Genomic DNA, 136994 nt, shown 5'->3' with positions numbered 1-136994 from the left:
GGGAGCATGCCCGGGGGGGGGGGGGGGGGGGGGCGAGGTGGCAGCCACCAGGCAGGGGTGGCCAGAGAGAAGCACTGCAAGGTGGGCAGAGTGACTGCCGGTGCGAGAGGAGAGGAAGCTGGTTAGGTTGGGAGTGCTGGTTGTGGAGCCCTGGGCAATACCTTTGGCTGCTCCCCTTGCACCTGGGGGAAGGTGGGTGCTAGAGAAGGATGCTGGGGAGCATTGCCCCTATATGGGCAAGAGGGGGCTGCCCAGGCCTCCCCATGGCTGGTCTCACATCCTTGTCACCCTGTCTCAACCTCTGCTCACAGGTGGGAGCTGAACCCCAACTACTGTGCTCAGGTGAAAGAGACACCGCCATACAACAGAGGCCATCGCCTCCTTGACCTTATTGACATGACCGTGCTTGACTTCCTTATGGGTGAGTCCTGGTGCCCCTCTTCTCCCAGCTTGGCCCTCAGTCCTGTCTTTGCCATGCCAGTGCTTGGGGGTTTACTCAGGACCCCTTGGACCAAAAGGCTCATATCATCTAGTCTAGAGATCATCTAGTCCAATCCACCTGCTCATGCAGGGTCACCTACAGCATGTTGCCCAGGACCCTGTCCAGATGGCTTCTGAATATCTCCAAGGATGGAGACTCCACATCCACAAACTCTCTGGGCAACCTGTTCCAGTGCTCAGTCACTCTTGCAGTAAAAAGGTTTTTCTTATGTTCAGGTGGAATTTCCTGCATTTCAGTTTGTGCCCATTGCCTCTCATCCTATCACTGGGTGCCACTGAGAAGAGTCTGGCCGCATCCTCTTTACACCCTCCCTCCAGATACTTGTACACGTTGATAAGATCCCCCCTCAGCCTTCTCTTCTCCAGGCTAAACAGGCCCAGCTCTCTCAGCCTTTCCTCATAAGAGAGATGCTCCAGTCCCCTAATCATCTTCATAGCCCTTCAGTGGACTTGCTCCAGTAGCTCCATATCTCTCTTAGGTTCACTGCTGTTGACCAAACCATTGCTCATCTGTATGTTGCACAGAGCTATGCTCTTAGCAAAACAAGAGCAAAGGCCTGCCCCGCTCAGGCCTCCAGGGCAGAAACTGATGGACAAACCCCATGTTGTGCTGTGCCTGATAATCTGCGCTGGAGAGATCGCTATTAAACTTTGCAGACATGGGAAGTGCCTCAAGCCGTGCTCCCAGACACAGACCCTTGGGAGACCAGGCTTTGCTAGTCCTGATGCTCCCTGAGCATCTTGTGAAGCTCTCTGCCATCCCCAGAGCTCAAGGCTGGGGCTGATCCTTCCTGCAGGAGCTGTGCAGCTTCACAGTGTCGGGCCCAAGGAAGAGTCACATGACAGATATTTTTTGGGCCCAGTGAATGCTGTTTTCTCCCTCCTGCTCTCATCCCTCACCTCTTCTGTTTCATAACCCACTAGCTGGCTGTGGAGCTGCTCTAGCACGCTGCCTCCGTGCCATTCACGGTGCCCTGTGCCCACAGGAATCTGTGCGGCCTGGCACCATCACTGCTCATTCGCTCTCTGCTGACTCTGAGTTTTTCCACCCAGTTATGTAACTCGGAGAGTTTCCCTTCTTATCTTTCGTCACTGATGCAAGCAATGTGGCCGATTTGCTGCTGGTGCCTTTGGCATTACTTCTGCTCCATTTATGGCTATTGTCCTTTAACAGCTTTCAGGTTGCCATGGTTGTTGCAGTGAGAATGGCTGGAGGCCTTCAAGTGTCTGCTCCAAGTCCCCCATGCAGCCTAGACCAACAAATGAGCACCTTAGACGTGTCCTCCGTGCTCTTTCCCAGCCTTTGGTTTTCATTCTGTCACCCATTGGCCTCTATTTTTGCCCAGATTGCTGTCTGGGCAATTGCAGATTGCAGATTGCAATCTGGGTGACTTACAGCCCATCTAAGGCTAACGCCCGGGTACGCTTTGGGGAGACAGCACCATGTAAATGTGTTTTTCTGGGCACCGCACTATCTCACTCTCCCTGGGAGCCCCCAGCACATGTTTTTCTCCCTTTACTGCCCTGCTACAAGCTACCCCTGCTTGCCCATGCAGCTCTTTGGTCCTGGAGCTGAGGTTTGCTCCCTGAAGCAGATGGCTGAGTGTTGATTCTCCAGCTCATGAGGGCTTTGCAGCAGACGATGGATGTCTCTCTAACATGCTTTCCCTGGGAGAACGCAAAAACCAGGGGCAAGGTTTCTGAAAGAGATCAGTGTTTGGCATGCCCCTTTGGAGACACCCTAAAGGGACCCAGCACTTGTCCCCTGAAGAGCCAGAGCACAATCTTTTGTCACCACCATGGCACTCACAACTCTCAGCCTGTGTCTTGCACCAGCAACTGCTTTTCTTTCGCGTCTACCCTTTTCCCCATCCTTGTCTGGGGCAGCAGAAGGAGGGAGATGGCACCCTCGTTCTCATCCCCGTTCATGGCTTGGTGTGGCCCATGCACCAGCCCCTGCAGCGGGGACAGCCATGCTGCTGCCAGTCCCAACACCCAGATCTGTGGCTAAGAGCATGGAGAGCTGGGCAAGATAAGATGTGTAGGGTTTTTTTAGGTCTTCACTCTGCAGCCCAGGAAGGCCATGCCCTGTCTGGCCTTTGACCAATTAAAGATCTCTAAGGATTTTGGAGATCCTTTGGTGTGTCCAGTAAGCCAATGATCCTCGCTTAACCACACTGTGGCCAGTAATGCACTGGCCACTGGATCCTCGACAAGGCTGGTCACTGCTTTGGTACCTGCAACCAGGTTTCTTGTGTCTGTCCCCTTGGTGGCAGTTCCTCCCCATGCAGAACTGTTTTTCTTAACTGCTGACAGTATCTGGCAGTTTTCAGACCTACTTTGCAAAAGGTCCCGACAGGTAGTTTTAGTGTCCTAGAGATGAGCAGAGTAGGTTTCTGCTGCCTCTAGTCCATGCCTCAGACCAGAATTCATCAGATGTTGCTTCTCTTGATGTCACTCAGGTAAGGGTTCAGTCTTGAAGCTGCCACCCTGTAAATCTGTCAGCCGGGTGCGAGAAAACAGATACAACTCTCTTCGTATTTTCTCCCTACACTGGGTTCTCCAGGGGCCAGCAGAATTGGAGGCAAACTCCTAGCAGGTATACAAATCCTCTCTCACAGAGCCCTTAGGAGCTGCAGCCATCCTGTCAAATATCCTTTCTCCAGAAAAACATTTTTAAATGCCATCGTTTGCTTTAATTAGACTGTCATTTGAAAACGTCTTGAGGCCTCTTCTTATGAGTGCCTCAGGATCAAAGGCTCTTACCAAGTCCTCATTACATCCTTACTCTAGCCTTCACCGTGACCCTTGAGACAATTAAGCAAATGGCAAAGCATTCAGCCGTCTCTAGATCTGAGTTACGTTTCTGTGCGTGGACAGGCACTGGGGCTTGCCCCTGTCTGATTGCTGGATTTGTTTCGGCCTCATTCACTGGGTAGTTCCAGGCCCTTCATCTCATTTACTGGTAAATCGCAGCTTTTCCAGATTTAAACAAAAAGCAATTTCCTACTCAGAACTGTTGAGCAGGTGCAAGCTCTAGGGTGGTCATTGTTATATCAGGAAAAATGGACCTTAATGATAGCTTAATTGTCTTCTCTTTGGGCAGGTTTATACAGCAGATGTTTGCTGGAGTAGATCATGTCCATCAGGCATGTAAAGAGGTGCAGTCACTGACTGTCATGGCTCAGTTACAGAGCCTCCTCACATAGACATTTTTCTCTCATAGAGAAAAAACTGCTCTAAAAGTCCCACTTTGGTGCCGCTGAGGAGCAGCGGGGGCACGGAGCTGGCACCCGCTGTCATGGCACAAGCGTTGTATGCATCCAGAGGCTAAAACACATCACTTGGTCCTTACTCCTGATGCTGGTCCCACTGGTTTTCTCACCAGAGGTGTATTTGGGCTCCCTCTTTCCACGTCCCGGTTGGCCATCTGATGATGAATTTGGGGCTAGAGTAGGAGGAGGAGAGCTGAAGACATTTTTAGAGGCTCTTGTGTTTGTGGGTGAAGTTGTTCTGCTCTAACAGATATGCCAGTGACCCACAGATGATGCTGAAAAGAGCTGTGTAGCATGTGCAGGGGATCAGAGTGATCAAACTAACATTTTTTCCACCTCCTACAAAAATAGATGACCTGCTGATGCTGAACAGGTTAACGGTTTTGTCGCTCTGGGTAGCTGGTTGTTGGCAGATGGTTTTAGAGCTGAGGATGTTCCCAGCCAGATCGGTCTTGCTTCAACAGCATTTTAGTGTTTCAAAGGCCTCTGGCTGAGCAGCGGGATGTCAATGTGATAAACCGAGCTGCGGGTGTTTGATGCAGCAGAGATGACAACTCCATTAGATGGCACAAAACTGTGGCTGCTAAGAGCGTCTGAGGAGGAAGGGGCCATCTGTCTGCATCCCAAGAAATGGTGCTGTTGGCGTCCATCGGAACGAACGATTCGCCCACAAGGAAGGAGGTGGATGATCCCGCAGCAGGACGAGGACTTGCAGGATTGGAGACGGACAGGAGGCCATGCTCAGCATATGGGAGGAGACACACATCTAAAAAAGGGCTGCAGAGCTGAGCCCGGAGGGAGGGAGCATGAGGTCAGCTGTGAACAAGGAGCAATCCTGAGAGATGTGAGAAACTATATCTTTCTGTGCTGAGCTTTGGCAAAGGAAGGAGACCTGCAAGGGTCAGGCTGAGACGGCAGGCTGCTCTCTGCATCGGTGTGCCTGTACCAGAGTTTAGGTATTGCACAGGGACACGTCTGCACTCCTGCCAGTGTAGCTGGGTCAATCAGGAGAAAAAAAAGACGCAGCTGTTCTGTCTTTTGCTCTTTGATCCCGGAGAGTAGCTGTTTTGAAAAACACGCCTGGCCTGGTCTGTAGCATTCCTCGCTGCTGCCTTGGACAGGCACAGCCAGAGCAGCCACTCTGAGACCCCCAGCCCACTGCATGTGGGAGCTCAGAGAGATTCAGCAGAGCTCTGCAGAGGAGGGGGAGCGTGCGGCACTGAGCGGGCCGTTCCCAGCAGGGAGTCCCCAGGGTGCCCTCAGTGCCTGCCCCCTTCCTGGAGCTCAGGGTGGTGGTCCCGTGTGCCTTCCCCGGTGCATCCGCCCCTCTGCCTTTGCCCTCTCCTTATCCCCACCTCCTCTCCCCGCTGCAGGCAACATGGACCGGCACCACTATGAGACCTTTGAGAAATTTGGGAACGACACTTTCCTGCTTCACCTGGACAACGGCCGAGGGTAAAGCAGGAGGGCCCCGTGCAATCCCGACAGGGGGAGAAAGCTGGGGCAGGGGGGCTGCTGTGGGTCTCGCCTTGAAATGAGAGCCCCCTGCATATGTTGGGGCACGTCGCTGCGGGGCCACACAGGGCTGTGCTGCCTGGCCCATGCAGGACCCTGATGCCTGCCGGTGGGTTTCTCTCCCCCAGCTTTGGCACCCATTCGCACGACGAAATGTCCATCCTGGCCCCGCTCCAGCAGTGCTGCAGGTAAGAGGCTCCCACGCTGCGCCCTTCACCTGGGCCAGATTTCCAGCGGGAGAGGCTGCTCACAGCGCCGCTCATGGGGTGCTGTGGTCATCGCCCCTCTGTCCAGCTGAGGCGCCTTTTCTCGCCTTTGCCAGGATAAAGAAGTCGACCTACCTGCGCCTGCAGCTGCTGGCCACGGAGCCGTACCGGCTCAGCGACGTGCTGCGGGAGGCACTGGCCTCCGACCGCCTGGCGCCCATCCTCGCCGAGCCTCACCTGTGGGCGCTGGACCGGCGCCTGGCAAAGGTGCTGGCGGCGGTGGGCAAGTGCCTGGCCAAGGCCGGCCAGGAGCAGGACGTGGTGGTGGACGATGCGGCCCGGCCACGGGAGCGGGAGAAGAGGACGCCTGCGTGATGGGGGCAGCCGGCCACCCTGAGCCTCCTCGGCCACTGGAGCCAGTGCCATGGGGGAACTGGTGCCGGCGCCTCGTCCCACGGGCCAGGTCTGAGGGCTGCAGTGTGGGGCCTCCGCATTTATTGTCCCAGGAAGGGGCAGGCGATTTTGGGGAAGGAAAGAGGAGAGCGGGTGGGCCCAGGCTGGGGGCAGGGCGCCGGGACACTGGGACTGAAGCACATCTCCAGCCCCACATACCGTTGGCTTTCTGCAGTCCTGGTGCCAGCAGTGCAGCTCGGTGATGCACAGAGGGCTTGGGGGAAGTGTGGTAGCAAAGCAGGTAGCTGAGAGGGGTAGATTATTTAAATAAAAAGGCTGGCCTAATGGATAAAACGTCAGTTGGGGACCTGCCCGCTGGGGCTGTTTTCCCAGTCGCAGACTATCTTTGTGTGCTTGGACCTGTCGTTTCATCTCTCCAAACCCCTTTAGGAAAGGGTAAAAATTTTTCCTGCCTTTCTCCAGTGTCTGTCCACAGCACAAACCACCTCCATTTGACATTTAATGCAGGCAGTTTGTAAGCTCTTTTGGGGCAGGGACTGCCTTTTATAACCTCTTTGCACAGCACCCAGCAGAGACCTGCCCCATCCCAGCTGGGGTCCCCTGGGTGCTCCTTTATACAAATAAAGCAGATGTGACTATTCGGCAGGTGGAAGGTCCCAAATCAGGTCTGTCCTGAGAACAGGCAGACACCGAAGGAAAGCGGGGGCTGCCTCTTTGAATCAGAGCTGCTTCTCTCTTTTTGATGGCTTTTCTGCATTTTCTTCCCTGCTAGAAACACAAGGGCTGCCAGACTGCCTTGCCCAAGGGAGGGTGCGTGAGGGGAGGGAGGGGTTGGCAGCAGGGTGATGGGTACAACCACCCCGGCCTGGCTGGGCTCACCTCTCTGCTGCAGCCCCTCTGCCTGACCTTGGCCATGTCACTTTACCCGACCTGGGAAATGCAGGGCATGGCGAGATTTGCAGGCTGTTGTGAAGTGCCTGGGGAATTTGCTAGCAGCGAGGCTGAGCAGCCAAAACGCCACCCTGACACAGGAGGAGGAGGAGGACTTATTTCCCCCATGCCTCCCTTGAGATCAGCCTCCCTCACCTCATCACCGCTGGGTTCCCATTGCTCCACATGGTTCAGCTGAGCTTAACGGTGACAGCGGCCCCCAGTCGGTCCCCTGTGCCCCATGTCACCGGGACAGTTTGGGCAGGGCAGGCAGTCCGGCTTCGACACGCTGCGAAACACCAGGAGCGGGCACTTGCTAGGAGGGCTGGCCCAGAAGGAGGTGAGGGACCGGCTACGCTGACTTGGCACCCAGTGCTCCCAACCACACAGCAAAGAGAAACCAGCCCTGCTCCCCTCTGGCACCCGCCTTCCCCCTCCACTCCTGGAAATGTCACCCTCTCCCTCCCCACCTGCAGAAGTGGCGCCTGCAGGGGGGCAGATTTACTCAGGGCCTTGCACCATATTTAGTGCCCAGTGGCTCAGCACCTAGGTTATCCTGTAATCCTTCCAGGGGCAGTTAATCTGCAGCAGGTTTATGTCAGCAGGGCCAGGTGCCCTCAGCCTGGCCATTGCTATGATTAGACGGCAGTAGCACACAGGAAGAGCTGGAGACTGTTACCCCATGAGATTATGGGAATTCAAATCCTTCCGGTTTGGTCAACCTGTACGGGGAAAGGGTCACTCGGTTGGTGACTCTGGGGGATGCGAGAACCTTCATGGCCTTTGCCATTGCAGATGCCACCAGCTCTGTATGCACACCAGCTGGCCAGAGGAGGAGGAGGAAATGTTGGCTGGAGCTACTATAGCATCTCCTTCATGTGCAGCAGCTTCCGAGCAGGAGCTGCAGCTCCAGGCTGGAAAGCCGGGCTGCAAGCAAGCAGCTTGTTTGCCCAGCTCTTTACAGCAGAGACAACCCCCAGGAGATGGGCAGTTTGCATTTCCCGCCTATGCTAATCTTAACAGCTGCTGAGGGCTCAGTTTTGGTTCATCGCGATGGGGTTTTGGTTGGGTGTACTGGCCATGCAGAGGTGCTGGCATGGTGTCTGCTCTCCATAATAAACCCAAGGAACCAATCTCCTGGCACTGGCAGGCTTCACCAAGGGAGGAAGCACAGGAGGGAAAAGCTGCCGGCGCAGCCAGGCTGCACGTAGTGTTTCATAAGGCTTGAACACTTTATTTTGTAAGGTTTCCCATTGTCGTTGTCAAGCCATTGGTACCTTGAGGACACGTTTGGACAGAGGAAGGAGACGGGTCAGAGATCAGCTAGGGCTTCCTCACCCATTGCCCCAGGAAGCAGCACCGTAAGCAGATAGCACTAAGTCTCTGTGTCATCCAACAGGGGCTTAATGTGAACGTCCTGGAGAGCCAGGAACCCTCCCCAGCGGCACTGAGTTTCGGCAGGACCCTGAGTGGCAGCATGGTGGATCACCGCCAGCCCCCGTGACTCAGCCGTGTGATCGAGGGAGCCTGCCCTGATCCAGCAAAACGCTTTGCACAAAAATACAAAAAATCACGCTCAAACCCAGGGAATTAAATGCTTGGCAGGATCAGTGTCAGCATTGCGAGAGAAAAGAGCGAATGAGGAAACAAAAAGCACCATCGAGAAAGGGAGAGGATTTCTAACCAAATTAGTCAGTAAACAAATCAAGGGAAGCTTTAGAAAAGGGTGGAAAAACTACAGATAAAACACTGGCAGCCGAATCCGCAGAGCGGTAGAAGAAGCACACTGAGATTTAGACCGAAGCAGAAACGAGGCTAGAATTGAAAAAAGAGACAAAGGGGATCTGTGCTCATTATACAACAGGCCTGTGGGACATTTTGCATCTGAGGTTTCATGGTGAATTGGCTCTTTGCAGCAACAGTGGCGGAGGGGAAAGGACGGCGGTTGCTCGCTGGGCCCTCCTGAATGCTAACGGGCCACTTTCATTTTTGTGCTGGAAAGTCGGCCGCCGTGCCCGAGAGGCTTCTTTTATGGCACAAACCATCTTACTTGAGCCAATGGCAACAAACAGGAAAAGGTTTAGGCTCTGTTTTGCAACGGGTTACTCCCCTTTGGCCCGCTTGTTTTTTTAACCCTTTTTTTAAACGCCTTTTTTTCGCCCGACTACCTAAGAAAAAGGGGCTGCCGCTGTCCTGGGGGAGGTTCAGACACGCACTGCTGGTTTCTGCTGCCCTTTCAAAGCCGAGCGGTTCTAGTCAAAACTTTGCGAAGGCGCTGTCATATTTAGCAACCCTCGAGTGGGAGGGACGCTGCTTGCTTAAGGTCGAGAGCCGCGGCTTGGAGGTTTGCACAAGCTCCCGCCTGCTCCGCCGCAGCGGCGACGCTCCAGGCCCCGCGGCGGGTGTCTTTCGTGCGCGGCGCCGCCGCGGGCGGCCCCCGGCCCCCGGCCCCCGCCCCGTGCAGCCGGCCATGCCGGGGCAGCCGAGCAGCTCCCTGCCCAGACAGGTGATGAAAAAGGGCGGCTGAAGCGGCGGGCCGCGGTGGTGCTCATCCTCCGTCCCGCCTCCCCGGGCCCCGGTGCCGGCGAAACGGGACCGCCGCCGAGCCGCGGCATTTTGCAATACCGAGAGCAATCCCGGCGCGCCCGGGCGGGGCCGTGGCAGCCCCCCGCCCCCCCGCGGGGCCCGGTTGGCGCGCGCGGCCCCGCCCCGGCGGCGGCGGCGGCCCCGGTAGGCGCGCGCGCGCGGTGCACCGGGGCGGGGCGGGCGGGGGAAGGGGGGGGTGCAGCTCTCCCTTGCAAAACAAAAGGGAACCGGAGCGGCGCTCGCAGCCGTGGGGGGGAAGGCGGGGACCCCCCTGCTCTGCCCTCCCCGCCCCGCCGGTGGGTTTGCACGGGACGGGGGGGGGGCGGTGCGAAACAGCCCCCGGTGTCAGCCGGGGCCGCCTGCTTGCGCGCAAACAGGGAAAGTGGCGGTGGGGGGGGACCCGCTGGGACTGGGCCCCGGGGTCCCCGTGCGGGTAGGCATGGAGGGTGCATGGGGCAGGCCGGGGTGGGCATGGGGGGCAGGCCAGGGTGGGCGTGGGGGGGAGGGCTGCTGGCCATGGGGTAGGTCAGGGCGTGCATGGGGGGCATGGGGGTGTGCCTGGGGCAGGCATGGGGTGCTGCCCAGGCTGGGGTTGGAGTAGGTGTGAGGGACAGGCCAGGGTGGGTGTGGGGGGGTTGCTGGGCTTGGGGGCGGGCTGGAGGCCATGGAGTTGTGTGTGGTGGGACAGGTCAGGGTGGGTATGGGGGTGGTATTGGGGGCAGGCTGGGGGCCAGGCTGGGCTGGACTGGGCGTGAAGGGTGCATGGGGGGACAGGCCAGTGGGGGCGTGCCTGGGGGGCAGGCTGGGCTGGGCATGAAGTGTGTGTGGGGGTGGATGTGTGGGGCAGGCATGGGGGGCTGGGTAGGCTGCGGTTGGGGGGGGCAGGCTGTGCATGGGGGTCTGGCCAGGTCATGCCATGCCAGGAGGCGCCCGGGGGCAGCCCCCCCCCCCAGCCGAGTGTCCACGGGAGGCGTGGGGTGCCCCATGCAAAGGGTCGCGGGGGCATTTCTCCCTTGCTGGGTGCCCACCCGGCACAGCAGCGGTTTAGGCGCGTGCTGGGGCAGCATGGGTGGGCTGCGGGGGAGAAGGGGGGTGTATAACCCTATAAGGGCCTCCCCGCCACCGCCGCTGACGCTCTTTGCTCTTTCTCCGTCCCTCCCAGGCGCGGTGGTGAGACGGTGACACCCCGCCGCCCCCTCGGCCGCCATGTCGCGCCGCAGCCAGCGCCTGGTCACCGCGCGCTATTACCAGGGTGATGACGACGCTGCAGCCAGCAGCAGCAGCAGCTCCCTGCTGGGGGGCCAGCAGGCCCCCTTCAAGGAGAGTGCCAGCAGGTCAGTGGGGGCGGGGAGGGGGTTGGTGGGCGGTGTGTGGGGGGGGGGGGGGACATTTGCCATTGGGGAATGCCCCTTCCCTGGGTACAGAGGGTCTTGATCCGGCGCCGCCGGAGAGGACGGGCTGCCTGCACTTCTCCCCATCGGGTGGGAGCTGGGTCTGCTGCTTGCATAAAGGAGAGCTCGCCGCGGGTGCTGCAGGCAGCTTCTCCCTCGCCTGGCCATCTGGTGGCCGGCACTCAGTAATCCGGGGCCGTTTGTGCGCCGGCTTCCACCCCGGCGAAAGCCCGGCTCTTTCTGCCCCTTGCACGTCCTCCTGCATTTCCTTCCTGCACCGCTGCAGGAAGCCGCTGTGGGCTCAGCGGGGAGGGGAAACCGCGGTGCACCTTGCTTGCATCGCTGCTGCAAAAGCAGCCGGGCCTCTGCGTTTTGCTGCGGGAGGTAGGTGTGCTGCAAGCGCTTGGCGCAGGCACCTCTCCGGAAAACCGCAGCGGCGACAGAGGAAGCGGAGACGAGCAGAGCAGGCCACCGGGTGCTCTCCGCACCAAGGCAGGCCAGCGCCGGGGATTGGCTGCGGGGCTGCAGGGCGCGTGGGAGGAGTGTGTCTTGCAAAGACGGGTAGCAGAGATTGCCCACTGCCATCCTGTGTGGCAGGAGAGGGTGGCAGGCCCTGTACGGGGCGGCAGGGCAGGGCCCGGGCCAAAATGGCACCTGCCAAGAAATCATGGCAAATCCTCCGTTCCTCCCCCGCTGGTGCCACATGCCCCATAAACACGCACGCGCGTTCCCGGCTGCGTTGCACAAGGCCCACAAGTCTTTTCTTGCCTCCTTGCCCCTGGCAGGACGGTCAGGAGGAAATCGAGCAGCATGAAGCGCCTCTCTCCTGGCCCCAGCACCCAGACCACCTATTACAGCGAGTCAATGATGAGCGAGTCCTACCTGGGGGGCAACAGAGGACTCTCTGCCCTGGGCAGCTCAGGGTTTGACGACGGCCTGGACAGCAGCAGTTACTGGGGTGAGCGGCTCCTCCCGCAGCGGCCAGCCTGGGCAGCCCCTCAGCCGGCGGGCGCAGTGCCAGCCAGGCCGTCACCTTTTGGGGAGCTCAGCAGTGCTGGTTTCTCAGAGCGGCTCCCTGTTTTTGGGGCAGGTGGGGAGCTCTCAATGAGGAGAAGAAGAGGCACAGGGGATACAGAGTCCAGTAAAATCAACGGGCTGGTGGAAAGCAAGACGTACGACACCTATGCCTCTTCGTCCGGCTACTCCTCAGAAGATGACTATGCCGGTAGGGTTGCGCCAGCCCCTCTGCAGTGACAGGGAGAAAGCTGGCAGGAGCCATCTTCCAGCTGAGACCAGCTTTCACCAGAATCCCTTGGTGAAACCCAAGGCTGTGAACCCCGCTTGGTGACTTACTCCCTCTCGTCCTCCTCTCCCTGCAGGTCACTTTTGTTCAGGCCAGAGCAGCTCTGGGTCAGGGCTCAGGAGTGCAGCCTCCAGGGTCGGCTCCTTCCTCTGGCACGTGGTCACCTCTCCGGGTGAGTGTGGGGCCCGGGGGTGGTTTCTCACGGCAGCTTGCTTCCTTGTGGGCATCTGCCCTCCCCACATGACCACGTGCAGTCTTCCCTGCTCAGGTGGAGGGTTTTTTTCCCCCCCTTAAATGTCACTAACAAAAGAAACAGAAGTTTAGAGAAAGGTACGTGCATCAGTGGAAGGGTTTTGAATGCTGTTGGAGGGATCTGTGCCTGTGTGAGGGAGGTGATGGTAAAAGTGCAAGTGCAGCCGCTGGGCGAGCGTAAGGGTTGTTAGCAGAGCCGAATGACGGGGTGTGGATGGGGGAACTGAACTATGTCGTCCCCTCCACGTGAGTTACTGGAGGGAGAGGGCAGAGCGCTGTATGGTCATTGCGCGTGCTTGTATCTAAGCTGACCGGACATACTTAAAGCATTTGGTGTCTTCTGCTCTTTGCAAGACCGAGATGGAGTGCAAGAGGGGTCGCCCTGCTGCCAGAGCAGCAATGAGGCTGTAGTCGGCACCGCCAAAGCGGGTTGTCCTCCTGCCCTCTCCTCCACTCGGGAGCGCTGCTGGGGAGAGCAGGAGCAGCCTGGAGGTCAAAGGGGATGTCCCTGCTGGGATCCCATCTGAGGGCTGATCTCTCTCTCTCTCTCTTTGCAGTCCGGTTCCTGGGGTGGTTGCTCTCGTGGGTCAGAGCCGCGTGGCACCGCTTCACTGGCATGGTTCCCTTGCTGGATGGCGTCACCTCGAGGAGGTGAGTGTGGCGGTGATGCCAGCCTGGGGGGAGCAGGTTAGCGGGTGATGGGACCCCAGGGAGGCAGGGGGGGACCCACAGACCCCTGGCACGCTCTGAGGGCTGGGATTGGCGTTTGCCACCGAAGCCAGGCTGGGGTTTTTTTTGTGGAGCTCCCCCTACCGATCCCCCATTTCTGGCTCCAGTCCAAAGGAAGGCCACAGATGGGAGAAGGCAGCTGCAGTAATACAGGCTCCTCTTTCTTCTCGGATCTCCAGACGCTATTCGGGTCTGAAGAAGTTCCTGCTGCTGCTGCTGCTCCTCTTGCTCCTTGCTGCAGTCGCTTACGGTAAGTCAGCCGGGGTTTGAGGCTGTCTGTTTTCTCTGCCCTGCAAAAGCCCTTCTGTCCCGCCCCAAGTGGCAGGACAGCGCAGTCGTGCTGGGGGGCTCAGGAGAGCTGTCATCCTGCTGCCATGTGAATGGCAGAGCCCAAACCCCGGCACATGGGGAGGGAGGGTGCACGGGAACAGAGGGCCACCAGCTCAGTGCTCCTGGTACCTTGCTCCTGGCGCCTTGTCACCCCTGCCCCAGAGGCCACCTGATGAACCTTGGTGGTGGTGGACTGCTAGTCTGAACCCTGCTATCGCCTGTTCTGGACCCACCACTTTAACCAGCTCATCTCTCTGCATTGCCAGGGGCTTGGTATTTCTACCCATATGGACTGTCAACACTCAGCTTCCCTGCGTTTTTGTGGGGATCTGCAGAAGTTTCATCCTCTGCCTCTGGGGGAGCTGATGTGCCCGCGGCTCGGGATCTGACCGCCTTTGATCAGGTAAGGGCTGGGGAGCAGCTGCGCAGCTGCTGGGGCGGCCCTGGCGCAGGGCTCCCCCAGTGCCTGCGAGCCCTGGCGGGGTGGGTGCTGCGTGGGAACACCTGGGACTGCACGGTCCGGCCTCCGCTATGGCCGTGTCAGCCCCCTCGGCTCTCTGGGCATCCCTGGCCAGGATGAGGGAGAGCATCTGCCCTCTCCTGGGAAGCAGCAGATGAATGAAAACCATCCTTTGGGACTGGCAGGTCTCATGCTCCTTTGCCAGGGGATGTGCTGGTCCCTCTGGAGCAGGCAGGACCCCAGGGGTTGGTGCTGTGTGGGGGAGACTTTTGTCGGACCATGCTTCCCTTTGCCGTTGCAGGGGCAGAGCAGGGAGCACCAGCTCCTGGCGCGGTTTCAAGCCCTGGAGAAACGCTTCAAGGTGCTGGAGGCTGAGGCATCACGGTGGGAGCTGCAGAGGGGGGCCGTGGCGGCGGGGGGTGAGCTGAAGCAGGGGGACGTCCTCACGCTGCTGGAGGGGCTGGTGAGCCACCGGGAAGAGGAGCTGAAGGAGCACGTCCGCAATGACATGGCCGCGCATGTCCAGGTGAGGGGCACGGGGACCGTCCCGGCCGGCTGCACTCGCCACCCGCCCCGTGCTGGCGGGCGGCTGCGGGGCCCAGGCGAGGGGATTGCGCGTGGCCGGGCTCTCACGTCTCCTCTGCACCCTGCAGGACGAGCTGGGCGCCCTCCGAGCCCAGCTGCAAATGGATTTAAACGGGCGCCTGGGGAAGATCACTCAAGCCTCTCAGGTAAACAGCTGAAACCTTGCTCCTCCCAAAAACTTGGGGAGGGACGGAGGGGACCAACCATATCTTGGAAGCAGGATGCACCCACTCCGGGTGCCGGCAGCCAGACTCGCAGTGTCGGTGGGAATCTGCTGCCGGGGTTGTCTCCGCCCAGGAGCGGGGTGGCGGGGATGGGAAACACCATGAGGAGCTGCATTCGCGCCCCAGCTGAGGAAGGTCTGAACCAGGCTTTTAATGTCAAGTGTCCATGGGAGCCGAGCGGCATTCCCTGCAGCACAGCTGCTGGGAAGCAGGGCAGCGCACGCCGCATCTGTGCCTGGGAAGGGAAGAGGGGTGCCAAGACACCAGAAGGAGCAAGGTCATTGGGGGATCCCAGCAGCCTTGGGGCCGTTTCGGTTCCCTCGTCCTGCTGGGTCTCCTAGCAGAGCAGCTCTGTGTACCTGCAGGAAGCAGCCCTGGCTGCCGTGAAGGACAGGGAATGGGCTGGTTTTGGTGCAGCTCTGTAATTCCTGTGTCCTGACGTGATTTTGCTTAACTTCACGTGCTCATTGCAGATCTCACCCTTGTGGTTTTGTTTCCCTTGTGACTGTTTTGGCAGGAGATGGAGGCCCGCTTGTTCGAGCTGAATTCAGAGTGGCAGAGGTACTGTTGGCCATCTGGGCAGAGCTGCTTCTCACCACAACTTGTCCTCCCCTACAGAGATTTGCATCTTGTATTAGGGGCAAACAGATAGTAGGGCGAAATTGCCATTGCAGAGCTTAGGGAGGGTTTCCAGCTCTGGCTTGAGGGAGGTAAGAGAGGTTGAAAGGCGCAATGTTAAGGGAAAAGGAGGAAGGAACATGTGGTGAGGTCAGCAAGAGAGAAAGTGCCCTGGCTAGCAGCGCTGCCGCAAGGGAGATCGCAGTGAGTGATGGTGGCAAAGACTTCACCTGGAGTCACGGCGCAGAGGCCGGGGTGCAGGGGAGCGCAGGTAGGAGCAGTCCCGAGGCTGGGAGCTGTAGCTGGTGGGGGAAAAGGCCCCTCCTGGTGTGCGGAGGGGAGCTGGGATCGTCCATTGCTGGCAGCCAGGCTGCAAATCCCCATCAGTGCCGGTGGCTCTCTGAAGGGACTGTGCCAGGATCTCGCCTGCCGCGCTGCCCAGCTGGCCCTAATGCTTTTGTTGTGTTTTCTCTCTTTTTGGCGGTGGTGCAGCTCCACGCAGGAGGGCCTGAGGGGGAGCTTCCAACAGGAGATGGACAAACTGGAGCGGGAGCTGGCGGGCCTGAAGAGGGAGCTGGCACTCCTGAAATCGGACCAGGAGGTGATGGGGAAGCACATGGAAGTGATGCTGGAGCAGATCAAGGGAGTGCGGACTGACGTGAGTCCCTGATCCTTTGCAGCGGGTCTGGTCTGTCCCATCTCGGGGCTGCCTGGGTTTTTAGAACCAGTGTTCCCAGGGGAACCAGCCCCCTTGCAGATAGGTACCAGGGCCCCTGCAAAGCCCGTGCTGCGAGATGAGGCATCTCTGCCTGGGGGCTGAGCTCTCACCTTGCTGCTTTCAGGTGGAAGCGCAGTTCCCAGCCTGGGTCAGCCAATTCTTGTCGCAGCCCCGGTGGGATGGGGCAGCCAGCCTCTTCCTCCAGCGGGAAGATTTGCAAGCTGAGCTCCAGGCACTGGAGCGCAAGATCCTTGCCAAAGTCTTGGAGGACCGGAGGCTATCAACACGGGATGCCCAGGCTGGCATTGGAGTGGCCCTGCAGCAAGGGGGAATGGTGGGAGTGACGGAGGACGTGAGTATTTGCCTGGGCCTCAGGGACATGGCAGCACCTGTGGGCACTGAAGGGGCCGTGCCCCATTTCATGTGTGTGAGGGGGGCTGGCACACATGCCTGGGCAGATAGTGGAGCCGTGGGCACAGCCCTTATGACCGGGACACCACTCCTGGGTGTACAGATGGGTGTTGGAGTAAGCTGGGATGTGCTATGTGAAGATGGGATTAGGGCTGGCAAATTAAATGTGTCTTCCTCTTGCCCTTTGCTGTCTTCCTTGCTGTCAAAACCTTGGCTAGAGGTTGGTGTCCAGTTGCCAAAGATGTGTGCTTGCTTTTGTGTCTTAGTGTGAGCAAGTTCTCCAGTATCAAAAGCTTCCAGTGGGGGTGGCTGGGGTTAAGATGTTGCTGGGACTGGGGCAGACTCCCAGCTCTGTAAAACCATGGCCTTGCAGGAAGAGTTTGTGCCCCTGCTGTGTCCCTCCACTGCTCATTGGACATGATTCCCTCCCCTGACCCCCATGAACATCTCTTTTTCTTGCCTCTTTAGACTGATTTCTTGTGGCAGGGAGCTTGTCTCAGCATGTATCTGACAGAGCCTGGCAGGACATGCTCTAGGTTTTAGTAAAAGTGCTTTCTTAATAATGCCCAAACACCCTCCTCCCTAAAGACACAACTTTTTAATGGAGAAGGCTGGTCTGGGAAGCCCTCTAGACAAGATTGTGCATCTGCCCCTAAAGAGAAGGCAGCTCTGAAGTGGTGGCTGCTGGGTTGTTCTGTGAGTTTGAGCCTGTGCCTTGAAGGTAGTGAGGGTGAGGAGGGGAGAGGAAGAAGAGGCAGCCAGGGTCTGCCTCTGCTTGTGCTGGCAGATCCCATGAGGAAAGAGCACTCCCATGGGATGTGACATTTCTCCCTTCTCTGCTCTGCTGCCAGCTTGCTCTTGGCTGTGTCTGTGCAGCTGCCCAGCCTGCTCTCCTACCCTGAGAAGGGGTGGAGGTGGCAGTATCAGCACACATGCAAGCCTCTAGCTGTCTGAAAACCTGAGTCTGGTGCTCAGGTCATTAGTGCTTGCACCAGGGAGATGTGGGGAAAGAAAGAGGAGTGAGGACGCTAGGCCTGGCGTGTTCCTGCTCGTGTGTCATTCACCCAAAAGCCAGGCAGGTGCCCAGCAAGGTTTCCATGGCCGGGATGAGATGCTTGCAAACAGCCCTGTGGCGCCTCACTTACCGCCATTCTTTGCAGTGATGCAGAGTGATTTTTGGGGGGCAAAGCATTTTAATTGAATGATACCACAGGAAAAAAATGAGTCTGTTCTGAAAAGATTTGTTGGCAATTCTCTGCGGAGGACAATGGAGAGAGGCATAAAGGGGGATTAACAGCAGATACTCTCCCACAGTCCACGCAGGCCTCACGCATGCTATAAAGTTTAGACCCCAAACTGTGATGCTGGATCCCATCTCTTGGATTCAGTTCCTGAAGGATATATCTATTTCTTGTTTGTGTATCTGGGGAAAGCAGAAGCTCTTTCCTGGGATACAGTGACCTTTTTGACCTCGTGCGGTCCTGGTTGTTTTGTGAAAAGGTCTTTGCCCCGGGGGAAAACAAATGCCCGTGGTGTGTGTGCCCGGGTGCGCATCTGGCCCTGGATGCATCAGGTTGGGGGCACAGGGAGGACAGGGTGCCCTTGCCAGCCCTTCAGCCCTCTTGTGTCCTCTGCTCCTCTTGCAGCAAGTGCATCTCATTGTGAACCAGGCCCTGAAGCGCTACAGCGAGGATCGCGTGGGGATGGTGGATTACGCGTTGGAGTCGGCAGGTAGGCAGGGGGGCTCTCGCCTTCTCAAGAGGGCCGTGGCAGTGTTTCTGCGGGTGTCTCTCGGTGACCCACAGCATGGCCAAGCACTGAGACTCGCGGGGAGGAGAGTGCTGGTCTGAAACACATCAGGGAGCTGGTGTATTTAGTGCAGTGTGATGGGGATGAGCTTGGCCAGGCTGTAGGAAGCTTTTTGGCTCTTGTATTATGAGCTATACCTGGGAAACGCTGTCCCAGCTTCCCTCCTGCAGTGCCGGCACACACAACATGCCCAGTGTCGCGTGGCTGGCGGCTGCAGCCTCACCTCCTGCCTTTCCCTTTCCGTGCCAGGGGCCAGCGTCATTAACACCCGCTGCTCGGAAACCTATGAGACCAAGACAGCGCTGCTGAGCTTGTTCGGGATCCCCCTGTGGTACCACTCGCAGTCCCCGCGGGTCATCCTGCAGGTGAGCACCTTAGGGAGCAGGGCAAGGGCCTCCACCGCCCCTGTGGGATTTGGGCTGTTCCGTCACTTGAGTGAGCTCATAAGGCCCTCTCCTCCTTTCCTTCCCGAGTCACCTGCTCTCTCTGTCCCCCTCCCCAGGGCCACTCGTACCCCTCTTCCTCACCTTTCACTGCGCTGGCATCTTGGGAGGTGCCTGTTTTCCACACATCATGTGGAGGAGAATAACTCCTGCTGTCCCCAGGAAAGCAGAGGGAGGACTGGAAAGAGAGAACTGGGTGCACAGGTTCCTGTGCAGTTTTTACAGTGTTTTATTGCAGTGGTTATATGTGCTGATCTCACACACGGGGCAGTTTGCAATCAGGCTGCCCGTGTCATGGTGTTTGCTCAAGCTCGCCTGGGGCGGCAGCGTGCAATGCTGCAGCCTTCCAAAAGTGATGATTGCTGTGTAAGGCTGGAGCACTACTTAAGCTGGCAGGTAGGGCTGTTTCCCCCGTGGCAGGTACTGAGCATGCAGGTGTAAAAAGCAAGCGGCAGGCCTTGAATCGCCCTTCTCTGCGGCTACCGGGTTCCCGCCTGGGACTGTCTCACCTTGAGGTGGGCGCAGAGGGCATTCGCTAGCCGAGGGCCGGCCTGGCCCTCGTCCTTCCCTGCATGCTGTGAATAAAGGGGACTTCCTTTACAGCAGCTTAGAAAGTTGCTTTGGAGCAGCATAACCCCTCACATTCTATCGTGCAGTTAATAGCTGCTGTGCCTCTTTCTAGAGGTGTCTGCATCTTGTAGGCTATAAATATGTCCATACAGAGCCTGTAAAATGCTCCAGGGTGAGGCAGCCTAGATAACAGTGGGGGAAAAAAAGTGTTAATGGTAGTAACCTTCCTGCTGATGCCTAAGAGCTGGTGTCTTATTCCCATGTGCGTAGCCAGACGTCAACCCTGGGAACTGCTGGGCGTTTCGTGGATCCCAGGGGTTTGCTGTCATCCGCCTCTCCAGCCCCATCCGTCCCACAGCCGTGACGTTGGAGCACATCCCGAAAGCCCTCTCGCCCCAGGGGACCATCCCCAGTGCTCCCAAGGACTTCACTGTCTACGTGAGTATCCCTGTCTGGACCCAAGGGAAAAGGTGGAAACTTGGGGACTCTGCAGGGGATTGCAAGAAGTTGATGTGTTTGAGGATGGGAGACAAGGAGAGGGGATGATGCTGCAGAAATTGGGTGAGAAGTGAGCTCCGTACCTGGCTGTGGAGTGCTCTAGGAGGGGGTGGATTTTATCCTGGCAAGGATAAGTAAGCAACACTTGGGGAGGGAGAGAGAGGGGGAAGCGCAAGGCTCAGGGAAAGATTTTGGGGTGCAAGGGGTTCTGGGGAGTACTTGCAGGGAGAGGGAAGTGAGTAGATATAACTCTTGGTCTTTCCCCCACCCCTCCCCACTGGTCCCTGTTCCTGTTTGTGTGTTTTGGCTTGGAAAAGCAGGTGTGGTATCTAAGCGCACTTGTGTCTCCATCTCCCACTTCTGCCCCGGACTCTCTGATCACCTCACGTTCTCCCTTCCTGCCTCCCTTCCCCTTTTTGCTTGCTCCCCTTAGGGTTTGAAAGAGGAAGGAGAAGAGGAGGGCGCTCTCCTCGGGCAGTTCACGTACAACCATGATGGCGATCCCATCCAAACGTTTTACTTCAAGGTAAGGTGTGGGAGTGGTGCAGGAGCTCTCCAGCCAGGCTGAGCCCCCAGAGGAGAAAACTGGGCAATGGTGTTGGTGGATGCCAGGTTGGAGCATTTGAGGGGCATGAAGCCATCCGAAACATGGCTGATTGGTCCTTGGAAGATTCGCCCGTGGAGAATCGCTGTTCAGGCTCCTGTCATTCTGGGAGGGGATGTTGCAAGCTTTGCTCCTGTACATGGGTTCCTGGCCAGCTCGCATTCCTGGCAGTGACTGTTGCACCCCAAGTTTGAGAGACGTTCGCCCCTATCTCAAGGGCTCAGATGCATGTTTCCCTTCCTGCCATGAGATATCTCCGCTCTCCCCTCTTGCTAAGGGTGAAGACACGTTCCAGCTGGTGGAGCTCCGGATATTGAGCAATTGGGGTCACCCCGAGTATACCTGCATCTACCGCTTCCGTGTGCACGGGGAGCCAGCGCACTGATCCCCCCGACCAGCCGCCCTGGGTTCTGCACAGGCAGCGTGGGACGATGGCGCAGGGAGGATGCTGCCTGGGAGGAGAACGAGAGAGAATTTGTCTATTTTTGCCACTTCTCACATAAAAATCCTGGGAGGCGCAAGCAGCCACCCTGGAGAACTTGTTCCCCTTCAGCTTTTCTGTGCTGCCGCTTGCAGAGGGGAAGAATTTGTATTTAGGGGAGAGGACTGTAGTCTTCAGCGGATGGGGTGGTAAGACAAGAGCATCCTATGTGGGTCCTAGCATGGCCCGGGTTATTTTCAGCACGTATCGGACACTTCAACTTTTTAAGCTAATTTTTTACTGAGTCTGTGCAGTCCACATGTCCCCTTTTTCCCCACCTCCTTTCTGATGGTGCGTGTAACCTTCCCATGGCTTTTGGAAGGTGTATGTAATTTTGTATTCCGCTTCATGCGGGCTTGGGCACATTACCGTGTACGGGGCCTCGGTGACTGGCTTGGGGCCATCGGAAGAGGTGGGGAGCATGTCACAACCAACGAGTCTCGCGTTGCTGTCGCCTCCCTTCTGCTTGGGGTGTTTTTTCTGCCTCGGCGTTGGGTCACTGAAGAGCCCAAGGCCTTTAAAACCGGATCGGCAGAGGGGAAATAAGGCAGTATTAATGAAGTATTATTATAAAACTAAAGATTTGGGGGAGGGAAAAGTGAAGAACCTGTGGGTTGTGAAGCCAGCCCCAGCACTGCGATCCATCCATGCCAGACCCCCGGCTGTGTTTTCGGAGACGTGTTGTGCCTCCTGCTGCTGGCAGGTGTTGCTGGGCCTCCGCGATGCACGAGGCTGTCGGCCAAAAGCAACAGGAGTCCTGTATCGCTCGTGTGCTGGTGTGCGTGGGGGCACGTGTCCCACCGTTTGGCTCCCAGCTGTTAAGCGCGATGATGCTATTGAAAACTCCCGTCATTTGCTTCCCCTTTTGGGTTTGTTCTGTTTTTTCTAAGGGGGGAGGGCTGGTTTGAGGTTAGGGTGTCGGGGCTTTTTTTTTTTTTTTTTTTTTTTTGTAATAACAAAGGAAAAAAATCTTTTTTCCATGCAATTTCTACTTAACCGGAGAACGTTCTGTTATGTGGTACCGCTCAGGCGAGTGGCTTAGATTCAGAGAGGGCTAGAGCTTTACTTAGTGTGAGAATAGTGCACACAGTAAGATAAACTAGAATAGGATGAGCAGAGCTGTTTAAAACTTGGGCCTTGAGCCGAAGTGCTTGATAGCTGGGTTTGGGAAGACAATGTCCGTCGCGGACTGCTGCTGGGCAAGATGCCATCAGCTGCAGCGTCTGCCCCAGCGTGCTTGGAGAAGAGGTGCCCGGCAGAGCTCGCCGGCAGGGTGCTGGGGTCGCTCCTGCCTTCCTTACTTTGGAGGACGCCCTCCAAGGTTGTAACCCGCGAGGTGCACGGGCAGCTTGTGTCTGTGACCACTTGTCCATAGATGCATCTGTATATAGGCAACTGTACATAGGGAGCGGGACCTGCCGTCCCTGTGCTCTGTATGGCTTTCTCCAGACGTATCCAGGCTGATGACTGGGAGATGGGGCAGAGAGAGAAGACCGCCTGCCAGGGATTGCACCCCCCTGTAGAGTGCAATCACTGCACATGGCCTGAGGGGAATGGAACAGTAAACACCCGACTGGTAGTACGTAGCTTTTTGAAGTGTGGTGACACTGGCTCACGAGGAAGTAGTGCGGAGGAGACTGCGCAAGGCCTTGGGGCCAAGGAGGGCATGGAGAGGCAGCATGCCCTATGCCAGCCTGCTCACCTGTGGGGCAGCAGTTGGTGCTGAGCCGCTCGTGGTAGAGGTGCTTGGCTTGTTGAGGCCACAGCTCTGCAAAGGGCCTGTGTGTCTGGGGTAGAGGCAGGGGGAGCCTGGGGCATGTAATGCTTCTTCTTGCCCCTCTCAGGAGTATGCTTGCACCTGCAGGCTGTTAACTGTTGGAGGGCAGCGGGGTCCCCCCTCACTTGCATCGCTCAGAGCTGCCTCCCACCAGCTCCTGCTGGCAGAAGGCTGGTGTGGGCTGACCCCCTTCCTCCTGGGAGGACTTGCTCTCCCTCCTGCTTTCTCCTTGCCCAACCTGCTGCTGGGCATTGGCCCAGCTCCCCGAGCAGAGGTCAGGGCTGGCGCAGAATGGGGAGGCCTTGTCTGAAGCAGGCACCTAAATCCTGCCCCTGCCTGTGGTTCAATGTGGGGAGGTGCAGCAGACTAGAGAGGAAGGGGTCTCACTTTCAGCCACAGGGGCCTTCCCTGCATTAATGTGTGCCACAGCCATCTGGCCACTCCACCTCCTGGCCGCACGCAGCGTGTGTGGTCCTTAGTTCAGCTTACGTTCTTGGATAGTGTTTATAACACCCCTATTTGATTGTCTTTAGTTGAAAGAAAAGCTTAAGGACTTGTATTTATTATTTCAGCCCTGTTTGTTGCTGGCATCATCTTCCCCAGGCAATGCAAGCACTGGTGGGAAGCAGGAGGAATTGGTTCCTGCTCTGGTCTTTCTGCTTGAAACAGTGGGGCAAAGGGACATGGTGGAGGGGAAAGAGCTGAGGAGGTTTCTCCCATCAGCATGCCCTGATTTTTGTCAGCCAGGTGCATTGAGTCCTGCATGCTTTTACTGCTAGCCTGAGGGGCTGAGAGAGGTGGCAGCACTGCTTTTCTGAATGGGTCTTCTCGTTCCAAGAAAGCAAACCAATGTGCATGTCAGGTGGAAGGGCAGGGCATGGTCCCACTTCCAAAATTATCCCTTAGACTCTCTTAGAGCGTCACAGGCCTCTGCTGCCAGGAGAAGGCAGACCCACAGCCAGATCCAGAGGAGATAAATTCTATCCTATATTGAGCTTAGACAACTTTTGGCAGCTACAGCCAAAGTTATTTTAAACTTGCCTACAGCTGCCTGCTTTGCCTTGGAGTCATGTCTCCTGTTAGTGCCCTGTGTGCACAGAGTTAGACTGCTGTGAATGCCTAGACCTGTCCTAGGCTTGGCAGAGCTGTTTCTGTATTTTATCTAATGAGAAACAGTGCTGGTACACAGAGATGAAACGCTCCTTCTTTACCAGGGTTTCTGTATCTTTCTGAGCAAATACCATAACCACTAGGCTATAAAGCCATTTTTCTCATATCCCTTCTGGCTCCCTGGCCCATGGTCTCTTTCCTTGCACAGTTTGGACAGTCAGGGTGGAGAGCACATGCCTAAGAAAAATGACCTTTTTATAAATAAGGCACCCTGGTGAGAGGTAGGAAAATGGGGCCTCTTTCCCCTGAGGATGGAGTTGGAGCAGGGCCTCTACTCCTTCTGAGGCTGTGTTAACCACTAGCCAAGGGGCAGGGAGCCCCATGCTTTAACAGAAGGAGCTTGCTCATGTCCTGTGATGATGAAAGGAAAGGTGGGTCCCTGCAGGAGAAAGCTCAAAGTCTCTGCCAGTTGGCGGTAGAACACCCTGGAGACAGAACTGAGAGGAAATCCTGTCTTCTATGTGTCTCTCTCTAGCAGTTAGTGCTGATCTTAGGGCCCTCCCTGTGCTGACAGGGTTGGGGTACCTGGTTGGGCATGCTGAGCTTGGGCACTGAAAGGTTAAGTGCAGTTTTTCAGGCTCTAAGCTCTGTATTTGATCTGGACTGCAGCGCGAGCAACCACACAGAGTCCCCACCCAGCTGCCTTTCCAGCAGCAGCTTGCAATATTTCTGTAACCTTTTTCCTGCACCCTACAGCAGCAAGGGAGAAGAGGGCATGTAATACTGCTGTGTCAGCCTGGTGCATCTCCTAGCCCAGGGCTATTTAAGCCCAGTGCTGATGATACACAAGATGAACACAGCGAGACAAGAGAAATGAAACAGCTGTCAGAGCAGACTTCCCTTATTTACTCCCTTTGCCTCCTTTATTTTCCCTCATTCTTGGTTTGTCTTATACAAGTGTTTAAACTAGCCCCGCATAAATGGGCGGTTACAGGGTAGGAGATGAATTCGTATTGGATTTTGTAGCCTGTTGCAAATGCTGCATTGTTTTGTTGATTTTATTTTTTATCAACAGATTGTAATTTATGCCTATGCAAAAAAAAAAAAAAAGAAAAATAAATTATATCAAAACTGTTGATAGCCTTTTAAGTGTTTTGCAGGTGCATTTGCTGGTGAGAATGATACACATCCAGCAGATACAGCTATTCTTGTAGTTGTGCAAGATTCCAGCTGTTGCTTTTCTCAAGGTTTTAAATTTCTTTTCTGAAACTTATTGCAGAGCCTATAACCAACAAGTAGTTGCCTCCTGAACGGATAAACCTCCTGCCCTACTCCTACCAAATCCTTACTTTCCAGCATGACCTACTGCTTCTAAACCACCATAAGGAAACAGGCTTGCCTAATGCCAGTTTGACCAAGGAAGTTCAAGCTAACCCGTCAAAGAGGCATTACCTTATTCACACGTGAACACTGCTAAATATTCACACTGCCTCCAGATTCTAGGTCAGTAGTTTTCACCTTGTGATGTGGCAGTCTCTGGAATGCAAATAGTGCTTGGAAGCACTCTTCCAACCTTGAATTTCTTGGGACACCTAAATCAAACAGCAGCATCCTGGAGGACTCAAAATAGGCTTCTTCTAGCAGGGGTCTGGGTCTGTGACAGACCATAGCCATGCAGCAGCTATGACACTGACTCAGCTGCTGCCCCAGCCTTTGGTATCCAGGTTGCAATCCCCATTTACTTTGTGACCATGCTCTGTGTTTGGAGGGAAGGCACAGCTCTTGTGCTAGGGTGAAGTCTTCACTCAGCACTTTTCAGGCATTCCCTGTAGCACTCGCCTCTATCCACCTGGCACAGTGCTTACAACAGGAATTGCTAAGCTTAGAGTTTGTCATGCTGAACACAAAGGCCCAGCTATGGTGCACACTCAATCCATCCCACAGTGCCCAAGACAGTTCTGGATGCCACTCTGTCCTCCACCTTGTCACAGGCAGGAGCTGAACCCAGCTGGGCAGTGAAGAGGCATAAATGAGGCTTGGGTAACAGGCAGGTTGAGGACAAGGCTTGACACAAAGCACAATTAAGGTTAGCTATACATTACTCTTTTCCTTAACACAGAATATAAATTACTCAGCAGCAGGCTGAAAACAGGTGAGAAGGAAGTACTTTATACTCAGATTAAGGAAGTTAACCAGGAGTATAAAAAAATGGCTACAAAAAGGGAAACAGACTGACTCTGGGAGGCAAGGGAAGTCCCACCAGTGTCTACCTGAACAGGATGGGCCAGAGGCAGACTCCACATCAAGGGATTTCCAGCAATTCCTCAGAGGAAGGCCATGCTAGAGGAAGGCTTATTCTGTACTGGACACTGTCCTCACTGGTTCTCCCTGGGAGGAGGAGGGCCACAGAAAAACAGGGTGGGGAGCAGGGGAGGGGGGGCATCAGGTTATATGGACAGCCAATGAAAAGAGATGGGGCACTGGGTGGTGAGGAGCAAGGGCTCAAGTACAAGCACCCAGGGATAGCAGACACGTTGCTGGAGGTGTGCTCTCCTCCCCATAGGTGCCTGCAATGCCAGATATAGCAGAAGGACAGGGGCTGCATGGACCTTTGGTCTGGCTACCATCAGCTCCCAGGCCAACACTTACCAGTGTTAGGAAAGGCAGGAAAAGCCTTCGTGAACCACTTCTTTGAGATCAACCGAGGAAGCAGGAAAAGGCCAGTGCCAAGCTCTGGAGAGTCCCACTGTATTTACAGAAACAGGTGAGGTGCAGATCACTGTGAGGGCCCACTGAGCACAAGTTTATACAGGCAGTAAAAATGCTGTGCAAAACCTCCATCCTGTAGTAAGACAAAGTGTCTCAGCTGGAGCTGGCCCCAAATGATTTGCTATGGCAGTGCTTTATACACACCCAAAGCATGCAGGAGTTCTCATTTCACCACTTCACCACCAAGAAGCGCTAAACCTTAAGCAAAATAGAAGCTGTAGGGACTGTGCAGAGGATCAACTGCAGCACTCTTGTGGAAGTCACTCCCTTGCCTTCACTACAAATGCAGCCTCCTTTCGTATCCAGCAGAGGAGTGTGGTGCCAGACAAGCACTCTGGTTCTGGCTTTCAGTGTGAATGCTGCAAGCACTGGTTATCCAGTGGGACAAAAAGCAACAAGACATATTTTAACTTCAAACAAACTTTTTTAAAATTTATTTTATAGATCACATCAGCCTGAGTGATCTTTGAATGCTGGTCACAAAAGAGAGATCACACCACCTCCTTCACATGAACTGAAGTAAATCCTCTTCTAGTCTCGGCAGTCTCCTTCATTTGGAGCACAAGGAATGGAGAAAGAGAAAACTGCCTGGAGCTCTCTGCTCCCCGCAGAAGCAGAGGGCAGTGAAATCAGATGCAGTTTGATGCTGCTACAGAGCCAGAACATAAATGGACCAAGCCCTCATGCTCTGCTAGCCACACTTCACACCCCCTCACAATGTGGGTGCTATTAGTGTTGTAGCCGCCTATAGTTCCCCCCCAGGAGGGCACTGGTATTTAGGCACATAGCTTGGAAAGGACTGTCTAATCTCCCTACTTCCACCAATGCTCAGTCCACTACAGTCTCTAAGGCAAAGTACTCTCATCTCCAATCCATATTCCTCACCTCTCCCACATTGCTTAATGCTTTTGGAGTGATATACTGGCATCAAGACATGCTCTCTCTCCCCAGAGCCTTACAGCCTATTCTTGCTCAGCTGGTTTTAAAACCCATCCCAAATCACAAGACGAAAGGGAATGAACTCCCTACTTCTGGTAATTGCCACAGAGGGAAACAGGAACAACCCTCTAAAGAGGGGCAGAAACTTTAAAGTCTTCCCCTAATCAAAAGCATTTCATTGGAGGAGACCCTCAAACAAAGAAACTGAGGCTGACTGCACATGCAGTGGAGAGCAACAATTTGCTTATACTACCATCTCCTCCCTCAAGACATTAATACACTCCCATTGCTCACCACAAGCCTGCAGAGGATAAGCCTTGTCCTGCAGGGAGCAAAGTGAAGAGGCAGGGATAGAAGAAAAGAGGTAAGAACAAGCAGGGAATTGATCACTCACAGAGCCTGGGGTTAAAAGACATGATACTGATATCAAGTCAATTCATACAGTGTCCTTGCGGGGCCTTCCTGAAGAAGCCAGAACTTATTTAAAAAAAATAAAATGAAAGTAAGAAAAATTACCACACACTTCCAAAGCTGAAAGTACTTTTTTAAAGTTTGGTACCAATTCATCATTGCCCTCTTTGTCCAAGAGGAGAGATGACAAATCCAAGGTAGGAGTTGTCATGGCATGGTTTGGCCAGTGAGTTCCAGAAGAGAGGTGGGAAATCTTGGAGTAGGCAAAGCTACAGGAAGGTAACATTTGCCTGCTGCCTCTGTTCTGTATATTCCCACCTGTGATCACTGTCCGTCAAGGTGAGAAGGCTCTTCCTCTGACTCAAGGGACGGACTAAGTGTTCCTGCACCATATTCTTAATACTGTTAATTGTGCTGCCACAGCCTTGAGGGGCAGGTAGGATTTGCTCCAATACATACTGAACAGACAACAGGAAAAGCAGCAGGGTGGAAAGGGGAACAGGATGGGTAAATGACTTCCTATTTAATCCTGTCTCTAATTAAAATCTTAACTGCTCTTAATGTATTTGAAGATATTTGGTATAGGATACGTCAGCTTAAGATCAAGAACTGCTTTCCAGTTTCACTCTTAAACCTTCATCTGATGAATTTCCTTACCTTCAAACTTCAGTCACTACAACATTAAATTAACCCACTTAACAGTTTAAGATGGGGAGAGTCCAGAACATACTTGGCACAGGACCATACAGGTGAGGAATCAATGCCATATGAAGCCATCCTAGGCAACATGTTTTAACACTTGCAAGCCTGAAATTTCAGGTGTTTGACAGCCCCTGGATCTGAGACAGCATATAGGAAAGAGCAGCAAGTCCTCTAGACAGAGTGATATGAGGGAGGAGGGAGGCAGCTAACTGGCTCTTCTCAGTTCTATTCAGACTCTCCTTGCATCTTCATGCACACAAAATATAATAAAAACTAATAAGAATAAAAACTAAGCTCATGATGTAAAAAAAATGTGTTGACAGGGGGAGGAGGAAGGTGTCAGTTGCTCAGTTCTGTGTGTCTTATCACCTTCATTAGCTTATAAGTTATGTTCCTCTCTCATTTCCTTTGGGGAGGAGGGAGGAGATTCTTCTGCAGCAGATCAGCTGGGATGGGTTTTGGTTTAAGCTGCTCTGGATCTTTTGGATAAGAAATGAAGGGAAGGGGAGGAATTCCTCAGAGGGAGGAGGGGTAAGAAATTCAGCAGCCACTGGCAGGAGTCACACAGGCTCCCTGAGACTTCACTTTATGGCGCTGACCCCCACGTCGCCGGCCTCCTCCTCCAACTTTTGACTGAAAAACAAGAAGAGAAGTTTTAGTGTGCAGTGACTGCTGAATCAGAGTATCAACACAGCAGGAGTTCAAACAGACTATAATGCACATCCAGAAACTATGAGGACACTTCTGACTGATCAGCTTCCTGCCACTGCAGGAAGGAGAAAAGAGACAGACAGACACACCATGAAGTTTGGTCCTTTAAGCTGGACTTGATTTCCCAATGTTCTGAACGCTTAACTCCCACGAGAGCCAGTGGGAGCTGTGAGGCTCAGCATCTGGGAAACTGAGGCCTCGAATTCCCTCAGCTTTGTAGGGAATGGAAGGAGAACCCCCCTGCTCAGGACTCTCTTGCTAACATGACCCTGTTCCCAGACTCAGACCAGCAAGCCCACCATTCTCTTTTGAAGCAGCTGAACAGCTGGTTTGAAATACCTTATTGCCCTCACGGGTGTGGGGCTCTTCATCCAGTGCAGGCTGAGGGGAAGCAGCAAGGAGAGAGAGACAGAGATAAGCAAGAGCAAAAGCAACACAGACTCTGAGGAAGGTATAAAATGAAGCACTGAGAGCAAAATGGGAGCATTACTTACAACCAGGGCGATGATACAAAGACAAGGAGTTGGGGGATCAGAAAGAAACCACAGGCATACGCAAAGGGAGAGAGCCCCTGCCATAGGGCCCTCTTCCAGCAGCTAGCCTGGCTCAAGAAGGTGGTGAGATTTGACAGTGGGCAACAAAGACAGTTAACATTAAGGGGAGGAACACTGACTAAGAAATTAAGTCACTTGACAGAATCAGTTTCTGAACCTTTTGCTTACTAGATAAGTATTCTAAAAGGAGAAGACCATGCAATAAAGCTGATAAAGAGTTCCCAAAGCTTGCAGTTAGAGCCAAGTTCAGACCAGAAAGGCTGGGTATCCTTCTCACCCAAGCTGAGAAGTCCTAAGCAGCAAAGCAAATCAGACAAATTTCTAAATATTTAGAGCTAGAAAGGCCTTTCCTTCACCTTGGACATCTCCATCTTGCTTCCTTGAGAAGGCAGATGACCTGTGCCGGATATCACTATTTAGACTGTAGTTTCTCTAGGGTAGGAAGGTTCTATTACTCATGTGGACAGCAGAGTCCCATTCTGTAACTCTGGCTCTTAGATACTTTACTAGTACAGCTACTGGATAGAAAGAGATTGCTCTTTTACTGCAAGGACATTTAAGTAGTGGAACAGGTTGCCCAGAGAGGTTGTGCAGTCTCCATCCTTGGAGTTTTTCAAGATCCAACTGGTAAAACCCTGAGCAACCTGGTCTGACATCATCGCTAACTCTACTTTGAGCAGGAGGTTGGCTTGTCTTCCCACCTGAATTACCTATGATCCTAAGCTGCTAGCTGCTGAAAGGTTGGCTATGAACAGTCATCCAGTCATCAGAGAATCCTGACTCCTGCTGTGAGACTACTCATCTTTCTATTTGTTTCTGTCACACATTGAGTCCCAAGGTGAGGGCAAGGGTGTGAAGGGATAATGTTTATAATTTAGAGCGTCCTTCCCCCAACAGCTGGAAGACAGGATGCAAACAGCTAGGATAGACATGATACTTCCCTCACTTACCGGTGGTTGCAGGGCAGTAGGTGTCAATGGCGCTGCAGCTGTTGAGGGGGCCTCATCCCCAGCTGGTGGGCCCCCAGCTGCTGTCCCAACTGGGGGCACACTATCTTCTCGTTTCGTAAGGGCTCCCTTCTTTGTTGACTGCATCTTTATCTGCTGTGGCTTGGAGTTCATTGGTGAGTTATTGGTGGTCTGGAGTAACTGCATGTTACAAAGAGAGAAGACAAAAGCAGCATTAAAACAGCTGGGGCAGTTCAGCAAGGTTCAGTGTTGCTTTTTAATATAAAGCCTCAAAAGAATTGCTACCAAGAGCCATTAGGAGAACAACACAGGCAGCAGCTGTTCAAAGGAACCTAAGCTGACCCATCAATGAGCCCCTGAGCTGCCCTCAAGAACTCCTGTAGGGCTGCAAGCTCCATTCAGCTGAGGTGATGCTCAACTCTCCATGACATAACTCAAAGGGACTAGCTATGAGCTGTCAGAAAGAGCCCAAGCCCAAGAACTACAGGCATCTGACACAACCCCACCTTCTCATTCTCTCATTCACACCTTCCAAGAGTCATCACACAGCAAAGCACATTGGTCATCTGCAACCCGTGTCAGGGCTGACATTTGTCATCGAAGGACAGCCTCTTCCCTCGATTCTCCAGAGTTGTCCAGATTCTCCTCCTGGCTTCTCAGTGCCAAAAGTAGCTAATGGGCAAAAATTAAACTCTTCAGCCTTTACCTTAGTGATGGTACCCACAGCTTTGGTGCGGCCTTCACGGAAGACCAGCCGCTGGTCTATATGTAAATATTCTGGGGTTTTGATGAAGCGAAAGTGCACTGTGGCTTTGTCCCCTGTCCGCAGGCAGTCCTTGTCCATGCTGAGAATCGTGGCCGTCTGGCGGATGCTGCCACAATGCACTGCAAATGTAATGCACAAAGGCTTTCAACAGCCAGTGCCATTAGTGAAAAAAGCTTCAGACAGACATCTAAGGCAGCTCTTGCTACTTTATAGCTAACAGCATTGAGTATGAAATGAAAAAGTCTACTGTGTACCAAAGACCATATGCGTCACATGGCTGCCTTTTTTTGGTCCTCAACTCCCCCCCCCCCCCAAAAAAAAAACCAAAACCCAAACACACGTCTAAGCTAGAGCAGTTGCCTTAGAATGAAGACTTTCCTGAGGGACCCTCAACAGAACCCTACACACCTAGCAGCTGGGCTAAAGGAGAGGACCCCAAATGAGTCTCTTAGCACGTGAAGCTGAAGAAGTTCTGCACCACAGAGACCTGGCTCAAACAGGCTCCGGGTACACTTGGAGTCGCAGATCTCCTTTTTACCTACAGCCTACCCTGCTCTTCTCTATCAGCTCCCTGCCCTCTCTCTAACACATGGCTGGGGAAGTTAATACAAGGAACTGTGGCTTATACTCAGGTTGACACAGCCATCAGGAGCAAAATAACTTTAGACTAGAGCCGATGTAAACTGTTACTGCTGGGAAACAAAGAATATTAGACAACAGTGAGACACATACCCATGGCCTGATACCGTGGGCTGATGGTGGTGGGGTGATGGAGTACCAGAATCTCTGCTTCAAACTCCCATGATGCTTGTGGGTTCAGGCGGGGGGACACCATTACCATGCCTTTCCGGATGGAAGAACGCTTGATCTAAAAAGAAGAGACACAAAAGAGCTGAGCGTGTTTCTCCTGGGAAAAAAATTGCTTCTCTTGCTGAGTGCACCCAGAAGGATCCCAAGGGATTTCACAGATATTAACTCATGCCCACCAAAAGGCAAAGCAAGAACTGTTTAGTAGCATGTAACAATGTTATGCATAGGTTGCAAAAATAAAGTTCAGTGAAGTTTCTGAGGAAGTTTTAGTCAGAGTGCTGGGAATGCTGGACACAGAGAGAAGTGTTAACTCACTGCTTTTCTAAAAGCAAAATATGCATTCTGGTTGCACATTACCCAAATAGATGATCTCTCCAAAAGCGCAATGTCCACTAACACAAAGCGATAGGCTTGAACACATGGAGTTTGATATAGCTTAAGCTACATCATCTTAAAATCAGTGCAGCTCCTACTGACATAAGCCTTTCACAAGAGAAATTGCACTAACCTTTGCTAATTTTTAAAATTCAGATCTGGTCCTAACAGTTTAGAACACATGTATTGTAATTATCCTGCCCAGGACACTAATGCAGTTGCAAGCACAGAGGGAGACTTTTCTTACAACACCTCTGTTTTCTTATAGATCTCCAGTGCTATTCCTCATTACCTTGGGCCCCACTGCTATTACTTGTCACCTGTCAGGTGGAAGAATCAGGACATGGGACCTACAGAGGGTCTTCATGATTTTATTATGCTGCAAAATGAGACAGCTGAGGTTTGCAGAAGCAGTTTGATTGCAGCTGAACTCCAAGAGCACTCTGAAATTGGGAACATAGTTCCTGTTCTGGGGGACTAGAGCAGAACATCTCACCTTTTTCAAAGCAAATGAGGCAGTCTGGCCTCCGCGCACTTCTTTGACAGGCATCCTCTTGCGGTGGATGGACTTGACAGCAATAGGTAGGAAGTTGCCAAGAGGATCTGGCCCCAGCAGCAGGGTGTCATTTAGCTTGATTAGGCCTCTTAGTGTTGTCCCAGACACAACTGTTCCTACACCCTATGCCAAAAAAGAAACATCAGTAATTGAGGTTAATGAACCATACTAGCAGAAGAGCTCTAGAACTCCCTCTCTAGGCAAGACACACTTCAACTGAAAACACAGAACGGAAAATTCTTCTAACACCAGGCCCCTTACCGGGACAGAGTAAGTATCATCTATCTGGAATTCTGCTGGCTCTTCTTCTCTGTAACTGGTCCGTGGAGACAAGAGATTAAGAAACATCTTCAACAAATCCAGGTTCTCCCCAGTGACATTTGAAATCTGGAAAATGGGGCACATCCTGCAGAGGAAAATTGATGACAAAAGGAGTTAGTTGGCCTTCTTGCCTGGGATTAAAAGTGTAGCGAGACATCCAAAATCTTGGACTGAATTCAATACACAGTGCTAGGAAGGGAGAACCTGGCAAGCAAAGTCAGGTACGCAACATCGCATGTTTGAAACCCTGCAACATTGTCTCTATCTTCCTAATGACATCTAGAAAAAGGTATAAGGATCCAGGATTGAGGGAAGCCGAATACCCTGAAGCAGTTTCTCATTTATGTCTCAAACAGGGGAACACTAGCAGGTCAATCTCAGAATCAACACATTCTCATGCAATCAAAATGCCACAGGGCAAATACAACCTTAACACATCTAGATGATGGGACTCTCTTTCCATATCTTCTCACCCAGTCTCCAAGTAGGACCGAAAGACAAACAACTCTCCACTACTCCCATTACCTCTCTGAACTGAAGTTGGAGGCTGTTACAATGACATCATCCTTGCTCTGAACCAGGACGGGAATCTTCCTGCACCCTGGGGACTTCAGCAGTCGCTGTAACAGCTTCAGAGTTTCTTAAAGGGTGAAATGAACATCGTTAGGGCAGCATCTCCCCACATTACAAATAGCCTTTATTGGGTTTCCCCAAGGGAGACTGGTACTCTTGTCACAAACAGACTGGAGAAGGTGGCTAAATGCGTGTGAGTGAGGCTACGTGTTTGCTGCAGCCAACGTGGGACTTAGGAGACATTCTATCGCTTCATTTTCATTCCAGCTAGCCTGCTGCCAAGTGACACTGTACATGAACAGACATACATGTTTGCATCTACAAGTGCAATACAATAAAGCAGTTTTACAGTTGTCTATTAAGCAGCTTTAAGCAGTTGCAAGAGATTTCTTCTTCCTATAAAGGAGTTCTTATATTAAATTTAACGAAAACCAGCAGCACTCAGAATTGAAGTACTTGAGAACATGTGAACTAGAACTCAGTTTTGCCCGAACAAACCTCAACGCACTTTCCCTGGCAACCAACCTGCCTTAGAAGGTTAGAGAAGCATGGAAGTGGTAAAGATCATCACCACAGACTAGGACAATGCAGGGGGACCAGAACCAGAAATAACTGTTTTGGGACAAATCCCCTGGTTCCCAACTCCGGTTTCTTGCCTCTTTTAAATTTATTTTCTGTTTAAGCCTCATAGCTGACACCCAGCAGGGGCAATATCTGACGCACCAGCAGAAAATAAGTCTTCTGCAAAGAACCTTGCAATAGATGAGGGAAAAAAAGGCTAATAAGCACTTAAAACAGCAAATCATTTATATTCTGCAATTGTCATCCAATTAGATGATTTTTGTGAACTAATGAATGTCTATGGGAAAGTAATGTTTTGGGTACAGAAACACAAACATCTAATCATGCCATCTGGTCTTCACAGATACACTTGAGCCAAATCTTGTGTCTATTTAATTTAAACAGAACATGACACTGGAGTGGCTTCTCCCAAGAGCAACTCTTCTCTCCTCACCCTCAGCCAAACATTCTCCTTCCTTCCTAGTTATTGATCATATGGCCAGACCTTATATTTATTTGCCAAACATCTATTATAAATAGAGATATTTAGATTATCTTTTGATCACGTGCTTCTGTTTACTAAAACACATTTAGGATTTTTATAAAAATGAACAGAGTACAGACAGCACTGGGAGCATTCACTTTCCTGATTCTCAAGACTGCTACTCAAAATAAGCACTACTTCAAGTAATCACAATATGTTCCTGAAGGTGTAAGAAACAAATCAGTCAGGAGAATTCAAACGTGAGAGTTGATCACAGCCTGCGAAAATGTCAAGTATAAGCAAGGGGCCAATGCTGGGGTTAGAGGTACTGCTTTAACTGGTGCTGAACAAAGCTGTTGCTAGGCCCTGCTGCTCATTGCCATTCCCAGTCTGTGTCCACTTCAGTCCTACTGCCAAAACCCACATATGCAGCTGCTTTGAACCATTTAAGTGCTGGTTGGCTGTTTGGACAGATATGTACATATGCCAGCAAATCTGAGATGCGTCCAGGTGAGCAGGATGTGACCAGCAGCTGAGAGCAGCCACCTCTTCACCTAGCTGCTGCCAGAGAACAAGTCTGATCACAGCTTAAGATCACATTCAAACTGTGGGCAAAGAGAAAAGCAGGAGCTTTCAAATGAACATCCAGAGTATCCCCCCACATTTGGATACCCAGAGACAAAGCAGAACACCAACCCCAAACTTTTTCGTTGCCCAGCTGAGCTCCCCACACCTGGATAATTTGGAAATGATAACTGCAAGGGAACTGCCTTGCAAAATGAGCAGGGGAGAAGGACGGATTCCTAGAAGGTATTTAAGATACAGTCAAAACCAGGCAAAAAGCAATAATTCTCTAATATCTAATATCTAGCAATAATTTCTCAATCCAAGCAGGAGGCAACAGCAAACAGGAGGTAGGAAACACCCTTGAAAGAGCTACATTTACCTTGTAGGATGTTGGCAGGGCACATGTCAATCTTGGTCACCACAACAAAGACAGGAACGTTGAGTGCCAGCGCCAGGCCCAAGTGCTCCTTGGTCATCCCAACAATCCCAGCATTACTGCCAACCTACACCAGAAATACAGGATATGGTAAAGCAAATGTTCCTCCTGCAATGAGCTGGGTTACAGAGAAGGTCTTGTGTCATATATGCAGTAGGTTGTGCCTAGGCTGCCGAAGCATCACTGGGACTACACGTACAGACCCAGCTCTTTTCAGCTGCTTTTGGACATACTGGTAGGAGTAGACATGCAGCTAGTAAGGACTCATTTCTCCTCAATTTTAACAAGGTGTTCTGTTTTTTTCCAAGAATCATACATCTTGGATGTCAGTGTGACTGACAATCCTGGGGCACTTTCCTCAGAGTCCTGGCTACATCCCTACAGTGGCTGCTGCTCTCCACCTCTGGAAATTGCTGCCTCTTGCACAGCCCCACAGGGACCTTGCAATAGGAAAGAAGTTGAAGGGTTAGAGCTGTGAACATCATCCTGCTGGTACTAACCATCTTTCTTGCTACATACCATAAGCATGCAGAAGTCAGGCAAGTGGCCGGTCATGCCAAAGACGGTGGTTTTCAGGTACTTTTCATGACCAGCGAGGTCAATGAAAGTTATGACCTTGGTGGACTTCTCACAGATCTTGGTCCATTCCAAGCTGCCACCATGGCTGTCAGGCTTGTTCACCACATTGCCCTCGCTGTCGAAGCCCAGAATATCATTGCCCACACTACTGGTGCGGCCTGATTCAATCTCATGCTTATGCCGGAAGAGTTTTTGCCGAGCAAAGCCTCGGCCATTGTCTAGTTCGCCATGTGTCAGGACACCCAGCAGTGTGCTCTTTCCCGCATCCACATTTCCAACCACTGCTACCCTGGAAGGGAAAGGAAAAAGGAACCTGGTAAAATCTGACACCTGAAAGAAAACACACCACTGGTCCTGCAAATATTTAACTTTATTCTCACCAACATTCAAACAGAGGTTCAAAAACGTTAAATCTTCACAAGCACAGCAGAGATTCTTTAGAGGTTGTTAGTTAACAGGAGAGATCCCAGGCTCTGAATCAAGATTGCAGAAACACATCACTGGTGCCTGGGACACAGAGAGTAGAATTCGGGATTGCTTAATGCTATACACATTATAAATCTCTCCCAATTCCTCATCTCTGCAGTCAAACACATGTAGTCTGCTGATTCAAAAGAAAAGTCTAAATCCCAGCTTGGTCGTCTTAGAATACCTCTGCTTTTTTCATCTTCCTCATGTTGCAATAGCACAAGATACTACAGAAAGCACTGAAATTCAATTGCTCTGTTCCCAGAAAAGGCAAGGCTCATACAACAATGCACCCTTGACCAAGGGAACCACTTTTAGGGGGATAGCCTCTCCTATAGCAGCCTCCTTCCTGTCTCCGATAAAAGTGGCCATTACGACTGTTGGCAAATGTTGGAAAATCCATTCCATTCAGGTCTGGGCAGACTCTTAAACTGCATTATATAAGCTATAAGATGTCCATTAAAAGGTGACTTGGATCACTGCAACCTTGGAATAGAATTGAATCATTAGTCACAAGAATTTTATTCCAGCAGCATGCATACATGCACACACATATACACAGGAGTCCCTGCTGGGATTTAAGCACACAGAAGTTCCCAAAACCATGAAGCTGTCACCCAGACAACAACAGCCCTCAACTAAACACAGGCAAATCTCCACAAACAGTTTGTACACAAAAGAAACAGCAACAACAACAAAAAGATTTAATTAGCAAGGAGTGGTCAAGCTCAATTCCCTTTGTGGGGTGGCTACAACACCCAGACTCCAGTCAGCATTGCTGGCTCAGCATCACTGGCTGCTCACATGGTAAAAATGCAGCCAGGGTGCTGACTAACCCTGTCTCCACCCGGCTCCTCACCTGACCTCCAGGAAGTCGTTGTCACCCACATGTTTCCGAACAAGGTAGTCGCGCACCTTGCCCCCTGCTTCCTGGTGCTCCCGCAGAAGGATCACATCCGCCTCAATCTGCTCTGCCATGCTCTTCAACGTAGCATAGGATGCTTCCATGTCTGCCTCACTCAGACCATATTCAGTCCCATCTAGTAAGAGGTTGAGGAAGCAAAGGACAGACAGTGAGCACCACCTTGCAACAGCCAGCAGCAATTTCATTCTGTTGGGGACTTTCACACTGATCAGGATTTACACATGGACTGGAGGCATCAGCCATGTAAACAGATTAAGCACCCTTCACCCAAGAGAAAAAAGATGATCTTCACTTTAAGTCTTAAAATATATTAGAAAGGCACCATCTTTCATCTAAAAGAGTTTTCTTTACAATTACTACAAATAAAACTTAGGGTTTGGCAAGAAAGATTCATTTCTGTCTAACTTGCTTACTTCACATGTTGAAGGGTGATTTGTGTACAATTTCCTTCATACAGTCAGACAGAAAATCTTCTCTCCCATTGCAACAGAAGAAAAAGCGTTAACAAAAGGAGAGTTCTGACTAAAATATCACCATAGTTAACCAGTGGCAGTTGGACCAACTTAAACAGCTTATTTTATAAAACCACATCCCAAGCCCATTTTTCTGCAAGTTTGGCCTGCATAGCAATTTCTTTAGCCCCCACACACCTCAGTTAAAACAATGTTTCTGGCCTTTCTCACCGCTTTCACCCTGGCACCTGAAAGAAATGCTGCCAAGTACACAGGAGGCCAGGAAAAAACAAGGAGCCACTGCTGCCTCTCAACAGCCTTCCCAAGCAAAGAGCTGACAGGCAGGGCAAGCTGGTGGTGACTGCCTAGGCAGCTTAAAGGCTGCCACATCTCTCAGCTGCTCTCCTACCCCAGGTGCTAAGAAGCTGTACAGACTTCATACCAGGATCTCCTCTTTGGGTTTAAAAAAAAAAAAAAAAAAAAAAAAAAAAAAAAAAAGTGGAGAAAGACACAGCACCTGGATGACCAGAGCTATTGCTGTGTAGTCATTCGCATGCATGGCTGTGTCATCAGCTGGTAAGCAGTAACTGCAGTTTGCACAAGTAGAGTTGTTGGGCGAGACTGGGAAGTTGTTGAGATGGTGGAGAAAACAAAAGGCACCAGGGGTTGGGTCCTGGTTTAGAGAAGTGGAATGAAAAGTAGGGGAAAGAAGAGAGAAAAGAGCTGAAATGAAAGTGAAGGCTCAATGCTGGTGAAGCAGTGAGCCACCCAACAGTCTTCACTGACCCCACAGTCTTCTGAGTTGGGTATCAGTGATGATCAAAATCATAGACATTCATAGTGAGCGAGAAAGAGACTTTGGCTAGAACATCAAGACTTTTTCCTTTAGGCTATATGTCCCAATAGCCTTGCTCTACAGAAAAGACCCCTATCTTCCTCAAGTATTCAGTAGCCTGAAATGAAGTCAGATGTCTTAGCTCATATTTTAAGAAATAAATGCCTAATTCTAAGTACCTCATCACAACCACCCATCAACCTCCTCATGAGACATCCTAGAAGGGAAAGTACTTGCTAACCCAACTAGCTAGATCTCCCCTGCAGATGTGGTTATCCCAAATGCCAGGGAATCAGACCACACGTGGGAAGCTTGCTTGGATGCAAGAGCATTATACCTGTGATATTGGCTGGGTGACCACTGGGCATCTAATCCTGGCTTCTCTTCTGCATTGGCTGCTTTGCAAGACACCAAGAAAACCCAACAAACACAGTTCTGAGGTAATGTATCTCTCTCCCTCCATTACCTCAGCCAACTCTGGCACTGAAGCCCAGTATTTTGTATTCTTCCCCAAACTTAGTAAATAGTAGAACTCCCGGTCATAACAAATTGATATCCAACAGATATTTAATACATTCAAAACATGCATTTTGCCTTATGATAGCCTTAGACAACTTGTTTTGCATTCAGAAAAGAAACTTCTATTTCTAAGCAAGGCCACGTTCAATATTGTTCATCAGTATCAAATGCAAATATTTGAACTGTGAAAAAGAACAAAGAAAAGGCAACCTGCACTAAACTAGAAAATCTACAAAGGCAAATGACTGCAGTCACCCCCTAGTGAATGTGACATTAAAGGCATCATGCTTAGAAAAGGAAAACCTTCCCATACACAGTACAGAAAAACTAGGAAACACTACCAGAGAAAGTCAGTAGCAGATATTTTGGCCATCTGAAGTATTTCCAATTACCCTCCTGTGCAGTAAAAAAAGAGTATTGTTATTTTAATGGAGAAGCGAAAAAAAGCAGACATAACATGACCTCCATCATATCCAAACTGGTATTGTAATTTCAGATCCTTCACCTTCTCCTGGCATGCCCAGACAACTTATGCCTTATTACAAAAAAGAACTTCATGATTTTATATGAAAAGTATGTACAGCTCTTCCAGATAAGACAGTTGCTGGCAGGAATGGAAAAAGAATCTATCTTATATGTTCTCTTATATTTCATGGAGGTTTCCAAGTTCTTCTGGAACCTACCTTCATCAGCAGTCCAGCTAGATGAACTAGGCTTTTCTCATAACATTGATATTCCCTGTTGTTTTCCAGAGGAAGCTAAACTCACCTGATCCTTGTCCAATGACATAAATTGTCTCCCCACATCCCTCATCGATTCTCTCTGACATCTGCCGGAGCAAACTGTCATACTGCTCTGAAGTTGGACTCACCATCACCAGCTGAAAGATCAAATATTCAATTTGTAGATGTCAAGCAAAGAGTTTCAAAATCAGCTTCAGTCATAAGGACAATCAATCAATGCACTTTACTGAAAAAGGAGGGCTCTTTTTCAAAGATCACTTTCTGTCATTTTTTTTTTAAATAGCAACTTTGCTGACAGCTATTTTTCTGTGACACTGCAAGAGGTTATTTGTCAGAGCTCAGAGTTTGTTTACAATGGAAGATTTACTTCAAAGCAAATAAGAATACTAAGCATCTCATTTTGATGTAATCAATGTTTTAAAGCCACATTTAAGTGAACATCCCACTCTTACATTCGTGTAATACATGTTTCCATGCAAGGGAAACGGAAAGGGTTTTCTTCCAAAAAAAAAAAAAAAACCAAAAAAACCCCACAGCTTAGCTAGGTACTCAAACCAGCCTCCACTGCACACTGTGCTGCTGTTCCCCAAAGCATGATGGGACAGCCAGAGGAAGCTAGCCAGACCTCACCATGTAGCACATCTAGGCATCAAAACCTAGAGTGTCTTGCAAGTCTTTCACATACATGATTTCCCCTTTTGTTTTCCAAGTGGACAGAGGAGAAGGAGAGAACACAAATCAGGATTATTTTCAAATTCCTAACAGAACTTTAGGTACTTCACACCACAATGCTGACAGACAGACATATAAAGCAAATTGTACAAGCACAGTCAGACATTTCACCAGTGGAGAGCTGCAGTTTTGCAAGCCAGCAGCTGTGTCACCAACAAGCTTTGACTGCAGTTATTGCAGCAATGACAACTTCCTTGGCCCTTCCCTGCAGATGCATCAAGAGAAAGTGGACAGAAAGAAAGAGGAAAATGAGGACAACAGGACGGTGCTTCAGGAAGGACTTTTCTCCAAACAACCTCTTTCTGTGCAGCACCATTTGTGGCAGAGGGCTGTCAAACAGCTGAAGACACTCGCACAGGGACCTCCACCGAGTCACCACAATGGCAGTGTGGCAGCAGCAAACCAAGGAGACATTCATCACCCATTCAGGATCACATGGCTATTTGCTCTCTGGCTACCTCCATGACTACAAATCTGCTGGCAACCAAGCACCCTGGCACAGCAGTTCAATAGCTGTTGTGATTGAGATCTGTACTGTTGTTAAAAAGGCTCTTTCACTAGCAGTTGCAAAGGCTACCACCTACTGATAGCCCTACAGGCAGGTGTTCCTGTGTCACACTACAACACTCAATGAAATCCATACTTTCACTAGCTGTTCTAACACACACATTACCAAATCAAGACCATAAAGACATATTTCTCTCCATTATGCACCAAGGCCAGTCTGAAATCTGCATTAAATTTTCCTAAAACATATGGTTTACAGCAATTCACAATGTTTACATCTTCAAGCTTGCCCAATATTCTCTACCTAGAGAGCCTGACTTGCTAGCACAGCCACCACAGTGTGCATTCAAGAGGAATTACCTCTACTATCATAGGGGACGAAGTCCTTTATTAGAAGTTATGGGTGTAATAGGACCAAAAAGCCCATACCTACTGCTTAAGCAGCTTTCAAAATTATAGCGATGCATGCATCTGGACAACTGAAGCATAGATAGCAAGTGCTAATTAAAAGGCTCAAGGCAGCCAAAGCAATACTTTCCTCAACTGTTAACAGTCACACAGAACATGCGTGTATCTGCAAGTGCCAGACAGACAGCTACAAAAGAGACAATTGCCTTCACATACCTACTTTAGATGCATGCCCTATCTAAGGCTTTGAATTACTTGACATGGTCTGCAAAACACTAGGGGCAACAAGGCAGTCTGATCTGCAATGCTACATAGTCTCTCTCTTTGATGGTACAGAGGATTGGGTTTTGCCTTTATTAGTTGTTTGGTTTTTTTTTTTTTTTTTTTTTTTTTTTTTTTTTTTTTAAAAAAGACCACTGGATGTAAATTTACTGAGAGGAAAATCAGCAACGATTTACAGGCTTGATCAGGACAGGAATGGGAGCCTGTGTGTTGACATGCAGGGCTTGTTTTGCCTAGTGAGCACTTTCAAGAATTCCTAGAAGCACAGGAGACAGGCTCACTGCTTAGGCTCATGCACAAGCATTGTTCAGGGACACAGGAGGATCTACTGAATAGGTTCTTGTATTCATAAAGATCAATAAAATAACAGAGGGTTCATCACAGGCACACTTTAACTTCAGTTTCTTCAAGTCTGAGCACCAGCTTCATTCTTCTGAGTTCAAATGCTTCAGCAGTGAGAGTGGGCAGGGCGTTGACTAAAATACCAGGGGCATTTCAGCTGAGCAGCTCACTGCAGCCTTTCTTCATGATGCCAGGCAGGAGGGCTGGGGGCTGAAACAGCATGGCATCCGTGCATGTTCAGCTTGCACAGATCAGAATTCTGCTCCCCCACCCTGTTGCTTTCACTGCCATGCAGGAAGGTGCTGCACAGGTGTTCCTGTGGCAAACTGTTGTCCCTAACAGCAGAAGTCCTCCGAAGCCTACCCTGAGGCCGATGAAGCTTGCAGCTGATGTGATTTAGTGGGATGTCAAGAGAAGGATGTGCAGAACAAGTAGCAGCTTTCATGGATTGCACCTTCCAATGCTGTTCAGTATTCCTAAGAGCTGCCTCTGCATCTCCCCAGCCATTTCTACATTTTTCCTAGGTCACTACAAGACCTTATTTGCTGTTTTGAAGATCCCTTTCCTCCAGCTCCCTGGACAGTGGGAGCCTGTTCTTTGCCAACTCCTTGGTGAGAGAGAGGCCCTCCATCTTGACCTCTCTGTTTTTTTGCTTTTCACCTTTGAGAAATCCCCTCCATGCTTGCACTACGTATTCTTGTTTTTCAGAGGTTTTCAAAGTCAAAATTTTTCGCTTTTGTTCTTTCAACTTTGCCAGGCATTGAGCAGTTAACAGTAGGAGCCATGTGGGTCTAGCAACCTCAGATTTCCTATAGGGTAAAAAAGTAACAACAAGTTATTGTTTTATTCTCATAATAGCAGCAGGAAAAAATGTCTTAAGTTTGATGCCATTTCTAAAGTCCCTTCCCAGTCTCTGGGGAGAGGAGACTTTTCCCACCTTTCCTCGGATTAGCTTTGGGACTGACACAGGGGAAACTCCATATATCAGAGACGGGTAGAAGCTACAGGCTGTCAGCTGTCTGAGCTTACTCCAGAAGGCAAGCTGGACTGTGCCATTCTGAACTGCTCATCAGCAAGGAAGTGGCCACAGTATTAATTAACAGCAATTTCAAGACACCAATGAGACCAAGCTAAGGTTATATCAGCACTTCTGCAGGCAGTCCTAGCAAAAGATGCATTCCCTCTCTGTGAGGGAGACAACAAACTATTTCTAAAGTCTAAGGGCAAACCAAACACTGTGTGCTCAGTAGTGCTGATGTTTGTTGGAATGATCCCTCCTGACATTTTGCATGGCTGGAAGGCCATCACCTTGGGAAGTTAGGGGAAAAGCAACCCTGTGTTTTGCAATATTTCAGTCTCCCATCCACACCTTCTGTAATGTAAGATTTTGCTTCCTATTTCCTGTGGACACACATATGTCAAGTGCTATTCATGTTTTGTAGTCAGTGTAGACCTAATATAAGTAAAAAACATTTGTGCCTCACTAATAGCTCTGCATGATATGTTTTTGATCTGAAGGTTGATTATTACTGCAGTGTATTTTTACTGAAGGGAAAACAAACACCCATTAAGATCAATGCGATAATGAATTTGTGCTGATGAATGGAATTGTTTGCTTGATCAACCGACATGGTGTAGTTGATAATAGAATCCAAAAGTGTTCTTCTCTAAAAAGAGCACACCTTACAATGAAAGCATTGGGAAGTTGGGGGCAGGGGGAGGAAACAGGAGGCAGGACTGGCAGAAAAGTATATAACAGAGTGGTGGTGGGTCACACCAGGGCAGAAGAAACAGCTAGCAAACAAACTGCGGTGGGAACCACTGTTTTAAGCAAAAAGCAGAGGGCAGCAATTCAGCTGGGAAGACAGAAAAGATAATGGGGAGAGGGGAGAAGAGGGAGGGGGAGGAGGAGGCCAGGCTAGCTATTGCATTCTCACCATATGGGATTGTTGTTTTGAGCACAGAGCAGGAGACTAACTTGGAGAGATGGGGCAGAGCTCATGGGGTCTTAGCTCTCATCCAAGATGGGGATGAATGAGAGCTCCAGGAAAAAGATTGCAGGTGTATACTGCCATAGGGAGCACAAATAACTTGCAATAAAGCAGAACTGCTTACCTGTCACCTCCACAGCACCTGCAGATTTCTAGGAATGGAAGACGGGCTGACAACGCAAGTGGTGTTTGTGGGAGAAAAGCATCCACCTCTCTTCTTCGCAGAGTTTTGGGCAGGTTCCTGGCTGTCAACAATCAGTGACACAGTCCTCAGAGTCCTCCTGTGCCCTCTTCCGCATCAGCCACATCCAAGATAAAGCACAGGTCGATATTGGCATCCTGTATCAAAATCTTGTCCAGCTCATTAAGACATGAACAGGTGGCTCAATAGATACTGCAGGTTTGATTTCTGTCCTTTACTGTCTTATAAGACATCTTCATAATGTTTGTTTTAACACAGCACCACATTGTAAAAATATTTCATTCATCCACACATTTCTACATCCACACACCAGACTTCCCCTCTCTTTGCTTCTCCGCAGAGGGAAAGAAAATCCAGGACTTTGAAACAACTCCAGCTAGAAGCATGAAGAGGAGGGATGGCAGAGAACTAGAAGGAAACACTAGCTATACTAACTTCTAAAGCACATAATTACAAGTGGACAAAATCAAGCTGTTGGGAAGCTTCAGAGCAGTACATGGCATCAGGATAATGCAAACCCTTGGCAGCAAAGGGCAAACTGTTAGAGAGACCAGCCAATTGGGACAAAATATAAGGCAGCTGGAAGACCATCAGTGTTGTTCGTGGCAGGCTTCGGCATGCACATATTACTACAATGCACCTTCCCACAAGATGGAAGTGAAAGCAATTCTGACAGAAACAAGACCATCACACAGTTTTGTCATTTGGATCCTAGCACAGAACTGTATAATGTGGACAAACCTTTTTGTGTCGCTGCAGCCTGGCTTGCAAGAGTAAGGCACCCTTGCCGCTGAGCCCTTGTGCTCAAAAGTTACAAGCTCTGACCTGCTTTTAAGATTGTGAAGAAAGCCCGGGGAACTAGCACAACTGGCACAAAAGATAACTACAGAGATTCAGCGTAAAGGAAAAATGTTAGTGAGATGTTAAAGCAGCTGTCAGCTCCAAACCCTGCACTTTTTAAGAGGATGCAACACCCACTGTAAGTGCTTCCCCAGGGGGCCGAGGAGGGGAAGGAGCAGGGAGAGGAGCCAGGCAGCACCCTGCCTTCCCGGCCAGGGAGCAGCTCGCTTCCAGCACTGTTCCCAGCTCAACTTTTTTTTGCTTTTCCCCCCTCCCCACGGCGCCAGGCTCCGCGGGCCGGCTCTGCCCTCCGCCCCAGCCCGGAGAGAGGGCTGCAGGCACCCCGCGGCGCCTGGCTTCACCCCCGGGCCCCCTCCGCGGGGGGCCCGGCGGGGGCGCGCAGGCAGGGGGATGCGCGGCCCCGCACCGCCCCCCGAGGCGGGGGGGGGCGCGGAGGGGAGGGACAGGCCGACAGGCCGCCCCGCTCCCTCCGCCGGGGGGGCAGCCCGGGGCGAGGCGGCGGGGCGGCCGCCGGCGAGAGCGAAGAGCGGGGCCCGGCGGGGCGGCCGCCGCCGCCCGTCCCGTCCCCCCGCCGGGCCTACCTTGCTGGTGAGGTCGATCTCGGGCTCGCCGTTGAGCGCCTCACCGTCCTCGGCGTCGAAGGCGGCGCGGAGCGGGCAGGCGGCCGCCGCGATGCGAGGCCCCCCGCCCGGCGAGCCGGGCTCCGGGGCGAACATGCAGGCCGGCACCGGGGAGCCCCCCATCGGGGATCGGCTCCGCTCCGCCGCCGCCATCTTCCCTGCCCTCCTCCTCCTCCTCCTCCTCCTCTCCCCCCCCGCCCCGGGAGGCGCGGCCGCCCCGCCCCCAGCCCGCCAAGGCGGCTCGCGGAGGATTCGGGCGCGCCCAGCCAATCACCGGCAGGAGAAGAAGGCAATTAGCCTGTAGCCATGACAACGGTGGGCGGGACCGCGGCTATTCATAAGGAGGGCCACGCCCCCGAGAAGCGCGCGAAGCCAATGGGAGGCCCGCTGCCAGCTCAACTTGTTTTACACACACACACACACACACACACACACACACACACACACACACACACACACACACACACACACACACACACACACACACACACACACACACACACACACACACACACACACACACACCCCACCCCAGAGTTCTCTCGACGTGGCCGGCGCTTCCTGCCCAATAGGAGAGCAGGCTCTCATGACAAGCAACCCCAACAGCCAATCAGACAAGAAAGATCAAGCGACGGGGTGGGACTAAGCATCTCTTTAAGGTGGGCTGGGCGTGCCCTTGTAGGCGGGTACTCTCCCGTGCTGGCCAATTTTTTTACGGACAACTGTGTGAGCCAATAGCATGAGAAGAAAGCGCGGCCGAGGTCTGCGGAGCCTTGCGAGCGTCCGGCCCGGCTGCCCGGCCCGGGTCTCCGCGGAGGCGGCGGGGCCCTGACCCAGCGGGAGCGATCGGTTCCCGGGTCTGTCGTTAAAGCCAGTGGTTCTCCACCCGTGCTGGGGGGAGGGCCATGAGAAGCTAAATACCAGATCCCTACACAAAGGACGTAAGAAAATCCAGGCTGTTGCCAGGAAGCTTCAATCCCTGCTGAGGGGTTTTGCGTTTCCAACTTGTCGGATGGCAGATGAACCTGTATGGGAAGAACCTGTGCTCTGTGCATGCGTACTAGGAAGCTGTCTGGCCTGTTCCCCTCCTGGAGGAGTGCAACCAGGTCACATATCCACCCCTGAACCACCACAGTTTCCAGTTTGGCATAAAATGAAATTAGAGAGGATTTATGTTTATTCATCAGGCGGTAAACCACTTCAATTGCCCTGGCTTATTTATCACAGCATGAGACTCAACACTCTTATTAATTAAACAGGCAAGAATAGAAGGGAAATTGAAGCTCAGGGAAATTAACTTGCCCGAGGTTATGCAGTAAATTAGTGGCAGAGCTGGGAATCAACTCTGCCTATAGCAAATTGCATGCCAGTATCATATCCAGCTAAACACAGCACATCTTGCCGATGGATTGGTGCCTCGTTAGCAAGCCCATCCTGCTGCTTTTTACTCTCTTTGCGGTTTCACGAGCGAAATTAAGCATGCAATCGATGAAATAGCCCGTGTTTTCACAATTCTTCCAGCTCCGAGGCCATTCGGGGGAACGCAAATCCTGGCTATGGTTTTTAGGCGTGAACTCGTCCCGTTGGCATCCCAGGGCCTTTCGGTAGGGGGAAAAAAAAAAAACAAAGAACAAAAAAGCCCCTCTTCCCCTTCCCCCCCCGCCCCAGCACGCCGCGCTGACAGCGCCGCCGGTGACGTCACGCGGCGGCGGGCGCGCGCGCGACGTCGGCGCGTGCGGGGCGGACCCGGGGGCACGCGCCCTGCGCGGGGAGGGGGGGGAAGGAGGAGGGTTACGGGGCGGGGAGGGGGGGATGTAAGAGCGGAGCGAGCGGGGCGCGGTTGCGCATGCGCGGGCGCCTGGGCGGCTGTTGGTGTGGGGAGGCCGGGGCTTAGGGTGAGTCGGTGGGGCGGGCCGGGCCGTTGGGGCCGTTGGGCCGCGCCGGGCTGCTCCGGGCTGCTCCGCTCCCTCCCTTCTGAGGGGGGAAGGGTGGGCTCCCCCTCCCTCTGCTGCCTGCCTCCGCCGGCCTCTCTTCGCCCTGGCAGCGCTCTGTGAGATCCTACGGGCCGGGCCTGGGGTGGGGGGTGTGCGTGGCGCTTGTGTGCGTATGTGGGGGGGAGGCGGAATCGGGGGCCGCTCCTGCGTGAGCCGCGGGGTAAGAAACGGGAAAGCGGGGGGCGAAGGAGACGGGACCGTGCGTCTTGGCAGGGAGGAAGGTTGCTGAGGAAGAGGCTGCCCGACGGGGAGTGCTGGGACTTTGCAGGAGCTTTGGCAAGCGGCTGTGTCTCGGGTTTGTTGTTGTTCTTGTGCAAGCGAGGGGTGGGGAGGACTGGGGTAGGAAGGTGTAAGGCGGGCCTTTGGGTTTATTTCATTGCTCTTTTGCCAGCCTCTTGCCCTCTCCTCACCCCGACGGGCTTTGTGCTGGTTCTTTTTATTGCTAATGGAGACTTCCCTTTGTCAGGAGTACAGGGTGACTTGCGAAGAATTGTCTTCCCTGGAGCCTGGACCTGTTTTTTTCTGTGGCCTAGCAAGAGGCAGTTTCCTTTCCCAAGCCGTTGGCATCTTGTCTGGATTCAATCACTCCCAAAGGAAGGGAGGAATGCAATTAATAAATCCTTAAGGTCCCTGTGCTCCTACAGGCAGCATCAGAAGCTGGCTTCACCTTCTCTGCTTTGGCACTGTGGGGGTGGGCCTCTTTTTGTTACCTGCTCTGGATACCCTTTCAGTGGCACTATAGACCAAAGGAGATGGAAGAAAAGGAACGATGTGACAAATTCCAGCTGGTACCTTGAGACTAAGGGGATTCATATCTTTTGATATATATATATTTTTTTTCATTGGGGGGTGGGGTGGGAGGGAAATATTACATTTTATGGGGTATGGGAGGAGGGAGGGAAAATATGTTGCAGATCTTTATGTGATTTTTAAAACCAGCCATCAGAGACAATTACTGAATAAACTGAAGCACAAGAGGAGGGTTTCTGAGCTGGAAGCAGCACTAGCCTACAAAAGAAAGGGGCAGTGGGCTGCTTTTGTGACTGTGGAGGAAGAAACTTCAGACTCCTTCATTTCTCACCACCTTCTCTCCATCCACCCTACGAGAAAATGAGTTGCGTGCCATGGAAAGGTGACAAGACTAAATCAGAATCACCAGAACCACCCCAGCTACCACCACTATGTATTTACCATGAGAAACAACGTAGGGAGCTGTGTGCCCTCCATGCCCTCAACAATGTCTTCCAGGACAGCAACGCCTTCACTAGGGAAACCCTGCAGGAGATTTTTCAGAGGTAGGATACTCTCTGCGCTGACGATGTTAGCTTCCCCTTGTGCTCTATTGCTTGGAGGAGTATTCAGATCTTATTTTGGCAGAGGAGTAGAGCAAAGGAGGTGTTCAGAGTGTGTCATGGCTTTGAACTGAATGTAGCTCTTTCTTGTTCTGTCTTTAAAAAGTGTTGTGTGGTGGTTTTATTGTTTTGTTTCATTTTCCATGCAGAGATCCTTGCCCTCTCCCTCTTTCTTTTCAGTTGTTTCTCAAATTATTCAGGCTACCAGTTTTGGATAACAGAGCTTTTTGCATACACTCTCATGTGATAGCACTGTTGCTTTCTTGCCCACCCCCCCCAATGTGTCTTGCACCTGACTTCCATGTTTTTGCCCCTGCCTGATGTAGGTATGTTATTTTGATATTAATAATGTGTCTTGGTATTGGCTTGAGAGAGTTAAGGTGGCAGGAATGACAAATAGGTCATCATAAAACTTCTTGAGGTAGTACCACAACACCCTAAGTTGCTGGAAATTAGGAGCTCTGCCAAGTGAGTGACTCCTTATTCAAGTAATTAAGTGAAGTTCTTCTAGTATTATGTTTTTCATGTACTGAGATCATGTGTACTCTGGCAAACTGGATTTAATTTCAGTAGCTAGATCCCTGTTTTCTGTGGCATTGTTAGAAATTTCAAAAAACATTTTTTAAGTTTTACTGAGTTAAATGTAAATGATCTAATGTAGTCAGTAGAATAGTTTGTTCTGCTAAGCTGTTTCTACACTTCTGTGGAAATTCTCCTGAACATGCCCTTGAAAATTCTCATGACCCTTCATTGGTGAAGCAAAGTAATCAAATAGGAAATGGAGTCTCCTCTGATCCTCAATGTGCAGATATTATAATTATCATCTAAGTTAGACTGAATACGCATTACTGGCATTACCAGCATTTGACAGCATATTGTGCTTGTGACGTAGGAAATTGTGCTTCATGACAGCAGTTATGCTACAAGGTCTTTCTGCCATTGATCAAAGTTTGCAGTATTCACAGATACTGTTGGACAATGCATTCACACTGTTCTATATTGATAAGTTGGAAGCTGTTTGCCTCTAGTTGCTGTCCTGAAAATCAGTGGATTTATGGAATTGGTACTTGACTCATCAAGTACATGCTTTCCTTTCTTTGGCAAAAGAAATGTAGTGATGGACAACTTCAAATAATAAATTGAAATGCTGTTTACAATAGCATTGTAAATTAAATGTCTGTTTATGCTTTGAGCTGTGGCTAGTGTAAAGACTTTATGGTTTTGTTCCAGAGTAGCAATTGTCAGAAACTTAATCACAGATAGATTTCTATTGGCCTCAAGCAAAGTCAGTTCATGTGGTAGAAATAGTGTGATGGTCTAATTAGGTGGTTTTCATTCAGTTTGGTGAGACAGAATTAGTTTGCAGCTTTGAAGTGAAACTTCTCAGAAAGAGTCGGATGTTAACCTTGTGAGACCTCTTGCCTTAGAAGGAAAAACTTGTCTTTCATTCCAGACTGGTATTGTTCCACCTTATTATTCAGATCAAGATATATGGATTTATTCAACCTGCAGGAGTTGAAAGCAATAGTTGAAGCAACTGAAAGCAATATAGCAATTTCTCTCAGAAAAGGATGAACTATAAACTATGGATAAAAACTTCCATTATCTTTGCATCTATTGCGTCTATCTTAGATTGTCTTGTATTTAGTTCTTTGACTTGCCTTTGATTAGGGTGGACTTAGCTACCCTTTATATGTCAATTTCCATATGTCTCTCCTGTCTTTTATCTTGTTCTCTGTGTTAATGAATTTGATAAAGGATTGATGAATACTTTTTTAGTAAGCTACAAAATTGTTGGGAAGTGGGATTGTAAACCTGGTGTTGAGAAGGTAATGGAATCACAAATAAGTTTAAGCTTTCTGTAACTTTGACCATGTCCCTTGAATAATTGAACTACATTGCTTAATCATTAATTTCCCCCTTCGCTGCATCCTGCTGCATAATGCCAGTGTAGTCTGATCATCATCATGATGTGCGCCAAAACTTTGTCCAAACTCTCCTCTGACTTTATAGCTCTCCCTTTCTTCTTTCCTCTGTCTAATACAAGAAATATCTTTTTGAAGTTCCTTTGGCTTTTTTTTCCAGGAAGCAAAATTGTTTGTTTGCAACTCTATGTAACGTTGGGAACATGCAAACAAAATCTCTTCACTTTATTTGAGTCTGTGTGTTGAGACCTGATTGGGCAAGACAACTGTATATTGGAATGTCAGAGCTCATTCCACTAAGGCAATATGCTGACAAAAGTTTCTGACTTAGCGCAGTAGGATTACTGCCTGGGATTTTATCTAACTTGTCAATCTTACTTTCTCAGTTTAGTCTCTAGATATGAAATTAATTTTGGGAAGGCAACTTAGTTCCTTGTGTGATCAGAATCCCTCCAATTGTTCTTGGTGATTGTGCATTTTATTTAGGTGTCTGCAAGTATAAATGTGCAGGCAATTCTTGATGAAAGTTTGCTCACAAGTAACAGCTCTTTGAGTTTATTGCCTCTGCTCACTTCTTTGCTGCATTTCTATGGCTCTGGAGCTCTAAAAGCTATGGGAAAGAACAAAGATAAATGCATTCTTTCAGCTCTCAGATAAGCTTTTCTCTGGAAAACTGTGCCACAAGAGGGTGCTTGTGCAACCCAAAGGGCTCTGTCAATTAGAAAACTTGTTGTAGCTCACTAGCACTCATGAGAGTTAATAGTTTGAGGCAGTGTTCTTGAGGAACTAGTTGGAGTTGAGTGATCTTGCTTTATGGAGATACTGGAAGCACTGTGACAAGGTACAGTAGCATCTCTGATTAGTAAAATAAAGCAGAGATTTGGAGATGGGAATCCCTGGTTCTCTGCCTCACTCAGAAGTGCGCAGTGGTGGATATTAATAGCCTTTTATGTTACCCCATTGTTTCAGACTCCTCTCCCTTCTGCAGTTAAGTCACCTCTCAAACTGGTTTGCTGCAGTCTACTCAACTGCCAGAAAACTCTTGGCTAATGCAACAAGTTACCGTTTTTTAGCCCTTGTTGATCTGAAACCCCCTACTCAAAAATTTGCTTCTTTCTTCTTTTTGTCAAATGCCTTATGCTATCAGGAGGGGAATGCAGAAGGGCTGAGGTATTTTCACTGAACAAAACTTGCCTGCAGAATGTGCAATTTGCTAAAGGCAGCTAAAGGCCGAGCAAATAGCATGCAGGAATATCAGGAGTTTTGAGGGACAGAGCTAATGTGAGGGAGAGGCAGATGAAACATGGATGTCTGAGTGACATGAAACATTTTAACTTTGTGTTAGCAGAGCTAATGGAACCCTTGCCAATCGAAAGAGCAGTGCATCTCAACAGAAGTGATCTTAGGATTGACTTTCTTCAGTTTGGCATTGTATGACATTGCTGTTTTGCCCTCCCAGTTTCCCTCTATGCTTGTTCTTCTAGCTGTTGAAGCCTGTTTGTCTTTTTTTTTTCTTTTTCTCCATAATAACTCACCCCTTCATTTCCTCCCCTTAAAAAATTTCTTGGGAAAAACATAAAACAATACAAATGACTAAGTTTTTGCTGTATGTCTGTATTATGTCTTGCATCCATTATCCACATTTATGCAACAACTGCATCCTATATTTTTGAATGTAACTGGATGGATTGTGATTCTGGATTTTTAGATGCTACAGTAATGCAAGTGATGTCTAGGCAAGCTTCTGAATAAAAACTTAGAAGATTTGTTTGCAATAAGGTTAGCTGTTAAGTTACCTATACCAATGGGTTTTATTATTTTATAGCAATGGCAATGCTTTACAAAGCTGTGTCTAATACTTGTACTTAATACTTTGGGTGGGGACACCCAATTTTTTCTGCAGCCAGGCTACACTGGCTTTTATGATCTCATCCAGTCTTAAAGACCGATACTGACTATTAAACTCTTCAAATTGTAATATCTGTTATTCTGAATGGCAAACTGGCATTTACTACAACCATGAATTGAGGAAAAAATAATTGAAGCATCAATTCAGAAGCACCAGTTCCAGAGGAAAAAAGCTTTCTGTTTTGCAGTCTCTTTCACATCAAAGCTAGGATCTTTAGAGGTTTCATACATCAAAGTTGTTCTTAATGCATTATTTAGCCCTTTCAGCCTCTTTGCCTTGGGGATAAGGGAGAAATGGAATAGTTCATGTTTTTTAAAACAAACAAACGAAAAACCTGAAAACAGGCTCTGAGTTATTGATACAGCAAATAGCCCCTTCTAACTTTGGAACTGACAGGGAGGTGAAATTGGAGTATAGGTTCCATAAGCACCTGCTGTAGCAGTCTCTCTTGTTCTGTTCGCAGGCTGTCTCCCAACACCATGGTGACACCACACAAGAAGAGCATGCTGGGAAATGGCAACTATGACGTGAACGTAATCATGGCAGCGCTTCAGACCAAAGGCTATGAAGCAGTTTGGTGGGACAAGCGCAGGTATTGAGAAATGGTGCATCTGGGTAGTTCCAGAGACGCTGTTCATAAAATGAGTAAGCGATGCTGTTAAAGTACCAAAATATAATCTTACCATTGTCTGTTTTCTCTGCTCTTTCAGAGATGTTAATGTCATTGCCCTGTCTAATGTGATGGGCTTCATCATGAATCTGCCCTCCAGCCTTTGCTGGGGTCCCTTGAAGCTCCCCCTCAAGCGACAGCACTGGATCTGTGTCCGGGAGGTGGGAGGCACCTACTACAACCTCGACTCCAAACTCAAGGTGCCCGAGTGGATTGGAGGCGAAAGTGAGCTCAGGTAGATTTTCTTTTTCTTTTCTTCTTTTTCTTTTCTTTTTATCCTAGCCTTCCTCAAATCCTTCTCTGTTAGAGGTGGAGAATCTGTCCTTAAACAGCTAGCGCTTGAAACTTCTATGGTTGAACTCTGATAGCAAAGGTTAATGAGAGTAGTAAGATTCCTGTGCCCCCACTTAGGCTTACACCCCTTTTGTGTGAAGGTAGAGAAATGCTTCAGCCAGTAGCACTCTGAGAGCTCAGCAGAGCCTGACTTCATCTTTACATGGCTGGCTCTGTCACTAGCAATGGATGTAGAGGCTGAGTCTGATATTAGTGAGTGACAGCTGCAACTAGATGAGCTGCCTCTCACTGTCAAATGTGATATTACCAGCAAGCCTTTGCCTCTTTGGTAGTGATGTGTGTGTGTTCCCAATAAAAATCCTTCCACATTAGAAGTGTAGCCTTATTCTTGACAGCAGTAAAAGCTGCTTGCTAGGAATTGTTTGCCTATATAAGTGTACGTTGCACTTCTTGCTTGACTCCACTTTCTCCTTCAATCTTAACACAGGATTGCTGATATAACTTGCTTTGATTGTAAAAGCTAACCTACTCCTAGTTGTTGTTTAACTTCATCCCATCTCCTTCTAAAGTACACTAGCAGCTTTGCTGTCTCGAACAGGCTTGTTCTAACATAGGGGTTGCACAAGAGCAATATTTGCAGAGCCTATTGTGCCATTAAAGTCATGGCAAAGTGAATGCAACCCTGTTGTGAACTTCTGGGATAAAGTAATATGATTCTTTAATCTGCATAGCTGTTGATGGATTTTTTCCTGGGTGCTCTGCTTTTCAGCAATAAATAAAGACTTTCTTTATAGAAAATTTTAGAAATCTGGGCTGAAAGATACTGGAAAAATTTTAGATTTGACTTTCATAATTATTGAAGATAATCCAAGTTTGCTATTGGAAAAGGCTTACAGGCAAAGAGGCACTGCAGAACCAATTCAAATCCCAGGTCATGTGCTGCTGCTGCTGCTATCTGTGATAAGAACATCTAAATGATGATGTTTTTCTCACAAGTGTTCCAGACTGGTTGGAATTATTTTGAAATGCAGTGGGGTTCTTTAACTTGGAGACCTGAAGAAATTGAGCTTCTAAATTCCGTTCTATTTTTGTCACCTCAAAGGAACAAAATGTCCTTGAAAAATTGGAAAGTGACAACTATATAATTTTCTCTCAGTTAAGGAGGTTAAGATCATGTCCATCTCATTCTGCAATAACTTGCTGAGTGGAAGTGTTTTGGATCCACCGGAGAGAGTTTAATGTGTTTGTTGTCCAAAAATAACTAAAAGACTGTGTGTGTGTGGGGGGGGGGTTCTCTCCCATTTCTTGTCATGTTTGCATAGTTAGCAAACATGAGCCTTGAAAAGTTGTTGTTGTTGTTGACGACAAAGCTCTACATTCAATAGTGCTTATTTCTGTTTCTCATTCCCATAGGAAATTTTTGAAACACCAGCTGAGAGGAAAGAACTGTGAACTTCTGCTGGTGGTGCCAGAGGAGGTGGAAGCACATCAGAGCTGGAGAGCTGACGTGTGACCTGGACCACCTCTGTCCTCTCACTACAGCTCTTCCCCCTTACCAAACTCCTGACATCCTGTAACCTGGATAATGGGTGCCCCCAGTCTTCTCTTCTGGAACTTGCTTTTGTTGGGCTCTCTTCTTTCTTCTTGGTGCAATAGGGCAGTGACATAGGATACTGGGGGAGGTGGGGGGGAAGGGAAGAATTAAAGGCAGAGTGGAGGAAACTGGAAGCCAATCACTTTAATTGCAAAGGCAAATGAGCTGCATGCTCTTAAGCTAACTAGAATGCGGTGTGCTCTTCCAAACTGGGCTTTGAGGCAAAGAAAGATGTCTGGAACTTGCTGGTTCCCCCCCCCCCCCCCAATGCCTTTCAAGGTTGTGTGTGGTCAGACACTGCTCCCTCCGGAGCTCTCACAAGCTGCTCTGGCTGGAATGTGTCTAGGGGAGAAGCAGGGCCAAGCACCCTATCTCGTCTTCACAAGTCTCTCCCTCCAAAACAGTAGTTGTGAAGACATTTGCAATTTGTAAGGGTCTCTCAGGACACTCTCAAACACTAGGAATAGTACGGTGCTCAGCACAACCCTCTGCTTCGTTGGGATGGTTTGTGCCAAGAATTAGAAGACAATAACAAAAACAGTGTCATCTTTCAAGAAATTCTTTGGGTAGCTGGAGGATTCTTCCACAGTGTCTCCAGGGATTTAGGTATGTAGCTGAGTGGTTGTTTGGCAATACGTGGCTGGCGAAAGCAATGTGGAAACAGTAAGCACAGGCTAATTGAGGAATATCAGGTTTCTAAACTGAGAGGCTGTAGCCTGCTTGGGTTTCTTTGTGCAGTGTTGGGAGTTTTCTTTCCTTTTAACATCTGATGCTATTTTGGTTTTCTGCATGGTCACCCAGTAGTTTAGGGGTTGCTTGGAGAGAGGAATAAAACTGAGGGGGATTTAAGAGGAAGTCATTCCCTTTTATTTCCCTCTTTCCAGAAGTCTAGCCCACAGTTGCTAATGTCACACAAAATGGCTCAAAAGGAGGCTCTTCTGCTAATGAGCTAAAGTTCTGAAGAAAAATTGGCTGAGGATGGAAGCCTTTATAATGGGCACTTTCTCCCTTTTTATAGTTACTAGCAGCTAATGTGGGAGATGCACAGGGTCCAACCTGAATCTTCAGGCATTAGAGACGCTCTGGCATGGTAGCTGAACCAAGTTCTTAATGTTGACTGACAAACATTCCATTAATGGCTGAATCACTTTTTCCTCCTCTCCTTCCTGCAGGGAAAAGTGACTAGACAGGGAGACTGTAACAGGAAACTCTATCAGGTGTTTCCCTGTAACCTGGGTGATCTCTAGTTCAGTTATTCCTTCCACAACAAAATGAGGAAATGCTGAAGTTAGAATGGAATTCACGTGTTTAGCACTTCCTGGCTGTTTGTTCCCTCCCTTAGACATCTGATGTCCTCTCTTTTAAATGGTAATATCTGAAAAGTGATGGAGCTGAGGGATCCTGCTCCACTGTGTGCGAAACTGCCCTTACTGATGTTTGAGCCTTTGAAAGGAGGGTGGTGGGCTTTAACTACTTTTTCTCAGTTATTTTGAAAGCTCAGCAAAGCGTGAACAGGTGTTTGAAGCTGAATGAGAGACCACCAAAATCGGACCTTAACAGAAAACAGGCCATATGACAACAGGACAATGATGGTGTATGCTGACTCCTGGACATCCTGCAAGCACCATTTTGCAGTCTTTTGAGCACAGCCTCCTGAAGACAAGGGCAAATGGCTCTTACATTTTAAAAACCTAACATTTCTATAAAAAGTCCTATTTCTTAACACATTCCAATGACCAATACCAGCTGGCAAAATTTTTAAACACTCTACAAGCAGAATGCAAAGTCTGTAGGCATTCTGCTCATGACTTGGAGCCATTTCTTCAAGAGGGGAAGGAGAAAAATGAATCTCAACAGCAACATTTTCTATGTTGATTAAAGCGCACTTTGGAGAAACCCTGTTTGCATGAAAACTGCAAGCCAATGGATCAGTGCACAATATGCAAATGTTTTAAAATATTCTGGGGCTACTTTCCTCTCCTTGTATGTCAGCACCTTTCCTGTGGGGGAAAATACTGTGATCCAGCTGCTCAGGTAAAGGGAAACTGTATGATCACATCCCACTGGGAAGCAAGGCTGCAGTGACAGAGAGGGTGGGCAAAACAGTCCAGTCCCACTGCTTGGGAGTGGGAAAGCCCATGTTTGTTTTCTTGCTTATTTGGTTTTGTTAGAGCCTTATCTGGGTTTGTTTACAGAGATGTATTTTGTTTAACCAAATATTAAAAATGGAAAAAAGTTTCCATATAAATGTCCTATCACTTCTGTATGTTCAACTGAATTGTTCTGTAACAAAGTATGTAAAGGAAAAATAAATTTTTTTTCTTTGGTTATAAAACTGAAACCTTTCTGAACCCTGAAACTTGGTCACTGCTACTGAGGCAGAATCATTAAAGAGGTGCCAGACCATATTCTCTGTCACTACCCTGAACTCCCTTAAGTCATCCTGTTTTTTTCAGCCATCTGTAAGTGATAAAGTAGTGTTAGGTCCTCCTTCTACACCTACCCCCCTAGCCAAGATACGTGCAAGACTGAAGGGCATCTACCAGCAAAGCTTTAGCAGCTCTTTCTCAGCCTCTCTAAGGGACATCTATTAAAACCACACACTCTTTGGGTTGAATTTATTTAATATTCAATACAAAAAAAACCAACGCATAGGATCAGCATAGATGTGATCTTCTTTAAGCCAGTGTGCTGCTCCTTTGGTACTCACACACACAACAAATTGCAGTGAAAGTATTTGCACACAAGTCTTCCCAGAGAATTTTCTCCACAGGCACAGATACCTGCAATCCCTCCTCCTTTGCTTCCTCTGTGGGGAAACTCACTCCTTGTTCGATCACTGATGTCCTTAGGCTTTGTGCTACCCAGAAAGGATTTTCTTTTGATTGATGACTTTTGAAGCCTGACTTGTGCCCCAGGATGGTTTTTTTGGGTGGACAGGAGTCCAGAAGAGGAACTCCCTGATTTCAAGTCTTTGTAACTGGTTATGGCATACTGATCAAATAAAAGAAAAGACTCATGACTTCTACAGGGGAAGAACGCAGATGGGAGCCATCAACAGGTCCAGAGAGGGGACTTCCCTCTACATTATGAATAGGTCAATGTCCCAAAGTACAGCCAAAAATAAAAACAAACAAAAATGCCCTGGCCCAACAAATCAACAGTTCAATATATCATAATCTCAAGGTCTTCCCACATGATACAAATCCAGTGCAGTTTCTGCAAATTAGATTTTTCCAGGAAATGGAGGCAAGGCCCCTGGCATTCCCCCAGACAGCCCTGTGTTGGGCCCTAATAGAATCTGTAAGAAAAATAGTCAAGTCAGTTAAGGAGCTACAAAGATAAACAATGACTGCACTTGCTGCCCTCCCACTCCCAAAGTTAGTCAGAGAGCTGCAAATATGAAGCACGCTGCTACAGGGATTAAATAAATGACAAATATAACAAAGTTACAAATAGTATTTAGCAATATCGCTTCTCTCTCTGCAATGACAACTAACAGCTTAAGGCTTAAACATACCAAATGCAAAACAGGTATATTTGGGCATTGCCTATAGGCTTTATCAGGCCAGTATGCAGTCTCTACCATCTACTTACACCAAGTAAAAGCAATTTGTGTTTGACGGAGCCTGCAGATAGTCTGTCACAGTGAATCAGCAAGATGGTCTCTCCCACTCCAGCCCCTTTTGCCTCTACCTCATTTTTTTTTTAATTTATTTTTCAGGTAAGTCCAGCACCAGTGTTAACTGATCAACTGATCAAAGAAAAAAAGGCATAGGCAGCACACTAGGGCTTTATTTCCATTTTTTCTGGATGAACCTCTTTCTGAGAACAGCAGGAACTTTCCTTCCTTTGACCATCTGAATGTATGCTTTCATTTGTGGACTATTATTAGCTGTAAAAACAGACTTTCATTTTCTCTAGTATAGTGAAGGATCCAATCAGAACATCTAATGGGATGAATGCAATTGCAACACATGACAAGTTACACTCTTTTTGGTTTTCTGTTTAGAAAGTTCCATGAACACTGGATAAGTACAAGGACATATAGATAACCAGAATATTAGCTTGAACTGCAATTAAAAAGGGCTCTGGTGTTTTAGCCTCACCTGTCGTTGCTGCAGCTGCTGCTGTTGCTCCATCTGCAGCTTTTCAGTTTCAAATACGACAGGAAGAACCAGAATCATGAAGGAGGTGGTCCCAATCCACAGAGCTGCCCTAGAGAATCTAGGGAGGAAAAACCACACTAGAAATAAGCTTCGGTTTCTCTGCTGCCCCTTTTGCGGGCTAGACTTCTTCCTTTTCTTCTTTCTGCACTTTAGACAGGAGCCTTCCCCTAAGTGCATTCCCAAATCCCGGTTTGGACCGCCCACGACAACTCCACCCTCGATGCCCCAACCAGTTTTGCCCGTGCTGCTACAGCACGAGCACCGCGGCCCCTGCCCTTCCTGCTCGCCCCGCACTGCGCTACCGAGGGGCAAAGCGGCAGGAGGCGGCGGTCAAGCCGCCCCGCTCCGCTCCCCCCGACCGCCTCCGGGACCCTCTGCCCGCGGAGTCCCGCCCGCAGCCGCCCCCCTCACCTGTACATCTTCTGCGCTACCGACACCGAGAGGTCGAAGGTGGCTCCGGCCGCCGAGCGGACGCTCTCCGGGAACATCTCCGTGAGCCCCCACAGCCGCTCCGCCAGCGTCTCGTCCAGCTGCGGGGCAACGCGGCACCGCGTCAGGCCCGGCCCGGCCCGCCGCGCCCGCCAGGGTCACCCCGCCCGCCCGCCCCGCTACCTCCTCGTCGTCATCCTCCTCCTCCAGCTCGTCCTCCAGCTCCTCGGCCTTGCCCGAGCCGCCCTTGGGCAGCAGCTCCTCGGGGGACAGGGAGGCAGCGGCAGCCATGACCACCAGCACGGGGGGGCGGGGGCGCGCAGGCGGCCACACCGGAAGTGCAGCCGCGCGGCACCGGAAGGGGGCGGTGCTCCCGCCCGGGGAGGGGAGAGGCAGCGCCCCCTGGCGGCCGGGAGGGCGCGGGGCGGCTCGGCCCCGGCAACCCGGCCGCCCGGTGCCCCGGCCCTCACCTCCACCGCTCCGCCGCGCCAGTGCCCACAGGAAACTCTTCGGGGCGGGCGGAGATGGTTCCCCTGTACAGGACGAGGCGGTGTCGAGCCCGGCGGCACCCTAAGCTCAGCCGGAGCCTCAGGGCGCCGCCCCGGCAGGGTAACCAGGCGCCCTGCATGGTCCTTCATAGAAAATATAATGAACACCCGTGGCAACGTAGCAAAACACCCGTATTTTTTAATGTAACTTTTTACATAAAGTATCAAATACCCTTGAGAACAAGCAATTTCAGAATCCTGCTTGCCAAAGGCAAGAAGCAAAACCAACAGTTTGTACAAAAACACACAAAAATATCAAGAGGGAAAGACTGTCCTTTGGGGTAGGGGGGAGAGTTTCCTGTATTTTTAAACACAGAAGCCAGGAAGCAATCAATCTAGACCTTTGGGGACTGACAGTAATAGCACGGGTCTTTTATGCAAGAGTTGCAACTCCAAGTCACTAACTGCACTCACTTAAGAGTGAATCTGCTCCATCATCTGTTCACGTATATCCCGCTGTTCACAGGGAAGGGAGCATTTTGTCAGGTTCTTCTTAGAAAATACAGTAACTACAGCTAGATTGCTGAAGAACAGTAGTAAGGTACACAGTAAACTGCTCTGAGAAAAAATATGAGTGTTCAGTAACAGTGTCGTGGCATAATTTGCTGTGGTGCTAAAACACCAGTCCTGCAGTAGGTGCAATACCAAGCAATACTGTAGGTATCTACTGTTATTCATTTTCCTGTGGAACAAAGTATTTATATATATAGTACCAACTATATATATATACACACATATATAGTACCAACGCAACTATATATAGTACAACTATATATATAGTACCAACACAACTAAGCTGTCCAAGCTAGCTCTAGGAATCCTGCATGCAGGGGCAATGAAGATTCAAAGTCAGCTTCCTTGTTCTCTCATCCTCTAGCCATCTGCTCTTCTTCCAGTAATTCACTTCCTCCTCCGGCTGTGATTCTTCAGTTCCTCCAGCTCTTTCTCCATCAGGTGGGACTCAGCTGTGGTCTCAGAGAGCTGCAATGTACAGGGAACAATGACAGGAACAAGCTACTCCCTCAATCTCAACCTAATATTATATTTGTGGGGTTAACATCAGATCAGCAAGGGTGTAATCTGTCCCATACCTCATTTATGTGCCTTTCCTGCGGTAGGATGTGAAAGCATGTTAGAGGTATCACAGAGATTGTTTCCCTCTGCAGAAGCACCTCATCTCATTGCAGTAGAACATAACAAGCAATCTGTGTCTCAGAAGCTTTTTCAATGACACTTTGGATATCATGGCACTATTTTCCCAGAGATGTCACTGAGGTTTACAGCCACAAACCAGCACCCTTGTGAGCATTTGCTCCCATTTTAGTGAGAGGGAAACTGGAATTTCACACTTAACTGAGATAGCCTAGAGAGCTAGATTTTCTGCTTAGTGCAGAAAAGCATAAAAAGCACAAAAGCATCTTTCCAGTTTTAAAACACAGAATAAAGGAAGGAAAATGGTGAAGGAATAAATAAGTATTTGTTCAGATTGACATAAAAGCTATCACACTTAATAACTGAGCAATGATTCTATTTCACTGAAGCAGTCTCCAGATTTTAAGTGTGAAAGCTGTGATCTCTGTGTAGGGTTGAATTTCAGTTTATATAGGGTTCAGGAATTCTTTCACCCAAAGCTTTACATACAGATGAAAGACCATTTGTCATGCCAAAAGGAGGGTCCTGGAGCCTTAAACTTTTATGACCAGAAAAGGGGACTGTTTCACAGGGCAGAAGCCATAGTGGCAGGAAGGCAGCTATACTCAGTGCAGGGAGGGAAAGAGGAAACATGCCACTTGTTGGGGCTCCCGTCTAATCCCACTCCAGTCTCCACTGAAGTCAAACTCTTCTGCTAGAGAAACGTTCCCCTCTTCTTCCAGAGGAAGCAGATGAGATCAGACTTCACTCTCACAGTTACTTTACCATTAAAGTTTTCTTGCATAGTAGGATAAAGCAGAAAGAGCAGAGTGCACACCCTGCAATGAGAACTGCTGCCTTTGGTGGTCCCAGAACTCTTTGCTCAGGCATTTCCATTGCCATGGGTAGGCAAAAGTTCAACAGAGACTCACCATGTCCAGCAGAATATCCACTTTCAGTCGAAGGAGGTTGTTTTCTTCTTCTAGCTGCTGGTTTCGTTTGCGCAAGCGCTGCATTTCCCTGCGATCCCCAGTGAAGCTTCCTGACTCTAAAGGAAAGAAAGAAATCAAAATTAGGATTATCAACCAACCGTAACTATTTCAGATCAAACCAAGCAGAGCTTCATTCTACCTGCTACCCACTGGCCATTTTCAAACTTCAGGCTCTGGCCAGCAAGGTTCATGGTGGGGATGCCATACTCCAGGCCCAGCTCAATCTCACGGGTTGATCTATCCAGCTGCAGGGAGAAGATCCATCTTAGATTTTTACAGGAATGCAAAAACACTTCCATACTCTCTTATAGTGACTGGCATTCCAAGGGAAGTTGCTAGTGTAACTGGCCCAGAGGTCTGAAATCCTACTTATAGTCATGTACTGCTGCAGTAGAGGAGCCTCTCCTCTCACTACTATGCCTGTATTTCCTCCCACCCAAACATACACTCCACACTCTGCAAACAAACTTCATCTCTAAACTGAAGATACCACCTAAGGCTTGAAAGCAGAATGTGTTCATTCTTTATGGTCCACTCTGTACTCCTATTAGTAGTGAAAGCTAGAAAAGACATCACAGAATATGTGAGGTTGGAAGGGACCTCTGGAGAACACATAGTCCAACCCTGCTGCTCAAGCAGGGTCAGGCTGCCCAAGACTGCATCCAGTTGGGTTTTGAATATCTCCAAGGTTGGAGACTCCAAAATCTCTCTGGGCAACTGGTTTCAGTGTTCAACCACCCTCACAGTTAAAGTGTCTTCTTATGTTCCAACAGAATTTCCTGTGCTTCAGTTTGTGCCCATTGCCTCTCATCCTGTCACTGAGCACCACTGAGAAGAGTCTGGCTCTGTCTTCCTTACATACTCTGATCAGATATTTATATACATTGATGACATCCCCAGAGCTTTCTCTTCTCCAGGCTGCACAGCTCCAGCTCTCTCAGCCTCTTCTTGTATGACAGACGCTCCAGTCCCTTAATCATCTTTGTGGCCCTTTGCCGCACTTGATCTTGCTAAGTACATGTCTCTCTTGTGCCGGGGAGCCCAGAACTGGACACAGCACTCCAGATGCAGCCTCACCAATGCTGAGCAGAGAGGACCATCTCCCTCGACCTGCTGGAAACACCCTCCCTGGATTTAGATTAGAACCATTAGCTACAAGCTTCAGGGGGAAACTGTTCTGGATTGTGGTGGGGGTGATGCAAACTACCCTGACACATTCCATTTTTATCTTGGTATCTGGTCACCAGTGATCAGAAATGGATCCTGTACCACAGGAAGAAAGAGCTAGAGGTGGGAGCATCCAAGAGGAGGGTGTCTTCGGGGATTATAATGCAACATTCTTAGCACAAACCACCCATTCCTGGTTACGGAATACTTAATAACCAAGCCATGGGCCCCAGAACTTACCAAGTGCAAATTGGAGAGAGAAGCTGATTTTCTGGGTGGTGTTTTCTTTGGACTAAAAGTGTTACCAAAGAGAGGCATTGTGGTCCACTTTCTGAGTGTAAGTGGCACTTCTGACTGCTTTATTCTGTTTTCCAAACACAAAGAAAATGCAAGGATTAGAAGTGTTAGGTCCTAAACAGAAATATAACCCAGTAACTGCCTTTAGAATTGTCGACATTTTAAGATTATGATATTTATAGTTTTTAATCACTGCTTCTTCTTAAAAACATCATACCTTTGAAAATAATTAGGTGACACCAATTTTTTAAGTCACTACTTTAAAAGAAATTAATGGACTCTTTCAACAGACAAGATGTACACCTTTAATATCTCAGCCATCTTCATAGTAAGACAGTATCGCTTCATCCTCTGGTCCTCTCTGGAAAAGTTTCCTCTACCAAAAAAATGGCTGTGAATTTTCAGTGAGCACTTTATAAAAAGCCGCATATTTCCATGAGCGTTCAATTTGCTGACACTTCTATCGTTTTACCCACTTTACATCTAAAAGCAGGAACCAGGCAGAAACACCGCAGCCGAGGCTGAGTCTACCCTGGAGGAAAACCCTGCGTGGTCCCTCCAGAGCAGCCGGGTGGCCTGGAGGGGCATCGCTCCGCGACCGCTGCCGCCACCCGCTCAGGGCCCCGCCCGGCCGGGCCGTGACAGGACCGCGCCCCTCCCGCCGCCGGCACGCGGCGGCCCTCGCACCTGCCGCGCCACGTGACCGCGCCAACGGTTCGGGGAGGGGGGGGAACGACGCGAGGCCCTGACGTCAACACCCAACCCCCGGTTTAAATCTGAAGCGAGGCCGACACACCCCGCACCCCCCCCTTCCCCCTCCACCCCCCACCCTCCGCGGGCGCGCGCCTCTCACCTGCACCCAACGTCGCGGCGCCCCCTTCTCTCTCGCCCCCCCCCTCCGCCTCGCCTCTGCGCAGGCGTATTCCTCCCCTATCCCCCCGCCCGCCGAACGGCCCGCCACGGTCCGCCGGCGGGGGGGGGGCAGAGGGGGGGCACGGGCCATACCACCTGGGGGGGGGAGCGCGCTGGCGGTCTCGCATTGGGAAAAGGGGATGGGGACGACGAGTAGGGTCAGAGTTACTCTACCTAGCGGCAGCCATAGGAATAGTCTCTCAAACTCTTTTCCCTCTTGGCATCTTACTCGTGAAACAAACGGGATCAGCGAGAGAATAGCAGATGAGGACATCCCTCCCTTCCTAGCGTGGTAGCGTCAGCCCCTGGTGCGGGGGCGGATAAACTAGACTGTTCCACTGAAATTCGCCTTAACTAAAGAGGGGGGGAGGGAACGGCCTGCTCCCTGGTGAGCCCGAACCCAGCTCTCAGACAGCCCCCGCCCTTACCGCCCGCGTGGGCTCGGCCGCTGCGTGTCCCGGGAGCCGTTTGCGGCCGTTGCGTTGCTATGGCGACGGCGGGGCCCGCTCCTCCCTGCCGCCGCGGCGTGTGGCGGCGGCGGCGGCGGCCGGGCGGGCGGGTCTGGTGCGGGGCTCGCCCTAGTGCCGCAGCTGACGGCTCCCGTCGGGAGGATGGCCGCGGCGGGCGGCGGCGTCTCCCCGGCGGCCTCGCGGGGCGACCTCCTGGGGCTGCCGCCGTGGGATCTTGTGGGGGCATTGCGGGAGGGCCCGGAGAACAGACCGTCGGGTATCCTCTGGGGCGCGGGGAGATGCGGCTCCGCGTCGTCCCAGCTCGTCACCCCGCCGGGCCCCGGCCCCACAGCCTCAGCTCTGGCACACGCTGGCTTTGGCGGAGATCGGAGGACAAGGAGTAGCTGGGTATAGTGGGAACGGGGCTTTTATTTTCAGACTACATCAAAGCTGTTCTCTTCTGCCCACTAGTACCTCACGTGTCCCCTAAAACACTGGAACTCGTTGGAAGCTTCTCCCCCCCCCCCCCGGTCTTTTTACAGATAAAGAAGGAAATGCCCCTCGGAAGAGAATCTCTCCTTATTTGGGAGCATGGGAGAGGAGGTGGAGAAGTTCAAAGTGTCTGGGGTACTGGACCCCACAAGTTTAGTGAATGATAAGTTAAAAGTTGGAGATAGAAGAGCAGGCACTTGTTTCATAAGCTCTCCTCTGAAACAGTCCCAATGTCCTGACTTTCCAAGCATGCTACAAAGTCTTCCCTTCTCAGCTGATGATGGGGCAAATTTTGTTTTATTGTTTTACTCTCTTTTGTTCCATGGGAGGTGGCTGTAGTAATTGGTTTGGATAGTACTTCAAACAGATGGCAGGGTTATGTCATGTGTATCACCAACATTTTTTTTTTTCATACTGCAAAAGCAAAATATTTCCTTTCTGAAGTTTTAAAAAATTTCCCCAATTTCGAAGGAATTTGGTGATTTGAAATTACTTGCTTCAAAAAGTTTCTGTTGAGGACATTGTGAGGCTTTCCTGAAAAAAGTTAGATTAATGAGATATCATGGTAATGACCTGTGTGAAAGGGGAACAATAAGGAAAGCAAAAAGAGGGAGAGGGAATAAATAGAAGTGCTAGGAAAGAGGAGAAAATATGAGAGGAGGGTCACCAACCTTTTCATTTGGTTTGTACATTTATTAATATTCCACAACAATGTTCCTTAATAATCTTGCATTCTCAGAGCGCTTGATGAACACTCTGACCGAAGTGAACCAGAAAATTGCTTACTTGGAACAAGAATTTGGAAGATACCACAATGCCAATATGGTGACTATAGATAAGGAAAATCTCCAGTGCTGGAGTGTCTTCTAGTAGTCTAATTAAACAATATGAATCTTTCCGGACAAGTGCTGTAAAAATAGTGGCCCCATGTACTAGAATATATGTGTTTCTGATTCCATGTATTAAAATCTGTGCACTGGAAATACATCATTTTTATAATAGAGGGGGTTATAGTAAAAACCTTAAAATTAGAGCAAAAACTTGCAGTTCTAAATAGAGGCTTTGTGTGGTAGTTGTGGCTCTATCAGCATTTATATGCATGTGTGTGTGTGCATCTATTGGTTAGGAAGATAAAAAGATCAATGGCCAGAAATAAAATGAGGGCATTTGGAAGGGAGTCTGGAAGAAAGATTGGGAGACTGCGGACTTATGGTTTTGAACTGAAAAAACTGTAGCTAATGTAAGTGCTTTTGAGAGTCAAAGACCAATACATGACTGAGGAACTGAGCTCTTAATGCTCATTTTCATGTTTCTTTCTTATTGTTGTTAAAGGCATTGAAACATCTTGAGTTTTCAAAGAGATATTCAGAGCAGAAGAGCTCCAGACAAGAAATTCCCTGAGACATCCAAAGACAAAGGCACATATATTTCCTCTATAAATACTTCAGGGGGTTGTTACTGAGAAAAAGAACAGGCATTAAGGAGCTCTGGTCAGGACATACCCTGCCAGTTATACAGGGGTATTAATGTTCACCTTCCTAGAGGAATCCTGTATTATGTTTTCTGCTGCCTAGTTCCAAATTGGAATAAGCCAACAGCATCTCTGTGTTCAGCATAGTTGTGCGCTTGAGTTCTCCTTGCAGTAAGCAGGATAAGTACTGTAGTAATGCATTACAAACTATCTCATTTATTCAGGGTCTCACAGTGAATCTGTGACAAAGCCAGAGGCACAGCTTGGTCACTTTGCATGTTAACCATGAGATCATCTTTGTTCTGTATGTTGCTGGAAACATACTGAATAGTATAAGGATAGTTATTATTTATCATATAGTCTTGATGTATTAATTTTGCTATTTAATTCTGCCTGGAGAAGCTTTGAGGAAAAAAAATGTTTACTATACTGTGAGATATCAAAATCTGGTGGCTTATACAACATAAGTTGACACCTGTCATAAATAATCAAATACTGTGTACAAGTTGTGTGTTGAAGTACCAGGTTAGGTCACCTTGGCAAAGATCTTTCCTATTTGCTTGTTTGTTTTTTAAATAGTAAGAAACTGGGGAGCTCAGTGTTCTGCCCACTTTTCCTTAAATACTCCCTGCTATATTTCAAAATAGGCACATGGCATAGCAGAATGGAGACTATGCCTTATTTGTGATTGATCTGAATTTGCTCTCTAATGTCTTCTGCTGTGTCTTCAGTATCCTCAGTCTTTTCTTTCTCTCTGCAGCTAAAGGCAGAAGGGAGACATGTGGCTTCATGCAAAAGTATGGCCACCCTCTGCACGAGTCAGGTGTTGACGTGCTACCTCAGGTCAGGTTCACTTCACAAGTGGTAAACCTGTCTTTAAGAGGAGACAGAATCCTTCCCCCTCCTTATGTATTATGCATCTCTTGGAAAAAAATTGAGTCCAGTTTTCTGGGAGATGTTTTGGAGACAACTGAGGCCTAACCTTTGTTTTTGGAGATGGGTTTATAAGGTACAAGAACTGATAACTTGTATCAGCTCATTGACTGCCTTGACTGCCATCATCTGCTTGTTAGCAATCTGATAAGGTGCGATAGATGACTAATGCATCTATTTCCTTCCATATGCATTCCAGAGATTAATAGTATTTTATGCTCTTAAAAAGGGCATTTTATGTTAATTTTACTGTCACTTATTTCACAAGTCTCATCAGAGTCTTGTTGCAGGACACAGAAGAAAGAAAGATTATGTATTATTGGGACTTGTTAGAAATTTTCATATTTTCCTTTTTGTGTCATTTCTTTCTTTCCCTTACCATCCCACCCCCAAAAATGCCAGAGTACTTCAGAACAGGGCGCAGTGGAAATGTACCAATATCCAGGATACAGTAAGCATAAACTGACACCACTGCCAAATGGGATAGAGCTTACAGATGTTGTGGAGAAAATACTGCGTGCCCAGAGAAAGTCATCAAGTGGAAAGGTATATTTACGACTTGGAAAAAGCCAGGCAGCCTGTCCCCACTGCCTTGGCATGTGACATAAATGCATACTTGTATATGCCTGATTGCTATGCACACAAATGCTAATATGTATGTGAATGCTTTTACAGTTGGTAGGGGTTGTGAATGAGAGTTTAGAAAGCTTCTCCAGAAGTTTGAGAGCAAGAGAAAGAGGCTCAGTGTCTGCTTTTCAGAGTGATTTGCTTCAGGAATTTTCCCTCCTTTGCATGGTGTTACTAAATTTCATTTCTTGCCAGACTCTATTTCCTAGAAAAATGCTGCAGAATTTCCTCATTGCGCCAGTCTCCCAGGCTATTCTGGTGGATAGCTTTTGGTGGCTCTTTCTCCGCTTATATCAGGTAGATATCAAGACAAGCTGATCATTGCCATTTCTAGCATTGCTTCTCAGTATATTGCATTGTTTTCCTGCCAGGGGAAAATTTGACTTGTGATGTGAAGTGATGTTGAAAGCATTATGGTATAACATTGTGCAACCTTCTGTGCCCATTACTTTGTGGGGAAGCGAATACCCAGTGCGGTCTCCCCCAGTACAATAACTAGTGATATCACTTAGGATCTGCAAAAGGTCCTTAAGCAGACAACAAGGAACCAGTGTGTTGCAGTAACCATGCAAGGAAGCTGCATGTCTTTTTATGGAGACACCTTTGCAAATTCTGATGGAAGGGTGAGAGTATGGCAGGACCAAAGATAGGGCTGTAGCACATGGTATTGTGGAAATTTTGGAACAGACTGAAGCTGCTCTTGGTGGCTTGCAGCTCCGGCTTTTTCAGTCCAAAAGCAATCCAGAATCTGTAGCTTAGATGGTCTCAGAGATGCTTTTAAGTCTACAGTGTGTTTCAGTTGGCTTTTTTTCATATACATTGCAAGATTATTTTGTTCTCAGTCATAATAATAACAGAGAAATCCCAGTGACTAGCAAATTAAGTAGACCCACTCTAGGCTTACTCTGATGTCAAAGAGAATGTTTATTTTAATTACAGCTGCTTAAAATTTGCTACATTCACTGACGGGCTAAATTAAACCAAGTTTAAAAACTAAAAAATGATTTATTTATTTATTTATTTATTTTTGCAGAGTGAAATTACTTCCACGCCCAATTAATTTCTTAAACTTGAGATACTTTATGTCTCCTTAGTGCTATGGAGTCAGTTAAGCCCCTTCTGATAGTATCCTAGATACTTTCTCACCTATATTTTACTGAGAAAAGAAACACCTTTTTTTTTTTCCCTCCATTTGTTTCTCCTTTTCATGGCAGCCAAATCAAGAGATAGAAGAACAGCTGTTTGATCATATTGCAAAGAATTATGCTTTCCTCCTGCTTGACTATCACAGATTCCACCACCAGGAGGCCTTCATTAAAGTGCATATAGATAGCCAGAGAAAACAAAAAGACTCGCATTTCAAACAGTGAAATGAGATGGAGAAATCCATCACCACAGGAGTAATCTGAAACTAATACTTATCCTATAAGTTGAGGTGCTGTGCAGGCATCTATTAATTGATTTTTGCAGGAATCCTAGTATCCAACTCTCAGTTGGACTGTAACTTTTGTGCATATTGGAGCATTGTGGGTGGTACCTGTGCAGTTTGAATAACCCAGTGATAGCCAGGAAAGTTCATGCCTTTGTCTTTCGAATAATAAAGCTTTTAATAAAATAATATGGTGGAAAAACACTGTTTTCATTTCTAGTTACTGGCTTCTGCTCTCTCTTTCATCCAAGGACTATGCCTTCACTTAATTCACCTCTGCCTTCACTCTTTTAGTTAGTTATTTATGTATTCCCTGGTTCTTCTTTTTTTTTTTCTTCAACTTCTTTGCCTCATAGCAGGCAGTTACTGTCTCCTAAAAGTTCCAGATATCTACACTAACAGTCTGATTCTTCTTTTTCTTTCTGCTAATGTGACCTTCTGTAAAGAAAGAGGGAAGGGGAAATGATTTTTTTTTTCAAAATATTGCACCTTTTTTTAATTACAGGACCTGCCTCAATTGAAACTTTGGGTATTCCTTAATCCAAAATAAAGAATATGTAAACTTTCAGATTACATAGGTAGTAAGATAAAAGTTTTCTCTGAATAAGGGAACTGGGGTATTGATAACAATGTATTGATACTTGAGCTAACTATTCAAAGCAGAAGTCATTCCTTTGGCTGAAATGTAGACTTTGTCATTCAAAAGAACAGTGTGTCTGTTCTAAGAACAGATCTCTTAACTAAAAAGTATATGGAGTTGTGATTTTTCTTTGCTTAACTCCTAGGTTTTCCCTTCATTGCTGAGTCAAGCCTTGTACATCTGCTTCTGCTCTGGTTTCCCAAGATCATGTTTCAATACTGATGAGTTCAAGACACAGCTTTGCAATGTAATTTCAGAATGGATAGCAGGTGAGAGAGTTTTTTGTTCCCGTCCAAAAGTGCAGCTTGTGCAAGCTGTAGCCTCAAAATTGAGTTATCCCTTGTCTTTCAAACTCCCCTTCTGCCCTGAATTCACACACATACTTTTCAGACATTTACATTTATTTACTTGGCTATTTCTTACATGTACTAATGTGTAAAACAATATATTGTAACCCCTAATGTATCCTCTGCTCTGAGAAGCAGAAAAAGTGGGTAAGATATGCTGTATAGTTTACATGCCTCTGAAGAGGTTTCTGAATCATCCTGTAACTGTTCTCACCACAGTGCTCACCTTAAAGATCTTAAGCAAACGTATGGGCAGTTCTGCTGCTCACATTCTCTGGGCAGAATCCGTATCTTCCTGACAGTTTGCCATGAAGCCTTTCCTGATGTTCAGGAGACTGAAGGTTCAGTCTGCACAGCAGGGACAGCTTCTGTCAAGATGTGTTCCACTCTCTATCACCTGGCTCCTCTAGCTTGCTTCCACACCTTCGATTTCATTCTTCTCATTGTCTCTCTCTTACCTTCACAGTCCTTCTCTGTTTTTGTGAATGACTTAAGATCTACTCTTCAGGAAAATATGAAATATTAAACTTCTAGTCTATAGATTCCTAATTACTGGATTCAGGGAGGCTATACTAGGGGAGGGATCACTCTGTATAAGCCTGTTTCTTGCGCTCTGCTGTAACCATCCACAGCTGGCAACCATTGGAGACAAGATGTCTCAGGCCTTTGCGCTGAGCTACTCTGATATTTATAAGTGGAGCAAACAGGACCTGCCTTCTAAATCCCCTTCTAACCTTATTTTATCAGATGTCTTAGAGGAACAACTGTGTTTTGTCTGTACACACAAGTGATGCAGCATCACATGGGATAATGTGAAGCTTAGTGTGTATAGCACACTCTGAAGATGTAAGAAAAACACTTATTTTTTCTCTTTCTTGTTTGTTTGCTGTTTCTTTTTTCTCTCCACTCAGGCATGCTACCAGTCCCAAGAAGCTACACTAACTGGGACTATTCCCAGTTGGAACCAGAGAGATTCAAGATGAACAATCTACAGTCACCAAATGGAAGCACAGGAGTAATAAGAACACTGATGAAACCAGTTCTCCCTAGTTTCCGCTGAGCTAAATAGGAGTTTAGTATCCAAACCAGGATGCCTTGATCTGCAGGTCTTATTCCATGTTGATACTTTGTGTTAGGAAGGTGCGTCTGCGGACTGCCTTTTATGAAAGGCAAAATCAGAAATATGATGAGAGTTACACAATGTGGTGTCTACAGTAACATGAAAATGGACTGTGTGCTTCCAAAAGTAATTTCCAGTCCTGGGTGTCTGCTGTAAGCACGTATGCAAATGAGGTGGCTTTTCAGGAATGCAGATGTGCTTACAGACAGCTGGAACTAGACTGGGGTAAAAGCTATTCAAGGATATGCAGGAGATTTAGAATCCGTTTCTGTGAGACCTGCAAAGGCCAGGTGCTATAGCAGCAACTGCGCTGAATGTATGCTTTGTTTACTTTTTTTCCTGTTTTAATGCTCCACTGTTCTCTGGGGTAGCAAGGAATGCAAATATAAGTAGCTCATTCTACTCACTGAGACCCACTTAGGACCAGACAGAAGTGGTCTTGGTAGTTCAGCTGTTATCACCTAAATAGCTGGATGGTGGTGTTGCATTTAAAAGGCATAAGGCAGGATCTTCACTGATTCACAGGGAAAAGAGAGAACCTTGAAAATATAGATTATGAATAAAGCATCCAAAATCAAGATGCCCAAGTAAAATGAGCCTTGTAAAGGGTGCAGTCTCTGCATAAAACCGGTTCCAAGTCCTGGATTCAAAACTGATGAATTATGTTTTTCATTCTCTCTCCTTTCCCCAGATTTCTTCAAGGCCAACAGCAGTCCAGAGAAGACTAATAGGCACCGCCTGCCTCAATGTAAGGTAAAAAGTATGTTCACAAAGACAAACAACCAGCAAGCAGACATGTCACAGAAGCCAACGCTTTAATTGAAAGTATCCATTGCTGATCTCTTCATCTTTTCTCTTGTTACTGACCTTTTTTTTTTTTTTGATCAATTTGTCTGTCAAATTACATGAAAAAGAGGCTTTTCCTTCACCATTAGGAAGGTATTCCTTAAAATCCACTAACAGTTTTCTCATTTTCTAAGTTTGATCTTACTAATTTCAAACATGTGCCCCACAAACATCTTTTATGCTTCCCTTACTGTCTAGGGCCTCCCACTCATCATAGGTCATCACAGGCAATGCTCATTGTCTATAATGTACTCTCCAAGCCAAGATATAGCAGATAGCTTCTTCAGAAAAGAAGTAAGAAAAGAAGGAGGTACGGGCAAAACCGTATTCAGCTTTGACACACGCACCAAATGCTTGAATATTGTGAAGAATTTCATGTTTTTAACATTATTGGGAAGAGAAGCAGTGCCATATTTAGAAACTGGCTCCCAGCTCAGATATCTATGTGATTTGATCTATTTTGGAAATAAAAGCAGATGAAAATCTGAGTCTCTGAAGGCTTAAATTGTGTCAATTCAAAAGAAAGCTAAATTGTTTTCATGGGTCAGCAGACAGGCTGTTTTTTCAATTCATTAATTTACTGCTGAAGTAACATACTACTTCTGTTTCAAGTTTAAACAATTCATAGTGATAACTTGTTATCAGGGATTGTATTGATATGTCAAACCTTGTGCAGAACATGGGAAAACTTTCAATCTCAGTTGAGACAGGTGGGCCTGTGTTCCACAGGCTGCAAATAAGGATGATCTAGTCAGTAAACAATGGGGACTGCAGTTTGCAAAACAAGTCTCCTAATTTGATATTTAGTCACCTATACAGGTAGTTATGCTTTCAAAAATACTCCATAGTAAGTACTCATTTTGCAGTCCATGGGAACTGCACTGCAGCTGCTTTAGATTAAGCTTTAATTATGAGCTTTTGACTGAACTGCTGTTTTGAATTCTTGGGGCCTGAATGACCCAGATGGTGGGCTAATGCAAGAGCATTACTGCTGTTTTGGATACAAAATAGCAAATGTCTTTAAAATGTCTAATAGAAGTTCATTGTTCTTTTTCAGATAAATGTTTTGTTAGTGTTTTAGGAGGAAGGAAAAGATGGTTATTTCTCATGCAAAGAATGGAAAAGTTCTAAGCATAGAGAGCAGTTAAAGGAAGAAAGAAAGAGAACAGAAAGAAAAGTATATTTGGACAAAGTAGCATGGAAAAAAGTATGAACCGTGGAAGGAATAGTAATGGTAAATGTAGACAGAGGCTAGATTTAATGGGAGGCCAGGAACACTGCACCTGATACAGAAGCCAGTGAGAACATTCAAAGCTGCTACCAATACAGTCAACCATTTTGCATAAATGCTTTGAGAATAAATTGTGTTATATTGTTCTTAAACTGGATTTTGATTTTTCCTGTACTGTATACTGAAGTGGGAAAGGAATGGGTGATCAGTGCAAAGGTCTGCCCATTCTGTTAAAATCTAGACCCTTGGAATACAAGTTGGCAAGAGAGCAGGTTTTCGCTGTAAAATCTGAAATTAGGTATATCAAATATTTTCTTGTATATTTAGTCTAATTACAGATGACTCTTAGTTATCTCAACGTAACACAGAATGTATTCAGTTTGAATCTTGCTGATTTCTACTTATTTTTGTAATGAGAATTTGTGTTGTCACACATCTGTCAACAAGTGCAAGCAACAACTTCTGTTTCTCTTGATCAAGATAAATATAGTTTGCTATATTTTTTTCTTTTAATGTCCCCACTTAGAGCCTCCAGATCACTTTTATTCTCTGGAGTACCTGTCTTTGTGTAGTTAGTCCCAGCAAATTCATTTGTCTCAACACAGGCCAGGGTCTTGTCATTACAAAATGTCAGAAGAAGGACCCCTCACCAATGCTGCTTTGCCATTGTGGAATAGCAAGGAGGAAACATATTTCATTCAGTAACTATTCAGGGACTAGATATTTGGGAGATATTCATTTGCTTATGAACTAGTTCAGAAAAATCTAGCAAATATGTGATGTTAGAGACATTGTTTCTTTTTTCCCAGAGATCTGCATATTGGAAGTGGGAATGTGTGTGTGTTGTGGTTTATTAATTTTGTTGAAGTGATTTATGGAGTTGATAAATCTTGAGAGAAGCAATCTCCAAGCTTGCTTCAGTTAGAGATGGCTGACTTCAGCAATGGCTGAGCATTTTATGTAACAGTTCAGTCAGTTACTTTTTACTAGTTAAAGACATTATCCTGGTATCATAGTTATTTTCCTAACCTATAATTACCTTCTACCACCCTGAAATTTTTTCTGCAATTGCAGCTGGAGAGTATGTTTTTATTCCTTTTCCTATGACTGCTATGTGGTTTTCCTAGCACTGGTGGCTGCTATATTTTACCCTAGGAACAGTTTCACTTGTGGATGAACTAGATTTTTTTCAAGAAAGTACACAAAAATTAGGGTATTAATCCTACCAACATGGTAAATGACTCAAACTTTTTTTCTGCTTTTTTTTTGCTTGAAGGAACCAAGACATGGACAGGCTTCTAGCAAGTACAAACCTCATCAAACAAGCAAAGTCATCAAGCCCAAACAAGCGAAACTTAAAGCAGTGACTTTTCCAGGTATATGACTGGGAAGAAAAGTAAAGTGTTATTTACTTTACTAAGACTTTGCAGGTTTGTTGTTCCACAGCCCTTTTCTATGCAATAATATGTGTTCCCCATATGCAAAGCAGGAGGGTGTGTGTGCATATATATGTGTATATGTTTCTTGATCCCAGATAGCTGGAATCCATCATAGCTGCTTGTATGTATATCATGTGTGTGTGTGCGTGTAATTAGTGCAAATAGTTCCTTACGTATTGGATTCAATGACATGTGCTAGATCAGGGGCCACCAGATTGCTAATACTTGTTTATTATTTCAGACTTACAGACCCAAGATGCAAAGCTTGAAAAGGATAAGATGGAAGGTGCTTGGAAGGAGTCTCAACATATGATGAAAACTAGGAGATTAAAAATAGCACCTCATCCTAGAGAGGTGATGCAGTGTTTGGAGAAAGAATGTCATAGACATGTCATAGGTTGAGTGACTTTTTCTCTCTTCTGTGGACATAGCCGGTCCTACTGGCATCCACATATTTCCTGCAATACAGAAAGGAATTTTAAGGGCAGTTGCTGGTGTAAAGGGAGTACAGGAGCAGGCTTGCTTTGGGCTGCTTAGTATTATTTTCTGTCCCTAAGCCAGTAAAGTCCTTCCCCTGTCCCCTGTTAAAACCTTCATCTTCCTAAGAAGAATGGATGAGAGAACTTTGCTCTATTCTCTGGAGCAGGTCCTACAAGAGAGTTTAAACAACCTCCATTGTATTCGAATTATTGACGAATACAGCTTCCAAACTCTAGTGCTTTGGATATATTTCTAGTTTGACACTGATGGTAGTTTTGAAGTCTGTAGCACTGTGTGCTTTTCAACAGGCTTCCTTTAGCATTTGCTGTTTAGAGACTTTAATATAGTGTTGGTGACAAACCATATACTGCATGCTTATTTATACTGTGTCTGGAATTTCCTGTCTTTTTCTTCTATCAAATATATGTAAATTCTTCCTGAAGCAACACCCAGAAAAATCCTCCACCCAGATAGTTCAGACTCCTGAGATGATTTGCAGATGCTTTTACTTGAGATAGATAGAGTGCCTTCAAGGCCACTTGGTCATTCATTACAAATGGTTGGTATGAAAGGTGGCTGTTATACTCACCAGCTTCTTATCTCCATTTACTTTTGCTGCGTTAGCACTGTGATAGCTGGGGTGGGGAACAGTGGCTTTTCAGCTAGAAACATCTCAGGGCTGCAACTATAATACCAAATACTATTTTGATATCCAAGATTTAAGAATAGTGTGTCATGTGGTTTCCTACCTGTCGCATATTTATTTCCTTAAGAATACCCGTCTTGTATTGCCTGGCTATTAAAGCAGCAAGTGCTGCCTTAATGACCGAGTGGGAAAAGAACAATAGACACAGACAACACAGGAAGAAAGACATGCAGTAGAGAGTATGGGGTTATATAGAACTCAATGGGAGTTGTGTACCTGCACTGAGTTTCAGAGACAATTAGATATCATTTATAATCACCAGTTCAGTGAAAGCACCAGGAGGAGAGCTTAAAAACTTTCTTCAGATACAGAGAGAGGAAATTTTCAAGAAAGAGATACAATTCCAGTAAGGCTGGTAAAGAAACCATGATAATCCAAGTGACACAAGGAAAGGGAAACAAAGGTTAAAATATAAGGATAATCAGGTTAGTAAATCACTGAAGTTTAAAAGTGCAAGAATGAAGAAAATTATTAGCTGGACCATTATTGCAAATTAAGGCTCTATGAGTAGCAAAACTAAGGAAATGCATTATTTTAAAGTTGACTACAGCTCTTTCAGGAGCTCAAAATAATTGTGTGATGAGGCTGTCAGTGCCTATCTGAGTTTTGGGAATTGAAAAAGAAATCGCTTCTGATCTCTTCTGGCCACTAGCCTGGCAAACATATGGAATACAAATGGAGCAAGATTGTTTTTTTCTGTGGTTTGCATACAAACTCGCTTGCAGAAGCAGCAGGCAAAGCCAAGAGTAGAAAACTGGCCAAAAGATGAGAATGTTTGCTTCTGCAACATGGCTGGTTTAAAAGAAAAGCTGCTACCAACTAAGAGGCAGTGCTAGAAAACCTTGAATTTTCCAAAGTCACAAGGTATGTGGAGACACTGTGAAAATAATTAATTTTGCAAGTAGAGGTTCCTCAAAGGTGTTTTTTTTAAAATGAATAAATGTCTATAATACCAGTGCTGAATCTCTTTCAAGTGTGAATTTAAAAATGTATTTCTTGTAAAATGCCATTCTTGGATGTGACCAGTGAATTCTGGTGTAACCTGGAAATTTAAAAATTTTCTACTGCCTGCACTTTAAATACATTCTTGTTTCTGAAATGTTCCAATGAAAATGCTGCCCTGAGTACAAAACAGATCAGTGTACTTGATGTCATTATTCAACCTACTTGACAACAGAAGCACTCAGCTTCTGTGAGCTGGAATATATTAGAGAAAAACACATTCCATTAATTATACTTTTTTTGTTGTAACACTGAAGACTGTTTTCTTATATTCTGGTGTTAAAGCTGTTTTGTTCTGTGTCTGTTTTGGATTACATTTCAACTCTGGTGTGTGAGTAAGTTAGAGGAGCATTGCCTTTTTTGCCATAACAGTTAAGAAAATATTTGCAGTATTGCCAGCTTGTTTGTATTAGGAGTCAGAATTTCTTTGGTGTGAAGAATGCACACACAGTCCTGGGTTCTGCAGCATAGTAGATGCATCCATCAGGCAACTTTCTTGTTTTAACTCCGTTTTGGTGAGTATTGTGGTTAAATTAATTTTTCTATTTCACCTTTCTCCAAAAGCAGTACTCTCTTTGCTCCTCTCTCTTTTCTTTCCTTTTGCACCAACATACACAGCTGAAGCTAGGCAAACTCTGCTTACTGTATTTGCATTCAACCCCAGAGAAGTCCCTCTGTCTTCAGGAATGGTGAGAGTCCACCAAATGGCAAAAGTGATCTAACACCTTGCTGAGGCAGTTTTTCCCTGTCTTTTTTTCCCCGTCCTCCCGGCTGTCTGATCCCATGTCTTCATTTTTGTTCAGATGAGCAGCAGAGCGAATACAAGTAGTAGAAATACAAAGCCACTTAGATAGGGGAGAGCATAAGAAATGGCCTGCTGGCTTAGCCCAAAGGTCTAACTCTGAAAGTGGCAACAGGAGATGTTAGTAAGGGAGAGCAGATGACGCAGGCCACATTCTGTAGTCCACTCAGACCTAGCCTTAGTGTCTGACTGGCCTTATTATGTGCCTCAGTCTCTTGGATGGTGGCTTCCTGCCTCATCTGTCTGTGAGCAGAGAAGTACTTGGTCAATTCTTGTTTCGCTTGAGTGAAATTAAGATTATTCACTCATGGACTTTAACCAGGTCTGAGACTGAGCTTTAATTCAAATGCAGGCTTGTTGATTGCATTGTCACAGACTTTGAAGACTGATAACAATTTCAGAGGAAATAAAACAGGATGAAGAAAGCAATAGTTAAGTTTGTCTGACCTTACAGGCTAAAGCAAATGAACAAAGATAAATTTAAGTGCAATTAATATTCCCATATAACTACATATGTCAGCAGTCTTATTCCATAATTAGACTGTTGTTTCTGTTTATTGTGAAGTTGATTAAGCTAAACTAGAACACAGCACACTTATTCCAGAACAAAAATGTCCTTATGTGGAGTTAGTCAAAAACAGTTATTCTGAAATACCTATCTGCAAAAGCTATTTATAAAGATCTCCCTGAGTAGAAAAGGCCTATATTTTTCAATGCATACATTTCATGATTCAGATTAATATATTTTTCCAGCTTCATTTGGTTTCCTGTAATAGAGATTTTTGTGCGGAATTTCCCTCTGAGATTGATAAATTGTAGAATGTCACAGAACCAGACTCGTCACTAAAGAATTAAAGCAGGCTGCAAGCAACGAAGAATTATTATCTTAAAAATGAAAAAAGTTACTTTTTGAAATGCTACAGATAGAAAAATTTTAAATGTATTAGCATAGATCAGAAATGTGCTGAGTGATAGATTTTAAAGGACTGAATTTTAGCTACAGCCAGCATATATGCTTAATCCATGTCTATCTGTCCTTGGTACTGGTCTTCCTTTGAGCTGAGACGGTCCTTGTGCTTGTTCTAATTTGTCAGCTACCAGTGAAATCAAGAAGTGGGTATGTCAGCCTCTAGTTAGTGAAACATGTTGTTATGCTCAAAATTCTATTTATGAGCAAAGAGGAAGCACACCCTATATGTAAGTAAAGCCAATAACTTACTGTTAGTGTACTGTAATTGAAATCTTAAGAGTCTCATCATTATTAATCCAGATCTGTCACAGAAGTATAATAATGCAGTTAGAGTACTTCTATAAAATTGTTAACACACATTCTTCTAAGTTTCTACCCCTTTTTGTGGTGTTATGCTCCCCCTTTCACTGCTGCTCTTGGTCCTGAGGTCAGTGGTTTCATTCTGGTGATGGCGTTGGGGGGATGTTGCAGAGGGTTGTCAAGCGTCTGGAGTCCTTTGCTGTGAAGCATATGATGTTCATGTTTATGGTTTCTTCTTCCTTACTCTAGGATCTGTTTGGGGTCTTTCTCATATGTTTGCAAACATACATTTAAACTTTTCTTCATTGGTCTGCAGCTCCACATTACATCCAAATTGACTATATATGGTGCCTTTTATGCATGGTAAATACTATTTCTTTGTTCTCTTTGTTACCCCTAAAACAAGTTTTGTTCAGCTTCATTTCTTTGACCATTAGTGAGCTGTTTATAGCCGCGGGGGTCTCCAGTGCCAAGTCTATGTCCCGTTTGTTATCATCACATAGCGTATTCCTGTACACCGTATTCTGTGTGTTCACTTCTCAAGGCCTCTGCTATCATGCCAGGCCTGTAATGCTCTTGTATTGCATCATTGTGTTATTGTGTTATTTGCCCTTTTAAAACTAGAAGTTAGCTCAAAGTATATTGCATATTTTTATTTAAAAAAATGTATTATGTAGTGAATGATGGAAAACAAGGGTAATGGCAAGGATGCACTGAAATTGTCTGGTTCTTTCTCAAAGATCTCTGGTAAAAGAAAATCTAGTCTCCCCAGGCAAACAAACATCTGTCAGGTTAGTTGATTCTGCTTTGAACTAGATAATCTCTTGATGTCCCTGGCAGCCCTATTGTTCTCTATTATTAGTTTGTTTTTCTTATCTTAAAAAAATGCATTGTGCATTCTGAAAAGGGAAAGCCTTTCTTATCTCCTTTGTCTGTTTGATGGTCTCTGCATATGATATATTGATGCATATTTCCAGAAAGGCTGCAACTGGGTTTAGGTTTTGCAAAGCTTAAAAGCTGCCTTATTTATTCCAGTCTGCATTTTTATATTTTTTATCATGTCATCATTTATTATATATGAAGAATTACTTATTTCACAATAATCTATTAAAATGATCACAAAGCAAATGAAGTTCATGATGAATGGACTGCTATTTCTTACTGAATTTGCATAGGTTACATATTACAGATTATTTTCTTTTTTGACTGAGAAAACCATGCCTGAATTCTCTAGTTTTTTTAGGAGGGGGAAAGGGGGCTGGTGGGAGGGAGGGATATATAGTTACTAAGTTCTCTTTTGCGTCTTCTCCAGTCACATCCAGCTTGTCATGGTCCTGACTTCACCTGGCGTCTCTTTAATATCAATGAACACAGCCCTCTAATTCATCATTTCCTTCAGAGATGCAATGCTGAACCACGGTCTGGAGAGGACATCTTGATACACAGAAGGGAGACCTCTGATCCTATAACATATCCTTAATGATTAAATCAAGATAAACTAGCGTTGGCAAAATCTTTCCAGTCAATTTTTATTTATTTATTTTTAATGCAGGATTACTTGCAACAGCATACTATTGAATATTTTGTCCAGGCCTTGCCTAAAGATCTGCAAACTTGGACAGGGACTTCACACAGTCCCACAGTGTGATCCCTCTTCCTTCCATGTAGCTCCAATTTAACAATGTAGCCCTCCTGTTACTCCAGTCTGGACTACGAAGCTTGGCTGATTTTACTTTGTTATTCCCATCCTGGGACCCATCGTACATGTACAGCTTTTGCAGTTCATTTTAGTTCTGACCAAAGAGAAGGAAAACATGGGCAAGATTTTCCTTTATGTAAAACTTACAGCGTCTACCCCAACATATGCAGACCTGATCCGAGAGGGTTTTAGGCATATTCACATAATGGATGCTGCATTCAAAGAAGTATACCAGAGACACTGCAGAGAAATTAGGAATTTCGACCAGAGGCAGCAGAAAGAGAAGCAAGAATTCCTTAGGTACAAAAAGACTGTATGGTCTCATCCTACTGTGTTCTGATAATGTGAATTCAATTCTGCTATCCTTTTTCTTTTGCTGGAGGTATAACCTGTTAGCTAACAACAATATTTAGAAGAGCTTTCAGACATGGAGAAAGAGGAGATGTGATGTATGCAGTTAGTTAGACACAGTATAAATTCCTTGGGGTATATTAAAGCAATATGGCCTTTCCCTGAGACTGACTTAGATGGCATCTGCCTAGTACTCCCTCAAGGAAATGTTTTCAGCAGATTTTGTTTTGGAAGTGGTTAATTCTGATGAAGTCATTGCAGGAGTAGCTAAAGTGAGACATTAAATACAAGGCTATCAAGATTTGAAGATCTAGGTAATTTGGGGGATACATTAGCTAACATAACTTCCAAAGCGGTGCAGGACTCTTATTCTATATATTACTTTGATTGCTTTAGGAGATATAAAAAAAGTTTTGTCCTTGTTAATATTTGGATTGCCTTCAAACTATTTAATATTCCTTCTTTCTCTCTTCCCTTCTTTCTCTTCCCACCATGTGTTTTCAACTTTACAGAAAAAAAAAGCAATTACTGCAAGAGAACAGAGAACTGAAGAATCTGAAACAATTGCTGCATCTTCACCCAAAAGTATTCTGCAATTCTGAGAAGATTTCAGGTGTGTCAGAAAAATATTTTTGTCTGGAACCAACTTTAGGTGAAATGTTATCCTACAGAAACCTGAAGGCATAGTACCTCCAAAATAGTTCAGACATAAATGTCCACTCATATCCCAGGCTGAATCTTCATGGGATATACTCCGATAGCCAACCATCAGATTTTTCTGTCCTGATTAGGAATAGGCAAAGTGCCAGCATGAAAGTTCGGAGAAGAAATCAGTTTATATATTTGATTCTAGTCCCTTTGATCCACATAAACCTGAATTCCCCCCCCACACACACACACAAATCATGATTTCCCTACTGTAAGAATGGATTAAAATGGCTTGTGAGGATGAAAATATCAATATTTTTATAGTAAGGGTTTGCATTGGGTCTTACCTGAATTGAGGTAGTCTCAAATGAAAGGAAATGCAGCTCACAATGATGTATCTCATTGCCAACACCTCCACCGGCAGCTGGAAGTGCACTGAGCAGCAGCAGAACCTTTGAGAGGGAAGGAGTAAATCAGGGATGCCTTGACACTTTTAGCTATTGTGTAATATGAGGTAGTATATGGACTTACTACATAATGTCTGTTGGAAGCTTAATGATTAGTTAATGATCACACAACATTTTGAACACGCAGAATGTAACTTACTGTCCAAAGTAGCACTCTGAGGTATGATATTATTTTCAAATTCTATGCATTCATTAATTCTCTAAGAACTATTTTATGAACTAGAAGAATGGATGGAGGATTGTTTACATGGTTATTAGCTGTTGCAGAACAGTAAAGCTATACCAGAAGGCTTAGACTCTGCATATGCACTCTGTTCTGGAATAAAAGCATACTTTGTGAAGGAACTCATATTTAGTCTAAGTGAGTGTCTACCTAAGTGCTGTTCTGTAATAGCTCTTGCAGAACAATGTAGTTTTCAAAAGCTCTGCCAGCCAGTTCCTCCATATAGACAAAGACACCCAACAGTAGTATTTAGGTACTTGCATAAATAGCTTTATTGTGTGCTGATTATGCTTAGGGGTTGTAGGGTTTTTGTTTGTTTGTTTCCTGATTTGGCAAGTACTAAAGATACCTACATATATTCTTAATTCCCAAGAGCAGAACATGGGGGATTTTTCAAAAGTACCTTGAAACACATTGATATTTTGCTCCAATCACTTCTGTCATTTGAAAGTCTACCATAAACAAGGCCCACAACACTGGCATACAGCCAGTTCTTGTGATCATAAGAATACATTAACATATTGTTTCCATACAATTATGTATCAGCTGTGCTACCAAAGGTGAACTAAAACAGATAAATTTCTTTTCAAATATTACATCCAAGAGGATGAGACTACAGAGCTGTAGAAGTTTTTATATTCTAAAATGCACCTTTTACATCCTTTTAAAATGTCAGATTAAGTTATGTGAATGACTCAGTCTGATTTTTTTTCTCCTGTGACTTTAGGCAAGTCACTTTTCTCCTAGCTTTCAGAAATGGATGTTATCTGACAGTTTTTCGACCGTCCAATCTGAAAATATCTTGTTCCTTGTTTAGAAAGATGTGTATATATTACCCTAGAAAAAATAAGTGAACTGTGTTAAACTGAATGCTTGCAACCCAAAGCCACTCCAGATTTTTAATTAATTCTTCACCAACTGTAAAATAAGAGTAATGCAACATACCTTGCAGATGGTAAATATAATAGTTGATAAATTTTAGAAGATAAAATGATTAAAGAGAAAGATCAACCATAGTTCAGCATTAAACATAGATATCAGGGAATATATGGATTTATGTCAGTCACTATAGATGCAGCCCTTGGGTTCCAGTGAAGTTGCCAGTGCAGACCTTTGCCATGACAAATCTTGCAGTGCCATCTTTTTGTGTCTTATGTCCCCCAAAAGAAATGCCAGTTTTATTCCTGAGCAGCGTTATCATACACTGTCAGTGCAACCTTTGTTGAAAGTAACCCATGTTTTTTGTCTTTACCAGAGTGGGAGGAAGGAAAGATCACAAATAAGAGCGGATGTGGACGGAAGGGAAGGAGAGCACAAGAGCCCTAATTCAGGATGGACAGCAGGGCCCGTCTTACCGCTGAAGTGGAAAACGCGCTGCCTTGGCTTGGCATCACCTACTCAAGGCGCTGCGAGGGGCGAAAGAGCCCTCAGGCCCCTGCCCCTGGGCCGTGTGTGTGAGCGAATAAAGTGCCATAGCGCGAACCTGCACCGCCTGGGCACTGCCAGAGCCCTCCTTCTCCCCTCCCTGCGGCGGGCAGAGCCGCGACGGCGGGTCCCGGTACCCCGCCCCGCGGGGTAAGAATGGAGCAGTCCGCCCGCCCCGCCAGCAGGAGCCGTTGGGGAAAAGGGCGGGGGGGGAAGAGGGGTGCGCGCGCAGCCGCTGCGGCCCCGGCGGGCCCGTTAAGCGCCTGCCCCGCGGCGCTCTGGCGGGCGTGGGCGTTCCAGCGCGCGCCGTCAGTTAACGGCCCGCTCGTTTTGGCGGGAGCGCCCTCCCCCCTCGCCCCGCCCCTCGCTCCGCCCCTCGCTCCGCCCCTCGCTCCGCCGGAAAAAGCGCCTGGTTTGTTCCCGAAGGAGGAGGCGGAGAGGCTCTGGCAGACTGAACTGGTTTAGGGAGTTCAGATCCCTACACGCCGGGGTACTGTAATCACTCACTGCCCTGCTCTGCCAGAGGTGCCCGTGCATGAACAATGCTTTAATTCACGTAATTTTGACGAGGAATTTTGGTGCTCCACAGGGCAGCGAGATTCTGTGGTGTCTGACCCTTTTCGGAACATAAATTTACATCCCCTGAAAAGGCACCTGGCAAGGAAAAGCCATATAGGGTGTTGATATATGATTAATCATTTATTTTCCTCCAAATCAATACATGTGAAATTCCAACACAGCACACCTCAGGGAAGGTCAAGAGGAGGAGAGAACAGATCACTCTTCTAACTATAGCACAAGGGACTCAAACTCACCTCCAGTGAAGCTGGCAGCAAAGTTTCTGTCAGTTCAAAAGCAGTTTAGTAACTCCAAGACTGTGTTTGGGCCAAGTCCCTGTCATATCAACAGCGGTGTATCTGTCTAAAGGAGTGCAGCAAGCAGGTCTTGCTCATGCATCCCAATGAATAGCTCCTGGGGCGGTAACAGCAGGGTCAGGGCAACTGAGGTGATGGAGATGTATTTGTGTTTCTTCATAAAGAAACTCACTTCTTATGTACTTGCTCTGTTGTCTCAGACTTTCATCTTCTTACCTGGCTCATTGCAGTCAGTGATGCTTGGAGTCATCTAGATCTTCAGTGCGCTGAGGCACTAGTAACAGGAAGACTCTCCATAAAACAGAAGAATTTTGTTCATCTCTAAAGCTTTTAGCAGGGTGTGGTATAGTTTCTCCTTTTTCCCTCCTAGCCAGTGGGAAGGCACAGGTCTGGGTCTGTCTAGTTTTTCTGCTGTGAGATGCCAATTGCCTAAGGATGGGGAGCGGGAGAATAGTCCCGTGACCTGTTTAGCTGTGCTTGGAGTGCTGGATTATGTGCCATTCGGGAGGGTTTTTAAATGGAGAAGGGAATTGTAATATAATTGTAATGCCTTTTGTATTACTTGTTTTTCTTCCTTGAGTATCTGAAGCTAAGGGGTTGTTAAAATCACATCAGTGAGTATTATTATATTCATTAACATTTTAAAGCAATTATTTTTCCCACTGATACAAGGCATGATATGAAGGCTTGATTTCTCATTTCCTAATTGTCAGGGTTCTGAAAAAGAAAAAAATACAACCTGACACTATCAGAAAAAAAGTGATTTTATAGGAATATTTTCATGAAGTACTAAAAGGAGGGACTCCATTGGATTTTCACTGCAGAAACCAAATAAGCTTATTTTAAAATTATAGCATTCTCTCTGTTTTCCCCTCTTCTGTATACACAACATTCTTACAAGCAAGTTATGCTAGCCTTAAGTATCCATTTGAAAGCCAAGCAAAGCTATTCGCAAATATTTATTCTAAATTACCCATGTCCTCTGTTAGACATAGCCCATCTTGTAGTTTTAAAATAAACCAGTCTTATATACTTTTCATGGATTTTTATTAACAAGGATGAGCAAGCAAACATATACATAAATCTAGGTCAGCTAATTTACAAAACTTCTGGTGAGCCATAGCTAGAAGAGTGAAGGCAAGCTCACAATTAAGACTGAAGCAACCAGTCTACAAAATCAAAACTAATACAACAGGTGATAAAATCCTATTTATAAGGAACTACTTAGTGTTCATTTTTCTTGCTTTTGTAAAATCTAAGGAGGTTATAATTTGCTTTTTATTTGGCCATGCCAGCAGTAAGTACCTATTCTGGTTCTAGGCCTTGCTTATAGACAGTGACACAAAGAGGGCAGTGAAGCTGTATTGGCATACTGTCATGGCAAGTTAACCATGAAAAAACAAGAAATAAGCTCCCTGTATATGTATTTTTGCATAATTAAATCCCCGGATTTTTATTACCCTTCATTTATTCTTTTCATTATTACAGGCATTACTTGCATATCTTCAGCATCTATTAAGTATTGTGAACTCCAGCAAAGAACTTGAAAACAAATACAGCTTTATAGTCTGCTCTCAAGATATATGACAAAGGAGTTGTCTTCTCAAGAGCACTGTTTTGTGGGCTTTGTGTCCCAGAGAGAGAGGGAAGCTGAGATGTTGTAACTGACTTTTGTTATAAAAACACAGTCTGCCTTTAACTTTCTTACCAGAATAAATGCCCCTAATGATAAATCCTTTAAAGTGTTCCTACCTTCAGACTCATACTTGGATGCAAGATTCTCACAATGGAATGAGATCTCTTTTCCTAATACCTGTTAAACTCTTTCTAGCCAAATTGGTTGACCTGAGAGTAACATAATGGATTTTCTCCTTTCATTCTGGTAGGTCAGATAATGAAGAGCTGGAAATAGAATCTGAGTTTAAATCCGTATGTGATGGCATACAGAGAAGGTTGAAAGACTTTTCTAAAAGTACATTCATTTAGTCATGTATTGCCACCCCAACACTATCTTTGTTTGCATTTCTCAGTACTGATCAATACTTTATTGCCTGCTCTTTCATGATGAAGGCCTTGGAGGATCAAGTAGTCCAAGAAGAACCAGGATACCAAGATGATGAGGTATATTTATGGTTCACTGAAAAATATGTGCAGCAAATGTTATCCAAAGATATTTTTATCATGTTATGAAATCACAGAGAGGCAGGAGGTCCCCAAAGACTGTCAGGGAGTTCAATGCATTTAAAATTTTGTTATGGTCCAATACAAAGAAAATCTCATGCTCCTGTTCCCTATACGGTCTTGCTCTTCAAGTTTAAGTACTTTTCATTAACCTCTCAAAAACTATGTACAGCTTTTCCTGGATTATTATTACTGCTTTATACTCTACACCTTTATATTAAATGCAAGGAGACTATCGGTTAATTTTATGCTTCCTGGAAAGGCTGAGAAACTGTGGAGGAAAGAATCAAGAAGATACTCATAACACAGATTTTATTAGCATAGTAGAGGATTGCTTGGTGGTGAAGATGCATTTTATGAAGAAGGTGATAGGAAATGTGTAGGCTTTCTTGGCTCACGGTGGCTTTGCTTATTTTAGTAGTTCAATAGACTATGTACTATTAGGGAGAAAATCATTTCAAGGCTTAAGAATTTAAAATGGACACGTAATGAAATAGAGGAAGTTATAAGAAAAAGCAAAATCTGTTTTTTCTGTTCTTTTTTTTTTTTTTTTTTAGGAATCCTTTTTTCAGGATATTGATTTGCTACAAAAGCATGGAATTGTAAGTATAAGCAATGCCTTTTCCACACAGAATTGTCCATGCAAGGCTACTTTAAGGTTATTTCTAAAAACATACATTGATACAAATAATTGAAATTCCTCCTTGTAATAAATTCTAAATAAGCATCATTTGAGGACAGACTTTGTCTTTGATGAAAGGACAGGTTTCAGAAAATCTTATTCCCATCAAATTCCTAAATAAAGTGGCAAGATATTAAAAGTATTTAGCACCCAACACTTCTTGAAAAACCAACCAGATGCCAATTTATCTGAAAATTGTATGATAGATTACTTCCTGCTCCTGCCAATCTTTGTAATTACTCCCGCATTTTTGATGCCCATGAAATTATACTGTGACAATTGTTGCTATACTATTTTCAGAATGCTGGTGAAGAAGAGGGTAGAGTGGGAGTGAAGAAAGTATTAGTAGCTGGAGAAATAGGTAGTTAGTTTTCTTCTTCATTAGATACAGTTTCCTATAATTTTTATCATCATCATCATCATTATTATCATATAAACATCACCTGTTGATTGGTATTATTATTACTATATACTTATTCAGGAGACTGGCTCAACCCTATTATGCTCAGTGTTATATAAACACAGAATAAAAAAGTTGGCTTTGCCCCAAATAATTTAAAATTTAACTCTTCGATAAATGACTACAGATGGATACACACAGAGAGGACACAGACACAATGAGACAGCATTAGTCAGCATGATAGTTACTGGACTCAGCATGTCAGCAGTCTAATTGTTGTCAACTATTTATTGGCAATTCATTGATGGTGAGTTTTAAAGAAAGCTGTGAAGAAGGATAATGAGGTAGGGAGCTCCAACCATGGGACAATATAGTAAAACTACACAAATTCTTGTTTAAAAATTTAACAAGTAGACCAAAGAGGCTGATCTCAGGAGCTGAAAGGTGGTAGCACAAGCCTGTCAGTACTGAATAAGACATGTACAGATGTACATGTCTTATTATGTACGGATTGACACTAAGGCATGAAAGATTTTGAAAATAAAGACAGACTTGGGCTGTTCTTCATATTGCAGGTTTTGGAGACTGATCTGGTTTAAGACTTTCCTGCTGCTTTTCCTTATTTTCTTCCTTCCAATTGGTCATTCCCACACCCCATTGGAAGTTGTTCTCAGCTGTGCCCATGAAACTGTGTGTGACTATATGATGACCCATAGCTATTAAATTAACATGCTTAAAGAAATTTTTTTTTGTGGTTTTAGATTTTTTTTTTCTGGGAGTAGAGAGAGAACTATTTGATAGATCTGACACTGTGGCCACAAACAGAGCCAGATTAGCAAAACCAAGGCTATGATCTGATGTCCAGAAGTGTTTGGTAGGAATTAAGTTGCTATAACATCACAGCCTTTGCTCAGTGTTCCCACCCCTACGGCATGCTCTCTCTTCTTCCATCACATCTGCTTTTGTGGCCACCCTGCAAAGTGGATTAGTGAATCAACTCATCCAAAAAGTATCACAACAAAAAATATTTTATGTATTTTTGTTTTAAAATTCTGGATCTGCTCACTTCAGAAGCATACAGCTGGGACAGAGTTGAGACATAATAAAGTAGAGGATCAGGACAAGCAGCAGGTGAAAGGGGGGGATGTATGTCAGTATTTTCAGTGCTACTGCTGAACATTTGATAGTATCAAACTACAGTCTAAGTAGTAGTAAATCCTAGCATCTTCGTAGGTAAATTAGCTGTTGGTGAAAGCTGTACGTGTGGGAGAGAGCAAGAACTTCTCTAACCACGTCTACCACTCAGGGAATTGTAATGTGGAACAGCCTTTAGTTTGGTGTGATCAGAAAGACAAAGCCAGTGAAGAAACACAAAAGCTGGGTAATGCTTCTAAAGTTGTGGTATAGAAAAATGATCTTTACAGCAGTAGTCTGTTGTCTTAATGGAAAAACACATTATGAACAACAAGCTCAATGCTTTTTATACTACTGGTTATTATATCCTTTTGGATAGAAGTTATTTTTATTCATGACTGATTTTGCCTCACCCATCCTTATTCATATAATAATCAAAAAATATATCACAAGATGAGAAATAAGCTTCCCAGTGAACATGATTAATTTATCCCATAGTCCCCTTCCATTCTTATGTCCTGTGTACCCCCACACTCTAGATAAATAGATGATACACTAAGTTCATATTTTTTTTTTTAAGAAAGAACTTGGCTGGAGATGGTAAGTTGAAGTATTATCCCAAAAGTTGTGCATGGTATATTTTCTTGTGAGTAATCTGTTGTTTTGCCCTTAAGTTTCCAGTGATGTAAGAATCATAAAAAAGGAAGGTTCTCAGCAAAATGTGTCACTATGGCTCTGACTAAAGTCATGATGTACCCAATACATTAAAAATTCCGGTAAATTTGTTCCATCTCAAAGTGTACATTGGATCTGGCAGGTTATATGTATTTTAAATTGGACTTACTGTGAACATTCAGAAACAACACAGTGGTTAGAGTCAGCTTCGAATGATCAGCTGCCAACAATTTGTGGGAGTCAGCTTCCAGCTATCCCTGATCAGATTATCTGGTTTACAGATTATCTGTGCTATGGTACCAAGGACAGCTTGAGTTTGATAGGGTTTATTAGGTCAGGCTCCACACTTTGAAATAATCCATATTACTTCTTTACTACCAGCTTGGATCTAAAAAGATGCACAGAACAGAGACAAGTAAGCACAACTGGACCCAAGATGCCTTTCTCACAAAAGCATCAGGATGTCTCTATATCATAATCCCCCATACCAATGTTACTCAAATTTTTCTTTTATTTGGGTGTTACTGTCTCCTATTACACTACATCACAAAGAGTTTAATGTAAATCTGTTTCTTTCTTGGTGAAAATACACATGCATATGAATGTGTAATATAATGTGTTTCAAAAACTGACTTTGCTTCCTCAATGTTAACTTTCTTGAGTACTCATAGAAGGGGACTTTCTTCACAGAATGTAGCTGATATTAAAAAATTGAAGTCAGTAGGGATCTGCACTGTCAAAGGAATCCAGATGACGACAAGACGGGCACTGTGCAATGTGAAAGGGCTTTCAGAAGCCAAAGTGGACAAGATTAAAGAAGCAGCAAACAAGCTTATTGTAAGCAAATCACTTTCCTGATAGTTTAAATGTTGGCTGCCCTCTCCAAAATGCTATCTAACATTTCTCTTAAAAGCATTTTTCTCCACATCATCAAGATAATTCTGAAAATGATTCTGCTTGTTACTACTTGTTACTATATTTTATACTCTACAACAACTGGACAAATATTGTGATGCTTTTCATATCCAACCTGCGTAAATGAGACTAGGGTGGAGAGAGGATACTTAGGTGGGATATCACACTACCTTCAGGTTAAAGCTAAACAAAATAAACCTTTTGTGTTCTCTTTGGTTTTCTAGGAACCAGGCTTCCTGACTGCTTTTGAGTACAGTGAAAAACGGAAGATGGTATTTCATATTACTACTGGCAGCCAGGAATTTGAGTAAGTTTAGCTCTACTTAAATCATACCTTAATCCAAATTATTGTTGCTAATGAGACACAAAAGGGCAAATATTCAGCTAGGACATGTAGGTTATAAAACCTTGTATTTGGGGCTAGTGCTGGCTCAAAGTTGCCTGCATGAGTAAGCAACAAAACTGAGTTTCTGAGGACTTTATACAGTGATTGTAAATAAATAAAGTTTGCATCTAAATATCCTGACTGTGTCATCATTTTTTCACCTAGTGGAAACAATCTCTAGGACTGAGGTCAAAATGGTAACTCAAAAGCTCTCCTGAGATAATTTTATGGAACATTATCTTTCCAAAGATATTTTCTACCTTCTTTCTTTCCAGTAATAATTTCTATAGCTTTTCTCTTGAACGCAGACCCAAAAGGTGAGACAGAGTTAATTCTTTGTATAGCAGTGATTATTTAGTGTCCTGTACTTAATGCATCAAGTGAGGGACTTTAGGACAGAAATAACTTCTTTTTTACTTTCCTCTTGTGATTTTGTGAGTTTAAGTATATGATAATTCTCTCCCTTTCTCCAGTAAACTGCTGGGTGGTGGGATTGAAAGCATGGCAATCACTGAGGCCTTTGGAGGTAAGAAGAAACTCATTTAATGAGTTTTATCGAGCAGATAAAGAACTGCAACATAGTTTAGATTTTAAATCAAGCTGGATTTCTACTATCAAACTTATCACACTGTAGTCATAACAGATAAGTACCTGCATGAGTGCAAGAAGAACGAATTGACTTTTAGTGTTTTCTCTTTTTTTTTTCTTGATTTGTTTGCAGATTGTTTGAGCTGAGTAATCGTTAGACCTGGGGCCATGCTGATTCAGTACATCATACCATTATTAATACTTTTATTAACAGTATTGTATACAAAGGATTTCCCTGATACATTATCTGTTCCTTCCCAGTAGGGAAACTGCCACAAAAGATATTCTGTTTATGCACACTTTAGGATGCATTGAATTTCATATAATCTTAAGAAGTCACACCTAATCTATAATTATAGTGAATTTGATCAGTTGGTGGTTAATATTTCAACAACAGTAATAATAGTTTGTGAAACACAGTAATCTTTGCTTTTGAAGAGATGTACTAGAGACTCAAATGATTTGATAAAATGAGATTAATCATCATAAACTTCTTGATCATTTTACTAAAAATGAAACTGAGTCTGGTCAGTGGAATTAACCATTCCCCTTTTCCCCCTCCCCCATTAACAACTTTACCATGGATGCCTTGTGGTATTTAACTTCCACATAGGAAATTAGAAATGAATTTAGCAGTCAAGCATGATATATTTCAAATTAAAGCATTTCAGATTTTGCTTTTCATGGAAGACATTTCTACTGTACATAATATGACCTATTAAATGGGGTTAAAGATACAAAAGACAGAGATGCAGATGAATTTTGTAACAAAGAATGTTTTCTTATTGCAATAATGCATGAATTTGACAAACTCAGAAAAAATGACTTTTTTCTTTATTTAATAGAGTTCAGGACAGGAAAAACTCAGCTATCTCACACCCTTTGTGGTAGGTGTATTATCTCAACACTGAGAATTTCTCTCTGAGCCCATCTTTTGCAACAATATCAGGATTTGACGCAGATAGCGACAAGTCAGAATCCTTTATCCCTAGAAATACATTCAAAAAGACCTTGCTGACTCCTCTCTCCATTAATTGTGTTTGAGTACAGAACTCATATAAATGGTTTCCTTTGAGTACTGCCCACATCAATGCAAGTTTTGCCATAAGGAGAGAGAAGGCAACAGACTGCCTTACAGAAACCAGTGAAACACTATCTAAAAAAACAGAGCAAAATGTTCTGGGTAGACAGGGACATTGCTTAAAAAGAGCAAAAGCAAGGTTCTTTCTCAGCAACTATTTTAATTTCCTGGTTTCAACAGGCTTTGCTGGATATGACATTCTGAAAGGGCATAGCATACTACTAGCCAACATTAACTGCATAAACGAAGACTTTGGCAGTTATCATGTTTGGGCAGTGCCAAGCAAAGCAGGACTCCGATGCTTCAGTGCTATCTCGCTACATATAAATAATAGTAAATAATAACTAATGTAACTACTAACTACTAACGCTGTTGAAATATAGTTACTAGACACTGGATAGACAAACATTCACTTAAATAAACCATATATTATAATGGGTATTATGGATCCTTCTGGAAAAATGGGGCTTCTTCCATTTAGTCCAATCTAATGGCCAAATTAGTCAGCAGAGTTGTATCCTTTTGCATGAATGATTTCAACTGAATGGATTAAGTATTTTAATTTATTCACTACTAAGACTATAAAACCACAGTCACTAACTATTCATATACCAGCAAAGATTAATATCCAAAGAATGATTTGATCATACAAATTAGAGCTGCAAAAAACTATTAAATCAATACCATTAATTTTGGGCAGAAGATTAAGAGGATGTTTTGTGTATAAGCAATTCTTAATAATATCCTGAAGTATTTTCAATGTAAAATACACAGATTTAGTGATGGCACTGAGTAAAACACAATTTTGACACCATTGATTAAATCTCATCTGATCTCCAATAAAGAAAAAGTGGGTCAAATTTATCCTCAAGCTGGCAGTAAAACTTGATTTACTCTTGATTTCCACGCTGAGTACAAACTAGTGGTTCTTTGTATTCTTGCTATGGATAAGCAGTCACTGTGTTTTATTAAAAATAATAATAGAGCAAGAAAACATTTTTCCCACTTTTTCATTTTGATCTTCTATGATTCACTCTAGTGACAGCTCAGCTTCCAGGACCAGATGGCTACACAGGTGGGAAGATTATCTTCATTGATACTGAAAACACTTTGTATCTTTGAGACTGTTGAAAGCTGCAGGTATGATGGACTGGAAAGATGGTTCATTTTTTATAAGTATAACCAAATAGGAGGTTCTAGATAGCTCCATACATGTGAAGTATTATGGAATAGTGTCTAATGTACTATATCACAAAACAGGGAAAGTCATTAAGTTTACTCTTATCATAAATGACCAACATTGAAAGACTGGACAGCACAGTGTGTAGTGGTCAGAAGGCAGTGGTTTTTATCTCTGTCATTTCATGCAGTCTAACCTGGATTAGTTTGGGTTAGGTACAGATTTTATTTTAACTTTTTCTGGAGATCTAATATACCTTCTTTGTGACAGATTGTGATAGAAGCTTTTCTATTTACTTCAAAAGCAATTCATCTAAGCACTAAATGCTATTTTTAACACTTTATATCTGTGGTAGACTGCATATAAATAGTTTTTGCTCACTGCTAAGTTCCTAGAGCACAAAAATCCATATGTCAGAAAAGCCTCCCAAACCCAAAATAATTATCATCATGAGCCCTAAACTATCTTTAGGGTATGTGGGACAATGTGAAGAGAAAAGTCAAAGTCTCCTCTAAGATCAAAATAAATATTCTTTTTGTTTGTTTGTTTTTGTTCCATAGTTCTATTTTGGAATGGGGTTTTATTATTTTCAGACTATGGTTCGTACAAAGCGAAATCCTTAACGATTACTAATGTCAGCCGACCGGACCGTCTTCGTGACATTGCTGATCGCTTCAATGTTGACCATGATGCAGTACTTGACAATGTGCTGTATGCACGTGCATATACCAGTAAGACCATCATTGCAACTGGCAGAATATCCATGTTTTTTCTCTAAGACTCCTATTTTAATGGTTCTCTGTTTATTAACTGAAATTTCTCACTGAAAATCTTAAAGAACGTTTTGTTGCTGACAAAAGGAGTTATAACCTTCCTTCCATTTGCTCTTTCTGCTGTTGCACTGTAGCACACTTGCTCAGCGTAAGTATTCCAGCTCAGCTGCACTGCATAAACAATAAAGTTTTGCAGTTTGCAGCAACATTAAGTGAGTTCTGCCAGGTATGTGATAGGTGTCAGAGTACCACCTTAGTATCTGTTGCTCCTTGGAAGTAACAGAACATCAATTATGTAATCATGAGTGCCTGAATATAAGCTAATTCTATAAATGCTGTTGAGAAATTCTCTATGATTTTCTGAACAAAACTTTATAGAGAAGACTTCATGCACTTCGTGACAAGACATTGCATTAAAACTTCAAGGAAACTTAATGGGGCTTTTACTTTCTGAATACAACATGAACATGAATACTGTGAGTAATACAGTGTTCTCTGTTACTTAATTTGACATTGAATTCAAATGTTTATATTGATTTTCAGTTTTCAACACACAACAAAAAGTTGTCTTGATGCATAGTTTGTGAGACTTTTCATGGAGAAGTTTTGCTAGTTGGGTAAAGGATAACTGGAACATGCAGAAGCATAGGCAGCATTGGGTATCATAGAAGTAGCTCATTAGTCAGACATTGGTTTTAAAACTGCTAGCAGTGAAACAATAAATAGTGTAGGCATTTAAAGTGGAATTTTAAAATACAGAGTGGAAATCTGGCTTTTGTTGCTTCACAGCTTTTTTTTTTTATTCTAATTTCATTTGACAACCGTACTTCCCACCAGGTGAACATCAGATGGAGTTGCTTGACTATGTAGCAGCCAAGTTCCATGAGGAAGCTGGTATCTTCAAGCTATTGGTACAAGACTTCGATACTTTTCTTTTGTTTCTTACTGCTTTCAGAATAGGTTTTCCTATTTTCTTCCACTATATTTATCTAGCATAATTACAATGCAGATCATAGACTCCATTATGGCACTCTTCCGTGTGGATTTCAGTGGTCGTGGAGAGTTGGCTGAACGGCAACAGAAACTTGCTCAGATGCTGTCAAGGCTCCAGAAAATATCAGAAGGTAGGGGAAATGTTGCTAAATATGGAAAACATGAACAGGAGTTACTGAAACAATAGTTGTTGATAGCCCAGCATAACAACCTAGTAGCCACGGTGTATTATCAACCAGGCATTGACCTAGGAATCTTTCCACACTTTACACTTCAATTGGTTACCAAAAAGAAATAAAAAAGATCAAACTGATGAAAAAACATATTATTTCAAGGTGACAGGCTAAGGATTCTTGAAAATTATTCAATATTTAGAGTCTTCCTAGAAATACTTTTAAGAGAATTCCCAAATGAGAGGACAGGTTGGCGAAGTCTCAGAAGTACCACAGCTGAAGTCAAACAGGAGCAAAGTTAGGCCCTCCCTTAATTAACTCCTGCGATCAGAGACAAAAAATATTTGCTTCTGTTTCATTTGAAGTTTGAAGTGCTTCAGCAGCAACCTTGCTTTTACCATGCATGTGAAAATATGTTTGAATTACAATTTGATATATTCTTCTTTCCTGACATTGTTTTCTATTGCAGAATACAATGTGGCTGTGTTTGTGACCAATCAGATGACTGCTGATCCAGGAGCAACTATGACGTAAGATACTTTTTCTCTCACCTTCTTTTTAAATTTCTTCTCTTTTGTTTTACATATTTAACAGAGATGAGAAATGAGATTGAATGGAGCGAGAGGCACAGATATAAAGGTACACTCCTCATTTTTAAACCGTTTCAGACTAGAATGTCATTGGTCCTTCTGGTATGGTGAAACATTCATAAATGACACTTGTGAGTTTCTCTCAGTTTTCTTACTGAGTTTTTTTAATGTTCAGCAGCTGTTTGGCATGATGACCTCTTTCATTGTGATTTGAACTAAGAAAGCAAACCATAAAAAATATTGGAAAAAAAAACAACCAGATTTTCTTTTGGAGCAGCTTAAAAACAAAGTTTAAGGATTTTATTTCTTAAGCCTCTTGAACTTTATGAGAGCAAAATAATGCTAGCATTGAGCATTTGAACATCCTATCTTGACACAGGTGTGTAAAAGTCCTCTTTTGATTCATTTACCTATTTATTATTCATTACTGAGTCCAGTATGCCTGTCTGAGAGTTAATCACAGTGTTAATGTATGGAATTTGCACAGTGAATCATCAATATTTTCTTGCTAATTTAGCTTTCAGGCAGACCCGAAAAAGCCCATTGGGGGCCACATCCTTGCACATGCTTCAACTACCAGGATTAGTTTGAGGAAAGGGAGAGGGGAGCTGCGTATTGCAAAGATTTATGACAGGTAAATCACCTTTTCTTTACAGGAAGGAAGCTGTGTTATGAGCAAGGTCAAGGTGATGAAGTTCATGGTACTGAAACTTAATAACTTGACGATTGATTCATGGTTTCAAATTACCTATGTTTCTGTATGGTATGTGAAATGTGAAAAGACAAACCAATTAACAGACTTAAAGTTCTGTATCAACTTTATCAAATATATTAAATTATATAATCTTTCATCATAAATCCTACTAGATGCTCATCTCCTAAAGAAGATCATCAAATAGTTTGGTAAAATTGGGGTCCCTTGGCAGGAAAGATCCAGAGCTGTTTAATTATGAAGTTTGGCTGATAAGATGAGTATCAGTTTACCTAGTAGGCTGTGGCAGACACAAGTCATTACAAATTGTATTAGTGGAATTAGTGTATTTATAGAGAGACCCAGTGTTCCTGATCAGGAACTAAGAAATGGAAGTGAAGGTTTACACAGACAGAATCTTTGCTTCTCCTGTACCTCCTCCTTTCCCCTCCCTGTAGTTCTTATCTTCAAAGAGGTAGATTTCACATTTTCTGATCTTGATAATCTTGATCACTTTTTACAATTTGCACACAGCCATAAGGCGTTGAAGTATTCCATGTTGCTTCTTATACTTACATCATTTTGGGAATTATGCCACAACTGCATTTAACATGGGAGAAAAACAGTTTAATGTTTCTTCTCTCTGCAGCCCTGAGATGCCTGAAAATGAAGCTACATTTGCAATAACTGCTGGCGGGATTGGGGATGCCAAAGAATAGGCAGAAAACTGATGCAAATGTACAGCTGCAAACAACTTAGGCAGCTGGGATGGAGACGTGTGCAAGGTCACTGAATCCCTGACTTCATTTTTATCTTTTGGGGATCATTCAAGATATTTTTGGAGGACATTGGAATGAGCTCTGTACAGTTCAGTTTTATTGATCTTGATAGAATTTGGTTCATCTTAGGGTCTTTGCTTTTCAGTTGAACTTTCAGCAGACAAAGATTTAAAAAATAAACTTGTGAATTGTTCAAATAATCCTTTCCCTATATTTTGTGAAAATTAAAGCTGTCTTTTCACATCAGCTTAATGTACTCTTTTTCAGTTTCTTTGAAAGTCTATGAAGTAGAATTGAATAGTGTGAAATGGTACAGAATTGGAATAAACATAGTTTTAAGTGACCAATAAATAGATGGAAAAGGCAGTGGTAGAGCAAGAGCCCAAGAACTTGATGAAACCTCATGAACAGTAGAGGAACAGCAGCTGCTTGAAAATACATTTTTAGGCATTTTTGTCTTGACTAGATTATTTTTGTCTTTTTATTTAGCACTTATACTTTTGGAGGGAATGTTTTAAAATTGTTTTTATTTCTTAAAGCTAAAAATAAAAATAATAAGTTAGAATGGCACTCTGCTTATGTTTGGGTGCTTTGAATCGGACTCCTCTCTCAATAATTTCCATGAATATTCATGAGAAAAATAAACAGGATGCAACCCAGTATTTTAAATCCTGTAGTCTGGTTCCCTACGAAAACAAGCATTGTGTGATTGCCTTGCTAGTCTCCTTCTAATGTCAATAAGAATAGTAAAGATGACTTTTTGTTAATGAAAAAGCAGAAGGAAACAGAAGCAGTGGCTGGATAGAGGAGAGAGACTGACACTAGTACTTTCACTGAGGGAAAGACACTTTGCACTTAGCTTGCTGTCTGTTCTGAGAGACCATGTCCTCTAAGGGAAGGTTTCACTTTTTCCTCCTGTCTAAAAATGCTGAAGAGAATGGCTATAACTTTGATGTCTGGTCAGAGAACTTGTCTTTGCTCATAAAAGTGCATTTTTAATTTAGATGATCTAATTCATTTAAGATAATTTCTGGTCACCACTGTGTTTTTACTTCATATTCTTTAAGAAAAGCCTGACACTGTAGCCAGGATTTAACTTCAGCAAGTTTACCTTGTGATAAAGGTAAAGAGTTTGTCTTCACTGAGTGTTTTCTTAGCATATCTTATATTTGATAATTTTTCTGAGGTAAAACACCATTTTTCACAGTGGAGAGAAGTCTAGAGAGACAAAGGCAATAGTAGGGAGGTCGGTTGATCAGAGAGAGCCAGTAATGGATCAATAGTTTTCATTTAATGTAGCATCTAATTCTCTCCATACCAGTCTTTCCCACGCTGGGCAGTCATTTGTAATCTGCCAAGTAACAGAGTGTAAGCATGAGCTTATAGTGTTACTTGATTCACTGCCACCCACTTAGGGGGCAAAAGTTTCTTCGATGCATTAAGCACCAAGTTTGCTTTTTGCCTTCTCACATGTGCCATACTATAATGCAAGAAGAATTAATTAAAGTGGTAAACAATTTATATCTGGCTCCAGGCAAAGTTATTTGTTAACCTCAAGGGTCTGAAAGTAAAGGAGACTTGCTTGCTCTTCTACCACCGTAACTGATTTTTGATTGTCTGATAACCTGGCAAGCACTGCTGATGGTGCGGCTTTGGTGTGGGGAGACCTCCATTTGGCTGGTGCACGCAGATCACCCACCCGATAAACCTCATGTACCAGGACAGGTGGGCTGGCTGCTTGCCCAGAGGCACTAGAAAGGTGAGCACAAGCCCCTTTCCTTTCAAAAGGCCATTTCATTGCTGCCATCATAAGCTCTCTCTCTTGCCCAATTCAGTGCAAGATTGACAGTTTTCTAATAGACAGTTTATGGCCCATGCCATGTAGATGCCTCCTGGCTTATTTTATTGTTTAGTTGAGAGTCTCTGGTGGTTTTTTTGGAGTCAAATGCTAACCGGCGCATACACGCAGTGCCAGTGCTATGCCCTCCGTCCTCTCCTTGGTGTGCAGGACTGGCCTTGCGTGTGGCTCCCCCGGGAAGCTCCTTCTGCAGTAAGGAACCGCTTTGCAGAAGATCATAGAGAATTTACAAACAGACACCAACATAGTTTGTAAAGATGACGTGATAGGGATAGTAAAATCGGAATGCTACAGTAGATTTGTCGCTGTAATTTGTATTTATACATATTCAAGCATTTGTTAAATAACAGACATGCCTTTATCGTTCCTTCGGTTTGTCTGTTTGAAGACAGTCAACAAAGCCAAATTAGTTTCATCTACGTGCCTTTAAGTAACGATTTATCTCAACGAAATTGCACGTATTTAGCCAATTAGGCTGAAAAGGCAGCAGAAGACCTTACAACATCAACTTTATTAAGATTTACATTTTGTAAGTACATTTGTAAGCTTTTAAACATTCAGTGTATCACCACATGGACTAACGCTACAGTCAGCAAAAGTGTGAATTCTTTAGCAGTTTACTTTCTGAAGAGGTTGCTATGAGGCTCTTGCAGTTATGGAGGTGGGTTACCAGGGCCGAGTATTAGCCATTTTTTGGATGCATTACACCATTTTCTTCCAGCCTCCTGGAAATAAGGAGAAAGCAAACATCATGGCTGCTGTCACGGGTTCAGTGCTGTGCACTGCGCCAAGATCCCCTCTAGTCATCTACAAGGAAAAAAGAGTCAAGAGGAAACCAAAAATAACCGGTCCTGCGCACTCCTGGTGAAGCCACCGCGGAGGCCGGGGGCACCCACGCTTCCGTTATTGTTTCCTCAGCCCCGATACCACCTTCCACAGGAACAGCGGCCGCGTAGGCAAAAGGCCATATTCTCCAAGCCCAACTACGCTGCAAAGTTAACGTAATCCGCCAACCCTTCCTGCAAAACCTACGGAAGAATTTTACGCAAAACGGGCGGGCTCTTCCTTCCCTACGCCAGCCCGCGTTACGCAACTTGCGTACGCGGTGCACTTACGTAACGTACGGCTTGGCCTCGGCTTCCCCTACCGTCCAGAAGGGGTTACAAGACTGACTCCTTGCGTAGCAGACTTTGAGGAATAGGGAGAGTGCTACTCTCCTCCCTCCCCTTCTCACTCAGGGGCCTCGCTCAAGTACTGAACACTACGTAACTTTCGTAATCTGCCTGCTGTGCGGAACAGAGTTTCGCGAAGTGCACTTAGGGCGTAGTTGGCTTCCGAGAATAGGCGCAGGTATTTTTCGAGGGCCGGAATTTGCGCAGCGCCGGGCCGCCCGTAACGTAAGTGAAGCGGGTTGGGGAGGCGGCAGCCATTTTGTGCCGGGAGCCCGGAGGAAGAGGACGCTGGTGTCTCCACACTTCACGGGCCCTGGAGCCTACCGAGAACCCCGCCGTCCCGTCCGCCGACGCTCAGCGGGTCTCTGACCCACTGACCACTTCTTCTCCTTTTGTAGCCCTCCCAAGAAGCGAGGTGGCGCAAAGCGACTCCGCCGAGACACAGCCGCCCCTGGCTGGCCCCTCTCCCCGTACCCCTAGTCCCTCACCATCCCCACGGCCAGCATTCCGCTGCCTTTCCCCCACCCCCCCGGGTGCCATGAGAGGCTTCGGAGACCGGGGCCGCGACCGAGACCGCGGCGGGTAAGGGGGGGGGGGGGGAAGGAGGGAAGGCTGGGCCTGGGGGAGGGGGCGCGGCACGGTGGGGGGGGAGGTGGAAGGAGTCCCTCTCCCCTGGCTTTGGAGCCTGGCGAGGGGAGAGGCGGGTGGGACGGAGGGCGGGAGGGAGTCGTGGGGCAGTGAGAGGGGTGGTCGCGGCTGCGGTATTGGCAAGATCCCCCCCCCCCCCCGCAAATCTTTGTGTTTCAGGATGGGGTGGGGGTTGGAGACGTTATTCTTACCAGGGTTCTGGCAGCAAGGGGTGGTGGTTATTGTTGTTTTAATTTTGTTTTTCCTTTCTTTGCGTGTAACCATGTGCTTTGCTTCCAATTTTAAGGCCCTCCCTTCTCCCCCTCCCCATATATATATTTTTTTTCTGCCACCCTTGTTTTCCTTCACCGTACTCCCCCCTGCAAACCATGAAGGTCTTGATGGTCCTGGAAAGGGTGGTTGGATATTCTGCCCTTCTGATTGTCATTGCTTCTTCTGGACTTTTCAGAAAGATGGCAGTTGGTGAAAGATCTCTCTCAGTAGCACTCCCAGGCTTATCGTGAGAGAAAATGGAATTGAAAACTGCTACCATGCAGGGGAGTTGCATTCTCAGGAGTCTGATCTCAGTAAACATGGCCCTGGACTGCACTTGAAGAGCATGACCAAGCTTACTTAGATAGCAGTCACACAGGAGTTGTCTGTGTGGCACTGTGGCGGTCTGGTGTCTGATACTCTTGATACTATTATCTCAAGAAAGTTTGGTTTAGAAAAGGTTTGTGTAGGTTTGATTTTTCTCTGAGGATGGTAGTAATAAATATAATGTGCTGTGGCTATGGTTTAGGGTAGGCATAACATACATAGGCTGGCATAATAGTATATAAATGGCTTGAGACTTAGTTTTTTGGGTTTTTTCTTAAGGGTTTAGAAAATAATAAGACTTCTATCCCAAGCCTTTTAAAAGAGAAGCTTAAGAACTAAATTTAGGAGAGATTGGCCCTTTCTGTCCTTCAAATCACGAAGTTAGGCCTCTGTTCTCAAGGATAAGGATAAATATATGTAGGTTTTGTTATTAATCAAGATCTAGTCTGCCATATTAAGGATGAGTTTTTTGGGTTGTTTTTCCTCCCTCCCACTGGGAGATCAGGAATATTTTGTTTATATGTTGAATTGTAATTTAATATTTAGGTTTCTCTGTGGAGAGAGATAGTTGTGTTCTTGCTTTATCTTTACACCCACCATTTCATATTCTGAAATTAAAAGATTGTTTTAGTTTTTTTACGGAGAGGAGTACTGGTGTTTTTCCACTACGAGCTTTCCAGCTTAGTTTAACACAAGGACATTGGAGTAAACACTTTGGCGAGTCTGAGATAGTTCAGACCCCAGCTGTTTTTGGAGTTTAGTGACTGAATTTGAGTATGCAGATTTATATACAGTTACTTAAAGGAACACAGTTGAAAACACTGTCACAATACTTAAATATGCCTTAAAATTTGTGTAGTCTGGTTTTGTGTAAAGAATTTGATTGTGGGCAGATATTTCTCTTTTAAAACAGAGGTATTGCATAAGTAAAAGCAGTGCTTATGTACTTATTTGTAAAGATTTTGGACAATTTGCACGAAAAATCTTATTCTTGTGCTATTATAATGGAAGTTTTAATGTGTCGGGGTTCACTTTGTTGTACCCATCTATTTAAGGTCTGAAAATATTTGTAATGACTAATAATCATCCTATATCATAAATACCTCTCTTAAATTTTGGGTGACCCAGCCTGCTAGTCAAGTACCATTTAGAAGTTCACCACCTTCTCAGTGCTGGTTCCTTTGTAAGCCAACCAAATACAGACTTTCTGTTTTCTTTCTGTCGTGACCAAGTTCTAGATGACCCTTTGGAAAGTTATACTGTTGGGCTTTAGAATTGAATACATTGATTTAGTTCTGTCCCAGAAACAATAGCATGATAGTATCAGAGGAGATTGTTTTGGATCAGTCTAAATTTCCACTTAATTGAAATGAGAAGTCTTGATAAATCAATGAAATATCCTTAGATTTAAATCAGTTTAGCTGGAATTGGAATATGATTATTACTTGTAATGAGAAAGTAAAGTGTCAGTTACTTCCAGGTTAGTAGGTAAATTTTATCAGAGGCTGTGTTTCAGGAATGCTGTAGGGCTCACTTCTTTCAGGTCAACATACAGCCATACTGTGTAGAAGAATGGAGAACTGAAACTGAGATCTTTGTGCAAAATACATTGTATTCTTCTGGATATCCAGGGAGCAAATATTTGTAATACCCAGCTGTTTTATTGTCCAGTCTTGCAGTCAATTCTATGTAAACTTATTCACGTTTTGACTCTCCAGTTGACTTCAGTGAGCCTATTCATTTTGTTAGAGTTACTTAGATGCGTAAATAGTTGGCATTTTCTGCCTCAGATTAGCACAAACAGTAGCAGATACCTTCAGTAAAGATGAATGTTTCTGTAACTGATAGTCTGTTAATCTGACTCTTTTACTTTGTCCCAAAAGAATAATTAAACCTTAAATTAATTTTTGAAGTTGTGTTTTACAGTCTTGTCATATGACAAAAATTATTGATTATGCAGACTGTTTTGGGGATCTGATGAGAAGATAAGCCATATTTATAAAAGAGAGAAGAGACTGCTGAAGCAGTAGCAACAAAGCAAACAATTTGAAACTTACTTAGTAGGTTTTAAGGTAAATTGTCTACCATACTTAGCTTTTCCAACAATGTAAATCCCTTCTTCCAGTTCATGTATTAGATCTGGGTTCTGCTTTTTTGGTGTCTTGGTTTCTATCATTTGTAGTTTCCATTGAGAAGTCATATTAAAGGGTAAATGTAGTTAATGTCTGAGCAGATATTCTTTTGATAATTAAGTTAATTCACAAATTTATTTCAAATCTACTTTCATTTTTACCAACCCCCCTTCCCCCCACTTATCATTGTAAGAAGATTGCTTTGTTTCATTAACAGCTTTTATTTATGAGCAGACTGCCCGGTTTAGGTGTGAACACTGTGGATTTGCTTTATAAATTTTTTTTTTCAACAAAGCACCTCTCTCAAATTCAGATTTTGCACAAAGAAAATCTCTCAAATTCAGATTTTGCAAAAAAGAAAAAGAAAAATAGCTTTACTAACCAGACTTTAAATTAGGACAAAGTTTGACCTGACAGCATTTGGAAAAGTAGCTTCTACTGTGTTTATGTCATGCTGATGAAAGAATTATAACTTTTTGTGGAATTCTAAAAATATATTATGTAAGCATTTTATATTTACAATAATTAATCACTTTATGCTACTCAGTTTTCAGTTACTCTTAAATATTGTCAGAAGCTTGCCTTTTCTCTGATGCATCAATGAGTCATTATAGTTCTTAAGTGTATTAAAAAAATTGGGTGAATAAAACTTATGTGAGAGAGAAAGAACAGTAACTTCTGAGTGGTACTATCAGCTATGAAATTTTTAGTAGAATAAACATTAGGTTCTTACTGTCCTGAATGTTCAACAAAAGCGTTTGAGTGAGGATATGATTTTTCCAAGATACTTTTTTTTCTGGTAGACTCTGCTTTAAAAAGAAGAACTTGTTTTTGTTTTGTTTTTTGGGGTTTAGTGTTGTGTGGGTTTTTTTTTTTTTCTTTAGTTCCAGAATTACAGATCTTGGCTTGGCTTGTTTACTTTATACCCTGTTCTCTTCATACTTTCAGTTTTCTATTTGGGACATACTGCTTGATAAGAAAGGGGGAAAGAAGTAGAGGGGAGAATTTTGGGAGTTAATTTTGTGTAAAACTAACAATGAGAGATGGAGTCTTTATTAGAAGATTCCATCCCTTTCATCTAACAGTGTTTTAAGTGCACTGTCAGTTTCAAGAAAAGAAAAGTACTGTAGCCCTTCCACAGCTTTGTCCCCAGAGAAGGAACCTTGAGGTGGAAACCACGACACATGAGCTTTAAGGCAGTGACTTAAAAATGGCTGTACTGGAAGTAAATTTTAGAAAGATGGTTTTGGGGTTTTAGAATGAAGTTAGAGCAAGTTTATGTTATTTCAAGAGGTTGTGTGCCACCATAGGGATTTCTTTTGGGGGAAGTGGGTTTTGCTAGGATATTCTGCTAATGTGTTCAACGGGTTAACTTGAATATTAACAGTGGAGAATGCTTAATAAAGCTGCAAATTCCAGAGTAATTAAATACTTCTGTAATGTTTTGCTCAAAACTAACATTGATCCTTTCAGATTTGGAGCAAGTCGTGGAGGTCCTCTTCCTCCAAAGAAATTTGGTAATCCGGGGGAACGTCTGCGTAAGAAGAAGTGGGACTTAAATGAGCTGCCCAAGTTTGAGAAGAATTTTTATGTGGAGCATCCAGAAGTGGCCAGGCTTACTCCAGTAAGTTTTCAGATTCTGTCTTTTTCATTTTGCATACAACAGAAAACTTCACAGTAAAAAAAATTGTCCTAGAAAATTTTGGGCTGCGTATAATAGAACTGTCTCTTCACTAAGCCTGCTTAGTATTATATATATCTGCAGGGTACCAGTTCTAGTTGCTTTCAGTATTTAAAATTAGCAAAAATGATGCTTATTTCTCATCCGTTTTTCATACAAGACATTTTACATCTGGTCATTTGCAATTCATCATCTTGCTTTCCTGATCAAATTATGTGAGATTAAACTGTGAATTGTCATATTTCATCGGTGTAGATGCAAATTAGAGGACTTCAGAGTTGCAATAAAGGGGAGACCCTGAAGGAAACTAAAACAATGAATACATTGAAATAGCATTAAGTTTTTGGTAAACAGATAGTGGCATGAATACATGAGAAATGTTAGGAAGTAATATAGTATTGTAATAATAATTCAGGTTGAAAGGGGTCTCTGAAGGTCTCTAGTCTAACCCTGTGCTGAGAGCAGGGCTAACTTCAAAGCTAGAGCAGGTTGCTTAGGGCCTTGTCCATTTGAGTTTGAATCATCTCCGAGCATGGAGAGTTGTCTCTGGTTGGCTGTCTAAGGGCTTAATGTTACTCATGGTGAGATTTTTTTTTTTTTTTCTTCCCTAATAACTAATTGGAAATTCAAGATGCTGATTCCATCTTCTCTGTAACAACCCATGAAGTAGTCGAAGATAGCAGTTAGATCTCTCTGCTAATCCTCTCTTCCTCCGACTGAACAAACCCATTTCTCAGCCTTCCATCATACAGACTGTACTCCAGCCTTTAGCTTCTCCCGTAACTGGACATGCCTTGTTGGTCAATGCCTTTCTTATACTAGGGGCTCAAAACTGAACACAGTTACAGAATCCAAAACTGGACTCTATATTTATTCTGTAGTTACAGTAGTCTTCCCCTCTCCCACCCCACTTCAGTCTGGAATCTTTTTTTTTTTCCTCTTTAGTTCCTTTTTATATTTATAAACTAAGAGATACCATTTTTAACACAAAGCAACTAAAAAAACCCCTCTGTTGTTATCCAATTACATGCATCTAAAACTATCGTGTAAAATTCATGAGATATTTATGCAGCATAAAAGAGTTGAAGGAGACATTCTTTTTTTTTTAAAGAGACAAGAACCTTCGCTACTGAACTAGAGTTAGCTTTAGGTGCTGTAGTTGTCTTTGATTGCCTTAGTCAACTGGAATGTTTTTAGCATTTTCTCAAAACGTGTTTTCTTTTTTTACATTTTCATTCAAATGCAAGAGATTATCCAAAGCAATAAACTTAGCATTTGTGAGAAAGTGCTTGTTTAGTATTGATGGAAATCTTTCGTGTGGTGGGTTTTTTTTGTTGTTTGTTTGTTTTTAATAAGCATTAGAGTAAGGTCATGAATTGCAGAATCGTGTTGCAAAGTACTGTTGGACACAAGTAAAACTTTAGGATTAGGAAAAGTTTTAGGAAAAGACATAAATTTATCTTTTTCTAGGTTATCTTGTGTGGATACACATTTCAGAAATGTTTTAAGACATTCCATTATTAAAAAAAAATGGTGGGACCTCAGTATATCATTATGACATTGCTCAGCAGTCTTCCATGCAGCAAAGAAATTTTCCAAAGCAACAGTTCTAAGTTGCAGGTTCTACAGCAAAAACTCTGTTTTTAGCCACCACTGGACTGTGTTAATGGAAGGAGAGGGAACGTCCTGCCTTTTGCTTGCTTCTGCTTAGTTGTAGTATACTGGGGCCTATTTAATTTATTTAGCTGTTAGCACTGTCACATAAAGCATGTCTCTCTCTCTGTTCCTCTATATCTATTCAGTTTTGAATGTGTTAATAATTTCTGTCCTCTGAAAGAAGGGTAAAAGTCTTAAATGTATTATATTAATACACTTTTGATGAAAGTCAGATGGCTGAAAGAGGAGAGAGATCCTATTAGTCCTTCTAGACTACAGAGAGAGCTCATACCTCTGAATGTTGGAGAGGCTACATGATAGCTGAATCTCCAGATAAAATCCTTAGGAAAGCACTCTTTTTTTAGCTCTCCTTTTCAATTCAGATCTCTGAAACTAAGCTGTTAGCTAAAGGTGTGAAATGTGTTGATAGAAGCGTATGCTTTAGGTTGCTGTTGACCACTTGTCGTTTGTCTTTGTATTTTTTCACATGAACAGTATGAAGTTGAAGAATTGAGAAGAAAGAAGGAGATAACAATTCGAGGAATGGAGGGCTGCCCCAAGCCTGTGTTTGCATTCCACCAGTGTAGCTTTCCGCGTAAGTATTTTGCCATTCTTGGTAGGCTTTGTTCTTCAAGAACTGAGGCTAATTCAGTAGCAATGACTGTTCAGGCCTGTTCATTTTCTAAAAAGGTCTTTTGAAGCTGCAGGTAGCCTCAAAGACCATTTAAGAAAATTCTTCTTTTCTTAAAATCTTAGAGTATGTGATGGATGCCTTGATGGATCAGAACTTCACAGAACCCACTCCAATTCAGTGCCAAGGCTTTCCTCTGGCTCTCAGTGGTCGTGATATGGTGGGCATTGCTCAGACTGGCTCTGGGAAGACTCTAGCAGTATGTATTCCTCTTTGTTTTATTATGTTTTGTTTCCAGTTGCTTTGCAGAAATTACTTCTTGGTTTCTTGTTAGTAGGTTTTGGGCTTGTTGCTACTGCAAGAATAAAGTGATATGATTACATGCTTTTTTAAAAGCTTTTCTTATTGCGTCATGGATGAGACTTAAGTCTCACCTCAACAAGCCTGCCTCATTGACAGGCATGTATTTTGCATAACTTGGTTTTTTGGTGCTTAGTCACTTCTCTTTATTTGGTCTTTGCTTATATTATGGTTTAAAAATAGTGTGTGTTTTTAGCATGTTTATTTTATTAACTTGCACAGTTAAAGTAAAAGATATTTGAGTCTTGCAATTCAGGGCGTACATTAATTATCTGCAGTGGTCAAGAGGGAATTCTCTCCTCTATGAAAAGCTAAGTAGAATTGAGCAAAATTGACTATAGCCGATTTAGGCTCCAAATCTAAATGGGCCTTCCTTGCAGAGATGCTATACAGCTATATTTTCTACTTGCATCAGAAGGAGATTTGGTTGCTCAGCAGCTCTGAAAACCATCTTCTCTTTTGTTGGATAAATGCGAATATTCAGTTTTGTAAGGTCCTGATTTTGTATAGCTGAGGTTTCTTGCTGTCTCTGAAATGTCAGATACTGACTTTCAAAGGGATGTTAGGCTAAATGGGTGCTTACTGTGATCCAGTTATCATGGTAAGTGATTGCTGACATTGAATATTGAAGCCTTGTCTCTTGGCTTAAAATGGAAGTGTGGTTTTTTTTTCTTTTTTTTCTTCTTTTTTTTTTTTTAATAGTACTTGCTGCCTGCAATTGTTCACATCAACCACCAGCCATATTTGGAGAGAGGGGATGGCCCAATTGTAAGTGCGTTTCCATTGTCTTCCTTCTTGTGTGCATGACATGGCATTATTAATGAAATGTGTCCTTTATTTAGTCGGTGTATCAGGATAGTAAGTAGAGAACTGTTACTGTGACAGTGTGAACACCTCACTTACTAGTTGAAATTCTGTGCAATTGTTGACATAGTCTCAAGATACTTAAGTGTTTTGGCTAATAGAGAGTAGATGGTCCAACTTTACTTATGGTATCTGCACAGAGCCCTTAAGTTAGGGATGTGTATTCAACTTGGCTCTCCTGAATGGATTCCTTTTGCAGTGCCTGGTTCTAGCCCCTACTAGAGAGTTGGCCCAGCAAGTGCAACAGGTGGCTGACGATTATGGCAAATGTTCAAGACTGAAGAGTACCTGCATATATGGAGGAGCACCCAAAGGTCCCCAGATCAGAGATCTAGAAAGAGGTAATTTAATGTAGATTTTAAAACTGGGATTTACAGTTTCTAGAGGAAGTAGTTTTGTAAGATCTCTGTAAAAGAAAAGCATTTTCTTAAAGTCTGTTTGGAGAGGTGTGGGAGGATAAGTGGCTAGCTCCTTAAAAATGGTAGTGTGCTTGTGGTTACTTACTTTGTATAAGAACTTATTCAGTTATTCCTTTCCCTTTTCTCTTTGAATTTTCCATTTGTGAAGATCATCAAGACTTAGAAAAGGGGGAAAGGAGATTTGTCAGAAACAGAACAGATTATTTGGAGGAAATGCAGCAGCAGCCAGTTTTAGGAATGATTTTTCTCAGGCCAGATTGCAAATTTTCTGCCCCAGTTGTTGAAATAAAACTTTAATTTCTGAATTTATAGAAACTTTTTCAGAGAGTCATATTTTCTTTCTGTGACTTTGTTGCTCTTAAGGGCTAAGTTCTCTTTCTGTTTCATATACCCCAAAATGTCTTGTAATTGCCTTTCCTTAAATAGTAGGGGTCTAGAGTTAGGAACTATAAGGAACCATAGTTCTACAGGAACCACTGTAATGCAGTAGTGCTCTAGAGTGACCCCACCTTCATATCTAGGGTTAGTTATATGCAACTTCAAACACCAGAATTTGGTGATATTTTTTCTTATCTTCAGTAGGCTAAAAATGTAATAGTATTATGTGGAAAGATAGAAGACCTTGTTATCAAGGTATGCCTATATATACAGATCTGTGTAAGAAATCAACATTTTTACTTGCCACTGCAGTTCGAAGAGTCATTGTTAAAAACTTCAATAATGGGATAAAGGCATACATGATAGAAGACTGTGGGATAGCTCTGTTCAAGAAAATGGTACTGTATTCCAGTAGAAAAGCAGCATCTTCTTCAATGGGGAAGTCAAAGATTACATGAAGAGGCGTGTGGAAGATCAACAAGGGTTTTTTGCACACCCTTCCAGAGCACTTTAAAATAGACATTCTCCCATTTATGAAGAAAAGCCTTTGGTTGAAGGATGTGTGCAGAATGCATGCTTTCAGTCCTTTCAAGTGTTACTGTCTTTAGTTGCTTAATATTTCCTACTGCAAAGATTGTTGAATAAGCAGAGTCCAGGGAAGATTTTATATATTTTTTTTGGGGGGGGGGGGAGGGGGTCAGTTGTGATCTTCTCAGGAATTTTAGTGAGTTTACTTTGGAGGAATACATCATTGACAGTAGAGATTGCAATTTCTTCAGTCTCTCTGGCAGACCAGTGGCTCCATTAGAAATCCAATTCTTGTGTTAGCCTTATAGAAACTAAAAGTAAGCCCAGCTTCATCAGCTTTGAGGAATCTAACCTGACGCAGACAAAAGGATCTGGGCTGCCGCAAAATACTCTGCATCTGGAAGTAAGAAGAAAGCTGTTGAGGTTTTGTCATCTTCCCCCCCCGCCACTGCTTCTTTAAAGTTACTGTGGGCATTTCTGTGACTCTGTAAGGTCTTAGTGCAAATCAGTCCTCACTTTTAAGAAATGTATAAATTGCCATACCTGATACTAGCTTTTGCATATCTGAATTCTGTTTTTACAGTAGGACAGGATGGATGTCTCTCATAATTAGTGCATAATTATTCAGTATTAAAGCACACACTTTGGCAATCTTTTAAAAAAGTGGAAATGAAAGTAACATGACCTGTACAGCAAGAGGAGCACTTCATGTTTGCTGAGCATGCAGAGTTTAGCTGGAGTTCGTTCTTATTTTTCTAGAGAGCTCACTAGACTTTATAGTCCTGGATGAAGGTGGGTCAGGCTTGAGTGACACCATAGTTTACTTTTGATTCTGGACAACTCTTTCTCACTGGTGTTCTCTGTCAGTAAGCTTTCAGCTCCTATACTACATTCATTATTCTGTTGGCACTGTAACAGTAATTTTGGAATGGAAAACAAAATGAATTATTAAAAGAAACTAGGGCTCCTGCTGAAGTAATGATTCAGGCTTGGGTATGGATGAGGGAGGTAATTTTTATTTATTTATTTTTAAACAGTTTAGCTCTGGAAGGTGATTCATTCTGACTAAAAATATCAAATGACATTCAAATGAAGAGCCTTACTCTTTTTCCTCATTTTTTGTTGAAGGTGTGGAGATCTGCATTGCTACACCAGGTCGTTTGATCGACTTCCTTGAAGCGGGAAAGACCAACCTTCGTCGGTGTACGTATCTTGTTCTGGATGAAGCAGACAGGATGTTGGATATGGGATTTGAACCTCAAATTCGTAAAATTGTTGACCAGATAAGGGTGCGTGAACCTTGTAAAAGCACAGCCTCCTACAGATTCCTATTCAGAGTCCGCTACCTTAAATAAAACTTTTTCACTTTTTCTTAGCCTGACAGACAGACTCTGATGTGGAGTGCTACCTGGCCAAAAGAAGTGCGCCAGCTTGCCGAGGACTTCCTACAGGACTATGTTCAGATCAATGTGGGAAACTTGGAGCTGAGTGCCAACCACAATATTCTGCAGATAGTGGATGTATGCATGGAAAGCGAGAAAGACCATAAGTATGCTAATTTTCCTTCAGTTTTTTTGCTTCTACTTAAAAATATTCATTGCCCATTAAGCAAAATATGAATTCTGATTAGTGAAGTTACTTGCAGTATTATTTAACCTTTGAATATTACCAAACAATTAAGCCCTGTAATCACTTAATCGATTACATATATTCTAACCATAATATTGTACAACAGACTTAAATTCTGTACAAATGATACTGGCTTTATTTATGTGGATACTTACTGTATATGTTCTCAATGCAAATTGAGACAGTACTCCTTGTATATGTGGATATACATCTTAGTCTTCATGTCTGTTTTAGACTGATACAGCTGATGGAAGAAATCATGGCAGAGAAGGAAAACAAGACTATCATCTTTGTGGAGACAAAGAGGCGATGTGATGATCTCACTCGAAGGATGCGCAGAGATGGGTGAATAGCTCCTCTTCCCTTTCCCCCATTTGTTTCTAGTGAGAAACAGAAATGGTAATAAAAAGCACTAAGGTTAAATGTTCCTGATGCTATTGCTGGGAACAACTTGTCCATTCTTTTCTTTGGCTGAATTCAATTTTAGTTTCCTGAAGGGTCCAGTGCATCAAAGCATTAGTGCAAGACAGTATATGTGTAAGCAGTGATGCTTTCAGTTTGTCAGAATATACAGAATGGCTAAAATGCAGAAGAGATAAGGACTGTATGAAAAAAGTGGGTGTGATTTAGCTTAGACATTTGTTACATAGCTAGGGGTTTTAACACATACAGAAATGAAAAGCATAAATTTTAGCGAAATGCGCGAGGAAGAGGGCAGGGAATAAAAATATTTTTTAAAGTATTTATTTTTTGCCTTTTTACAGAAATGCCAATAAAACTTTTTTGTTGCCTTTAATGTATGTACTTTCTGTCTATACTAATGTGCATTTCTGTTTGGCAGTTGGCCAGCTATGTGTATCCATGGAGACAAGAGTCAGCCAGAAAGAGATTGGGTGCTTAACGGTGAGTCCGGTAATGGGGGGAGAATAACTCAGGCTACTGTACAGAGTTTACTGTGATGGGCTTTTCTTCAGTCTTTTTTTTTGTCTCTCTACCCAATACTTTATAAAAGTTACATACATTTCAAAAGAACTTCTTTTGCCTTTGTACTGTTAATTTCAGTATTTGTATCTGACTTTTTCTGACAAAAATGCAATGGGAAACTCTTTTAAGAACTGCTTAACCCAGAGAAACAGATTTTGAAAAATAGTTGACAGTTTATATGCTGACTTGCTGGCAGTTCTGAAATTGACCCATCTTATCTAGATTCTGGAAAATGAGCATTTAGCGTAAATCAAGTTTGGATAACTGTCTTTTAAAAAAGTCTTGCTTCATAGTGTGCTTTGTCTTACAGAATTTCGTTCTGGAAAGGCTCCCATCCTCATTGCTACCGACGTTGCATCTCGTGGGCTAGGTTTGTACCCATAGACCACTGTTGCCTACTGCTGCATATTTTTCTTCTTTGGACTGAAATATGTTTTAAAAAAAAAAAAAAATCAAAGCGTGATTTTCCCCCACATGTGAAATACGTTTTTTAACATTAATCTTTTTTTTTTCTTTCATATTCAAAGTCTCTTCCTGCTCCTAATGAACAGGCTTTGGTCTGCAGCAAGGCCTAGGCATGACTAATCGATCGCCAAGAGGGAGAAGAGACGTCCAATTATGCAACCCAATCCTTCCACCACACTCACTTCTTCCCCAAATCCGGCTTTTGTTGCTGGATGATAGGGATGGATTGCTCTCAGTTCAGAGGGTGTCAGATAAAGTTGAAATAAGAAGTTGTGATAGAGCAGTTCAACAGCAAATAGTTAATTATTTTCCCTGTATGCTGCATCACAGATCTGTACATACAAACCCCAGTGTGCACACGTTTACCCAGCAGATGTATTCACATCTGAGAAAGCACTGCTCCAGATCTTTGGTCTTGACATGTAGCCTTCCCTCCTCTGTGTTCCTTCTAGGCAGGACCACTGAGATTATATAAGGCCTTTAATATAGTACTACCCAAATGTGTAACTGAATCAAAATTGCACAGTTCTGTTTTGGTGGATGAAAATGATCTGTCTGGATGCATCAGTTGTGCCCGCTTCTTTTAATAAGCATATTTGTATTGTGAAACACTGTATGCTAAGCACAGTCCTTATACATCTGCCCACTGTAGAAGAGAAAGATGACTTATAAAGTGCTCTGAGTTTAATAATGAGCATTGAATATACCATGCTACCTGAGTTTGGAGAAGCTACTACTTGGGGCTTGATGTGTCATTATGGTAAATTTTAGAAAAAACTTTTGCAAGTCATTGCAAATAAGCTCAGGAAAATCTCTAGTTTATTAAAATTTTCGGTTACATGAGCTCTGTTTTTACATATGCTTGAAAGGGTGGCTGCACTGTGCATCGTATGATCACTTAAATACAGGCAGACCATTATTAGACTTGGCAGCCTTTGTTCACACAACCTTCACCCCTCCTTCCCCTCCCCCCTCCAAAAATGTCCAACACTTCCTCAGAGAGGTGATTATATGGACTTCAGTCTCTGCCCTCTAGGGTCATGTCTGGACCTGTGCAGTTAGAACTTGGGCCTGTTGGGAGAAGGGACTGAGGCCTGAAACCAGTTTGTATGAAAGAGAGCTGCTTCTGTAGCAGCATTTTTTAAACAGGCTTGCTATGTGCTGGTAGCTTCTTTGTGCATCTTGCCTAGACATTTAAAACAGTTTCACCCCCTCCAAAAACACTCCCCCAAAACTACTCAATTGGATAACACTCCAGAAAACAGTCTCCCACTTCCCATTCTCCACTTCACCTGAGCCGTGGGGGAAAGGTACCAGAGTCTGTTTCTTGTTACTGAACAACATCTCTGCTTGTTTTGGGGCCCTGAGTTTGCTGCTTCTTAAAATAAGTCACTTAACTGGCAAACTTCTGGACGACTTCCTCCAAGATCCTGGAAAGTGAAGGCTTCTACCTAAATAACATAAAACAGGGGCGCGCGCCTTTTGGCTGAGTCACCAGGGCTTTCCCTCTTCCTAATGGAACATTGGTTTCAAAAAAGCTTCTTCCAGGTAAGTTCTGAGTCCCATAATGACTTCTTTGTGATAATTCCCTGGAGTGAGGTCCTGTCTCTGCACTGATTTTTTTTTTTTTAATTATTTATTTTTTGTTCACTCTATTAAACTAAAAGCACTGAATTTCTTTTGTTTTGTTTTCTTTAACAGAAGCTTTGATATCAGCTGCAGATCATTCTCAGTGCAGGGATGGGGGCACATCTACACTGGTGGTCGAAGCAGCTCTCTAGACTAGCGTGTTTGCTAGTTTATATCCCTCCTGATTAATAATCAGAGGCTGTCTGTACTATAGGGTGTTCTGATGGTCTGCCAAAGGGCATGTTTCCCAGGTAGCTGTCAAAAATGTTTTACAGTTTCAATTCTTGATCCTGCTACATTATCTTCTAAAAGCGCAGGAAGACTGTGACTGTGCACAAACACCTTGGAGCATGCTAGACTGGAGAAGCCAAATCTTGTACTTGCACTGGTCTTTCTTCAGCCAGCTACGTGCTCTACCAGGACCACTTCCCAGTCTGGAAAACACCCTTCCATTTTCCTTTTCCTGCCTTTGCATTCTCCCCGCTCCTTCCCAATCAAGTCAGTACTGTCTACATTGGTAGCTGCAATTCCTTGTGCTTTCTGCCAGGAAAGCACGTCTTTGTATCCTCAATTGTAATTCAACTTGCTTTGCTACTGATGGATGTGCAAAATGGGACTGTCTAAGGATCATGTAGCCTGCTGCTTGTCAGACTAGTTACACCCTGGCTGTGAAGATGCAATCTGTCATATGTACCCCTCTCTTTATTTCACTTTCCCCTTTTTAAAAAAAACCTGTTGTACCAAGGACCCTAGCTGGAGACTCGCGCAGCCCCCTGTGAAACCTGCCTTCTCACTCCCTTTTTTTGGTGTGATTCAGGACTTTGGAGTCAGCAAAGACTGAGGAGCCCCCCCCTTTGCTGTAATAAGAAACAGACATAAAGTCCCCCTCTTGCCACTATAACCCTCTTGTTTTTATTTTTCCTACATCCCCTTTGAAATTGATGCAGTCTGGGCAATAGATGCAGCTGACCCTTTGGATGTAATTTTTGTATTTTCATTTTTTTTGACAATTGCCCCAAAGAACCCCAAATAGGGGACAAAAAGCATTGGAGGACCTGAAACCTTTACCTGAACCCAGGTTCTCCGGCGCTTCACAACCAAATGGGGCTACAGAGAAGCGTCTAAGCCAGTTCACAGAGCGAGCGTGTGTGGGGACTTCTCGCTGCCACGGACCCTTGATGCATGCTCCCCGCGCTCCAGTGGTCCCGTGTCAGAGGGCGGAGTTTTCGAAAGGAGGCCGCCAAAAATAAAAGGCAAAGAGACGGGATCGGCTGCAGCGGTTTCCCACAGGAGGAGGGAGTGTGCATCGGTCTGGTAACAAACAGAGAATGTTTCTCTCTTTAAAAAAAAAAAAAAAAAAAAAAAAATCACAAAAATCTGTGTTTTATCTTGGATATTTTCAGAATATTCTTTTTAAAATGCAGATTTTTTTTTCGTGAGCTGTTAGGGCACTTACTGTAATACCATGCTTTTTTTAAACATGGCATATTATAGCAAATAGGTGCTTTTGATACTTTAGATGCTTTCACTGAAGTGTTACACTAACATTTACTTTGTTTCAGTCCCATAAGTTTATGAAGTCTGACTTTCAAGGCATGTGGTTCTGATCTGTTCTAAATTTTAATATTGTTTTACACACTGAGCAATTTTAAGCGTTTAATTTCCTACTTCTGTCTGACATTGGAAGTAGAGAATTGTTGATAGAATTTAGGATTGTCCAAAGTACAAAAGTTTCCCAGAACTGGACTGGACAGCATGGTGAAATGTTAGTGCAATGCATTCTTGTGATAACTAGGAAGCCAAGTTAAAGATACTCTAGCTCTGATCTGAAGAATTTTTAATAAGTTGGCTGAATAATACTACTGTAATTGAAATGTCGTAAACTTCAGGCTAGGAAAATAGTTGAGTTTTATTAGGACTATAAAAGAAAAGTAAAAATTTAAAAGGCTTGCATTTTATTTCATGTTATGAAGTGGAAGGTAAGTGATCTCATTACTGTTATTATTTGCTAGACTTCTCCCAACAGAGTAAAAGCTCTTACTATGGCAGTTCTACCCTTCTTTCACCCCAGTTTGCTGTGTCCGATGGTGGCATTTTCACTTTTGAGATTGTATTTTGAGAAAGTACTAAATTCAATTAGCTAATTCATAAACATCAATGTCTTTAACAGATGAAGATGGAGAAATGCATTCCGGGGAGGATGAAATTGAATGCAGGGAAAAACTGCTTTAAAATTGCCACTAGTTTTCAGGACGCTGATCTTTGTTCCTGATGATCTTAAATTTCAGTCTTCTACTCTTTTGGGATGAGTCTGTCTTGTATTTATTCCATGCAATTACTAACTTTGTTTTTTTTTCTTATTACTGTCACCTGCATTCGTGCTCCCCACCTTTCGTTGGCACGTCCTCTCTTCTTCTCCCCTTTCCTCAACCCCACCCCTTCACTGTGCTTCGCACCTGGGCACCTCACAAGATGTGGAAGATGTTAAATTTGTGATAAACTACGACTATCCGAACAGCTCTGAAGATTATGTGCACCGTATTGGCCGTACCGCACGTAGTACCAACAAGGGTACTGCCTACACATTCTTCACACCAGGAAACCTGAAACAGGCCAGGGAGCTTATCAAAGTGTTGGAAGAAGCCAATCAAGCCATCAATCCGAAACTGATGCAACTTGTGGACCACAGAGGAGGTGGAGGTGGTGGTGGAGGTAAAGGCACATGGGAAAAGGGCTACACAGGGAATAGGTTTCCTATTTTGAGGGAGGGAGGATTAGAAGGGGATAAGGAAGTGATCTCAATATGCACAAGTCTAAGGTAACAAACAGTAGATTAGTAATAAAGCTTTTTGTACCTGAGGTCTCAAAACCTTACATAAATGTAGTATTTCTGTCCAACTGAGAGGTAGATCACTGTTTTATTTTAGATATAAAATTTTTTTCTTCTGATCAGCTCCTCATGGAGCTGCTTTTGCTCGAGTTATTAATTGCTTGCAGCTCCTGCCTGAACACAGGCAAGAGGATGTGTGTGCATGCATGAGCAAAATTGAAGTCCGTGAGGTGATACACTGACTTGAATTTTAGGGGTTGAGACTATTTTTCTTCCTACTTCCCTGATGGAATAATAAGCTTTGATATACTTTCAAGTTAGTAGTGGCTTTTTTCTGTGTTTTTTGTTGTTGTTGTTGTTGCTGAGTGTTTGCATTAAGAATATTCTTTGAACTTGGTATCTACACCTTGAATAAAATGAAGACATGTATGCCCAGCTGTGCAGGGAATTTATAGCCAGTCAAAAGAATTTGCTCCTTGTGGGCAAAATTATAGATGCAGTGAATAGAAGAGTGAGAGAGGTTAGCACAATTATGAGAGCTTGTTGTTTGAGACTTGTTCATGGTAGTAAATCTTGATGTATCCATCGCCAGGAGGTCGTTCTCGTTACCGTACAAGCAGTTCAGTAAACAACCCTAACCTGATGTACCAGGAAGAGTGTGACAGGAGGCTCCGGGGAGTGAAGGAAGGCCGGAGAGACTCAGGTGGCTTCAGAGACCGTGAGCGTGGTGACAGTTATGCCAACGGAGCCAACAAGACCTATGGCAGTGCCTATGGGAGCCCAAATTCTGCTTTTGGGGCAGCACAGAGCCAGTATGGCTACACTCAAGGGAGCTATGGAGCAGCTGCCTATGGCACGAGTGGCTATGGCACTGCAGAGTACAGTGCTAGTGGCTATGGTGCCAGCACCACAGCTGCCACCGCTGGGAGAACCTCACAGAGCACTACCCAACAGCAGTATGCAGGGATGGTGGGGCGCTCAGGCCAGCAGCCACAGCCTCTCATGTCACAACAGTTTCCTCAGCCTCCTGCCACTAATGTGATGGGCTATATGGGACAGACTGCCACCTACCAGTATCCACCCCCACCCCCGCCCCCTCCCCCCTCACGCAAATGAGACCACTCACCTGCTGGTGTCCAGTGTAGACCTCTTGCATTTAAAGGAACCTTTTCTTTCTCTTCTTTCCCATTGTGATGTCTCATGCAGGTTAGATTTAGAATTCACCATTCAAATCCCTTAAGCCCATCAAAAATGGCCCCCAGTCCACATTACTGACCCTGTCTTTCTTTTTCTTTTTTCTTTTCTTTTCTTTCTTTTCTTTTTTTTAAAGAGATATATATATAGTTGACTGGAAAATTTATTATTTTTTGTCTTGCATGTTGAGGAAATTGGAAATTTTATTTTCTCTAAAAGAAATGGGTATAAGGCAGATAGGTCCCAGCTCGATCATCTTGGTGTCTAAGGTTTGTGTGAAAACTTGCTTTTGAGGGGAGGAAGTTTCTGTTCTGTAATATGTTAACTTAATTTCAGGAAGTATCAAGAGAGGTGGGAAACTTTGGGGAGCCAAAAAGCACTTCATTTAACATGATAAATGCAAGGGAGCAATGCTCATTTTTCCTAATCTTAATTTTTTTTTAATAGCTCACTATTGTTGCTTGTAATCTACCATAAGTGACTTTCTACAGGAAAAGTCTGCTCATTTGTCTCAGCTTGGCAGCGTTCTGAGTAATGCCCCACTTATATTCTGGTTGGCATTTTCTGCAGCTCTGGAAGCAGCAGCCCTTCTTCTGAAATGACCTTAAAGGTACCTGTAGCAGCCTGCAGTAGGAAAGATGGGATTAAAATCCCAGTGTCAGAGACCAAACCTGACTTGGATTTGATATCTGAAAATCAGATAAAGTCACTGTAGGAACTACTGCTGTAATGTTTAGCCAGATAAGTTTTTTCCCCTGTGATTGTTAAATTGCAGCATCACAAGTACATGGAGTCTGGTTACACTTTCTGCTCTCAGATTCCTATTGTTGGGGTTATTGAGATGATTCTCATTCGAGATCCCAGAAACTAACCAGAACTGAGATGATGATCAGCATATTGCTTGTCTGTCCTTCATGAATGTAGCAACTTTGCCACGGGGAATGTTCTGAATGCTGCTATGCTGAAAAAAATGTGACAGAGTTTTCCACACTTAAGAGGTTTGAATAGGGTGGGCTTGGTGGGGGGGGGGGGGAGGTCAAGGGGAGGAATGGAAGAGGAGGAGATTTGCCTGGAATCCCCTCTTCATGAGGTAAGGAGTGAGCTGGTTAGTGCATCTTAATTCTGAAGCTTTCTTTCTTTTGTACCTTGATCTGACTACTGCTTTTCCTGGTTTTTGAATGCATTTCCCCATTCCATTGGTCCCTTTGAGCTCAGCTCTTGCAGGTAGGTAGCATTTTAGAAAATGTTAGAAAAGAGTGAAATTTTAGTAAATACATAAATAAAATTTGTTTATTTTACAGGCTAAGGTGGGTGTGAAGGGTTTTCCCCTTTAGTAAAGCATGTTGTCGACTTGTGGTTGCTTAATAGCAGATGGTTCAGAGACAGTAGATGGTAATAGGAGTTGGCTGTTTTTGATCTAATAATGTGGCAAAAGAATGGATACATCTCCTGGTTTGGGAGGCAATAATCCTTGCATTATGAGAGTGCAGATTTTTTTCTGTTGGTGTTCTTGCATATGGATGAACAAGGCAGCCCACTCCTTTTGTAGCAGAGTGGAGCTTCTTATAGCCCAGGAAAAGAGCTTGCTTATGCAGAGGGTTTTTTGTTTTTAATTTCTTGCCAGAGTATAATTTGGGGGGATGAATGCGTTGTTTGTATGATACACAGGTAGGTTATTGACAGCATCAGAGGGAAAAGGGAGAGATCTTCCAGAACCTTTGCTTCCCTCATCCCATCTTCAAATTCTTGGGCTTGGGCAGGAAGTTTCTTTGCTTGTGTTAAGTGAAAGCCAGAAACACTTCTTTTATCCAGGCACTGACTGATGTGTCTTTGGCCTCCCTCACAAGCAATTGTGGAGCTATCTTTTTATTTTATTTTATTTTTATTTTATTTTATTTTATTTGTGAATTCAATGCAGAAATGTGTGTGAGGAATGTAGGAGTGGGACATCTTGCTGAATGGCTTTAGAAAGGGTCTCTGGACCACCAAAGCTGCCTTATAGTCTGCTACAGCTTTCACTTCTTTTTGGGGGGACTTGCGCACATGTAAACATATATGCCAAGTCTTGCAGTGCTTTATTGTAACTTGAGGTCAGCTGAAGCCCAGGGTCTCATGTTCAGTTCAGAGTGTTAACTGGATTGAAGGCATCAATGCACCATGGCATGTGCTGCCCTGTCCCACCTGGTGCTCGCTGCTCTGTTCCATATACCAGCTGAAGGGCCCTTGTGGATAAAGCATTAGCGTCTAGATTTGTTTGCATTGTTTTCAATATGTAAAAGTTTGTGGGAGTGTCAAGTTGGGTGTCTCCTCCCCTCCCACTTCCTGAAGCAACTTATTGTTTGGACTTCTCTGAACAATGGAAAGGTTAGTGGCTTTGTGTGGGATCAGCATTTTGTTTCACACATTTGCTGGTCTCTGAACACATTCCTGTTGTATTAATGAAGACTTGAATTGAGCGATTGATAGATCTGTGGTGTTCAGACACAGGATACTAAGAGCTATGTTACTATTCTTAGTTTGTAAATTGTCCTTTTGATACCATCTTGTTTTCTTTTGTAGGTATAAATAAAAACACTGTTGTCAATAAATTGTGAACTTGGTCTTTATTTTCGGCGTGTAAAACAGTCTTTACCCCCATTTTTCCCAGTTCTTATAAAAATCAAGTTGAAGGAGAAGGAAACATCTATTGGCAATGTACTGAATTTTAATTAAAAATGTTCCCTGTCTGTAGAACATTAGGAATTGTCACTGAAAGAAAATAAGTGATGAGATGTTTGAGTATCTGTAGAATTGGAAGATTCTTGTCATTTGAAGGGAATGTGTTTTTCCTGAATGTTACGGGACCTGAATAGAATGGGGATAAAGCAGAGTTAAGTTGCAGGTGGATACTAGTTCATAGACAAGTACAGTAATAGTTTGTAGTGTCTGCCACCTCATATGTGGTCACATGTGAAGTGGGTCAGTGGCCTTTGTGTATTACCAGATTTGATAATACCATATCCTCTTTACCACTGGCTGTTTTTAAGACTGAAGGGCTAAATGGGTAGTGACAACTTCCTTTTTATTCCTTGTGGTGCCCCAGGGCCAAGGTAGAGGCATGTTTTGGAGGTGGATGCTGTGGAGAGAGGGAGGAGAGAATAGTTTGCGCTACTGCAGTATTGACCAGCACCATTTACTAGAAGAAAAGGAGCGGGGGAGGAAAAAACACTGAGGCAAAGTCCCATACAGGTCAAAAGCATACCAGCTTTCCAAGCCTCAGTGTCTTCCTGGCATGGAACTGAAACTCAGCTGAGTCATTTGTTTGGTCAACAAGGGGCAGGAAAGGAAAGCTGCGATCTCAGAGCTTCATCCTCAGGAGTTTCTTGTATTTATGGAAACATCTTCAAACAGGCATTGGAAGACTTAGCTTTTTTCCTTTTAGGACTGTGCAGAGAAAAAAGAGAACATAATGAAGGAACTTTGGGGAATTAAACTGTTTAATTGTTTCAGCAAATATTTTTTTGAGATGGCTAACTTAAGAGTGCTAGATGGTGGATTGTTAGGCTTGCAAAGGACAGTGAAATTACAGGTACCAAATGGGACATTCTCAAGCAATTCTCTATGTGATATTAGTTCCTTATTTATTGAAATAGGTATAAAATCATGTTGTCTTCAGGTAAAAAAGTTGCTTGTCCTCAGTTACTACTGTATGCTAACAGCTCCAGAAAATCCTGCTGCTTTGTTCAGTGTGGAAGCAGTATATAGAAGAATTTAGTGAGAATGGTAAAATTTAAGAGCCCTGAGAAGGGAAATATTTATATTTGATCCCTGATAGGAGATCAATACTTGCTTCTAAGGGTGGGACACTCCAAAATTTACTTAGAATTCTCCTTTATGCTAAAGGAGAAAGTAACCTGAAGTACTTAATATTTCCTCTTCCGTAGTTGCTCTTGCTCATGCATGGCCTTAATTACCCCAGTTTTTGCTTGATGATGTGATATGAGGTCTGCTGCTACACCCTTGGCAGTGGGAGAGCAACCTGAGCTCTTTTTGTATAGAAAGTGAATGTTACACAAACAAATGGCCTATGGCCACACTGAGCATGCACAATCTCATCTAATCTTGGAAAGCAAGCAGGGTTGGCCTGGTTTGTATGTGGGTGGGAGATTGCCTGGGCAGGTGGTGATCAGCAGCACAAAGTCCAGCTGGAGGCCAGTCACTAGCGGTGTCCCTCAGGGGTCAGTACTGGGGCCAACAGTGTTTAACATCTTCATTAATGACCTGGACAGTGGGACAGAGTGCGCCCTCAGCAAAGTTACCGTACAAAACAGGGAGGAGTGGTTGATAACACTGGATAATTGTGCTGCCATTCAGAGGGACCTTGACAGGCTGGAGAAATGGGCAGAGAGGAACCACATGAACTTTAGCAAAAGGAAACGCCAAGTCCTGTACCTGGGGAGGAATAACCCCAGGCACCAGTACAAGCTGGGGGCCAACTGGCTGCAGAGCAGCTTGGCAGAGAAGGACCTGAGGGCCCTGAGGGGAAGTTGAACAGGAGCCAGAAAAGTGCCTTTGCAGCAGAGGAGAGCAATAGCCTCCTGCACTGCCTTAGGGGAAGAGAGTTGGCAGCAGGTTGAGGGAGATGATCCTTCCCCTCAGACTTGGTGAGGCCACATCTGGAGTGCTGTGTCCAGTTCTGAGCTCTGAGACATGAATGTACTGGAGTAAGTCCAGTGAAGGGCCACAAAGATGAATAAAGGCTTGGAGCATCTGTTGTACAGGGAGACACTGAGAAAGCTGGGACTACTGAGCCTGGAGAGAGAAGGCTCCAGGGGATCATATCAATGTATATAAATACCTGATGGGGGAAGTACAGGAGACAAATCAAGGCTCCTCTCAGTGGCACCCAGTGACAAGACGAGGCAATGAGTGCAGATTGAAATAAAGAAAATACCATTTAAACACAAAACTCTTTTACTGGGAGGGTGGTCAAACACTGGAACAGGTTGCCCAGTCTCTGTCCTTAGAAATACTCAAAACCTGACTGGACACGGCCCTGAGCAGGAGAGTTGGACTAGACAGTCTTCAGAGGTACCTTCCAACCTCAACAATTCTGTGAAATACAAACTTTTGGGGCTGAAAACTTCCATGGGATATCTTTTAGGCCCTTGTTGTGTTAAACTGAAAGCAGCTCAGCTAGTTTTGAAAACAAGGTTAAGAGAAGCTGTATTATATAGAAATCCCTTTACAATGCTTTGGTATAGGTCTGAGGTCTTATTAAATAGATTTATTTACATAACACATCTTTGCTCTTCTTATGAGAATCACTGGTATTTTGTCTGAGCTCTTCTATGTAAACAATGTTATCAAAAAGCTGAAATTTTTGCAAGAGTGGAAGATAGATGCAACCTGCTAAAATATTGCTGGCTTTCATAAACTACTGCAAAACATTTGCATATCTTCAATCCCCCTTTTTTCCTATGATTCAGAACATTTATGGAAAAGAAAAAAATGTAATTCTCTTCCTGCTGTGATGTCCCAGGGACAAATGTTTTTTCTTCTGCCTCCTGTATCATCTAAATTTTGTGGTCTTACTACTAGTGATGCAAGACTGAAAGCCAGCAGGTGTTTTCCCTTTTGTTCCATTCTCCACAGTTGCAAGGGGTGTGGAATTTTAACAAAATATAGAAGGGCACAGGACACATTAACTGAGTGAAGCTGAAATAGGAGTTAGTAAATAAAGGAATTGATGTGGAGCAGCATAATGGCAGTTTTACAAAGTAATTTTCTGGCTACAGATGTGTTTTCGTGACAGAAGGAAGACTTAATCCATAAAGGCCAGCCACCTGCTCAGTGCTCCTGTCATCTTTCTATTAGCAGGTGTATTGTATGAAGCTGCTAAAGATCCATCTATCTAAACATCTAACACACACTATCACTACTGGTTTTGGCAGGCTAGTTCAGGAACGTGAAGGAGAAAGAAAGTGTTCACTCAGCTAGATTTCATCAAATTCCATTCTACTAAACATAAAAGCATTTTAAAGCATACTTTAGCCTAAACAAACCATAGTATGTTCTATATAATTTTATGCCCTTGGTGAGCTTGTTAGGTCTGTGAGCACTGGTACCTAAGCCATTTACCAAAACACAGCACTGAAGAGGAAGGGGCATCTTATTTTGGAAAACAGAAAGAAGTGTCTTGTACATGTAAATGCCTTCTGTCTTCCTACAGAATCAATTTTTGAGAATGTTACACCTTTTCCACCAAAAGAAAAAATAGTCTTAATAAAATCTCCATATGTCTGTAGTTGCTTACTCAGGTATGTTGTCTGCCTCCCACTATTTTCTTCTTCCCTCTAAGGTTTTTTGCATGATTCATAAACTTTCAAATGTAGTTGGAAATGAATATACCTAAATCATTAACTTCCTGGGGTGGAGTTAAACCAGACTTATTTCTGATTAAATTTCTACTTTGTTTCACATGCATGTCTAGAGCCTTGTGACCAGAGATACCATTTGCATTCATCAGACGTGTTTTCTAAAATGGATTTTAGGTGGATAATACACATCACAAATATAGTACAGGATCAGTAAAGTCATCTAAGGATTGACCAATGGCAAGCTGCTGCTCCACCATACATTGCAAGAATGCTGAATGCATGTTGTGGACTTTAAACCGACTCCTTTACCTACCTTTGGTAACGTAGAGATAGAAGAAATCACAGTAGAAGATGGTTTGTACCACCCCAGAAACTACTGCAATCTGGTCATAGAATTTCTCTGTGTGGTAGCGCCATATCCAGTTGGCAATGTAGAGAGCACGGTAGAGGCCCAGGAAGAAAAGGTAGTGTGTTGTGATGGTCTCTGCTTCCCCTGTCTTACTGATCATGAAGAGCTGAGGAAGGATAGCCACTGACTCCAGGTAGATGGAGAAGGTCCACAGTATCTGTGAGATGAAAAATGAGACAGTGGAGAATCTCAATGCTGGTTGATTTGCAGTAGGGCCCAAAGATTTAATTTAGCAATCAGAGCACTGATATGCAAAGCAGGACAAGTAGTGCTTTTGGAGTTGTGGAAAATGAACCTGCTTTGTTGGGACTGAGAGAAGACAATGCTGAGCCACTCTCTACATAGTATGCTCTTCAAGGACTGCTAACCTTGCCTTTTCTACATGGTTTTACTGTATAATATCAGACTGCCGTTTACCCTCCCCTTTCATGTTTTCCTTACCTCCAAGGGTGTAAAGCTGTGATTCTCCAGAAACGACAAGCCTGTGACAGGGACCAAGAGGAATTCAAGGCGAAAGGAGTCATTCTCACTGTCGAATGTTTTCCAGAATTTCACATAGATCATGTACACAGTGATGTAGGCACATATCAAGAAAATGACCTGGGAGAGGGAAAGAAGATGGCAAGATCTTAGCTTTGATCACATCCATGCTTAAAGAGAGGCTTGACTTAGAATAGCTTTGCCAAAGTCAAAATCTGTTAACCTGGTTCTGGTGGGCCTGTGCTGGGGTGAGACAGGAGTGAACTCTTGCTCTACGCTGACTTGCAGAAGGCCCAGGATTGCTTTCCCTCCCTGCTACTGCTAGAGATATGCCAGTGATCAAGTTAACTAAAGATTGCCATTCTGTCCACCATGAGGATCACACTTGTTTGAGCTCTTTAAGGCACTATGTGAAGAGGTTGGCTTGGTGGCAGCCAACTGTTAATGCTTCTGCTGTGGAAGGACACCCAAGCTTGATTCTTGATCTTGCTCCTGGTCTTGGTGGTACTAACAGTGTGGTGGGGTCAGCTTGCTCATTTACCACAGAGAAGGGATTTTCTGCTGTCTGGGCTTCTTGTCAATGGAGGGATGGTGACCCCAAAGGAAGAGTCTTTCTCTGACCTGCCTGTGTACAGCCTGCTGTGGCTTCAGCGGCTTCATGAGAAGCATGAGAGATAGGTGAGGAAGATGCAATTGCTCTTTCCTCCCCCTGGTTGAAAAAGTGACTTAGTGGATGTTTACCCTCACCTTCCCTGAGGAACCATGATGAGCTGATGTGGCTGCTTGCACTAGAACTTCTCCCTCTCCTTACCTTCATCATGGTGTTATAGAGAGATATGAAGGTTGTGAACAGGTCCAGATAGCGGGTTGTGAAGACAAGGGCAAAAAGAATCTGACTTTTCCCAGAGATACCTGCAGCACAGGGAGAAGAAAGTAAGGTAAGGTAGATGAGAGGAAAAATCTTTAGGATGGCAGGTTTTCCCTTACATCTTCTTTGAAAACTGTGGTATACATGCATATTTCTTTGTGTGAAAGGGAACATTTCTAAGTTTTTGTGCAAGACGGACTCTTTCAGGCATTTTTTTTTGAGGGGAGAATTGATATTTCCAGGGGTGGGTGATCAGGGTAGGGGTTCCTTTTTACTGCTGGAGGTGTTTGGTAAATCACAGTACACTCAGGAACTCATTGGATGTGGATAGTAAGTGCCTATTGCGCTGGTGTTGGGCCTGGCTGAAGCTGTGCCCTACTGACCCTCATGACCAATGTTCACCTGAGCCAAATCTGTCTTTGTAACTGGCCATCTGGGCCAGGACAGGTAATTGCGTAAGTATTCACCTGTTGGGGCTAGATGAAAGTCAAGTGGGTGCCAGAGTGCACAAGCCAGGTTAACTGGGGATGTTGCTGCAATGGGGTTATCATGCACATTAGTGACTTTAATAAGGGAATACTGATGACATCAAGAATAGCTCAAGCGGGAGCCCTGGTAACTCTAGACCTACCTCTGGACCAGGCCAGAGTCTCCTTAAGTGGTAGGGCAAACTCCTTCTGATGGCCCTGGGCCCTGCTTTGAACTGTTGGGAATGACTCTTGGTTGGCAGATTCACTTCTTTGGCCAATTCAACCCTTACTGTCATTTAAATGCCTTTCTTTTCCCTTCCTTGCCCCCTTCGCACGCCTGCCTACCTTGTCGTGGGTTTATGTGATGTGGCATCTGCCACATTAGGCAAAAGCTGAGGGATCAGGGAGCAGCCCACGGATGCTGATGGTGCTTAGTCACCACTGGCTAGGCATCCAGCATGAGGAGCAGTGTGGAGAGGGTGGAGAAATGCAGTAAAATCATATAGTTTTTCTACCTGTGATAACTGCTGTGGCACAGCAACCCAGCCCTGAGACCCCTTAGGAGAGGAATTTGTGAACTCTGAACAAAATACTCCTTTGGGAAGCAACTGCTCCAATTTCCTCACACAGGCCCGCTCAGCAGGGCCTGGGGGAGGCTCTGGTACCTGCCTGCAGGCTTGCAGGGCATCCTGCCTAAAGCAGCACCCACATGAGCTGGGAGATCTTGTCCAGTTCATCTCCTGTCTCACTGAGTAATGCCAGACACATGGTTTCAACCAGGGGTGATTGGCCAAGGCTCTGTGAAGATAAGCCTTCCCCCTCCTCAGCTGCTGATCTGGGGACTGTGCAGTCTTTTGGATGTCAGAGTGGAAAGTGCAGAGCATTACTACGTATCTGCTGCTTCATGTGGCCAGCTGGCAGCCTAGGAGTACGCGGGCTGGCTGTGCACAAAGCTGTCCTTGAGGAGTTTTGCTGCCCTTAGCAAAGGTGCCTCCGTTGCTTTCTCTCTGTGTTTCTTTTGCCAGGGATTGTTGGTTTTGGTGCAGCCACAACTTCTTGTGCTTGTTTCCACCTCCCTCCAGCCGTATTACCCACCCCTTCGTTTCATCACCCCAAGGCAAACACCTGCACCGAGGCCGTGTGCTTTGCCACATCACATCCTTCCAACATATCCATCTCCCTCCTGGTGGGGGAAATCACCCTGGGCTGGGATGGATTTGCTGGTAACTTCTACAAAGGCCCCCAAACTTGTCAAAAAATTAAGATGTATCAGCAAGGAATAGGAGAAAGATGGACAAGAAGCAGAGCGGGATCTAGGAGCAAAAGCAAGGAGAAGGAAGCTTAATTCTCTCCGAGAACCCAGGCCGGGAGGGATGACAGCTTGCACAGGCTATTGCTAGCCTGAGCAGCCCTGATTTCACCTCCCCCTGCCCATACATCTCCATGGCTTTTTCCCTTGGACCTTGCACACAGTCACCTTCCAAGAACGGGCCCCTCCTTCCCCAGCGTGCAAAGAAAGGGATGTGAGAGCAGGTGGAGAAAACTCACCGGCACAGGACTTAGACTTCTGGATCTTAAGCAGCAGGATGATAATAGCCAGCAAGTGGGAGACATCTCCCAGGATCCGAAAGACGTTCATTGCTACGCGGGCTCCTCAGAGGCAAAGCAAGCAGGGTGTTTGCACGGGTGGACAGGGCTAGGACAGCCTTTACGGCTTCCCCAAAAGGTTGTTACTTGGTAAAACTCAGCAGTAAATTTTTTTGCCCTAGCCTTGATCAAGTAGATGTTCTCTTCCAACTGAACTTTCTTTTTATCTGCGTATGGAGTCGTCTCTTCTGGTGGAGGAAAATTCAGACTCCCTCTATTAAAAAACACCCGTTCTTCCTGCACAACTTTCCCTTCCAGGGTGAACAGCCTCCCTTGCTTAAATTTACCTCAAGGTAGATTTTCTCTCCACCAGAACCAATTTGTCCCCAGGGGTTTTCTCTCCCTGAGGCACCAGCTCTCCCCCCTCTAGGCTAATCTCCCAAGCAAAGTTGGGTTTTGTCCCTAGGAAGGACCCAGGCTAAGTCTGCTCAGCAATCCCAAAGCCAGCACCGGGTGACGTGGCTCCTGGCTGTCTGGGGAGGAGAGAAAGGAGGAGGAGGCGGGAATAACTGCGCTATTTTTTCTTTTTCTTTTTTTTTTCTCTTCCTCTTTTTTCCCCTACTTGTCTCAAATTACACACGGAAGTGTCCTTAAAGGGGAAAAGGCAAACGGAAATGATTACCCATCATCTGGGGTCGGGGGAGGGGGGGAACAGTCCTCCGGGTGTCAGGTTTTCAGGGGATGGTGATGGTCCCTTTTGACACATTAATCCCTGTTTTGCTCTGAGCTGGGCAGCCTTGTGTCCTGCAGCCTGCTCCCTAGAGCTGTGCACAGTCCTGTGTTAACTCCAGCACTTTCTGGGCAGTGATTCTCCAGCCTAACAGAAATTGCTATTAGGAAAAATTTCCTGGCATTCACCCAGAGCTCTCCTCCGCTCCTCTCCATCTAGTAGATCAAAGGAAGGGGGTGGGAAGAGATTCGATTTGAATGTCTTTGGCTTGCGTGACTTTATATTGTGACCGTGGCTCCAGCCCCCTTGGGTCTGTCTGGACTCGGCAGAGAGTTGCCCCCTCTCCCTCCTCGAGTGCCAAAACACTGCAGCCTTCCCCTGCTCTGCACTGTCCTCTCTGCTGTGCTGGGGACCTTCATCTTCCTGAATATTTTAGGGCACTTCCTGGCTTCTTCGCTCATCTTCCTGGGGGCTGGGGGTGCCTACCACCGAATATTGATATATGCTGCTCTGGACCTTAGCCATTTCCCTTAGTGACCATACTTGGGGGCTGGACACAGAACTAAGTAGCCCTCAGTCTGGGCAGTTATGTCTCCTCAGCAAGTGTCCCTGCTGAGGACAAATGACGCTGCACTTGGCCTTTGAGTGTCCTCATCCTGAGTGGTGCGCCTGGTTCTGGTTGTTCCTCCAAAAGAAATGTGGATTTGTGGTGAAGCAGCTGGAAAAGAGCCTGGGGACTGCCTCAGCCATGGACAGCCAAGCTCCGGAGAGAGGGAGGAGGGAACATGGCTTGTGTGTTGCTCCCGGATATGAGCTGGAAACCAAGAGCATCCAAGAGCCCAGCCTCAGAGGAAAAGAGGTTCTCCCAAAGGCTGGTTTTAAATAAACTTCACTGAAAATATTAATCATAGATTCCTGCAAGTGGATTGAAAAACACATAAAGCACATATTGTGTGAAAGAAATACATATGTACTATCATTTTTATAAATTTAACCAAAAGGAAAGGATATTAGTAGTGACTTTGTTACAGAGTTTTCATATATTCAGAAACAGTCATGGGCGACTGATCTATTTGAGATAAATCTTGTTCTTGCATCAGAGGTTAAGCTGTGAAGAACGAAGGATCTCACCGTACCAGCTGAGGGACACATCAAGATGGGTTCAGCAATAGGAGAACACTACGGGGCCCTTTTTATTATCTAATTGCTACTGTAAAGCTCCTTTAATACAACCATGACAAATAAATGGTTTAATTTGTCACCTTGTCCCCAAGCAAATCGTATCTGGCCATTAGTCTAATTTTGCTCCACCGTGGTTACGTGACCCACGCTGCTCTTGTCCAGCGGCCAGTTTTGGCTGCTGACCACTCTGTCCCCAGGCTTTGCCTGCAGCAATTTCCTTCGATTCTTCTTCCTTTGGCATGTCTTTATGGGCTCAGTCTGGAGTAAAATCCTTAATGATTAAAGTGTAAAAATATTATTCCCAGTGCTTATGAAGAGGACTAACAAGTTTATTAACGTTACCAGATTCCTTTCTGAATACATTTGCATACATTTCCTCCTTGCCCATTAGGCTGGCTGCCGTGTTTTCCCTCTTTGCCTCTACAACACCTGGTGTACTGGGCTTTTTCAGCCCGGGTTTCCTGGTTTGACTAGAAAACACTTGCTTAGCCTAGCGAAACAGAGAAAGGGCCCCTGCCTGCAGTCTGCAAGTACGTCCAGGCAGCAAATAGCCGAGCGGGAGAAGAGTTTAGACTAAAGGACAATATCGGAAAGGAACAACTGGGTCTGAGGTGGTGGTGATTCAGGCTGAAACCAGGTTTTCAGCCACCGGAGCAGAGCCATCCTGGATTTCAGCAGGAATTTGCCAGGTAAAGGCTCTCGCTGCCTTTGGAGGGAGTTGGTTGGGAAAAGCGCTGTGTGGTGCAGGTGGGGCCTTAGCACAGTGGCACTGGCAGCCCTGCACAGCAGCAATCCATTGCAGGGACTCTGGGTGAGATCTGCCTTACGGCAACAGGGTAGCTGTAATCTTACATGATCTCTACACTGAGGACAGCAGATGGTGGTTGTAAATATACTAGTGGTGGGTACTGGCAACGGAGTGGGAATTGCTCCGTGGGACTTGCTCCGTTTCCTTGGGGTACCCTTTCTAGCCTCATCCTGAGCCCCTTCTTGCTGGGTCTTCCTCTGCAAACTCTTCTCGCTGGTTTTAGGAACCCTTTTGTCGCCCTGGTGCTCTTCACATCTTCACCCACAGTCTTCATCAGTGAAGAGGTAAGACTCTTGCTGGTGGCAAAGGTTTATCCTCTTTACCTTATGCCTTCACAGGACCTAGGCAGAGCAGCTCAGCCCCCAGCCCTGCCTTTATTTCCTGCCATGGCCCCAGGTACCACCAGCTGAGGTGACATTCACAGGGTTTTCATGCAAGCAGCTCGGGCAAGTGTCCCGAGGGCTCACCAGAGCCAGAGCAAGCAAAGAGAAAATGCAGAGAAGGGGGATGGCAGTGCCCCCAGCCCTAGCTGCAATATGGTGGTGGGGTTGGGGTCTCCCTGCAGGACATCCCCATGTGCCGCGTGAGCCCCTGCCATCACGTGGGCCGCAGAGGGGGTTGTGTGTGAAGGCCACTGGGAGGGCGAGAGGCATCGGGCCACCGAGTGCTTTAAAGAAGAAAAACTGGCACACGAAGTGGGAACAAGTAAAAATAAACCTTCCCTCCTCCCCACCTCCTTCCCTGCCACAACATAAAGCGCCTCGCACCGGGTGTCTCCCTGCCTCCCGAAATAATGCCGGGGCGCTGCCACTGCTGTGCTCGGTGATGCTCTCTCCATGCCTTCTGTTTCCATGGTGACTGCAAGGAATGTCGCCAGGGTGACAGGGAGGAGAGGGAGCTGGGATTTGGCATTAAAAACTGGAATTTGGAGTTTTGTTTTTTAATTCTATTTTCGTTTTTCCCTCTCTCCATTTGCTGGTTTGGGAGACTCACTCTCCTGGAGAGCCCCTGGGCAAGGGAGCAGCAACTTCTTCCAGGGCCGCTTTCCCTCCCAGGCCCTTCCCTGATCCCAGCTGTTTGGCCAGGAGAAGGAGGGGAAAAGGGGAGTTATCCTGCTTGCTAAAGCATATGTTTTCTGCCACCAGCAAGGTTTTTGCCCCAGGGCGGCTGCTTGACCAGGAGTCCCCCTCCATTCCCACACAGGGTGCCATGTCTCAGGGTGCCTCCAGGCCACGCAGGACCATAAGCAGCCTCTGGGGGTTCATCCCAGATGATTCATCCCACTGCCAGAAATGCCGAGAAGAGGAAAGCAATTTGGCACAGCAGGCTGGGCTGGGGTGCGTGGTGGGTTGCAAGCCTTGTGGGCTGCTTGCGTCTCTCATGGGGCTAACGCTGGCAGGCTCAGAGCAGCGTGGTGCCCACTGGCTGGCTCTGCCGGGGCGGCCCCGAAGCACTGGCAGGGGAAGGCTGCACTTGGCACCTGGGGCAAAAACGGGATGTTGAGGAGGGGGTGGCAGAGGGGACATGGCACATGCTGAGGGGGCCAGACTTGCTTCGTCCGGCTTAAATGCTCAAAGCCGGACATGCCCGGGACAGAGAGCGCTCGTGGGCTGGTGGTGACTTTGGCTAGGGTTGTGGCAAAGCAGGACTGCAGGTGCCCGAGCAGCGACTGCTCACACCATGGTTGCGCTTGGCCTCATCCCAGGCGGGAGAGGGGCCGGGAGCTCACTCGCCTTGCCAGGAGCTCCTGCGTCCCCCCTCCATCCCTCCACCTCCCCCATCCCCACAGCAGCGTCGGGAAAGGTTGGCGGAGTGGGGCTATTTTTGGGATCGTCTCCCTGGCAACGGCTGCCACCACCGTCTGTGGTGGCTTTTCCATAGGTGCTAAAATATTCCACGCTGCTTATTAAAGCTGGTGCCGGTGGAGACGGGAGGGGGTGGGGAGTGTGAGCCACCCCGCTGCCGGGGCCAGCAGGCCCCGTGGCGGCCAGGGGCGTGGTTGGCCTGGGGGCACATGCAGGGACGGAGTGGCCAGCGCAGGGAGACTTCCTGGAGATGACATCCCCCAGGTCCTGTCTGGCAGCACCTGCCCTGCCATGGCTTGTCTGCTGTGCCAGGCCCGCTGGGAAGGGCACCGTGCAGTGCTGGAGGCACAGCTAGCGAGCTTCTGGTCGGAAAGA

The 136994-nt window shown here is 45.3% G+C and overlaps 9 protein-coding genes and 4 long non-coding RNA genes across 26 annotated transcripts in view; 8 read left to right on the top strand and 5 right to left on the bottom strand.

Annotated features, from left to right (window-relative positions):
• LOC106488233 (extracellular serine/threonine protein kinase FAM20C-like) overlaps window positions 1-5961 on the top strand; it is a 10573-nt gene extending 4612 nt beyond the window's left edge. Inside the window, exons 7-10 of the mRNA XM_013947086.2 lie at window positions 312-421; window positions 5150-5231; window positions 5420-5479; window positions 5614-5961. Of these exons, the coding sequence (XP_013802540.2) occupies window positions 312-421; window positions 5150-5231; window positions 5420-5479; window positions 5614-5872 (511 nt within the window). The 3' untranslated portion in view covers window positions 5873-5961. The remainder of the gene's footprint in view (window positions 1-311; window positions 422-5149; window positions 5232-5419; window positions 5480-5613) is intronic.
• A 3297-nt stretch (window positions 5962-9258) lies between these two features.
• On the top strand, window positions 9259-21714 carry SUN2 (Sad1 and UNC84 domain containing 2). Of its 4 annotated transcripts, none has more exons than XM_067309991.1 (18): window positions 9259-9347; window positions 10590-10761; window positions 11604-11776; window positions 11909-12043; window positions 12198-12293; window positions 12931-13024; window positions 13210-13352; window positions 13699-13835; window positions 14194-14418; window positions 14546-14623; window positions 15219-15262; window positions 15812-15977; window positions 16162-16389; window positions 18095-18179; window positions 18507-18622; window positions 19541-19708; window positions 20202-20294; window positions 20650-21714. In XM_067309991.1, exons 2-18 carry the CDS (start codon window positions 10634-10636, stop codon window positions 20755-20757), a joined length of 2217 nt encoding a protein of 738 aa, XP_067166092.1. In that variant the 5' UTR covers window positions 9259-9347; window positions 10590-10633; the 3' UTR covers window positions 20758-21714. The 4 variants fall into 4 exon arrangements, with proteins under 4 accessions (XP_067166092.1, XP_067166099.1, XP_067166083.1 ...); XM_067309998.1 differs by lacking the exon at window positions 9259-9347 and adding an exon at window positions 9635-9723 and having other exon boundaries at window positions 13282-13352; XM_067309982.1 differs by lacking the exon at window positions 9259-9347 and adding an exon at window positions 9635-9723.
• Window positions 21715-26913: 5199 nt separating this feature from the next.
• On the bottom strand, window positions 26914-46862 carry GTPBP1 (GTP binding protein 1). Of its 3 annotated transcripts, none has more exons than XM_067309961.1 (12): window positions 46671-46862; window positions 40790-40901; window positions 38150-38330; window positions 36763-37111; window positions 36187-36310; window positions 34148-34262; window positions 33563-33707; window positions 33242-33424; window positions 32293-32428; window positions 31501-31679; window positions 30777-30974; window positions 26914-29194 (listed from the first exon to the last, which is right to left on the bottom strand). In XM_067309961.1, exons 1-12 carry the CDS (start codon window positions 46860-46862, stop codon window positions 29102-29104), a joined length of 2007 nt encoding a protein of 668 aa, XP_067166062.1. In that variant the 3' UTR covers window positions 26914-29101. The 3 variants fall into 3 exon arrangements, with proteins under 3 accessions (XP_067166062.1, XP_067166072.1, XP_067166082.1); XM_067309971.1 differs by lacking the exon at window positions 46671-46862 and adding an exon at window positions 42628-42762; XM_067309981.1 differs by lacking the exons at window positions 26914-29194; window positions 30777-30974; window positions 31501-31679 and adding an exon at window positions 30981-31466.
• Window positions 46863-48542: 1680 nt separating this feature from the next.
• Window positions 48543-58782, top strand: JOSD1 (Josephin domain containing 1). 2 transcript variants are annotated; one of them, XM_067309945.1, is made up of 6 exons: window positions 48543-48604; window positions 49170-49491; window positions 49811-49998; window positions 54353-54481; window positions 54600-54794; window positions 56267-58782. In XM_067309945.1, the coding sequence occupies exons 2-6, from the start codon at window positions 49456-49458 to the stop codon at window positions 56364-56366; spliced, it is 648 nt and encodes a 215-aa protein (XP_067166046.1). In that variant the 5' UTR covers window positions 48543-48604; window positions 49170-49455; the 3' UTR covers window positions 56367-58782. The 2 variants fall into 2 exon arrangements, with proteins under 2 accessions (XP_067166046.1, XP_067166051.1); XM_067309950.1 differs by lacking the exon at window positions 48543-48604 and adding an exon at window positions 48874-48998.
• A 266-nt stretch (window positions 58783-59048) lies between these two features.
• On the bottom strand, window positions 59049-61384 carry TOMM22 (translocase of outer mitochondrial membrane 22). Its single transcript, XM_067289884.1, has 4 exons — window positions 61229-61384; window positions 61028-61146; window positions 60557-60674; window positions 59049-59748 (listed from the first exon to the last, which is right to left on the bottom strand). Exons 1-4 carry the CDS (start codon window positions 61334-61336, stop codon window positions 59674-59676), a joined length of 420 nt encoding a protein of 139 aa, XP_067145985.1. The 5' UTR covers window positions 61337-61384; the 3' UTR covers window positions 59049-59673.
• Window positions 61385-61711: 327 nt separating this feature from the next.
• Window positions 61712-66537, bottom strand: CBY1 (chibby 1, beta catenin antagonist). 4 transcript variants are annotated; one of them, XM_013947357.2, is made up of 5 exons: window positions 66521-66537; window positions 65124-65247; window positions 63856-63961; window positions 63657-63772; window positions 61712-62574 (listed from the first exon to the last, which is right to left on the bottom strand). In XM_013947357.2, the coding sequence occupies exons 2-5, from the start codon at window positions 65199-65201 to the stop codon at window positions 62494-62496; spliced, it is 381 nt and encodes a 126-aa protein (XP_013802811.1). In that variant the 5' UTR covers window positions 65202-65247; window positions 66521-66537; the 3' UTR covers window positions 61712-62493. The 4 variants fall into 4 exon arrangements, with proteins under 4 accessions (XP_013802811.1, XP_013802809.1, XP_013802810.1 ...); XM_013947355.1 differs by lacking the exon at window positions 66521-66537 and adding an exon at window positions 66267-66395; XM_013947356.1 differs by lacking the exon at window positions 66521-66537 and adding an exon at window positions 66322-66393.
• Window positions 66538-69943: 3406 nt separating this feature from the next.
• On the top strand, window positions 69944-73448 carry LOC106488567 (uncharacterized). Its single transcript, XR_001293229.1, has 3 exons — window positions 69944-69983; window positions 72279-72402; window positions 73392-73448. It is a non-coding gene; the product is annotated as an uncharacterized lncRNA (long non-coding RNA).
• Window positions 73449-77346: 3898 nt separating this feature from the next.
• LOC106488459 (uncharacterized) lies at window positions 77347-86356 on the bottom strand. 2 transcript variants are annotated; one of them, XR_001293175.2, is made up of 3 exons: window positions 86248-86356; window positions 84422-84526; window positions 77347-77574 (listed from the first exon to the last, which is right to left on the bottom strand). It is a non-coding gene; the product is annotated as an uncharacterized lncRNA (long non-coding RNA). The 2 variants fall into 2 exon arrangements; XR_001293174.1 differs by lacking the exon at window positions 86248-86356 and adding an exon at window positions 86120-86169.
• On the top strand, window positions 77875-82167 carry LOC106488462 (uncharacterized). Its single transcript, XR_001293177.2, has 3 exons — window positions 77875-79166; window positions 81693-81739; window positions 82117-82167. It is a non-coding gene; the product is annotated as an uncharacterized lncRNA (long non-coding RNA).
• On the top strand, window positions 83227-86121 carry LOC106488461 (uncharacterized). Its single transcript, XR_001293176.2, has 3 exons — window positions 83227-83375; window positions 83939-84039; window positions 86020-86121. It is a non-coding gene; the product is annotated as an uncharacterized lncRNA (long non-coding RNA).
• A 2772-nt stretch (window positions 86357-89128) lies between the features above and the next one.
• Window positions 89129-100224, top strand: DMC1 (DNA meiotic recombinase 1). Its single transcript, XM_013947376.2, has 13 exons — window positions 89129-89185; window positions 89803-89847; window positions 92827-92973; window positions 93276-93358; window positions 93910-93962; window positions 94870-94911; window positions 96145-96217; window positions 96925-97016; window positions 97896-97969; window positions 98068-98182; window positions 98694-98754; window positions 99332-99448; window positions 100155-100224. The coding sequence occupies exons 1-13, from the start codon at window positions 89129-89131 to the stop codon at window positions 100222-100224; spliced, it is 1029 nt and encodes a 342-aa protein (XP_013802830.2).
• Window positions 100225-103551: 3327 nt separating this feature from the next.
• Window positions 103552-124509, top strand: DDX17 (DEAD-box helicase 17). The gene is made up of 13 exons (XM_067309914.1): window positions 103552-103896; window positions 108147-108297; window positions 110506-110605; window positions 110767-110900; window positions 111704-111769; window positions 112065-112206; window positions 114319-114479; window positions 114567-114739; window positions 115054-115164; window positions 115661-115722; window positions 116114-116173; window positions 120370-120609; window positions 121320-124509. Exons 1-13 carry the CDS (start codon window positions 103853-103855, stop codon window positions 121841-121843), a joined length of 1968 nt encoding a protein of 655 aa, XP_067166015.1. The 5' UTR covers window positions 103552-103852; the 3' UTR covers window positions 121844-124509.
• Window positions 124506-132663, bottom strand: KDELR3 (KDEL endoplasmic reticulum protein retention receptor 3). 4 transcript variants are annotated; one of them, XR_010886237.1, is made up of 6 exons: window positions 132056-132663; window positions 129981-130081; window positions 129131-129289; window positions 128594-128846; window positions 125163-125344; window positions 124678-125036 (listed from the first exon to the last, which is right to left on the bottom strand). XR_010886237.1 is itself a non-coding variant. In XM_067309924.1 (5 exons), exons 1-5 carry the CDS (start codon window positions 132144-132146, stop codon window positions 124626-124628), a joined length of 744 nt encoding a protein of 247 aa, XP_067166025.1. In that variant the 5' UTR covers window positions 132147-132662; the 3' UTR covers window positions 124506-124625. The 4 variants fall into 4 exon arrangements, 2 of the variants coding, with proteins under 2 accessions (XP_067166025.1, XP_013802885.2); XR_010886238.1 differs by having other exon boundaries at window positions 124687-124765; XM_067309924.1 differs by lacking the exon at window positions 125163-125344 and having other exon boundaries at window positions 124506-124765; window positions 132056-132662.
• Window positions 132664-136994: the final 4331 nt, after the last annotated feature.

The sequence above is a fragment of the Apteryx mantelli genome, chromosome 1, assembly GCF_036417845.1.
Source record: "Apteryx mantelli isolate bAptMan1 chromosome 1, bAptMan1.hap1, whole genome shotgun sequence".
Taxonomy (NCBI): Eukaryota; Metazoa; Chordata; class Aves; order Apterygiformes; family Apterygidae; genus Apteryx; species Apteryx mantelli.
The sequence above is the reverse complement of the archived record's forward strand: the minus strand, read 5'-3'. Positions and strand labels throughout refer to the sequence as shown.

Coding starts and splice junctions, on each gene's coding strand:
- SUN2 (XM_067309991.1), top strand. CDS start 10,634: ATGTCGCGCCGCAGCCAGCGCCTGGTCACCGCGCGCTATTACCAGGGT. Junction 12,044..12,197: donor CTCAGAAGATGACTATGCCG/GTAGGGTTGCGC, acceptor CTCTCCCTGCAG/GTCACTTTTGTTCAGGCCAG. Junction 14,624..15,218: donor AGATCACTCAAGCCTCTCAG/GTAAACAGCTGA, acceptor CTGTTTTGGCAG/GAGATGGAGGCCCGCTTGTT.
- GTPBP1 (XM_067309961.1), bottom strand. CDS start 46,862: ATGGCGGCGGCGGAGCGGAGCCGATCCCCGATGGGGGGCTCCCCGGTG. Junction 37,112..38,149: donor AACGACTTCCTGGAGGTCAG/GTGAGGAGCCGG, acceptor TTTCCCTTCCAG/GGTAGCAGTGGTTGGAAATG. Junction 29,195..30,776: donor CTACTGCCCTGCAACCACCG/GTAAGTGAGGGA, acceptor CTTGTTTTTCAG/TCAAAAGTTGGAGGAGGAGG.
- JOSD1 (XM_067309945.1), top strand. CDS start 49,456: ATGGAAGAAAAGGAACGATGTGACAAATTCCAGCTG. Junction 49,492..49,810: donor GATGTGACAAATTCCAGCTG/GTACCTTGAGAC, acceptor CCACCCTACGAG/AAAATGAGTTGCGTGCCATG. Junction 49,999..54,352: donor CTGCAGGAGATTTTTCAGAG/GTAGGATACTCT, acceptor TTCTGTTCGCAG/GCTGTCTCCCAACACCATGG.
- TOMM22 (XM_067289884.1), bottom strand. CDS start 61,336: ATGGCTGCCGCTGCCTCCCTGTCCCCCGAGGAGCTGCTGCCCAAGGGC. Junction 61,147..61,228: donor AGGAGGATGACGACGAGGAG/GTAGCGGGGCGG, acceptor GTTGCCCCGCAG/CTGGACGAGACGCTGGCGGA. Junction 59,749..60,556: donor AGCAGCTGCAGCAACGACAG/GTGAGGCTAAAA, acceptor TTTTTCTTACAG/ATTCTATTAGGGCCCAACAC.
- CBY1 (XM_013947355.1), bottom strand. Junction 63,962..65,123: donor CTCTCTCCAATTTGCACTTG/GTAAGTTCTGGG, acceptor TTCTCCCTGCAG/CTGGATAGATCAACCCGTGA. Junction 63,773..63,855: donor AAATGGCCAGTGGGTAGCAG/GTAGAATGAAGC, acceptor TCTTTCCTTTAG/AGTCAGGAAGCTTCACTGGG.
- DMC1 (XM_013947376.2), top strand. CDS start 89,129: ATGAAGGCCTTGGAGGATCAAGTAGTCCAAGAAGAACCAGGATACCAA. Junction 89,186..89,802: donor CAGGATACCAAGATGATGAG/GTATATTTATGG, acceptor TTTTTTTTTTAG/GAATCCTTTTTTCAGGATAT. Junction 92,974..93,275: donor AAGCAGCAAACAAGCTTATT/GTAAGCAAATCA, acceptor TTGGTTTTCTAG/GAACCAGGCTTCCTGACTGC.
- DDX17 (XM_067309914.1), top strand. CDS start 103,853: ATGAGAGGCTTCGGAGACCGGGGCCGCGACCGAGACCGCGGCGG. Junction 111,770..112,064: donor AGAGAGGGGATGGCCCAATT/GTAAGTGCGTTT, acceptor TTCCTTTTGCAG/TGCCTGGTTCTAGCCCCTAC. Junction 115,723..116,113: donor AAGAGATTGGGTGCTTAACG/GTGAGTCCGGTA, acceptor TTTGTCTTACAG/AATTTCGTTCTGGAAAGGCT.
- KDELR3 (XM_067309924.1), bottom strand. CDS start 132,146: ATGAACGTCTTTCGGATCCTGGGAGATGTCTCCCACTTGCTGGCTATT. Junction 129,290..129,980: donor TCTATAACACCATGATGAAG/GTAAGGAGAGGG, acceptor TCCCTCTCCCAG/GTCATTTTCTTGATATGTGC. Junction 128,847..129,130: donor ACAGCTTTACACCCTTGGAG/GTAAGGAAAACA, acceptor TTCATCTCACAG/ATACTGTGGACCTTCTCCAT.